This window comes from Condylura cristata, unplaced genomic scaffold (genome assembly GCF_000260355.1).
Source record: "Condylura cristata isolate star-nosed mole 26May11 unplaced genomic scaffold, ConCri1.0 scaffold00022, whole genome shotgun sequence".
Classification (NCBI taxonomy): domain Eukaryota; kingdom Metazoa; phylum Chordata; class Mammalia; order Eulipotyphla; family Talpidae; genus Condylura; species Condylura cristata.
The window spans coordinates 24,561,674-24,705,852 of NW_004567123.1; positions in this window are offsets into that span (position 1 = coordinate 24,561,674).

Below are 144,179 nucleotides of genomic sequence, written 5' to 3' on the forward strand. Positions count from 1 at the left end.
TGGAGGTGATTGGACACCTTGGGACAGACCTGACTAAATTGCCTACCTCTGTTCTCTCTGTATTTTCCAGTCCATTAAGAAGCCTCTGTCAGAAGACACTCTCTTCCACCTTGTGGCATCCTGAGCTATTCTGCAGGTTCTCCTGACACCACCTTGGACAAGAAGCAGTGACCAAGAAGCCTGGCTGCGTAATGTTTGGGGAGGAAAGCACTTGGCTCAATGAGATCCACGGCCTGCTGCCAAGTACTAAATAGCAGCACTGTGTGCCAAGGCAGAGGATACCTGTTACAGTAAGACCTCTTAACAAGAAAGGGCATGCCAAAGACACAGCTCGTTGTCAGAAACCATTACCAGTGGGGCTAGAGAGGAGAGTTCCTGGGCACCAAAGAAAGTGTCACAGCTTTATCTTGAAATTCTCAGGAGAGTAATACGGAATGTTCAAGAAAACATAAATATGATGGCCCTAGGTAATCAGAGGAAGAGATTGGGAAAGGGTGGCCTAGTGTATTTTCTGGTGAAACAGAAAAGCACATCTTGAGTGGGTAAGAACAGTGCTCAAGCAAGGAGGGGTGGCGGAGACAGCGGGCAGTGAAGTCAACCATGATACTGACCATGGAGGTGACAGCAACCACTGGTTTATAAAGTTCTCACTTGGAAAGTAGAATCATCAAGTTCCAGATGTGCCAGGTGAGTATTGGCTCATTTATTCTTTGGAGTCACCCTTCTGTCGTTCTCTTCATTTGATGGGCAAGGAAGTGCAGCTCTGGTGGTTGAGTAAGTCACCCAGTGTCGCACAGCCAGTGCAGGTAGACCCAGGATGTAAACACAAGCCTCTCTGATTCCAAAGTCTCTGGAATGTCCACTGTGCCAGAGAACAAATAAAAAACACATTCTGTTCTCTTATTCCTCCCAAAGTTGAGAATTGTGTGTGTATTATCCATGCAATGATTAAAAGTCACATTTGGATGATTTATGACTCACAGACAGATGATTTTCACTTTGTAACTCTAGACCAGTGGTTCTCAAGACAATCTTGCCCCTCAGTGGATGTCTGCAGACCTTTTTCATTGTCACCACTGGATTTTGGATGCTACTGGCATCAACTGAGTATAGGCCATGGAGCTGGTAAACATTATACAATGCCTAGGCTAGCTTCCACTGCAAAGAGAATTAGCCAGTCCCAAATGTGGATCATGTGGAGGATGATAAATTAGGTTGTAGAGGAAAGTCATGGACATCTATGAAACCACTTGCCTTCTGTAAAAGCCACTTGATAGCTCAGTTATTTTTTGTTCAACATATAATTCACCAGGTGCACCTAGTGGTCAGCACCATGCTGGGCTCTACAGACATACATTCTAAAACACCAGATGATTTGGCTCAATATTTGATTCAAAGTATAGTTGAAAATCATGAGGAACATGTTCAAATTTTGTGTAATAGAGGACCTTTTTAAGAGGTGTTTTGACTCTAAAATAAAATTTTGAGAATGCAGCTTGCTTTTAAGTTAGCTTGTAAGTGTTTTTAGAAAGATAAGGAGAAAGATAAAAATTTACATATTAATTACTAAATTCTTAAAGTTAAAATCATACTTATTCCTTATCTTGTTACTATAATGCTATGTTTTTTTTTAATCTAAGTGAATTTACTAAAAAGTAAAGAGCTTTCCTATAACATTGAAGAATTTGTTTTAAATGTATCTGTTACAAGTATTGACTTGCAACCTTAAGAATTATTGTTGGTTATTGAAAAATATATTTGTTGATGTCTTTGTTACAGAGAATTACAATTTTTCACTTACAATTAAAACGCTGTTTGTTGTAAAGATTGAAAATTGTTAAAACTATTTTGAATTTATTAACTCATTCACTAAGAATTCATTTAGTTTGTGATGGACAGTGGTGTTAAATTAGCAACATTTTTCAAACGGTTCTTCTTTGCATTGATTTGCACAGGCAAAAATTCAATTGTAAAGAGAGAAATTTGGTAAGACACAGCACCATCTTCTAAAGCAGTATAAATTCAGGGGTTAGAAGAAATCAGACATGTTTTCTAACTTAGGGAGCCAACGGACAAGGGAGACATAAACCAACGAAAAAATCAGGAAGAACTAAAATGACAACCTCACAGCTGCAGTGACTGAGAGGTCCAGAGTCCAGTGAGTAAGCAGAATAGGGTACACGGGAGTCCAGGAAAGCTTCTCTGAGGAAGTGGTAAATGAGCTAAATATTCGCCAAAGTGGGCAATAGTTATTCTTACTCTAAGCAGAGGGAAGAGCTTATGTAAAGGCCTGAAGTTGAGAAAGAATTGGGTGGGTTGTGTGCCTAGGGCTAAAGCGTGTAGAGGGGGTGTTGAACTTCAGGGTGAGAGGGGCAGTTGGGGGCTGCACATTGTATGTGTAAGCACACCACATAACTGAATTTATGCTTTTAGTCTTATGACCAATGCAGAGTAACTAAAATGTCAAAATCAAGAAGGTCAAAGTGAGACATGTACATTTTGGGTAGCTCTTACTGGCCACTGGGTGGTGAACAGATTAGCACAGGAATAGGAGTAAGTAAAGAGACCATCTGGGAGATAACCATAAAATGGCTTAGATATTCTGATTACTGGGACTAGGGTGATGGAGATCAAAATGGAGAAGAGCAGCTGAATCTGAGCAAGGTTTGGGAGGTAAAATCCACAGACCTTATATGTGAAGAATGGGGCTTGATGAAGGCAGATGAGGTAGAAAGAGGGGTGGAGGATGGACTCCTGGGCTTGGGGGTTATATGTCATGCTGGGGACAGCAGATGCTATGTCAAATGACTCAGTAGACATTTCATGATGCACCTGGACTCTTCCCAATGAGGAGGAAATGGGAGTGGACCGATCGATCTCTCTATAATGATATACATCACTGCCAGGTGTTTGATATGGCCTTTAATCTAGGGGGAAAGAGCCATCAGTTCTGAAACAGGAGTAGAAGGCTGGATGGTCTGAATGTGGGGTACCTAGAAGGGCAAAGTGATTCCATCCTAAGTTCTTGGGAACGCTTTGCTTGCTCGGTTTGGGAAACACCTAAATTTAAGGAGCAAAAGGGGAGCTTACCTCCAGGCCCTTTTCATCCCTTCCACTCTCCTGGACTAAAATTACATGGGCCCCTAAACATTCATGGTCTTGGGTTCAATGTGTTAGCTGATTTATTAAGTTTCTCCATTGAGTGAAGAAAGCAAAGTAGCTGAGGTGGGCGTTTAAATGGACCCTCCTGTGGCACACACACTCATCTTTCTGAATCAGCCAAGTGAGGTAATGGGGTGTTAGTCACATGCACACTGAGTAGTTAGGGGATTTTAAACTACATCACTCCAATTGTTATTATTTCATGTGTTAAAATTAGTTTTTTTTTTTTCCTGAAATTTCTTAGTGACAATACTCCTGGACTTTCTTCCAAAAGCCATAAAGATGGTCTTTCAAATTTAGAAAATGCTGAAATTGTTGGAAAGTTTTATTAAGCTGTTTAGAATTTAAGACAGCAGCTTACAGCAACGCAGTTAAGAAATAAACATCTCAGGGTGTTTTCCAGTTCCTTCATGAAGCAATAACTTAACATCTTGTCACATTGGAAAAGGAGACAGATCAAGTGTCTAAACATCCTAAGTGTCTTTAAGGAAAACACTTCTTCCGCCAGAACAGTGACTCGAGCATTAAACCACATGGTTGATGGTGAGTTATAGCACCTTAGACTTGGGAGATACTTTACAAGTCATCTCAGTCTATTTCCCAAGTTAATGAAAATTTCCTTTCTTTTTATAAAGAAGAAATAAGTTTCCCCTGCATTTTTTTAAAGGCCAATTGCACCCATTGCCAAAAAACTCTTGTCTTTTAGACTGTGTTTCATTTTCAGCCATTATTTCTATCTGCATCTGTTCCATACAGCCATCTGAAGAGATACCCACTCTCTCAGCTAAGGACCTATGCCTTTCTCTCTGACATGATCAGGCATTATCTCTTCTTCCAAATCTGATCCTTTTGGTAACCTCCTTTGTACAAATATTTTCCCACTGTTTGGGAAACCATACGTCTAGCTGCACTGAGTAAATTTACAACAACATACCTTCCTTTCCCAATTCTCCAATGTGTTCTTCAATCTGAGCACAAGGCTTTCAGAGTTTCAGTTGTACAATCAGTGTTGGTCACTGATGGCACAGACCTGGAAGATGCTGGAGAGATAGCTAACATAGCCTCACTTTACAGATGAAATAATCACAGTTCAGAGAGGAGATAACATATATCTAAGAACACGTAGGTTCATGGTGGCATAAGTGAGTCCCAGAGCAGACCTCTCTCTTCTCAGTCTAACCCTCAGTTACGACAACATGTCAAGTCTACAATTCACTCCTTTTTGTTCAAGAACATGGCCCTTGGTTTGTAACAGACACCCGGTGAATTTGTGTTGAGTAAATGAATGGATAAAGAATGAGTAAGTGAGACTGTTCTTAGGAATTTTGTTTTAAGCAAAACATTCATGCATGTCAAATGGCAGCAATCATGATCACCAGTCCTTGGCCATATATGAATGTTTGTAGAAGTGCTCAGTGATGGAAAGAGGATCTTATCCTGGAACTGACTAGTGCCAGGTCAGTGAGAATCAGAAAGCATCTGATTCTGTTTTGTTCTAAATCTTGCTTGCCAAGGTCATGTAGATTGTAAATTCAGCCAGTTTACTAACTCAGGCAAACCCAATGATTCTGGAGAAAATAAATCAGTATTTTTAGATTGCCAATAAGAAGAAAGGCCCTAAATTCTCCTGCACACTGACTCCAGCTTGCCAGACTTCCTATTCCTGCCAAGGTACCATCACTTTGGAAGTCCTCTGTCAGCTCCCAAAACACCACTCCTCCTTTGGCTTCTGAATAGTCATTATTCACCTGGTGTCAGGACAACTGATCTCCCTGAACTCAGGCAAGCTCTTGGAAACCCTTTGCTTTATTGACACAGACAGCTGTTCCAATGCCTAACAGGTATCTACCTCTCTTCCTAGGGAGTAGCAGGCATACTTCTAGATTTGTGAGAACAAAGTTAAATGTGGACTTGTTCATGGAAATACGCCTCTATGATGTACCTCCAGATGATTAACAAACTCTTTAGCTCTTAAAAAACAAAACAAAACAGGCCCTCCCTGGTGGCGCAGCGGGTTAAAGCACTGCACTGAGAAGCTAAAGCCACTTCCGCATGAGTTCGATTCCTGCCTGCCCCGGAGGAGACCACATGGTGCGGCAGACCTCTCCTGACCCGCCCGCTGCTCCCCTCTGCAGTGTACTTCGTTGATCTGCCTGTTCTGCTCCCCACTCTGTCTCTGGTGAGGCCTCTCACCGCCTCTGGCCTATACCCCAGTTCTGTATGTACAAATAAATAAATCTTTAAAAAAAAAAAAAAACAAAACAAACAAAAGCCAAAATAAACTTAAATAAACTTTTGACTATCTGTTTCCATAAGGCTGCTTGGTACTTGATGGTAGAGATTACCTATTTTTTAAACTGTCTATGTTTATTGTTTTATAGTTTGTTTTGGAACAATTTTAGATTCACAGAAAAATTTCAAAAGACTCTATAAAGATTTTATATATAACCTTCATTTAGATTTTCTACAAATATTAAACATATTGCTTTATTATTCTATCTACATACATGCAATGCCCTGAAATGTTTCAATGAAGGCTACACACAAGATATCCCTTTACCTCTAAAGAATTCCGTGTGTATTCCTTAAAATCAAAGCTATCTCCTTATAGGGCTCAATTATCAAAATCAGAAATCATCATTGATTCAATATCATCATTTAGCCTGTAACTACTCTCTAGAGTTCAATAGGTACCCTATCACCACCAGGGACTGATTCAAGATCTAATCTGGAGTCACATGGTTGTATTTACTTGCTACATCCCTTAATCAGTTATGCCCCTTTGTTCTCCTTTCATCTGGAACAGTGCCGTAGCTTTTCTTCATCATTCAAATCTTGGTACACTGGAGTAGCAGAGATTAGAATGTCCCTAAATTTGGTTTTTCTGAGTTTTCCACACAATTAGCTTCAGGCTATGGAATTTTGTCAGGGAAACCACAGATGTGATGCTGTGTCCTTCTCTGTGCATGATATCATGAGACACATGATGTCCATTTGTCCCATTTTTTTTTTTTTGGTTTGTTTAATTGCTTCATTAAAGTGGTGTCTGCCAGCCTTCTGCACTGTAAAGTTACTAGTATTTTTTGGTAATTAATTAGGATCATATGGAGAGATACTTTGAGACTATATAAATATCTTGTTTCTCATCATACTTTCACCCACTAATTTTAGCATCCATTAATAACTCTTGCCTGAAGCAATTAATGCTGTGGTGGTTGCCAAGAGGTGATTTTCTAATTCCATCCTACTTTTTACATTTATTTGTTGGAATTCTGGCATCTTTTCCATAAGTATCGTCGTTGCCTCTTTCAATCTGCTCCAAAGAAGGCTTCATTTTGTGTGAGTTGTTTTAGTTAGTTACTTGGTGTTATCACTAAAACATTTGAAACAAGAACATAGTTCTAAAGAAGAAAATCTGCCAACATAACAGGATGTGTTCTTCAATAAACAGTAAATGGATTGCAATTTAAGTGGGTCTTAAAATATCAGTATAGATAAAGGCATTTTGTAAAAGTTGTCAGAATAAATAGACTATTCCAAGACCCCTTTTGGAAGCTGAGTAGACACTTCAGGGTGAAGTCTTCTATCCTCTCCTCTGTCAAATGGGAGAGTATTGATGCTCATAGTAGCAGAGGACTGAGTCACACAAGGCACCATCTTCTGCTTTTGGGTCAGCAAGTTACCTAGAGGAACTGTGACACTGAAGACTACCACTGAGGCAATCTGCACAGACAGGTCTTTCTTATTTCTTAGCTCTCTGTATCTTAACGTCCTGGTTTTGTCTTTTGTGGTTGATTTTTGGTTTGTTTCTCTATGATCCATATAAATTCGAGTTCATTTTATGTTGCCTCTAATTATCTCTTAAGTGGCAGATCGACATTCTGTGACCTTTAGATAAGCATGCAGGGTTACAAGAAGGGATAAGTAGAACTGTCTTATAGATAATACAGCTGACTCCTTGGGGTCCACAAGGTCCTTCTTCTCTGGCCTCCCTCTCTTTTCTCAAGTTTCTTGGGCAGTGTTTCATTGTCCTAAACTTGACCCTGGATGTTGACCAGCTTCTCCCATGACTCAGCCAAAGCACTACCCAAACCTTTACCTTCACCCCTCTGGGGTTTTGCATCTGGGCAAGTAACTTTTATTCCTGGCCAGCCTATGATCTTTCTTCCTGGAATCTTCCACTGCCACATCTGTCAGTTTGAGGTCTCTGACCCCAGCTGGCTTCTCTTCTGGGCTACTGGCTTTCTCCCAAGGACAGCCAGAACTCCTGAGTTAATGATCTAGTGTCACACTGCTTCCCTGTCTATCCTACTTTATAGAGGAAAAAATCATTTCCCTTGTAGTTTTATAAAAGAAGTTAGCACTTCTCAAAAAGAATTTCCACTGAGACACAAGAACAAAACAGACCAAAAGGTTAAACAAGTAAATAGTTTAAAGAGATTCCAGGTTTTATAACAAATAAAAATTTCAGCACAGGTAATATTAAGTAGCCACAGTGAGAAAACAGGGACCCACAATACTTACGAGTATACCATCCATCAATTTTATGTTTTAGGAAAAACTCTTGATGTGGGACTTCTTTTAGAATTATTGTGATTTTCCTGGTTCTTAACTTATGGGGAAGGGACCAAGTTATATTTTCACAGTCTCATATGGCACCCAACTCAATGAGGTCCAAGGAGATGCCTATGGTGGTCACACAAACTTTGGCAAGTTTCTGAATTTCCAATATTTAAGCACCAGGGCTGTAGTTTCCAAACTGGAGGACTGGAAAATAAAGCAATATGCAGATGGATGGCTTGTACTCGACATTAGATATTTACACTTGTCACTCAACTCAGGTCCTTATGAGGCTTGGTAAACAGCCTAGTGTCAGGCTACACCTCTCAATGTGTAAGTACTCACTGCAACCTGCAACTTATTGTGCATCAAATCCTAAGATTTCCCCCATCATCAAAGAGTTGAGAGAAGACAAAGATACAGAGTCAGTTTAACATGATAGACAGTTGTCTCTGATAAGCTTGCCAATGCATATCACTTTCCATGGAAACCATCAATTACTGGTTTCCATATTCACTGTGGACTATTCATTTTAAAAAATATTGAACTCACCAATTTGAATAAAAGTGAGACCATGTGGGAAGTTGTTCATCTGTAAAGTGGGAACTTGATTTGTCATATGATGCTATGAAGATTGTTTTGAAAAGAAAGAGCCTTGCATGGAACCGTTGTGGTCCTTTAAACAACTTGTTGTGATTTAGTCCTTTTCCCTTCTGTCTTTCCATCTTGTGGTAGGCAGAATTCTAACATTGGGTGCCATATCTCACACTGTAATATCTGGATCTTATGAGCTATCACTTCCATGACTATGTCAGTGGATGTCACAACTGTCTTTACCATGATGAGTGGGTCCTGTCTGACAGCCATCCAGGAGACAGAAACCTGAGTTCTACAACCGCAAATAAATGAATTATTCCTTTCAGGAGATAAACATACTGTCACCTTCAGACAGACATGTGGGGTTACAAGAGGTGATAAATAAAACCACCCTGTAGATGATGTAGCTGACTCTTCAGGGTCCCACAAGGACCTTCTTCTCTGCCCTCCCTCTCTTTTCTTAAGTTTCTGGGGCAGTGTGTTTCACTGTCCTAAACTTGACCCTGGACGCTGACTACTTTCTCCCATGACTCAGCCAAAGCACTATCCAGAGAGGATAGGAGCCCAGTACAGTCAACACCTTGACTCAGATGCTCAACAGAGTAACAAGTTGAGCTCACCTGAACTTCCAAACTTACAGAACTGTGAGATAAAATGTGTCTTAAGTCATTAATGCTAGTGGCCATTTGTTATTCAGCAATAGAAAACATACACATCCTTCTTTTATTTCTTCTAGCATTAATAAACATTCATTTTTGAACATAGTATATGGTAGGATCTCCTTCAGAAACTATAAAACTCAGGGCACTTAATTCACTAAACCATTACTAAGAAGTATGTTTTAATATCCTGTTTTCATATGATAGAGCACAGGATTATAGAATTTTAGAAACTTGATGGTCTCTAACCCAAATTTTCTACTATACTACATTATCTTCATTTTCTCTTCTTCCACATAGTGTGGAGTGGAGCATAAAAACCTGGTGGCAGGGAAGCAGTAAGAAACACTGCTTCTCTGGTTACCATGGAGATAGCACAAAGTAGAAGCCAACATCATGAGTTGGGAGCAGTCCTTGGAGACTTCTAAAGAACTTTTGATTATTGTCCAGCTTTTTCTGATCTTCCTCTCAGTGCCTCAGAACTGTGTTTGGCACAGTCGTTCGGAAGTCCTGGTTCTGCTTTAGAGTACTGAGAAGGGATTGTGATAACAATGATAACAACAGATATTTAATAAATATTTATTCTGTTCCAGGCATTCATCCACCTTTAAATCTATCTTTTGTCTCACTGAGGGGAACTGTGGGGCCAGGTCATGTTGAAACTTGAGCACCTGAAAACCATGTACTCTGACTTTAAAATGGAAGCAACCACAATGAAAATATTCTGAATCTGAATCTGTTCCATTGCTTATTTCATTTACAACTGGGAGAACGTCATGTGACAATTTCTCTTCACCAAGGGGCCATATTAGACAATTTTTAATTAATTTATGTTGATTTTAACTAGTCATAATTCCTATTTGGGCATAAATAAAATACCTACAAAGAAGGTAGTTTTAATACACTTATATTTCAATTGTTCAATATACTCTCAACTAATGCTTTGCAAAAATAAATTAACCACTAATAAAATACAGTAAGATGGGTGGATATGGACACATATTTTATGAATCAATAGGGCACTGGTCTTTTAAAGATAATTTCAATAATTTGTTCAGCATAAGCCTTTTGCATTAATTTTAATTTTTAAAAATATATTACATAAAATTATTATTTACCTTAATTTTTAAGCTTCTTGGATAGTCTTAAATTTTACATTGGAGGTAAGTGCTTCACTTGTGTCATCTAGACCCTTGCTCAGGGCACACATGCGAAGTTTCTGGACTTCTCAATACAGTGACAAGAGCCCCAGTATTGGCTGCATTATACTTGAAACATGTACTGGTAGATTTTGACATTTCATATTTCAATGTGCCTATTTTTTTTTAGTAATTTAACCCAACATAGACTATATTAGAAAAACCCAGGACTTTGCAAAGTATTATTTTAAGGAAAAAAAACCTTACAAAACACAGTTGTATTAGTGTAACAGGAGCTATAACTTTAGTCTGAGATGTAGCCATGCTGATATTTAAGGATGTCCACAAGACTGTGGGGCCCATTAACATGCAGAATCAGAGCGCTTCCTGGGCAGTAAAGGAGTTAGGTGTGCAATTGTCCACAAAGAGCAAGTGCTAGTTACTTGATCTACAATGTTTTTATTGGTTTGATAATCATAGAAAAAAGCCAAAATACAAAAATATTCTAGGTCAAAGATATGTCTAATGTAACTTGATGCTACTAGATATCTTTATTTTGCTATTCTCCCATTTGTCATTTTATTAAAAAAAAAAAAAGCCTGGTGAGAAGTCTTGCTGCAGAAGTGAGGTATCCATTCCAAGTGAAGATCAATGAATACCCCTAATCCATTTGTACAAACAAAAGCTTTTGGAAGAGCTCGAACAAACAGGCAAATGATGTGAGAGAGTGGGGAAGAGTACTGAAACATCACACAATGCATTGTAGTGTCAATTCCCCAGGCAGAGAAGATACTGTGAAAACATAGCAATCAGTGTCATGTTCAGATTCCAAATGGCAATTCAGTTTCAGACATACAATAAGAGATGCCACGTTGAATTAATATCTTAATTCAAATGCAGTGGGTTGGTTTTGTTTCTGCTCAAGTTGTGAATGTGTTTTGTATTATAGCTGCATATGAGCCATGAGGATAAACAGTTAACATAAAGCTTTAAATATTGTATAGACTGAAGTTACATGATGTTAGAAATTATATCAAACTGAACATACATGCATTTGTTTTTCCTCCAAAAAGTTTCATTCTGTGTCCAAGTTTGGAAAGCTAGGTCACTAAGAAGTGTCTTGGCAGCATAAAGATTTTGAAGGAGAGAGAAGGCAATGCTTAACCCAAAGGGGCTAATAGCTCGTGGCACACCATCTTGTATCTGTGATGGAAGAGAGATTCGGGAGCCCTGGGCCCCTAGACGCCCTTGAGCTCCAGCTGCAGTCTGCTTAATGATGAAGGGGGTCTGAGCTGCTCCGTGGTTTGTTCGCACAGTGTTAGAGCAAAGTTAGAAGAGCTCTGCTTTCTTCTCACACCAAACAGCCTAATGAGATTGTTAGTAGCGTCGTGAGAACCTGTTATCATGGTTACATCTTCGCAAGAAGGTGCCTATGTGCGGGTGGGCCTGCCCATGTGTGGACGAGGTGTGGAAGTTTCACTGTTACGGCACTTCCTACTTCCAGAAGCTGTGAATTTGGCTGGGCAGGGTCTGGGCTTTCAGCCAGCGCTAAGCTGTCCAGGTAGATGACAAACTAATTAGGGGAAATTGCAAACCAATTAGCACTTGGGCTGGACTGGCTGATGTATCGTAGAGACTTCTTCATTGAGTGTTTTTGCTGCAAGAATCAGCCCCGTGTCCCCCTTCCCCCAGCATCTAGATGGGCTAGCCAATCTGTCCTGATGGGATGTTTCCATTCTAGTATGTTAGCCTTCCTTTAGAAGATGGTAGCTGTGGCTGAGAGATGACCATTATGGTCAGGGGCAGGCGAACTAGGTCATCCCCCCTTCCCAGAGAGAACAAGAGAACAAAAACAAGCTGGCTTCCCAGGAGGGCTGGAGGGCAATGAGCTCACAGGGCAAAGCAAGAGCTATGGGGTTCATCATCACCACTGACACAGATTCCCACACTGCGTTTATTTTCCTTTCCTTCTGAAATATTCTTGCCTCCCCCGTGGAGCTCAGGCATGTATTAGCCTTGTCTCCTCCCTGGCAACCTCTTCCTCTTTCCCCTGTTGGTGCTGGTCCCCTAAACTGGCTTTGCCACGTTGAACTCTGTTGGTATCATGGCTGAAGAGAGCAGGATGAATGAGAGCCAGAGAAGAGGAGGAGGGCTCCCCGGGGAGGCACCTTTGCTTGGTTCATATTTTTAGGTGTTATTTATGCATTTGAGGAAGTTGTTTGCTCCTGAATGATAATAGCAAGGGGACTGTGTCCTAGACACCTTCCAATTCTCTGTTCTATACAAATGTGTGATACCTGTAGTCACATCAAACTGCTTGAATCTAGATATTCCTCTCTGTATGTGTTGTGTGTTGTGTGTGTGTGTGTGTGTGTGCGTGTGGGAGACAGACAGAGAGAGAGAGACCAAGGAGCAGTTTTGTCTCTGGCAAGTCAGACACTTCATCGCAACCAGTGTCTGACCTCTCCAGATATAATCCAAGGTGAATTTAAAAGGCCTTCTCTTGAGCACAAACATCACAGATCACAAAACATTTCCTTAGCTCACAATTTGTGTGCAAGATCATTATTAAGCCCATTTAACTTCTCCATTTAGAAGCAGCATACATACAAAACTGGCAATTCTCACACGTTTGTGTCAATGGCCTCAGCTGTTCTCATCCTGGCAATGGGATATGTAGGCAGGCCTGGAACATGGTGTCTGGGCTCAGGACTTTGGACAGGAAACACAGGAGCATCTTGGGATAGAATTTACTCTACCTGTGGTATATTTCATTTTCTAGTGAATCAACTTACCATGGGGCCCCTATATTGGGAAAGTTCTGAAGGGAGTTACATGACATCCAGAAAGCACGCTTGGTTTTAGCAATATTAAGTGCCATGAAGGTAGGAAGTAGAGATGGTAATGCAATCTCTGCTTAAGAATAAGACAAAGTCAACAGATAAAATATTGAATAATGTGTTAGATGGCATATTTTTTTTTAATTTACTGACTAGCATTGGCTTGTATCATTATAGAGATTATAATTCAATATATCTGAATGTCCTTTGCACAGAGAATTATAACTCCATCTCTGCATATGACATCATATTCACCTGAAAAAGTCCAGCATCCTTCCTCGGCCACACAGCTGAATCTTTTTATCCTACATACCCAGTGCCCCTTCCAGTAGTCACCATTTTGTTTTTATAATCTAAGAACTAAAAGTTTTGCTTGTCTTTGTTTTGCTTTGTTTGCTCAATTACTTTGTTTCTTGATCTTCCACATAGGAGTGAAATCATATGGTGTTTGTCTTTCTTCGTCTGACTTATTCCACTTAGCATAATCCCTTCCAGTTTCATCCATGTTGTCACTCGTGGAAAGATTTCATTTTTTTTTTAATAACTGGGCAATATTCAGTTGTGTGTATATACAGCATTATCTTCTCTGTTCAATGATTACTGCTGGGCACTTAGGATGTCTCCATAGCTCTGGCTAATATAAAAAAAAATCTGCAGTGAACATAGGGGTGTGCCTAGCTCTTCAAATTAGTGTTTGCATATTCTGTGGACAACTAGCCACTGGTGAGTAGCTGCATCACACAGCATGCCTACCCTTAATTTTTTGAAAATCTTTATACTGTACCATTTTCTCTTCCCATCCACAGTCACAAAGGTTCCCTTTTCTCTGTGTCCTCAGCAAAACTTGTTTTTTTTTTTGTCTTTCTGACTATAATTCTAACAGTGGTGAGGTGGTATCTCATGATTTTGATGTGTACTGATTGAATGAGAGTGGGAATGAGCATCCTTTCATGTACTGGTGGCCATCTAGATGCCTTCTTTGGAGAAGTGTCTATTCCTGTTCTGAAGCATTTTTTATTTGGGATTTGCTCTTTTTGTCTTGATGTTGCTATTCAGTTGTTTGGGCTCTTTATATATTTTGGAGATCAATCCCCTGTTGGAAGTATGGTTTGTAGATGTCTTCTCCCATTCAAGAAATCATCATTTTGATGCTATTTTTCACTGTGCAGCTTTTGAGTTGGATGTAGTCCCCTCTGCTTAACTATGTGCTTGTTTCCCTTGCTGTTGCCACCGAATCCCCAAAGACCTGTGCAAAGCAAATGCCAGGGAGTTTATCATCACCTGTGATCCCTCCCGCATGTCTCGCCATCTTTCCCTGCACTCACACACATGCCTTGTCTCAACATAGATGTAGTGCATCTTGCTGACCCTTGCCTTTGGACTTGATGGCATGAGCTTCTTTGCCCAATGGGATGTGGGTGGAAGTGACAGTGGGCTGATTCAAGCAGGACTTGGGCAGCCTCATCTGTTTCTGCTTAAGACGTTTTTGCCACCACTGTGAGTTAACATGTCAGCTCCTGGTTCTGGCAGGAGGTAGAGAGACTGAGACATGTCACTCCAGACAAGCTTTTCTAACCAGCTCCAACCCGGATCAGCTGAACTGCCATCACCCTGATATGTGTGGGTCTTAGCACAGTTTGTTACACAACAGTAGTTAACAATGCAGTCCACAAACAAAAGGTTGGGTTACAAAATGAAAGTGGATTCTAACTGCAGAAGTGTTGTTTTATTTTCCAATCTAACCCCAAAGGACTTATGCCTGAGTCCCAGGGCAAGGGGATGGCAAACAAACACAGCCAATAAAGTGGCAAAAGGTGTTTCATTAATAAAGCATCATAAAGACTCAAGACCTACTAATGCTAGGCAAAGTAGGTTTTAGCCCATGTTGCAGAATATAATCCTTATGGGGCTGGGTGTAAGGGTGTGGTGGTTTCCAAATCTGTCTGCAAATTCTTGACACTCTAGCCACCAAAATGTAGAGCCTAATTCTCTTTCCCTTGATTATATGCCAGCCTTAGGAATTGGAAATGACTTGCTTCTTTTTTCTAATAAAAGTTCCATGCTGCAATGACACTGTGTGGCTTACAGGGTTAGGTCATAAAGGGGTAACAGCTCTTTTGCTCTTTCCTTCTATTTCTCTCCCCCTTTCTTGTGCAGGCACGCCTACCCTCAGAACCCAGATGCCATGATGCCAACCAACAGCAAGGAAAGCCACATCAAGGTGGGCCAACCCCAATGCCTGCTCTGTGTCCATGTAATGGTCAGCATTAATAGCCTAAATGGGCATGAAGGACTTTCTGGGTATTCCAGTGCCCTTTCTTTGATGTTGAGTGCTACAAAGGTTATGTATTCATGGAGCCTTGCCTAAACTGCAATATGGTGATTCCTTAGTAACAAGGTTCATGGGGCAACGTTTTATGCATTCAAAGATAACCAGAACAAGGACATTTACTTTTTGAGTGATTGTACTGGCATAGGAAGAGACACAAATACCTGGACTAGTGAGTTTCTTGACCAGACAGAGAAGAAGTCATTCTAAGGGCTTTCCAAGTGGGTGTAGGTGGCCCAAGAAGCTTCAGCAAGGGCAGCTGATGGGCCCATACTTTCCCTGTGACTTAAAGGCACCAGGGACTTAGGCAATAAGAACATAAGTGGATGCTAAGAACATCAAGTGCGTTATGGGTAACAGAGAAGTCCCTATGGATGAGGGTCTAGAGCCACCCCAAGGGGGCACCCCAATAACTGAGGAATTCCATCAGGGATTGGCCCTTGCATGCTGCTGGCAGAACTGGAGAGCTGTATTACCTGCTTTTCCACCCTGGGCTGCTGCGGCCTGAAACGCCGAGCTTGCACTTTTGGTGCCTAAGTCTGGTCTCCCAAAGCCCTCACATCCATCATCCGTTTCAGTGCTCACATTAACACCTGTGAGGTAGGTATTATTATTCCCAAGTCTCAAGACTATAAATGGCAACCCTGTCAGGAAATCAAGCCCTGGTTTGTTTCCTGTACCCAGCTGCCCTAGTAAATTAAATGTTATTTTTAATGTAAGTCCACAGAGAACTTCTGAAATTAACCCAAGTGAATTCTGTCCCTTACTCTAAACCTCTACTGATATATCCAGTCTATGAGTTCAGAGACCGACAAAGTAACATACACTAATCCCAGCCCCGCAAATGTAGAGTTCCATTAGGAGGCACATAGGACGTGTCTTCCTGATCATGTACACATACTTAGTTTGGCCCACTAACCCACAAGTTTTGTGTTAAGCCCGCTCTGTGAAATAATTTCCAAGATAGGCCCTTTTAAGTAAAAACCTCAGCCATTCAGGCCTGAGGCTTGACCATTGGCCAAGCTCAGTCTGGCAGGTATGGCTGCCATACCTGTCTGGGGAGCAGGCCTGCCCCCGGTGCCAACAGTCCTTCCAGCTTGGCCCCTTGTCTCTTGTGTGCTAAGTGTGGGGTTGAGGACTCAGCTTCCTCCTCACTGTCTGTTCTGACTTAGAATCCTGCTTCAGAGGCAGACAGGCCTCGTGGTGGATTAAGATTCTCCCTCTGCTCTTCAAAAGTTCTCACGTGGCCCTTCAGTAACACTGACCATAGCCCTAGGGCCCAATATCTGCCAGGCAGCATGGGCCAAACATAATAGGGCCACAGTATACCTCAGTTTTCGGCCTCCCCATTCTTAAGAGACCAGTAGAACCCCCAGTCTGTCTACAGCTGAGATGGTCATGGCATCAGCAAAGTGGCTGTCTATGGAGGAAGAAACTGACCTGGTGGCTTGCAAAAAGCACCCTCCCTCTGTACCCCTAAGATAAAGTATAATCATTTGAAACTGATAATGCCCAGTGCTGTGGTCTAACTAAACTTGAAGGGCACTTTGCCAATCTCAAATAACTTTTGAAATGCACCTAAACTTTGCTCCAGCCATTAGAGTTTCAGGAATTTATCTAAATCTGGATGTCACAAAATATATGAGGTGGCTCATTGCCACATTCTTAAAAAGTATCAGCAGCAAGTAAATACCCATCAGTGACAACTAGTTGAATAATGCTTTATGAATACATAGGAGAGTACTTAAGCTTGGCAGAGAATGAGATAAACTTTTACAAACTTCGTGAGTCACATTTTCAAGTTAAAACAAAAGAACAAACAAATGAAAACACCTATGAGTTGATTTAGAAGAGTATAGAAAATAAAACATAATTTGGCCACAGTTGTGGAACCCGGGGAGCAGTGAAGCCTCAGACAGGGTGCCCCGCCACCCAGGTCAGACTTACAGAGAAAATCTGGGGAAAGGAAAAACAAACAACCACAGCAGTCACATCTGGCATTTTGGTAGGGAGAGAAACTTTGCTTTCATGACCTTTTTGTCACTTGACGTTTTGCTTTATTTAACTTGTTTCATAATTTTTAATATATACATGTGGTAATGTTTTAAATTAAAGTAAACCATAAGCTAAAAATGATATTTATACAGAAAAAAAAAATTGATTCGAGATTATTGTCAATATGCAGTGTCTGTAAGCACAGTTTTCTCAAAACTGCACCCCAGGCAGGAAAAGGCAAGTCCTCGGCTTGGAAAGCAAACATCACTGCCCAGAGAACACTGCCTTAGGGAACTAGGTAAGGCTGATTTGAAGATCTGAGACCTAGGGGATTTGGGCACAAAATTGTTCTTTGCCCCTTAAAGTGTATGTGGCCTTTAGGCTGACAGTGTTCAAAACTTCATCAGTTTACCTTGTTGCATTCTAGGGTGAAACTCTACAATGCTAATTTGAGAACATTTTGAACACTTTGCAACAGTTGGTGAAAGTCAGTTTAAACTGGCATCAATAGTTCTGTTTCAGAGGTTTCCTCCTTTCTCAAAAAAAAAAATGCTGTTTTGTTGATTTTTTTTTTTTTTTGCAACTTTACTGGAATTCCAAAATTTTCCTAGGAGAAAATTTAGGTGGAGTGGAGGGAAAGGTGCTGTTGCCAGGCTCCCCTTTCCCAACTCCACTGTCCACGTTCTTCCAATCAGGCTTATTCTTGCCTCACTAAGGAGAGCTCAACTTTTTATTTACTTTGGGATTCAGTATAAAACTTTATTTGGAAGTTAATTTTACTGGAATTTTGCTACTAAAACACATTTAGAAAACAACCTTTTACTGTCACTTGTGCATAGTGTTATTTCAAAATAAATAGAAGATAAATTTAGTGACTGATGCCAGGGCTAAAAATTGAGAGTTCTCTAGATGTAATATACTTGAGATAAAGGTGGCAATTGCTGAGTTTGCAAAGAGGTGACCAAACAGAAGTAGGTTGAGTCCATAACCTTAATGCTGGCTTTGGACCCTGGTTGTGAGTCACTAACTGAGAGTCATCTGGCACCCACTGCTGTGGTCCTGTCTCCAAATGGACGGCACAGAAATTGTCACAGTGGCAGTGAGAGCTCATAGCTTTGTTGTGTAACTAAATCAAATACCTAAGAGGCTTAGCTCTGGTTATTAGCTATTAGCTGTTGTCATTACTGATGTTCCTCATTGGGCTTAACACCACATTCAAATGGGATTGTGCATGAAATATTGGAAACATTTCAATATGAAAATTATTTGGAGTTTCATTTTATGCCTTGGCTTTTGGGGAATTGAATCACGATATGGAAATCAATCATTCAACTTCTAAATATTCAAACTCTATACAGATTTTCAGGAACAACTAAACAAGACAGCTGTCTTTCTGTCCAAGTATCTTAGTAATTTTTAGGCATAAGTTACATATAATAGAGTCGACAAATCAACTACACAGACTGATGAACTTTTCACATGCAGACACCTGAGTGACCATATTTGATCTCAGCAGGGGATGCTGAAAAGGCTCCCACTTACTCCTCACGCAGTGCCCTTCATATAGGGGACCCCCTAACTCAAGCCCCAGGAGAAGTTTTCTTTTTAAGTATGAACTCATTGAAACTGTTGACCTATGGAAACGTTTTTCAGAAAATGTTGCCCACAGTGAACAAGCACAGAAATAACATTTAAATGTTACTACACTTAAATCTTGAAACATCCTCCTTGCACCTGAAGAGTGGTCTTCGATTGTTTAGTTACATGAACCATTTACTTTCTCTAATTTAACCAGTTAGAATTGAAATTTCTCTTAATTGTAACCACAAGGATACTAAAGTATTTGAAGCTATTTGATGGCTAAAATTACAATGGAAAATGAAGGAACCCTAGGCATATCAAGAACAAAGACTAAAATAGAGAAACAAGATATGATCAATGTTGCAAGGACTCAAGGCAATAAAAACTAATATATCTAGAAAGTTTGCAGATACCAAATTACATTTGCAAAGTAATTTCCCATGCATTTTGTTAGTTTCTTGGGTGGATTATATTTGTTGCCCTCCCCCACACAAAATTCCTATGTGGAAACCTACCCCCAAACTTGATGGCTTTAGTAGGAAGAACCTTTGGAAGGCAGGTCATGAGGGTGAACCCACTGTGAATGGGATTATTGCCATCATAAGAGGCTAAGGAATTCCCCATCCTCTTTCTGCCATGGGAGGGCACAGCAAGGAAGCACCATCTACAAACCAGAAAGCTTCTATCAGACATAAAGTCTCTGACACCTTGATCTTGGACTTTTCAGCCTTCAGAACTGAGAAATCATTGAGTGTTGTTTAAAAGCCACCCAGTTTATGGTTTCTGGGATTTTGCTATAGCAACCCAAATACTCTCAACAGCTGCCTTGAAATATATAAAGTTCACTATCCAGGTCATGGCAGAGTGAGCCGCAATAAACAATAATTTCCATGATTCCACTTTTATCCAATCTCCTTCAGTCATAACAACCAACAGTTCCTTGTGGGATAATAAAATAACCACTATAAGCATAAGCTAGTGTCTTCAACTTTAGAGGACAGGACTCATAGTTTAAAACGGTGTCAAATGGAAATATAGAAAGTTGAGTTATTCCCAGCTGAATACAAGTGATTCTCTTTCGAGAAATGAGACTAGTCATGGTGCTGGGAGAAGGAGCACAGTGAAGAGGAAACATAGCCACATTGACCATGTTCCATGGGAGATAATGTACAGAGTCAGACATTGTACTGGCCTTTGGCATTAGATTTCAGGGGTAAAACCAAACAATAAAGCTAACTAGAGAGAGTTAGTTTGTAATGAAAATGTGTGCTGGCCCTCCCTGGTGGCGCAGCGGATAAAAGCACAGCACAAAGAAGCTTAAGCCACTTCCACATGAGTTCGATTCCCGCCTGCCGCCTGCCCCGGAGGTGACCACATGGAGTGGCAGACCTCTCCTGACCCTCTGCTCCCCTCAGCACTGTACTTCGTCGATCTGCCTGTTCTGCTCCCCACTCTGTCTCTGGTGAAGCCTCTCACCCTCCGCATCTCTGGCCTGTACCCCAGTTCTGTACGAATAAATAAATAAATCTTTAAAAAAAAATAAAAAAAAAATGTGTGCTTAGGGAGCATGGGTGGAGGGTAGCCACAGGAGGCCCTGCAGAATGGAAGACGTTCAGTATGTCAGCCAGGCAGACAGAGGGAGACACGGGGTCCCAGCAGGTATAAAGGAAGAAAGGGAAGCACACAAGCCCTTTGACATTCTAGGAGGGCAGACTGCAGCTTGTAGCTTGCTGGAGCAGGGTTACAGTTAGAGGCCTGTCAGGGATTAAAAGTGTGGGCCCCCACGGACAAGGGTGTGGCCAGGATTGACTGATGCCTTTAAACCAGGGCCAGCAGTGACCACAGAGAGGACTGAGGGCATTGACACTCACTTGACCCAGTCCTGGCAGATGCTGACATTCCGTCACTGTGTGGTTCCCACAGTGCTAGGCTGGCCGCAGGAGTGAGCATCACCAGTGACCAGACTCTGGGAGGGAGGTGGGCATGTAAGCAAGGAAGAAGGGAAAGTGGGAAGATAGGAGGGGAGGTCGTTCCATGGGCCAAGGATCTGGCTGGCCCCAGTTAAACATGGACACTTGAATCAATGACTCCACTCTAGTTCCTGAAAAGTGCTGTAATATTGGGGGGAGAGACATTGAGCCTGGGGGCATTTCTGTTTTGGGGGAAGTCTCACTTGCCTCCTGTAAGAGGCACAGACTCTTAAGGAGGTACTGCCTCAACCTGGGCATGAACTTGATCCCCAGAGAAGTAAATATTTTTCCAAGAAGTTATTTTGTTTCAGGTGACAGAAAACAACCTCTATATTGAGAGAGATAAACCAGGAATTTCAGGAGTCACAGTGGGCGGGATACTCTCTGAACTCCATGAGGACTGAGACAGCTGGCATGGTTGGGTCAACTGTGTTGACTCGGTTAGAAATGTCTCCAACCCAGACCACATCTTGAGGTCCCCTCCAGGGATGGTAGGTGCTTCTCCTTTACACACAGTCTCCCTCCTGTCCCCCCTCCTCTCTTCCCTCTCCCCTCTCCTCTTTCTCTCCTCCCAAAGTATGTCTTCCCTTCTTACCAACTGAACCCTCTGATCCTTTTTCCCACAGTGGAGACCTGTTGTCCCTGACTTAACAACGTATCAGCTCCAGTTTAGCCTTTCTAGGGAATCACCACACAATGACAGATGAGAAAAGCTTAGTAATTTGAAGATCTGGGAGAAGAACACATGGTCTAAGATGTTTCCAAGGCTGGTCTGAAATTACTGAGCATTGTTCATGTCAGTAGGCAACAGACTACGCTGCCCTGTGCGGGGCTGTGGATTCAGTCAGATCATCTTATGTTACACATCTGTGACTAGAACAGCCTCACTGAGGAAGCTTTGCCACGCGGTGTTGCTACAACTCCTGGAAGACCCCTCAGGTGGGTGTTAAAGGGAAACGGTTGGCAGCCTGGATGCTTAGGGCTGGTGGCTATGCTCTCACTGCACACAGCTGGCATTCTCCTCATTCTCCTCCTCCGGGCAGCCCTCCCTTCTTCAGGCTGTACCACTGTGCATCCCTAGAGCTCGGGCTGGTGCATGGTTCATGGTGACAACACTGAAGCTAGCCTGAGAGGACCTCATTGATCCAGAGTCAATCCCAAAGCCTCGGCACTGCAGGAGGTTAGCCCACAGCCTTGTGAGTGAAGCTGACTGGCTCCACTTGAGTCAGGTGTCAGGTCCCAGCCTGTGCTTTGCAGGTAGGACCCGGAAGCAGAGTCACCTCATTCAATAGTGCAGACTGAGAAAAGAATTTCCCAAGGAAGGGCAAAGGGCCTGGCAGCATTTCAGACGTGTCCAGCACAGGTGGTCACAGAGAGGAGCTTCCCCAAAAGCCTTCTGTCAGATGAAGATCACACATTGTCTTCATGCTCTTGAACTCACCGGGGTGTGAAACTTGCCTTCCTGAATGAGAAGGCTGTGAAACGAGATCCACAGCACGACACAGGCCTGTTGGCAGCAAGGCACTTAGGATTCATGGCTTCAGCCCCATATTTCTACAAAAGCAATTCCAAACCCTCAAAAGCAATTATACATCATATTATATCATCAGAATAAAATAAATATAAATCCCGGGATTAATAGGAAGGCATAAACAACCACCGACAGCCTATAAATTGTATTAGGAATACTTTGACAAACTCCCACATTGCCCTACTTCCTTAACCTCATGGCATAGCTGTTTAGATTCAGCACACAACAGGGACATACAGGGTGAGTGTTTTGGTAGCAGGCTGGAGGAAAGAGAGTGGGAATAAAGAAAAAGATTAGGACCAATGGGTGGAAGAAGACTGTTTTAAGGAGTCAAAGACTGGACGAGGTGACCTAGGAGCCCTGGAAACACCTTTCTCTCCTGTGACTTCTCAGTAGAAGGCATCGTGCTGTGTCTCTGTGCTCTGCCCTTCATGCTTCTGTCGCCCCAGCCCTTACCACAAAAGCAGCAATCCTGAATAGGCTGTTATTTACTCAACACCCACTCCCTGAGCTCCACAGGCTAAGGGGAACAGGGGGCTCTGGACCCCAGGCAGCTCATGGAGCAGTGCAGGGTGGAGTGGAGCAGACAGCTGGCACTCAATGGGATCGTGCAAAATGACATGTGTGCCAAATGACACGTGTGTAAGAATGCAGCTCGTGGTGGGGACAAAGCCAGGGTTCCAGCTGCTGGGCACTTTGTCCATCTCCAGTTACTGTACTGACTCCCTCAAAGGGCACATTAAGGACTTTGGATTGTGCCCTTCCAATTGGCATGTTCAAGTCCTACCTCCCAGAACCTCATAACGCCCCTTATTGGGGAACAAGGTCGCTGCAGATGTAACTGGGTAAGTTAAGAAGAGCTGGTTACTGTGAGATGTTTTTCTTATTGGAAAAAGACCCTTGGGCACAGGGGCACACACAAGAAAAACTCTAAGTGATCATGGAGGCAGACAGGAGGGTGATACAGGCCGAAAAAGGCCAAAGATGGCTGGCAAACCACTGGAACGGAGGGTAGGAACTTGGAACAGACATTACCTGGTGAGGGCCACTCTGCTGACAAACACCTTGATTTTAGACTTTTAGCTTCTTACTGTTGAAGCCTGATGGACAAGAAGCTTTTGTGGCCATTTGTTAGGGCAGTCCTAAGGAACAAATAAAAGAAAAAAAGAAACAACAAAAAAAGAAAAGCTCCTCCGGCTGATGGGCAGCCTGGCAACTTAGTTGCATGAAACAAAAAAGAACTTTGGGGACTTTGGGGAAGATGGGGAGATGTCTCAGGTCCTGGAGTGTATGTTAGAGCAGTAAGAAGCATGACTAGAAAGACCAGGGCAATTGCAGGGAGGCTCTCGGAGGTAACGGACTAGTCAGGGGGAGGGGTGAGGGTGGGGAGGCTGCCCTGTTATGCACCCCACCGTGCGGAGTATTAACAGGCGTTCAGAGATTATTTACTGAATAAATAGATGAGAATGGGCCATTTCAGTGCAAATGAGCAAGACTTGGGTGCACCCAGCCTTGGTCTCTGCCAGGTGGTGCCGAGCATGAATGTTCCAGTTGAAGGAAGAGCCCCAAAGGCAGAATGCTGTAATTATTCCTGGAATGAAAAGGTCAGTCCCAGCAAAGGAGGGTGTGCGTCTCCCCCATGCTCCTCTGCTTTTCAAGCTAACCCATTCATCACAAGCACTTTGCAAGTGCAGGTTGCCAAATTTCACTCTAAACTCACTTCTCTTTTGGAGCCTAAAGAAAAATGTTCAGTGAGTGGAGGAATCGTGACTGCAGGTGGAGAGTGTCCAGCATCTGGGACCCTGACCTTATCTTGCCCCCTCCAGAAGCTGCTTTCTTAAACTTACTTGATTTCTCCACAAATCACATTGTGGTGGGATCCAGAGGGGGGCAGTCTTGTAGCAAAATGCCTGGAGGCTGTGTTCACTTCTTTCCTGGGCAACTTAGAAGCAGCTCGTTTACAGCTACCTCCTATTAGTTTTTTGGGGAAAATACAGCTAACAATAAGGAAGCGAATGCCATCTATTTCTTTAGCTTAAACATGCCTGCCCCCGTGGTGAAAGGCTGATCTCTAGGCTTGCTGTTTTCAGGCTATAAAAGCTGTTTATTTCACTCTATAAAAGAACATTTGAACTTATATAGCTATCTATGTCTAAATGTTTCAGGGAGAGAAAAAAAATACAAGGGAATTAGCAAAACAGCCTGGAAACCTGATCTGTAGGCTGCAGGGTTTGCATAACAACTTTCTTCACTGGGAAGCCCTAGTCCCTGCCCCCAATGCACCCACAGCATCCCCCCTCCCTAGCCCCCCAACAGGAAATGTACTGAGCTGAGTATGACTCCGACATGAGCAGGCTTTTCAGCAAAGCTCTCCCAGTCAATCATTCCTCTTGCACTGGTGTGATCTATATTCACTAGGGACCCCTTGGCTCTTAAAAAGCTGCAGCTGCCCAAAAGAGGTGACAGACGTTAACAAATCTGTGTTGTTTTTCTCCTAAAAACTGAGTTTGTGTGCGTGCTTCCCCTGCGCAGTGTGCTGCTGGGAATGAGAGGCCCGCGGCTCTGACAGATGAGCGAAGTACCTGTGCTACTTTCCCTTGTGAAGTGTTCAAGACCTACCTAGGCACCAAGCCACCAGGGCACTGGCCAGGGCTCCTTTTCGGACAGGTTCAAGATCTCTGCGCAGGCTGAGTACACGTCACAGTGGCCAGTGCAGGTCCAGTGTGTGCTTGGTGTCCCCTCAGTCCACATTTTTTTTTTAAAGTATTTTATTACACTGTTGTTTATTTTTTGTACAATATTTGGTCTCTCCCCTCAGATATTGTCCCCCTTGGTCTACTCTTAGTGGTGGGCCTTTCATGCTCCCAAATGCCCTGGTTTAGATCTTATATAACCTGACCAGCCCACTCTTAGAAGTCTGCTTATGATTTTTTAGGCCACCTTTTATGTCCAAGTTGGGGAGAGGTAAGAGCTTTGGTACACACAAAGGTTTGGGAGAAGAGTTCTCTTGGCTTAGGTTTCCATAAAAGCAGGACTGAGTTAAGGAACTGAGTACAAGTAGTTTATTTGGGAGGTGCAGAAAACACCTGCAGGCAAAATGTGGAGGTGAGAGAAAGGGACAGCAGCCAAAAAAGGTGTGCTAGCAAACCACACCATGGGCACCTGCAGCTTAATTCTACGGGGGTGACTCTGACAGACAATAAACACAGCAGGATTATTCTGCATGTGGGAGACAGCTCCCAGGGGTGTGATTTCTAGTATTTCCTGTCTGCTCCAGGAGGGCACAGGAGCCTTCAGCCACTTTCGAGTACAGCTATACCTATACAAAAACACATTGACGCATGTTCTGTGCAAACTGAAGGGAGGTAGCATTAGCAGCACTGGTCAGGAGGGTGTGATGGGACAGAGAAACAAACACAAATGTTATTGAGTATCTGTGTTTTTCCTGATTCTTCAGCTTTTTTTAATTAATATGGACTCTTCTTCAGGGGGTTCATAGTTACTATAGTGAAATTATTTTAAATACAGTGTTTCATGTATTTCTCTTCAGCAAAACCATGATCTCCATGGGGCAGGGTTGTATTCATTTCCTTCCGGATGTTAAAGTACAGAATGTGGCAATATTTTCAAACAAGTCACTAATGAATGAATGAGTGAATGAATAATGGCAATTTTCTTCCCTTTACTTTATCAATCTATATTTTTTTACTCTCTTTAGGAGGCATATTTTATTATCCCCAACTTGTGGGTAGGGAGATAAGAAGGAACTTTCCCTGATACCACATTGCTCAGAAATTCAAATCCAGATCTGTTAAACTTTAAGCTCACCCTTTCCAACATACACTTCTGATACAGGAGAAATAATGACACCAAGTGACCTTTCCACTTTTGTAAGGTTATCTAGAATTCAACCACTGTGTCACCAAGCCCCAGATTACTGCGTGATCTAAGGTCCCATCTCTTGCTTCTCTTGGCCTCTCTCATTTTACCTACCTGGTTCACTCAGGGTATGTTAGACCCAAACCTGATCTAACTACATCACCTTAGCCTGGGGAAGGATATGCTTTGTTTAAATCATCAGACAAGTGGAAAAAAGAAGTCAAAATTGCAAAAGCAAATGCCTGCCTTCCCTTGAATGCTTCTGCTCATCTCTGTGGCCATTTGTTTTTCCTTCATGTTCAAGGTCTGAATGGTAGAAGCTGATTCCAGCATACTATTTTCAGGCTTCACTCTTGCATAAGTGCTTTTCTTACAGACTCTAGCCAGGGTTTGTCCTAGGTCTCTAAGAGGAAAGTCTTCAGGGAAATAGGTCAATGACCTACGGTTCAAGGTACTGAACCAACTGTCTTGATATTATCAACATCAGACCCTTTGTGTTGAGTTATCCTATTTGCCATCACTCTCAGTTCTGATCAACCACATGCCCTTTGCTACCCTGGATAACCAGAGGCTAAGGAACACATTGCTCAGATTCCTTGCTTCTGGGTGAGCTGAATTAAAAGAAGGAAAGAGACATGATGTCAGAGAAAGAGAGAATATTGGGAGTATATGTAACACAGCCTCTTTCATGCCAGTGGCATTTTTTTTTTCAGTTGAGTTTAGAATTGTGACCCCGATTTCTGGAGGCTCCAATTTCCTCTTGAAGCACCCCCTTGCACTGTACTACTCCTCCCCCCAGCACCTCTGGGTGCAGGTTCCCACCAAAACTGCAGGTGTGCATACACTGTATATACCATACAGTTGACCCTTCCATGCACGGCCTGTACCCTACTTCCCAATAGCGCCCCCATTCCACAGGCAGGCCAAACCTCATTCTAGCTCTGGTCTCTGTCTCCGTGAAAAATGAATTCCAAGATTGGCCACAGTGTAGAACATTTGCTAGAATGGAGAGATTAAGACTAAAACAGGTGCTTCCTCCCAATGCCTAATTATCAGCATTTCCTGAAGATATTTTAAAACAACCAGATTCACTTCCAGAACTTCTTGTTAGGTGAGATGGGGGAAATCTACATTTTTAAGCCTTCCTAAAGTCTGACAATCAGCTAGAGTTAAGAACAACTCATGTTCACAGTAGAAGAATTGAGGGGAAAATCACTGGATGCAAGGGGCAATTCAAATGAAGCACAAAAAAAGTCAGAATTTTAGGTGAATGCCAGGAATGGGGCTTTCTGATTCTCAAATATTGGGACTCTCTGGAGCAGAAGGGAGGGACTGTCTGTGCCCAGCACTGTTGACCGACCACTTCCTGGAACTGCTTCCTGACCCTGGTGGCGGCCTCGCTTCCTCAGCACTCTGTGAGGCACAGCCCTGACCGTAACCAGGCAACTCTAGAGTCTGGCCTCAGCTCCAGCAGGGTTGCAGGATGAATGCAGAATATCCAAGGAAGCTTGAACTTTATACATATACACATATATAACCATACCATCACACAGCATGTCCTATAACATGCAATATCTCGTGAACACACATGCACACAGGTGTATGTATGCTCTTTACACAGGCTGCACACACATGCATGTATGTGCCACACACACGGTATCTATACACATATCATATATAGTGTAAATGTCTACAATAGTATATATGTATATACATGTAGTAGATACATGTCAGTAGATATAATTGTATGCATGCTATGTACAATACACACACATATAATTTTCATCTGATTTTTTTTTAAGATTTATTTATTTATGCATACAGAACTGGGATACAGGCCAGAGTGCAGGGGGGTAAAGAAGCTTCACCAGAGACAGAGTAGGGAGCAGAACAGGCAGACAGATGAAGAACACTGCTGAGGGGAGCAGTGGGCGGGCCAGGAGAGGTCTGCCAGGCCATGTGGGTCACCTCCGGGGTAGGGTGTCAAACTCATGCTGAAGTGGCTTTAGCTTCTTAGTGCTGTGCTTTAACCCACTGCGCCACCAGGAAGGGCCCTCATCTGATATTTCAATGTAACTGAACAACCTGAATTTTTTGGTTGATTGCCCAACACTGGGCAGGCTGAAGCACTAACAAGGTTCTTCTCCTTTCTGGAAGGACATTTTGGAGTCATTGAAAGAGAGAGTGGATTATGAGGAGTCCCTCTTATTTTTTGTTTGCTTGTTTTTTGTTTTGTTTTGTTTTTTACTCAAAGAAGATACCCAGTCTCTGGGAGCCACAGGCCTGGTCCAGTAGATGGCAGGACGAAACATATCTCTGGACATCATCAAATTCCTCCAGGGGACAAAGTGTCCCTGATAGAGAAGCATTGCTTGAAAGAAATGCAAACATAAGCTAGAAAAATGTACTTCTAGAAGATTTTTGTTTTTACTTTTAAAATGCTTTATTTGTATTTATTTTTCTTTTCTAATGAAATTTCTTTTCTTATCTCATTGTTCATTTTGTACAATATTCTAGAAGAAAGTACATTTAAAAGAAGATAAAGTTAACAAGGCCCTTGGGTGACTGCAAACACCATGAAAAGAGAATTGGTTGTGAGGTAACTGATGGTGAGACAAACTGAGCACAGGGTTAACATAGGTGAAAAGAGGAATCAGTGTCAAAGGTGGGAAGCTGTACATCTTGATATGGCTGGTCATGTGAGGCCCACCCTGAGCAGCCTGTTGGTATCAAAAAGGCCCATGTTCTTACTTAAATGCTACAACTTATTAGCTGTGAGATTCTGGACAAGTCCCTTAACCATCCTGATCCTTAGAGTCCTCATTGAGGGAAAGATGATGAACACTGGCTTAAACAGACTGTGAAAATAATAGTCAAATCTTATAAATATTAGGAAAGAAAGGAGGCCTTGTTAAGCCTGGGCTTAGGGGGATTGGTGAGTCTTAGGCAGGGGCTGCTGGAGGGAGGAAGGTCAAGGGGCAGGTGGGCTGAAGCAAGCAAGTTGACCAAGGGCCTGCCTGTCACACATGGCTGCAGGTCACTGTTTGGAAATGTGAGAACAAAATGGGACCCCAAGCTAATGACTTTCAGGTGTGCTGGGCTGGCTGCCTGACCTCTGGGGAATTGCACCGAGGCCCAGGCTAGTGCCCTCAGGTTGCCAAGGCAAACATCCCAGCAAGCCCAGAGCCAGGGTCTGTCCTCCACCAGACTGCACAGCATCATGGGGCTGCTGTGCCTGCACCTGCCCAGTGTGGACAGCAGGTGCTGCCCTGCCCCTGCCCCCAGAAACCCCTGCTCCCTGGTCAGCCGCCCAGGCCAAGAGTGGTGCCACTGTTGCTTCTTTCTCTTTCTCCACATGGCCCCATTGAAAGTTCTGCTGATGGGTAATATGAAGACAGAGACTGTCCTTCCATCTCCCTTTGACAGCTTTATTTTTGCACCCATACTGGCGGCGTTTGTCTCCAGTATTCCTTGGTGTTCCCCTCTTCCCTTCATCACTCAGCTATGGACGCAAGTTGTGTTCCACCAGAACTCTACTCTGCTGATACCGCACTCTTCGGTGGGATGAAAGGATGGCACAGGCCACACATGCAGCTTCTGTTATCCCCAAGGCCACAGTGAAAGGGAGACAGAAAGGCCAAGGTCCGTATGCAGGAGGGCAGAGCTCAGGTCAGGGACATCCGTGGCCACCTCCCAAATCCCAGCTTGAAGGCCCTGGGCTTTCAGGAGGATCTCTCCTGACCCCCTAAGCTCATTGCACACCTATTTTTCCTCTGGGTCTAACAGACCTGAGTCAGAGTGTGGACAACACCAATTACTTATTAGCTGTGCCAATACCAACTTCATTCAACACGGTTTCCTCATCTCCCCAGCCAGAACAACTGATTGTTTTCTATGATTAGTAGGAGGATTTATGTGATTACTTACTCTTTAAGTAGAGTAGAAGTTAAGCTTCTACTCTATTCCAAGAGCAGTGTTAGGTCCATGGGCCACAGTAGTCATAAGTACTCTGTAGGTTATGGTCTCCTGCACCCACATTCCTGGGGGAAGGCAGGTGACACGCTATTGCAAGTTCTATACAGTCAGCTTAGAGACTTCGACTTAAAAAGATCAGCATATGAAGAAAGCAGTCACGTAGGCATATTGATGTAAGTCAAGCCTCTAGACCTGATTTCTGGTCACATAAACATCATCAAACATCTAAGTAGAGACCCAAAACATTTCTAATATTCAACAATTAATTACCCTCATTCGTTATCCAACTTCCTTGTTTGACTCAGGGTCACCTCAGTGGCCACAGCCTCCCTAGCAGCTCAGAAATGAACCTTGGACAGGATGCTCTTTACCACAGAGTGCACTTACACACACACACACACACTCACTTACAATGGGAGAGTTGACATGCCAATGAACCTAACTTATAGGTCTTGGGATGTGGGAGGAAACTGGAGAACCTGGAAAAAACCCACACAGATGTGGGGAGAACATGCAAAATCTACACATTGGGCCAGATACTGACTTTTTCCTTATTAATGTTCTAACAAAACCACGCTGTATAAATGACATTATTCAAGGACCTGGTGTGTGTGTGTTTATACACATATGCACACACACTACACATGCATATGCATGTACACCCATGCAGGCATACACATATACATGCGCAGGAAGAGAGAAGATAGAAGTTTCCCTGGAACATGCCACTCTGGCTCCTGCTTAGATCCTTTGTGCTTGTAGGTACAAAGCTTATTCCTCAACTTGCCTTATGTCTCTGCTCCAGTGCCATTTGACTATAGACAACGTAGTGCCGCTGGCTCCAGCTGCATTCCCTTACCTTGGTTTTCTCCCTGGAAGCAATAGTACACTTCATCTTTTTTCCCTTTGCCACTCAAGAATGTCATCTCCATAAGAGCACAGATGTTCTTCTGTTCATGCTTATAACGCCAGGACCCAGGACTGTATCTGTAAAGTAATCAAACCCATCAATACATTTTGATGATTGAATGGATAAACGAATAAATGAATGAAAACTGGAGTGAGTGAAGTGTGAACAACATAACTTTCCAGAGAGAATCTCTGGGATTAAAAACCTTGAGAATAAAGGGTTATCTGCAAGATGCAGGGAAGGGAAGAGGGAGGAGCATGGGCAAAGGACAGCTAGGACGTCTTGGTGTGTCTGGATCTTTGCTAGTGTTCTTGAGAAACCACGAGCTGTAGCTAGGATCAGAGGCACTTGCAGGAAATGTGTGTAGAGAGAGGGCTGGAAACAGATCTTGCTGACGCCCCCTCAGGAAGATGGGACTTGGCAGGGAACCCAGAACCTAATTTTATTTTTAAAAAGTAGCACAGCATCAGGCACACAGATGTTCCAAGCTTTCCAAACATTGACTCTCCCCTATACTGGCCGAGACTCTTCACATAACTCCCTATGGGGTACATAGCATGGCTCCACGGTCCCTGAATGTAGGTGAGGGCACTATGGCAGCTGAGACCTGGGGGAACTGGTCTTGTGCTGGATCACGCTGGAGTGCGGCAGGCGGTGTACGTCAGCATCAGGGTGGAACTCACAAGTACATTTCCTCTTCTCAGAATTCAGCCAAGGCCAGTCTGCCCCACTCCTGCCCGCCACCCTGTATCAAAATTCTCCACTCCAAGCATGCTGCTCCCCGAAGTGTTCAGGAATCAGAGCTTAATTATACTAGTTCCAGTTTTCTTTTGCTTTGGCTACAGTCCATAAATTAGTCAGTATAAACGGTTTTTGGCCACCACATAAGCTCTTGCAAAGACATAGACTTCCTACTGAAATAGTGTCACTGCTCTGAAGAGGGTCCAGTTTCACAAAGAGACTTGTAGCTACTTCTCATCCAGAGAAAAGAAAAAGCTGAAGCTCACATTGGACTAAAATGCAGGAGGCCAAGAAGCTCTGTGGAGTCACCACAAAGATTCTCCCTCCACTTCCTCATGCATGTCCAGTTTTCCAAAGACATTCCAGTTTAAGAATAGTTGAAGAGAGTTATGGTGACACTCTGGTTTTGAAATGCATTTTCTTAAAGAAAATTATTTTTCAGAAATGAATGAGCATTGTTGCTATGGTATGAGGTAGGAGTGTGTGTGTGTGTGTGTGTGTGTGAGTGTGTGTGTGGTAAATGGAGTGATTATAAACTTGTGACTTTCTAGATCATATTCCTTGTGAGTGGCATTATAACTTATAATTTTAGGATCCCCTCACCTCTCATCTCTCTCACTGAATCTCCATCCGTCCTGACATCAAAGGTTACCAATGTTCAATCTACCCAAAGTTGGCCGGGTTGCTCTATGTAGACATTGTTATACTTAACTCTTATACTCAGAACACCTTTAATAAAAGCCACTGTCCCTCACAGTAGCGTCCAAACTAATAAGCTTCTGTTCATGTCACCTCCTGTACAGTAGTCTTCTAAGTTTCAGCCAGAGAGAATTCCCAGGATTTGCGATATTATTTAATTTTTACTTTGACTAATACCTACCTGCAAAGACTTAGTAATTTTGTGAAGAGGATGCTCAGCAAATATTTCTGTACTAAAAAAGTGAAGGGCAGAATGGCTATTGGATAATATTGATTCTTCCAATTCATAGCAAGGGATACCTTTCTGTTTCTTGGCTTCTTCTATTTCTTTTAGCAATGTCTTAAATTTTCTTTGTTAAAGTCCTTTATCTCACTTGTTAATTCTGCTCCTAAGTATTTCATTCTTATGTCTGGTACTACTTTAAATTGGATCATGTATTTAATTTCTTGCTCTTGTAGCTCATTGTATGCAAATGAGAAGGAACTAATTTTTGTGTACTGACTATGAAAGATACATTACTACACACATCTGTTTATATTTGTTCCATTTTTATCCTTTGTTTTCCCAGGGTTCCAACATCTTCAAGAACAGGTGACTTCTTTGAGAAGACCAGGGTGCTGATAAATAAAGATTAGAATGAGGGCCTTTGACAGGGCAGGTCAGCCAACTTGACTTCTCATTTCAGGGCCATGAGTTCTGAACTCACTTATAAAGAGAGAACTCTGCAGTCTCTGGGAAGTTCTAAAATGGTTAAACAAGGAACCGAGGCTCAGTGACCTGACATGGGTCGGAGGAGAGAAGCAGGGATGCTGGCACTCCTACACCTACAGATCTAGACCCAGAGCTCCGATGACCTGCTTCTCTTTCAGAGAAAACCTTAGATGGCAACCTGGCTCTTTACAATGACTGAAGCTGAAGTTATGAGTTCCAATAAAGAGTCAGATCAAATGACCACCAAGTCTATACTGCAAGGGATAATGCTGCTGTTCCAGATGAGTAGGAGAAGAGCAACAGGCTGAGTGTTGCAATTTCAGATTTTTTTAAACCTGTCTCTAGAAGGCAAAATATGCCTTTTATCAGAAGTGAAACTTTTGGGAAATATCTCATCTGTATTCTAATTAGCTTGGATCTGGTAGCCTGACATGTCTGAAATCATTAGGTTCACAACAAGGCTGTCATAACTGAGACCCCTCTTCCCCCAATGATTCTGAGGTTTCTCTAAGGCAAGAGATTCCTCCCAACATCAACCCTTTATGGTTGAGAACAGTTATCCCCTTCATCCAACTCAAGGGCTGAACATATTTCAGAATCCATTGTAGGTTACCTACAATGGGGATATTTCTGGAAGAAGACAAGAACTCTACTCAGTGAGCAGGGTAACTTAGAAATTGGGAACAAGAAGATCCAGCCATGGTTGTGTGCCTGAAAGTCAGGCTTTGAATCCAGTACTTCGTCACCTCAAATCCGCACATACATGTGCTGCACTGTATTCTCTCCCTTCATTCCACAATCCATTCCATGCTGCCGCTGCTTATCTTTGTGATGCCATACCAAAGGAATCCTTCATACCTCGTGTCTGAGACTCAATGCTCCATCCTGGTCTGGGAGTTGTGTCTCTCGGCCTTTGGTTGATTTTAATATGACATGAGGGCCTGGACGTTCCTCCTATTCATTTTATTTATTTATTTTAATGGCCTAAATTCAACTCCACTAAGCAAATCAATTCAGGCCAAGGCTGAAATTTACAATATGCCCACCAATACTATGGCTCAACAGGATGCATTAAGAGGCTAGTTAAACACCAAATGCAATATAAATCTCAGCCTTATAGGTGTGCTGAAAACATAAATAGCTTCCAAAGAGCTACGATCAATACCGAGATATATGTGGCGGCTCGAAGTGTGCAAATAATTTAAATTTTAAATTAGCCCCTCCTTAGTGTCCTTCCCCTCTCCCACATCCTGGGCTTTGCAGTTTCTTTTAATGACACCCAATTTCCAGTATCTAAATATTGGTTTTTGGATATCTATTATGATATCAAGGCTGAGACTGAGGTGGCATCAGGATCTGTGTTTTGACTGAAATCCAGAGATAGGAACGATAAAAATCTGAACAAGGGGGTTTTGGGGGATGAAATAAAGGGTGGGCCCACAGGACATCCGGGAAGGCACAAATAGGTAGAAATAGGAAGAAAAAAAAAAGTCATGAGTTGGTATTGAGAACCGAAGTAGAAAGTGCCAGTTCTTACTAAAAGATATCTTCATGATGCCTTAATGGGGACTGGGCAGGGCTTGTTCTGGGGAGTCTCAAATTCTGAACACAGCCACCTGGCCATGCTCCCCTGACCCTACGGGTAACCTGGAGCTCCCGGGAAAAGTGTGCAGGAAGAGGTCATTTCCCAGGGACATCAGCTCTTATAGCTGCTGGATTGTGAGGTCTCACTGCCCCTATCTCAAAGGAGGCATCACAGCCCAATCAGCGACAAAAAAGAAAAGGTGGGCAGGGTTGTTTTCCAAGGCCCTCTTCTCTGGGAAGATGGTCGCAGGTTTGGAGTGTGTCTTTAGTCTGATCTGCCAACCTCAGTGAAGATGAATTCTTCTTATCTCTGGAATAATTATCAAACCAGCAGTAGGAGACCCCCCACAGACAAAGCAGATGTGCAAACCTCTGAGATGTTCTCCCCAAACCACACTCTCATTTTGCCCCCATAGCATATACAGGATTCCGGTTCTAGTCTTTCCAAAGTTTGTGTCACGTATCTTGATTGTTCCACCTGTTATTATTCTTACTTGCTTGCCAACCTAAATAGCTTGCTCCCCACCCCCATTCTGGCTTCACTGATTCTCTATGGGACTCAGAAGAAAGTGCACCCCAACTTGTGCAGTTCACTTGCACCTCCTGCCATCTGGCCCTAAGAGTTCTGCAATCTGAGGGTTCTTCAGCTCTCTGGGGGTGCTTTTCGAGCTTTACACTCTCCCTTCCTGCCAGTCTAACCCAGCATCAGTTCAAAAGCAAGTTGACTATCCCAGGAAATTAAATGGCTCATTCCTCTGTGTACCCAGGTAGATCCTGCCTTGATTGCAGATTTCCCAAATTGCTTCTCAATTATCTGTGTGCATGGCATTCTCTGGAATCGGTGTAGCTGCTCCTGGGGGCACCGGCTGCTGTCCCGAGCTGTTTCTCAGATACTACTGGTGGCAGAGTGTCCACTAAATAGATTTAGGCCAAATGGGCAAGCAGAAGGTATCACAGAGAGAGTTACAACTGCAGAAGAGACATCCCAGTCACTTGATAACACTACAGCAAGTATATTCTTAATCACCGACTCATTTACTCTTCACATAAATCCCACCAGGGAGGTGTTTTTATTCCTTTTCTGCAGATGCCAAACTAGGGCTTACTTAGGGAGTAAGATGAACTGAATTGCCCAAGGCCTGACAAGCAACGAGTCAGAATTTAAAGCCCACTGCATCCAGGAACTGTGGGCCACTGTAGGAGATTCTGACCTGCTGGCCTGTGTCTGACCAGCTCTGAGGTTGGACTTGAATGAACCGAAGAATTATGTAAGAGAAACAATCGCAGCAGTCTGCAAAGGTCTGCCTCCAGTAGGATTTACAAACCCACTTTCCTGGCTATTGATAGTTCAAAGTCCTTTAAGTGTAAAATCAAAATGAAGAGGACTTACACACATAGCCCCAAATACACTTAACCACCTCACTATCCAGAATGGATCTATCTTTACCTGCATAGTTTACAGACACAAACAGAATCTTCATTCATTATAAAACCTTCATTTAGTTCTGTCCTTGATTCGGGGGAGGGGGTTTGCGTTTGGGTGATGACAAAGGGAGCAAAAGAAGGTGTCACTGGAGCGATGACGGGCTGCTTTTCCTCAGGAAGTTCTCCAAGGAAAAGCCCTATTCCACAGTCTATTCAGAGCTCCTTTGGACCTCCACGTATTCATACAAAAAACCTCTGCTAACACGTAACACAGCAGCGCCTGCTTTAGGTGTTGAGTTATGGCGGCAAAGAAAAGACTCTTAAAACCATTAAACCATTAAAGGTGATACCAAAAATAATACAATAAATAATATAAAAATATTTTTCATTGCAGTAAGTATTATTAAAGAAGCATTATTATAAATCATTATAAAAGACATTCTTTTTGGGTGGTTATTTGATTGCAGATAGTGTTATCATGGAGACTTCCTGGAGGAGGTATCACTTAAATAGAAACCTGAAGAAGGAAAAGCACTTGAGGGAGGAAGGAAACTGTAGGCACAGGAAGCCGGCAGTCTGGATGGGCAGCCACTGGGCTGAAGGCCACCAACTTGTCTGAGGACGCACATGGTCAAGGTGGCAGCTGTATTGTCTCTGAAATGTAATCTGGAATTCCACAGTATGCTGTAAGGAGGGCGAAACTGCAGCTTTTCTTTTCTCAATCTCTAGTTTTATGAACTTTTAAATTTACTTCTATCACAGTGTTTTAGTTTATCCCCGGTAAGCATGGATGTGAGAACACTCCCTTGGACAATGTCCTAGGTTAAAGTCAACAAGGAAACCAACATGGATGCTGACTCTAGCTGTCCTCCAGCAATCAGGGCGTCTGGTTCAGGTCTGCAATGGCTGTGGACTGGAGTAGTTTTCCTGCACCAGTGCCTCCTCTATTCAACACTTTAGGGAGAGAAGCAAGTGACTTTATGTGATGATGTCGGCTTCTCTCTGAATGGCACCATAGGGTTCAAGGGCACTCAGGGAAGTCTCTGGATGAAGTGACTTCAGGAGGTGTGTAATGTCAGTGATGGAAGAATAGTGCACATGCAGGGTGGAAGAAACAGGCTCACATGCTTTGGAATAGGTTCATGCAGCATGAAAGTGAGCCAGGCTAGAGCAGACTCATGTGAGAGATGAGTCAAAGCAGGGTCATGAAGTTAGCAGGAGACCAAGACAGGCTTTGGACAGTCAAGTGCAAGCACCTTCATCCTGCATCTCAGCCCTTTCTTCCTCTTCTTCTCTGGTATAAAGGGGACTCTTCCCTTTCTCCCTAGGACACTTGCTCAGCTGTTGTGTCAATCCTACCAATCACCTTGAAAAGCACAATCATTTCTACTTACCGAATGAGGAAACAGAATCGGGAGCTAACTTAGAAGGGGTGGGAGCAGAATCTGGATTCATATCCCCACGTGTCCTTAGCACAGCTGCATTTCTTCCTGCCTGATTTACTGCATGCGAGTGTTTGGGTCACAGCCAGGTTTGTCCCTTTGAATCTCAACACAGGTAGTTACATGATTATCTCAGTTTACAGACTTAAACCACTTCCCCGCTGTCACTGCTTGGAAGTGGCACATGAGCTGCTCAAAGATCCTGCCCAGGGATCTTCCTGCTGTTAACAATGTACTGCCTTGTCCCCCAGTACTTGGTCATCGTGACTGTTAGAAAACACTATAATTATTAACAATACTGTAAAAATTGCTTTGGGGCAACATCAGAAGCACAGCAGTGAACAGAGAGCAGGAGGCAGCTGGCCAGGACACGTGTGCGTTGGGGCTGCTGTTTGCTGTGTACTGGGGTCTTCCGAAGTCTTAGTGCTGTCAGCATGGATTCCACCAGGGAAAGGGAAACACCCTCAGTTCCTCCTGCCTCTCTGAAAGCTGGCCAGGGAGCAGGGCCTGGGCTCAGAGCAGACAGCCCCTAGGGCCTCAGCCCCAGGCACCATGCCCTTGCTGTGCTGATAGAAGTAGCAAGGCAGTTTCAAGTGAAGATGCCTCCTTGCTTCTGATGCCTTGGGCTTAAAATGTCACTGCTGCTGTTCAGCATCTGCTCTGGGGTGTGAAGTAGGGAGAGAGAGAGGGAGAAAAAGGAAGGGACCAGCAGGCCCTGGCCCAGGAGGGAGGGAGACTGGTGCAAGGCCTTAAGGAACCCGTTTCTTGTTTGGCCTGTGGGGCCAAAGCCCAGTTGTGAGGGATCAAAGGGGAGCTCCCGACACAGCCCAGGGCCAGAGCACCAGAGCACGGGGCTCGCAGGTCTCCTTAAGCCTGGAGCTCCTGCTCCTTAGCTGTTGGGGAGCTGTTGCCCGGATCACACTGCTTGTATTAGTCACACAACAATCCCGTGGAAGTCCTGGTGGGAAGACCTTGTATTGGGATTGTCCTGCAAAGTGTGAACTAAAGTCACATTCAGGAAAAAAAAAAAAAAAGAAAAAAAAGACATTCTCTCGATTCCCTCTTGAATTCTCTTTCAATCCCTGGAAGACTCCAAAGGCCACGCACATCTACATTAGATCCAGAGCATCTGCGGCTCCACACCCCTCTCTAAGCGCCCTTTGAACCCAAGAAGAACCAACTCTCTGGAAGTCGAGGGTGCCCAGGTAAAAACGCCACAGAACCTCTGGTTTCCCGTGTGCTCACTCTTACCTGCTGCAGAAAGTTGGGGACGCACCACTTGCCTCTCTTGCGGCAGGTCACCCCGGCCGTGGGTGGGAAAGTTAGCACCACTTCCGCTTCACGACAGCGCGGCCTCAGCGCGCTTTCCACTGCGGCGTTCACGGCAGCGTAGGCAGTGACACGACATCACTGACGTGAGGCGTGAGGCGTGTGGCGTGAGGCGTGAGGCGTGAGGCGTGAGGCGTGAGGCGTGAGGCGTGTGGCGTCAGGCGTCAGGCGTCAGGCGTCAGGCGTCAGGCGTCAGGCGTCAGACACCGCCCAGCAGCGCGAGCCCTTCCGGGAACCGCGGCAGGCGCTCGTGCCCACCCTTGCCCTCAGGAGACGCGATTTGTCCCTGGCGCGCTGCTCCCTGGGCCATGGCAGGTTAGTTCTGGGGCCTGGGACCGCTCGCAGCTGTTTTCCATACAGATGGATCGTGGCTGCGGCTCGCTTACCTGTCGCTGGCTCCGCTCAGGCTCAGGGTACATGGGATCAGCCTGCTTTTGGAAAATGGGGAGACTTGGTACGAGAGAAAGTTTCTTTTTAAAACCGTGTAACCTGAAGTTTTTAAAGAGCGAAAGGAAATAGACAGAGCCGCTGAGCCCCTGGAAGGCATGCTGGGTTTCTGCAGAGACCCAGCACCCGCGGAAGTGAGACGCAGGGGTGCGGGGCCCCAGGAGCCTCTCCAGGGGCGGCTGGTGGCGACTTGGCTCCTGTAGCCGCCGGGGCCCTGAGCAGCAGCCTTTCTCCAGAGCAAACATCTGTCTCTCTCCTCTTTGTCCTTAATGACCACAGCCAGGGGGAGCGACTTTAACTCCCAAGGCGGCTGTTTGTATCCAGCCTGCAAGGAGAGGTCTAAATTGGCATTCCACATCATAATAAAAAAAAATTCCCAGCAATTATTAAAAGATTCTTATCTCTTGCTCCCTACGTGGATAATGAGGCCCTTCTCTGCTGGACTGAGACAGGCTGTCTCTGCTCTCACTTAATGAAACAGGACCAAGTTTGCAAATGAGCCTGCCCCGGCTCTCCCCTTAACCTCTGCTTGTCGAGTTGTACATCAAACCTCCTGGCTTCTGTCTTTCCTTATTAACAGCCCGTAATCTTAGCGGGGCCTGGCCTCGGCTGGATCCTTCCTCTTTGGGTGCACAAATCTGCTTTCCCTGGACATAGAATCAGGGGCTTTGTGTTTGTCTTTCTGGCATGGAGGTTTGGGGGCCTTGAAGTGTTCCTGGATTCCTCTAACAAGAAGGGCGAAGGGAACTGCAGTTAGAAGTGGTGTTGACTGAAGCCCACCTGCAGTAATAGGTCCCAGGATGTCTCTCTTGCCCCAGACCCAACCTACTCCTCCTGGTGTGACCAGGTCAGCTGAGTCATCGTCACAGAAGCCACTGAACACAACTTTCCAAGTGCTCCCCCTCCCTGTCCTGGTCCCACTTTTGGACTCTCAGGGACTTTCCTAGACTTTGACCTTGTTCAACAAGAACCTTTGAAATAGGGATAACTTTATCAAGTGGAGTGTTTGAAGCTTTCCCTTAAAAAGGCTCATCGCCTGCCAGGGATGGAGGGGGTGGTGAGTGTCAGAGGGGGTGTTGCTCCAGCTGGTCACATGGACAGACTGTCATTCCACAATATGAACTGAAGGCCTCTTTCTCTGGAAAGTGTGGACCCTCTCTGGTGCAGTGTGACCGCACCAAGATCATTTTGTGACGTCACTTAAAATGGAAACTCCCATCATCTCAGGAGCGCTGCTCGTTCTCGTTGAGATTCTGCTCCAGTTGTCTGCTGCTATATAGCAAAGCACCCTGCCCTCAATGGAGTGGCTGTGAACAAAATCCATTTCTAGTACTTCATGATTGTGTGGGCCAGGAATTCAAGCAGGTCTTGGTGGTGCTGTTTGAGGATTTCCAGATGACAGACAGTGGCCTTCTTGGTCTGAAGTTCTGAGTGACTTAGTTCACATGTCTGGTGCCATGTGGAGGGCAGGTTCTCCAAGCAGGACACCCAGCTCACCTGACTCTCCAGTGGTCTCTCCAGCCCATAATTTGGCTCCTTACATGATTGTGGAAGGACTTCCGAGAGAGCATTTCTGGAGACAGGCAGTAGAAGCTGCTGATCTCATAGCCTGGGCTGACCCTTGCTCTGCCTCACTTCTATACTATCCTGCTGATTCCAGCCACCATAGCGTCTGCCCAGATCCTGGGGAACCCTTCGGCATAACAGTTGGATCCCCAGTCACTGCTTGTAGAAGAAGGTACTGGCAGAAATTCCTGGAAGACATGGGCTTAGCTTCTGGATAGATGCACCAGAATATTCATTTGGCTGATTCCTATATGAACCCAGCACCTGTTCCTGTATGAATTCAAGTTTAGAAAAGAATAATTGCACAAGTATAATTTCCAGTTTCCACAGATGCAAAGAGAAACCAGGGTCTCCAGAGAGATGGAGGCCTGGGCGTCATCCTTGCTGCCTGCCACAGAGATGTGGGCAAAGACCTTAAAGTGTCATTAGTGACCCCCATGGACAGTTGTCTGCAGCTTGGGAAATGGGATAATCCAGAGTGGAGGACGAGACTTCCACTGCACACCCTGGGATCAAGCTCTGAACTGCTGCCTGCCTTTGCTCCCAGGCATGTGTTGAAAACAAGTTACCCACCTTGGCCTAACAGGGTGCTGCAGGGGTTGGAGGTATGGCAGACAGAAGTCTCTTTGCTCTTAAACTCTCAGCACTTGGCATTTGGGGCAAGGGTGCTTCTTCCTTTCTACCAGGGCAGGGATAGTACTTCGCCTCTTCATGTCTCTCATCCATGTGCTTTGCCAGCCAGCACTCCTGAGTGACAGCCTTGAGATGTCAGTTACACTGTTCTACTTCCATGTGTCCCCAATTTAACACCTGGCACCACTGTTTGATCTGGTTATTCTCAGAGGTACAATGAGACAAGAGGCTACTTTCAGTGATCCCCAAACCTACCTACCATCAAAATAACCCAGAAGGAAGATGCAGAGATTTCTGGGTTCCCCTTAAAGAGGGCTGGGATTGGGACTCAGAAATCTTTATGTCCCCAACTCCTCCCTGGTGATTTTAATGTGTGTCTGTGACTTCTAGATACATTTTATTAACTCTCAGCTATGCTGGGTCCTCGTTTCAAAGGGACAGGGCCAATTAGCCCTCTCCGTTGGTGAGACCAGCTTGGTTATTGAAGAGACAAAAGCTCAGGGTGTGTTTCTATAGCTAGAACCTGACCTGTGACCTTAGCCAGCTGCCTTGCAAATGCCATTGGTCACCAGGGCAACCTAGCCAGGCAGGGTTAATGGTTTAGAGCAAATGCCTCTTCATCATTGGTGTGAGAGGGGAGGGAAAGGCAACTTATCTCCTAAGAACCGGTGCACTGAGTCTGTCCTTGTGAACAGCATCATGGTCTTTCATTCTGAATGCGCATAATACAAGTAGGTTCCTCCTTGGCTCTTTGAGGCTTAAGTCTGCTGCCCTCACTAAGGTCTCATTGCTGCCCTTTCCCTTCAAGGAGATTCTTGTTCAAACTAAGTAAGATTGAATACTACCTGCTTAAGGCACTGGCTCTGGATTTAAAGGCCCGCGATTGAGTCTTGGCTTTGGTGTTTGTGAGCAGAGTGGATAGAAGCAAGGGATGAAACTTTGTGCCTCAATTACCATATTCTGGTAAAATTAGTATCTATATTGTTTGAAGAGAAAACATGAGGTAGCCCTGATAAAGTTGGCGTTATGACTGCTGCTTAGTCAGCACTCAAGAGATAATCACTGTTCTTACCTTTGCTGTTAGATCTATGTGTGATAGAGACTTCTTTCATACGTGGCCCTTGTTCTGGTCCCCAACTTCAGACAAAGGGATCATCAAACCTCAATGGCCAAGTAATAATAGGGACACCTTCTTCCTCTTCCTCAGTCTCCTTCAGCCCTCTGGCACTTCAGATACCTCCGATCTCTTTCCTAGTGTACAGGAAATGACTGTCCAGCTTGATTTTCATCACTTCTATCTCCCTGCTTGCAATTTCTCTTCCTCTTACTATTCCCCAAAATGGACCAAAGGGAGACTTCTAAGAGATGAGTCTTAATTATTAATTCTGTTTACAGAACTTATTAGTTTCTTCTTCCCGTGACACTAAGTTCAGATCTTTTGCTTGGTAACAAAGCTAACAAAGCCCTTCATGCATTGTCCCAAACCTCACCTCTAGGTCACCCCTGACACTTTCCTCTGTAAAGTACATACCAATTGGAATTCCACCTCTACAGGAGGTCTGTCTCTAGTTTTCTCTGCATATTTTCCCTTCTGGCCAAGATGCCCATCACCTTCTTTTCTCCCTGGAAAGCCTCGAATCACCTTTAAAGACTCAGTCTCAGTGTCAGAGGTCTCTGTTTGATGTCCTTAGGTGGAATCCATCTCTTCTTTGTCTTACCTTTAACCCCTTACTTCTAGTTAAAGACTTATCTCAAAGATATATTTACAAATAGATGAGATTCAGAATAATGTGTTTACAAACAGCTTCTGAGGACAAATTGCCCTGGGTCTAACTCAAGTTCTAACTTGGCTGTGACTAAATTTTCTCCTCTATAAAAAAAGTACACATGGAAGTACTTCTTTCCAGAGTTATTGTAAGAATTCAATGGAATAAGACAAGAAGGATACATAGCAGTACTAAATAAAAAACTATTTTTTGTGAAATTGGATATATATTTCTACCTAAATATACTAAGTGACATGTATAACCATTTAATGACATGCAAATGTATAAAATACATTTAAATATAATTTACTTTTATTTTATATAAAGTTAAGTATACTAAATCTATTCTCCTAAATCATATAGCTGATGCATTCTTTCAATTGCTGCCCAGTACTTTGTCAAAAGCATATACCACATTTTATTAAATACCCCCCATTGATATCTACTTCCAATTTTTTTGGTAGCATAAGAAGAATTAAAATTAAAAGCCTTGTTCTATGTTTATGGAAGATGTATGTATGTATGTAGGTAGGTAAGTAGATAGATCGATAGATAGACAGTAACCTTTATAAAATTTTCTTGGAGAAATTCCCAGTATAGTTGGGTCAGAGAGTAAGTGCACTTTGAATTTGGATAGATTGTTAAGTTTTCTTCAAAAATACTGCTTTGGTGTTTATTAGTAGGTCAAATCCTTGAAATCTGTTTCCATGTTTGGAATTATTATTAATGTTCAAATGACACTTTGATAGGTTAAAATGATTACCCCCTTTACACAGCATTTCTTTATTTATGAGTAATATTAAGCACTTTTCATAGTTTTATCGACTTGTTCCCCCTGTGAATTGCCTTTTTCCAGATAATTCCGTTCTAAAATGAAGATTTCAGCAGAGCTCATTTTGACTCGTTTGGGGGTCGTTGCAAGGTTTGAAGGAAAACTGCATTGTGAGCATCCTGCCGATTGCTCTGTATGTTTTATGATGATTTGTGAGGAGTGATTGATCACAATCAAAAAATTAATCACCAATCAGCCCTAGTAATTAAGTCATAATTATATTTGCATGTATGTGATAATTTATGCAATCTTTAGGCAAAGCACTTTAGGTGGAGATGGAGGAAGATGTGCTAAGGTGTCAGCTTTTGGGATGCCTGGATCCCTAGCGGTCAGTTCACTGACTGAGGGGGTAGACTGGGAGAGTGATGTTCATGGTCTGGGTGGCGGTTTTCTAACCCACTCATTGCACATTTCACCCTGACACGTGTATTTACCATTAGTACTTTATAGTTTAAAAAAACTGTGGTGATAAAAATAGGTTGGCTCAGGGCAACTCCAGCACATATAGCTGGGGTCTGGAAGATCTATACTATTATCCTTTACTTCTTCCATCCTCTTTATTCACCTTTTTTGTAACCAAGTGATGTAAAGATTGAGGTCAAGGTCAATGAACATTTTAGGGGAAGGGAGTGATAGTAAATAGGCTTTTGCTCTGCAGATCATATAGTCTCTGTCATAACCAATCAACATTGATGCTGTATCTCAGAAGCAGACTAAACACATGAAAAGGAATGTGCATGACTGTGTCGGAATAAAACTTTAATGACATAAAAAAATGGATCTGACTTCACCCCAGGACCATGGCTTATTGACCCCTGAATTTTAAATTCTTAGTGAATCAAGAACTTTTTTGAGTCATCCCTATGGCAAAAATTTTATTTTCCATAATTTTCTTTCTTCTCTCATCTCTCCTTGCCCTTATTTTCTATCCCTTTTTGTCTTTTTATTCTTCCTCATTTTTTTAAATAGCTCTGAAAACCTCTGTATGTTTCCAAGTTTAAAATGGTAATAATAGAACAACATTAAAAAGTTAGGAGAAAGAGTGAGCTCTAGAATATTCTTTGAGAGCTATACACATCTGTATGGTGTGTGCAAAATTTCAAAATGGGAAAGAAGCAAAGATGTTACTCTGAAGTGAAATATTTACTTGTCAGGATCATCTTTTTTTTTTTTTTTAAGATTTATTTATTTATTCATACAGAACTGGAGTACAGGCCAGAGATGCGGAGGGTGAGAGGATTCACCAGAGACAGAGCGGGAAGCAGAACAGGCAGATCGATGAAGTACACTGCTGAGGGGAGCAGCGGGCGGGTCAGGAGAGGTCTACCACGCCATGTGGTCACCTCCAGGGCAGGCGGGGATCGAACTCATGCGGAAGTGGCTTTAGTTTCTCAGTGCAGTGCCTTAACCCGCTGCGCCACCAGGGCGGGCCAGGATCATCTTTTAATGTAGCTTTTAGTTTGTTGTAAACTTGTATATTTTATATATGATTAAAACTTGAATTCTGGTTTTGCTTGGTGAGTGAAGAGTTCTTTAGAGCTCTGTTCTCTTCATCTGGAGCCGGATCATCTTCTTGCAAGTTTGATTTTGCAACATCATTTTCAATGTTTTCTGCACCAGTGACATCTAGATTCACCCAGAGTCCTCGCTGTGTGCTGCTCCGTACTCTGATTCTGGTTTTCATTCTAAGATCATCACCCCTTGGTGCATAAACCCCAGCATGTCAGCTTGGGCCTGCCTGCTGTATGACCAGCATCTGAAAGACTTTGAATGTGAGGCTCCTTCAAAACAACATGTTAATAACTACATTTGTCTAGTGTTATTTTATGTAGAGTCCGTGTACTGCTTATTATGAGTTGAATTGTGTTCACTCAATTTATATGTTGAGGCCCTAACCCCCAGAATGTGACTTTGTCATTGTAGATATAACTGGTTAAGGTGCAGTCACACTGGAGTAGTAGGACGAGCTCTGACCCAGTAGCACTGTGGTTATAAAAAGGGGAGATTTGGAGATGAGCACACACAGGGGGATGTTATGTGAAGATACAGACGGAGATCAATTTCCCAAATAAGGAAACACCAAATATTTCCAGAAATCTAACTACCAGAAGGGGTGCAAACTTTTCCTCACAGCCTTCAAAAGGAACCAGCCCTGCAGATACCTTGACTTCAGTCTTCAGACTTTGACTCAGTCTCCAGGACTGAGACAAAGTTTTCTTTTGTTTGAGGTACTTAGTGTTACTTCGTTATGGCAAAACCAACAAACTACCCTATTCGTAACCATCCTCCCCATAATAATAATAATGAAATTGAGCAGTGATTATGTACAAGACATGGGCTCAGTTTTTTTGTTTTTTAAGATTTATTTATTAAGCATACAGAACTGGGGTGCAGGCCAGAGGTGCGGGGGTGTGTGTGTGAAAGGATTCACCAGAGACAGAGTGGGGAGCAAAACAGGCAGATCGTTGCAGTACATTGCTGAAGGGAGCAATGGGTGGGTCAGGAGAGGTCTGCTGCGCCATGTGGATCACCTCTGGGGCAGGCAGGGATTGAACACATGCTGAACTGGCTTTAGCTTCTTAGTGCTGTGCTTTAACCCGCTGCACCACCAGGAAGGACCTGGGCTCAGTCTTTTTATGTGCATTTCATTTTGTCCTCCCAAATACCCTATTACAATAGGTGTATTGAATTACCCATTACAATGAGAAGCAATTATTATACTTGTTCCATAGACAATGAAAGAGAAGATTTAACTTGCAGAGCTTAAGTATCATTTTCAAGGTTATACAAGTGGAATGAACCAGGCCATCCGAATGCCTGTCCTATGGCCTGGTCCATTTTGCAAAATGGAGAAGCTTAGGGAGAGAAAGGCCACAAAGTCAGTCCAATAAGCACTGTGTTTCCATCAGTCTGAGTAAACGAGAAGCTACATAAGATACGAAAAGTGGGATGTTGACAGTGTAGCAGTTAAATGGGAGAGAGCAGTGTAAATGGACAGGTGGTTATTTGTGGGTGTTGCTGATTCAGGTTTCTGGCTTGCAAGTCTGAGTCATCTGTTTGTCCTCAATATTCTGTGCTCTCCAGTGACCGAGGTGCTGCCCTGTATCAGCCTGCCTGAGTCTGAGCTCTTCCCTGTAATAACTGCCCTGTTTTTCTACACTACAGCCCTGGTTAGGAAGCCCATCGGTGCTTTCCTCAGAGGATTCTGTGGAAGCTACTAGAAACACACCCCAAGCCAATTTTGGGACTTGGATCCATCATGCTGAGAGTCAGCAGGTCAGGCCAGAACTAAGTTCAGAGGTTAATTGAAATCAGAAGTTTGGAACCTGTTAAAGTGCTCATTTCATTATGTGCAACTCCTCCTCTCTCCTCCCTCGCTTTGCCTTCACTCTGGAGCAATGAACAGTGAGAAAAAGGCCTTTCTGAGCACAGATGTTCACAGTTAGCCTGTGACATCAGCAGCACCTGTCTGTCATTGTGCTCACCCGAGAAAATATAAACCCACCTTCTCAGTGCCCCAGGAGATGGTACACTGATGATAAAAGCGCTGTGACATAACCAAAGTCCTTCCTAACTTTGGTGCAACAAGGAGCTGGACGTGTCTGGAGGCAGAAAGCTGACACTTGCTCCCTGAGTGGCTGTAAGAAAACAGGCTGCAGTGTCTACCTGACGTTCACCAGTAGTATGTGCTTGAGAAAGCTTTGTATCTTCTCTCCTCTCAATCCTCAAAATGTGAATCATATACAGACTGATGCAATGTTGCATCTAAAACAAAATTAGTACGCTATTTGGAGGCATAACAATTCAAGACAGGCTAGGTCCTTGTGAATGCTCTGTTATTGACAACCCAGGGCTTTTCCTCCCTACTTCTTGTTCCTCTCTGTTATGACAAACTGGGAGAAAGTGGCTCCATGTCCCGATTGATCCTTCTGTTAATGGCTTTCACTCCTAAGACAGCTTCCCAGATACTGTCAGTCTTCAGCATGAATCATTGGCTTGGACTTCATCTCTACAGAAAGACAGGTCCCATGTGAAATAGGTCTCAGCTTCCAGAATTCACTGTGGGGCCCTTTCCTGCCCATTTACTAGGTGGGCTTCAATTGGCCTGAGGCAACTAATGTGTTTCACAGTGTGTTTTGTAGATTACATCTGGCCGGATGTTCCTCTGTGTGGGTTCCCTAAGCAATATGGGTGGGAAGGAACACCCTCATATACATGGAATTTCAGCTAAGAGACCTGGTGTTTCAAGTCCTTTCTCTAGACCAAACACCGCTGTTGTTGCTCTCAGGGAGCAAGATTTATTCAGACTGAAAGTTGGAGACAATGGGTTCAAAACCAGTTTTGAAATATAATCCCTTCTGTTCAGTATATGTCAGAGATTGTTCCTCTTGATGGCACACTCTTCAGTGTCTGAGGCAAGAAAGTCTGAATATAGATCTGTAGCAAAACACTTTATGGATAATTTCCAAGGCAATCATGCTAGGAGCTATAGGTAATGGCCAGGGGAGTAAATGTTCTTGTTTGGCAGAGATAGTGCCATCTACCATCTCATCCATCATCACCCCTTACTACCCAGTTAGAACCTGAAAGTATATGATCATCCTAGTTATGACAAAGAGTCAAAGCATTTTCCCCAGGGCCCCAGTAGATCATGTGATCTTTAAGAGGAGTCTATGGAAGGCAACCTCTTCCTCAAATCAGATGGTGAAGGGCAGTTGTGGAAAGTTATCATGCAGAGGTCATCCACTTCATCAGATGGGGACGACAGACACCCAAAAAAATTAAAAGAAGAAATTGGGATTATAAAAGAAGCACTGGGTTGAGTATGCCCTCTCTCTTGATTGAAGACCATAGCTTCTAAAATCCAGCTCACATTATGGATGTTGACCTTGTGTGGAGTGTGGTGGGAAATGATAGTAAGGTTGACCCACCTTGGCCTTGCCTTGCAGGATATAGCACTTTAATGAAGGCAGGAGGTTTAATGTGAAGGAATGAGGGATAGTAGGTTAGTAAAACAATTGTAATAATGATAGAAGATAGAATGGGGGTGACAGAATATTTTCTTTAAATGGAGTATTTATTTAGATGTTACCTGTTGTGCTAAGTACATCATAGACATTGGCAAATTATAGTGTCACACAGTCAACTAAACAAAAGCTAATTGTCACAGATGAGAAATGGATGTTACAGAAAAAGAGTGACTTGCTCAAAGTCACATAGTCAGAAGTAGAAAGAAAAAAATATTAAAATCTGTCATGTCAAAGTCAGAGTATTTAATTAGCACATCACCCTGTCTTTTTTTTTTTTTAATAAGGAAATATTTTAAGTTGGATGATATGGAACCCCAAAATTGCCTTTCAATAACCCAATGATAGCCCAAAATAAAAATGGTAAGTTATGGGTAGGATAGTAAAATAGGATTGGTTACCTCTTACTAATTCTTGAAGCTTAATGATGGAAATGTAGGTGTTCATCATACTAGTCTTTATTTCTGCCTATGTTGTGTTTGATGATTTCCATTAAGAAGTTAAGATTGTTACTTTTATATATTTAGCACTAGTTCTCAAGATATTATTTTGAAAAAAATAAAAGCAATTAACTTTGCTTTTTATTCCTTATCAATTTATCTTTTAATAAATTATGAAAATGAGAATATTGTTTTCCAGTTGTTTTAGGTCTCAAAGAATTTAAGTAAGTATGACCTTAAGCTCCCTTGAAGTTATTGTGTCTAATTTGTACAGGGTAAATCAACTTAAAACTTAAAGATTTACCTAGTGTTTTTAATGAATGAGACAGAGAGAAGAGAGAGAAATTATCATACATAACTTTGCTTTCATTATATAATTAGTATATGTTTAACAATAGAAATTATCCAATGGGGAATTTGCATAGGGAAGTGCATTTAAGAACATAATAGATTTATAAAAGAAATTAGATTAGATTATTAATAATTTGCCCGTTCTTTATGAGTAAAAGGTATGCAACCCTGTCTTTTGGGAATTATTAGTCTCCCAGTTTTCTTCCTTTTGAGGGAACATCTTGTACAGTCAGTTGATCTAAGACTGTACTCTGTGCTGCTGTGGCCCCATTGTAATGATTGAACATTCCGCGGGAAGCCACATCATTCCAGTTGTGCCCTGGTTACCATTTTGCTCAAAAAGTATGACGTATAGGGTAGATTCTCAGTGCACAAAGTTAAAATAATTTTCTCATCATGTAAAAGGCACACTAATGGACTCCTGATGGTGGTGGTGGTAGAACTTGTAATGATGGTGGTTGTGACAATGATAATCATGAAAAGGAACGGCAATGATAGTAAAAGTAGCAAAGTTCAGTCATACCTTGTACCATGGACCAGTTCTAATTATGAGCCCTTTGTACATAACAATCCTTTCAATCCTCACCATAATTCTCAAGACCTGAACTAAAGTGAGGCAGGGAGCTCCTGAGGATACAGTGCAAGAATTGCTCACTGTCGGGGTTAGCAAGAAGGCCTACTGTTACAGTGGTTTCTTAAAATCTCAGTCTTGTACTTGGGAGAGTCTTAAGAAGTGGAGGGAGGGAGGAGGAAAGGACAGGGAAGGTCACAGCTTGCTCAGAAGTCAACATGAGGCGCCACATCATCCCTGTTGACTCTTTCTGCGCATTAGGCAGGATATTGTTTGTTCACAAAATCCAGTTGACACTAGCAAATTCACATAGATAAAAGTGGGAATGTATTCTTTCAATGTATGTTTGTAGTAGAAGGAAAAATGAAAATCAAACTTCAGGTAAAGCATGGGTATAACTAGTTTCAAGAATAATTGAAAATGGAAAATTGATCTCTGGCGGCAGCATCAATATCTTTTCCACAAAGTTCATGGGCTTCATGCTCAAATCAACATGCAGACAACTGATATTGCACACTGGAATCGTCATGATAGATATGCAGATAAGGGCTCATTACTTGCATGGTGACAGTCACATTACCCGAAAGAATATGGGAAGTTTATACATTTCTGTGCTGTAGGGCTTCCAGGAATGGAGAATAAACATCTAGTAATAGATGTAAAAACAGTCAAGAAAAATATGGCATGATAGGATGGGTGGGATTATGACAAGTAGAAGTATAAAACCAGGACTTTGAGGGAGGGAATGGTATTGCAAATGCCTGAGGCAAGGGAACTTCAGAGCATGATCAGCCATTGTGTTTGGTTTGAATTCAGATTATAATTCATGCTTTCATGAGAATTGGGCAGAAAAAGGAAATAAAAGTATTGTGGAGCACTTTAAATACATAGAGGAGAAATTGTATGTATGTTTATATAACTCATTTGTTTATTCATTTTTTTTACTTTATTCACCAGTAAATATTTATAAAACACTTGTTGGACATCTAGGTGCAAAGATAACCATGGCACATGAATATTTCCCAGTTTAGAGAAATTGCTCATGTGGATGGGAGCTGGGAGTAGCTGAGGATGTCTCTTCTCATTCAGTCTTTATCTCCTGCCTGGAAAATCTTCTGTCCACTTCTTTTCTTGTTGACTCTTATTCATATTTCAAATGGCTGAGCTGGACTTAAATGCTCTAGGAGGCCTCACCTAACTAGGTGTACCTGTATCACTCATGTATATCACAGTTTCCCTCCAAGAACACCCAGTTACCTTCTGTATATCTTTGTTGTCAAAATTTAATATATGATATTGAAATGTACAGTTAGGTACTCAAATAGCTTGCTAGACATTGAAACAATGGCCATATTACGCTTATTCTCAAAATACTCTGGCAGACATAATGCTGAGTTACCCAGATCATCCTTAATGGAAAGATTTGTCTCAGCTGTCAGTTCCTACAGGGCTGCTTCTGTGGTGGATATCCATCCCTTTATGGGAAGTGTTTTTCCCATAGCAGCCCAATGCCAAGAATCAATCAAGTTCAATGTGGGACAATTCTGGGGAGCCATACACACTTCAGAGTTTCCCATTCAAGTCTTCGTTTGGCCTCTACCACAAGTCAACTTCTCTGTCTGCCTTATCTCACTTTGTGTCTCTCCCTTCTAAAAATAAAAGTATCAGCCCTTACAAGCACTGAATGTCAAACTGTATCTCGGTATCTGCTTATAGAGAACACAGTCAGTGACTTGTTAGCATCCGGAACTAAGTCTAACATAGCTCATAACAGGACATGAGTGGCTTTTTGTGCAGTCATAGAAGTTGAAGGTTACACTAAAGTTACAAAGTTTTCTAATCCATATAATAAAAGTTAGGTACCTATATATTGTGTGTCAGGCTCTGTTCTAGGCACTGGATTTTGGCATAGATGTTGTTGACCTTTGGTATCTTTGAAAGTAGTGAATCAGGGCAGGGGGCTAATATAATATCATCACACATTAAGGAGAATGAGCAAGTGGTTCAATGCTATGTTCAATATGACTTAATAGAGAAGTTAGAACTTTATTTTTCCTTCAAGAAATATAACATGGGGAAATAGAGATGAGATGTTACTTGCCTTGACATGACTGAGACTGCTGATGCCGCTAATAATCTGGGTTCTCCTTCACCTTCAGGAACTCTTCTTGACTACAAGTCCCAACTTTTTTTTTTTTTTTAACAAAACTGGAACAGAGTGATTATTTCTAGACTGTGCAGTGTGAGCAGAAGTGATGTGCATCATTTAAAATCCTAATTCATAGCACTGTTCCCTGAGAATCACTTACTTTATCTTTCTCCATCCCGCAACAGATAGAGAACAATGCAAGAACCTGAAACCAAGAAGGACCATACAATGGGATAAGCTTATGTACCTGAATGACTACACAACACAATGACCCTCCACCTTGACCTCTGCTACACTCTGATGGAAGCAAAAGGCAAGTCACTGTTGCATGAAACCACTGAGACTTTGTAGTTGTTTAGTAAAGTTCTTGACCATTCTGACTAATATGTGTGCTATAGAGTGTAAGGAAAATTTCCTTCTCAGAATGGAAAAAACTTTGATTATATTTAGAGGCTGAGGGGATGGTGCCAGGGAAGATAAAATGAGGAAGTGGATAATCGTTCCTGCAAGTTCCCTGCAGCCTAGAAGGAGGTCACCTCTTTCTCCTCTGTTTTGTTGTCAAGAATGAGAATATTGGTCATTTTTGTATTAGAGGTTTTACTACTAATTATTAACTAGAGAGAACATATGAGAATGGAGTAAGGATAATAAACACATGGAAGTAACAAAGGTTCAAGAAGCAATGTGGTTACACATATGGAGTTTTGTAGGGAAGACTCATAGGAAGTCAAACATGAATTGAAGTTCCAGCTTGGCTCTATCATAGTTGTAAAATATAGAACAATTTATCGTGAGATTTTTCAGTTGTAGCAAGCTATGTTGGTAAATACCTCATACAGATTATTTCCTGTGTGTGAAGATACAAAGAGGTGCATGTCAATTGTATAGGAAAAGGTTTGGGAATTTTTTGGAACTCTTAACAATCAACTTGGACTTTTGCTTAGGCAATGCTCTAAGCAAAGCATTGATGTTAGTTCACTCCTCACAGCAACTCAGTGAGGTGTGTTCTTTTGTCACTGCATTTTACACATTTGGACATCCGTGAAAAAAATAACTAGATGCCAGCACTTTCCTTTAGGTGCAGAACGATGGGTGCATTCTTCTTTATAGCTTTGTGTTTTATAAGGATGCAGATTTTTTTTAAGAAAAGTATTGATATGACATTGCATTATAAATGATATGTTTCAGGTGTGCATTATTATAATTTAAATTAAACTCTAATTCAGATATATACTGCTTAAGTTCACCACTGAAAGTCCAGTGCTGTCCTCCATTGTACAGTTGAACCTTTTAGCCATTTTACTCGCTCCCTTCCCCCTTTCCTTCTGATAATCAGTCTTGCAGTGTAAAAAGTTTAGAAAATAGAGTTAGCATTGTTTTTAAATCAGTAAAATATTAGGCTTTATTCCTTTTGAGGAAATCATAAATGTGGTTCTTGAAGGTGACATTTTATGAACTGCAGCACTACTAAACTTTATGCAAAGTTCCTAGGGCTAATAATCAAGATACTTAATGGCACGTAGACTTATAGGGAAAATCAAGAAAGTTAGAACAGTTTTGCTTTTATTAGGTCCTTGAACCTCTAGTGTGTGGGGCAGGGGCAGATTAGTTTCCTTAAAGCCTTCTGGACTTCTCATAGAAATATCTCATGGGTGTTGGAAAGCTGAGTGTTTTTGTAACTTGCCATTTAACCTTCTCCTGCCACTCCACTGAGATCTCTGAGAAATGGTATAGAACCCATCTCAGACAGAGCTCCCTTTAACATCTGTGCGGACCAGTAGCTTGTGTCGTGAAGTAAACCAAGGTACCAGAGCCAGGCACCAACAGAATCACTTACAGATAGTAAAATATAAATATAATAATGCATTGAACATATGGTGAGTGCTCAGTAAATGCTAGTGAAATAAATAAAAAAATTATAGCACATTCATGATTATTCTACAATTCATAGGAAAATGAAATCTTATAGATCTAACTCGGAGTATCTGAGTATTTTATTTCATTTGTTTTTCATAGGAGAACTGGGATCTAGGAGAGAGGTGTGAGGGGTTGGGGAGGTGGACTGAGAAGATTCACCAGAGACAGAGTGGGAACAGAAAACGTGGATCCACTGAAATACACTGCTGAGGGGAGCAGCAGGAGAGACAGGAGAGATCTGTTGCATAATATGTGGGTCACCTCCTTGGCTGGGGATCAAATGCAGGCCACAGCAGTAATAGCATTGAGACTTAACCCCTAGGCCACCATGGAGGCCTAGGAACAAGGAAATCTTGAGGTTTCTTTTTAGTTATTCTCCTTCTCCTTTCCTTCCACTCTTTATGACTGTTTTAAGGCTCAATTCCTCATTCTCTGAGAATAGTTCTCAGAAAGAATAATTAAATGGGAACTATTGTTAGAGACTCAGGTTTTCATCTCTGAGATGCTGGGCTTTGCTTCAGGAAACCCCCCAAACGAACATTAGGCACCATTGTTGTTTTATGACTTTAAGCTATGCCACTACAGCCCTGGGGTCAAGAGCTGGACATCTTGCTTGTGTGAAGGTCCTGAAGGGGTGAACTCAGTCAAAGCATGTTACCCTGGAAGACTTGGAGCCATTTTAGCTGCTCAATGGAGAACACATCCCAGGATGCAGGCAGGTTTCCAAGACAACTGGGGTTTGATGGTTCATTGAAGGGTGGCCAAAGCAGCTGCATCTTGGTGCTCTGGAAGTCTCCAACTATTCTGCACGAGCCTTGGATTCAGGAAATCCAAAACATATTTGCTACAAACATTTTTCTCCACGATTTTTAATCATGTATATATTGCAAGGAAATGTATCCCATCTGTTTTTTTTTTCTTATTCATTTATACTTATATCATCCAAATAAAATTTTGAAATTTATTTGATGTTCCACACTTAAAAATAAAAGTCACTGGTGTGGAAGAGCCTGTTGGTAAAAGGCAGTGCTTCGTTCATCAGGCTGCCATGATTGGTTCCTCCAAGCAGTCTCAAAGTCCACGCAGCGAGTGACCCATGGACTCCTTTGAGGGATAGTCCCAGCCTCACAGGGGCAGATACCATGGATGATGAAGGGCTCTTCGCCCTCTGTTAATCATAGAAATCTGGCAAACAGGAGAGGCTAAAAGACCTCAGATATCATTGAGTCCAACCTCACTGTCATGACACAGTTGAGGAAACTGAGCCTCAGAGGGGGGAAGTTCTCTGCTTAATGACACATGGTTAGTTAAAGGCAGATTTGGGGATATAAACTCATATATCATGAGCCTATTAGCTGTATAGCAGTGTTCCTTCTACTTTGGTTGTAAAGTATCGAAGCACAAATGCAAGATCAGATTGCAAGACCGAAGACCTAAATATGTTCAAGAGTTAGGGATGGTTCAGAATGGGCAGGTGCGGGTGGGAGGGTCGCATAGACTTTAAAGCAGGTTCCTTCCCTCAATGAGAACAGGCTCTTGGGAAGAGATAGGTGTCTTTCATAATGTAGGATAATGCCATTGCGAATGATATTGACCCTGGCTGTGTTATTTAGTATCTCAGAGCTTCTGCTTTCTAAATCTGCTAAATGGGTTAAAATTAGCATTCAATTATTGTGACAATGAAAAAAAAGCCTAGTGGTGCAGTGGCTACCACAGAGCAAATGAATGCTCAAAATGTATTAATTCTTTGTATTACCATTGTCATGACGACTCATTGAACTGACTTTGTGGCGTGGTATATCCTAAACTCTGTTTGGTGAACACTATTTCCAGATGTTATTAATAATAACATGACCTTAACAATAAGATGGTCTTATTAAAAAAAAATAAGTGAATGTGTGGCAATGTCCCATATTTTCATATGTTTTGAAAATACCGTATCCTCCACTGTTCTCTTAGAAATTCTTAATGCATGATACACAATTGGTAAAGTCTCTGAGAAGGCATGCAAGAGAGAAAAATGTCAAATTTTGTTGGATGCAAACATTGCCAGAAGTCACTGATTTTCCTTCTAAGAACACTCTTAAATGAGTAGACTGTGTTCCTGTTGCACATCAGTTTTGAGGATGAAGGGATCGGAGAGATAAAGGGGGTATGAAGCTGTGGGGCACCGTGGCTCCTGCTCCATCTTGGGAAGGTGGCAAAAGTGAGTGCTTAGGCGCATCACCTCCTCAAGGGGCACTGTGCCGTGCAGGGAGGGCTGTTCAAGCAGGAAGGGCTGGTCAGAGGTTAGTGAGGACATTCCTGGACACGGAGGCATGAACACGCTGAGGAAATGCCCGAGCACGCTGAGCTCCCCTTTGGCATGGTCCACTGTGGGCATGAGCCAGCAGTGCTGGCCAGAGACTGTGAGACCAGCTTACATTTTCCCCCCCAAGGGCAGGAAGTGTGCTAGGTTCATTTTCACATTTACAAGGCCTAGTGCAGGGCCTGGGACTAAGCGGGACTCAATAAATGTGCACTGAGTTGAGACCAGATCTAAGTGGATGTGAAAAGCTGTGATAAGGAATCTGGATGTTATTTGGCAGACAGTGGGGAGCCATGGAAGCTTGTGGCTCAGGGGAGTGACATGTGCAGAAGGGCACTTAGAAAGATCGGTTTGGCAGCATGTGGGGGATGGAACCCAGGAGGGAGAGATTCTGGAGGCAAGAATCAACCATGCATTGTTTCAAACAAAAAGGCTCAGGGGTAGACAGAGGAAGGCCATGCTGAGGAAAAGGCAGCTGCAGAGATGGAAACTTAATGAAACTTTCTGAATCTGTAATTAGTTTTCTTTTTAAGTTAAAAAGGAATGTTATGTTGTGCAGAGGGAAAGAGAAAGATCTAGATGCTCTGAGCCCCAGAAGCTGAGAGGGCTTGGATACTACAAAGTTCGGTTTTCAGCTTGAGTGAGGTTGGAGCTGCTGGCAGGCACGCCAGGGCACAAGACAAGAAGCATTTGGAAATGTGCAATAGAGACCTGGAGGTAGATGAGGAGAGGGAGGTTTGGGATCCACCTATGAGGGCTGAGATCTGTAGCTCCGCGCATGTGTGTGTACGGGTTTGGAGATGAGAAAGGAAGGAAAAATCCAGGGTAAGTGCTTGAGGGCACTTCTGTTACTCTGTTCAACACTGCCCACGCCACAGCCTGACAACTTGTTCCTTGCCCACCACAGGAAGATGCTACCCGCAGTCATAGCTCCATCCAGATCCCAAGTCAACCCTGCAGAGCTGACTTAGCTTCCCCGCAGGTGGAGTCTGCATTGTCCTGTCCTCTTGTCCCAAATCCCTACCTGCCTACTTAGTTGGATTTTTTTTTTTTTTTTACCATGTCTCAGTAGTTGTCTTAATGCAGCCCCAAGAACCAGACTGCTTGGATTTGAATCTCAACACCAACAGAGCAGAAAACAATATAGGCTCTCTTCTTTTTTTCTGCAAATTTAGAATAGAAATAACATGTAGGTGATAGGGTTTTGCTATTAAACGTTAAATGTAAAGCAGCTAGAAAGTTATTGACATAGAATGGAAACTCGATATGATTTGGTTGTTTTTCTAAAGATTATTTATGCATACAAAATTGGGGTACAGGTCAGAGGTGTGGGAAGTGGGGTGAGAGGATTCACCAGAGTAGGAGCAGAACAGGTAGATCCACTGAAATACACTGCTGAGGGAAGCAGTAGGTAGGTCAGGAGATGTCTGCCGTGCTGTGTGGGTCACCTCCCTGGCTGGGGATCAAACTCGTGCTACAGTGGCTTCTGAGAGCTTCATAGTGCTGTGCTTTAACCCATTGCACTACCAGAGAGGGCCCCATTTTGATTTTTACCATTTTAATCACTGGTATCCAGGACTGATGACTGGGTTTGTGTCTGTTTTTCACAATGATTAAAAACCTGCCCGGAAGTCCTGTTCCCCTTGCAGGATCTAAGTTATTAGTTTTATTGTGCTGGGGATCGCCTGAATGTAGCTCTGGCTCACCCACTGCCTTCAGATAGCACTCGTTATATCACTGCCTGGGGACATCGGCTATCTCACCCCCACCCTCATTCATGTATTTACAAACTTGCCTATTCACCCATTTATTGAACATCTACTTTGTGTTACATATACAGCTACCAGACTGGAGACTGAGATATCCCTGTCTGGATACTGGGGCTCTGTGACTTTCTGTTGTGAGAACCCTTTCCTCACATGAATTCCTAGTATGCTTTGAGGCTGAGTCATCAGACTCCTCCAGCAAATGTCTCTCCAGACATTTCTTGTGTCTCTCCAGACTCCTGAACAAATGGCAGACATAGAGTAAACCCAGTCCATCCATGCTGCTGACTTGCTGACTTGGGAAGATACACTGAAAGGTCAGCCTCACTCCCACCCCATGAAGACCCAGACTAGAAGACATCCGCACTCCCATATCTGTTCACATCGCCCTGATACCTCATAAAACCTTCCCCCAGATAGTCATTAACGAGGTGGCAACATGGATATGAGAGGCCCAGGGGTGGGGGTGGGGGTTCTGTTTGATGTCCTGCCCGACAGAATTGCTCTTTGTGAAAGTTTGGGGCTGCTTTGAACTCCTGCTTGGCAGCCTCTCTTTGTGAGCTTAGACACGAAAGTCTGAGGAATATAATTGTGTTGGGGAAGCAGAGCAGTGGAGTATTGGGGCTGGGGTCAATGGGTAGGAGAGGAAGAGCCCAAATGAGAGTGCCGTGTGGCTACCGTGAAATGCCCAGCCCCATCCGCCTCTGCACTTTGTTGCTTGGTGTGGAGTTTCTGTGTGTGTACAGCCAAACTACTGGTCACCATGAAGGATGAGGAGGGCTTGGGTGCTTCTCCTGCAGTCAACATATATCGCTGTGTAGTTGCAGATGTCTTTATTCTCTCTGTTCCTGTATAACATTCAGCACCATTCCTGACACCTGTGAATGCTGAGAAAATTTGTTGACTGAATAACTGACCAAATGGACCATATGGCAGGAAGAAGGGACTTTCTCTTTTCTGCCCTTGACACCTGAGTGTGACAAAGGATAGGGAAGATGCCCAGGGGATCTACTCTAGAATGTCTTGTAGACTGCCAGGTGTTGGCGAATCTGACTCCATGAGTTCCAAAGAGGTGACCTTCTGCTGGCCAAGATGGACAAATCCCCAAGGCAGGATGGCATAGGGAAGGTGGCCTGACTGCTAAGCCAGGTGCAGCAACGCTTCCCTCCCCGGATCCCGGATGCCCTCAGCACTGGGAAGCAGACCCTGCTGTGGACTGGGGAAGGTTGATCTGAGCCACCCACGGGTACCATTAAGTCAGATCACCAAGAGCCCAGCTGAGACACCCACACATACCTCAGTGTCACCTGTATAAAAAACTACTTCTCTGTCCTCTGGAAATTGACTGCTGCTTTGTTTCAGTGGAAAGACACGGATGTTGTGATGTCAAGAACAGAGTAATTTTGAACTCTGGCTGTCACAGGTGCTTTTCACCATCCCCTACATTGACTCTTAGTCTTCACGTCAGCCAGGATGCAGAGGCTACTCGCCTGCTCCTTCGCAGAAAGGGCAGTAAGGCCCAGGCCTGCTAGTTTAGCAGTCTTGTTGCCAGAGAGGTAAATGAGCTGGCCAGATTAAGCAGTCTGAGGCAGAGCTGGGGCTGCACCCGAGGCATAGCCCCCTAAGCAGTACCCGTAAGCCTTGCAGTCAATGCTCAGACCCATGTTTACATCCAGCTCGCAGTAGTGGCTTTGTATGGAAGGTCTGGCATGTGCACTGCGCTCCAGGCTTCTCATCTATTAGCAAAAGGCCTTGTGGACCATGATTGTGTGAGCCCCATCCAGCAGTGTCTGGCAAGCGGGAGGTGACTTTCCCCCCATCATCTTGGCCATTAGGGCAAACTCATGAGGGATGGTCTTGTCACAGATTATACAGTGTCTAATTCTCAGGGGATCTAAGAATCCACCGGGAGGCTGTCGCCACTCACGCTGAGGGCAGAGGCATCCTCCAGGTGAGCCCAGGGCAAGCTCATTCATAAAACAAACGTTTATGGAGCTTCAGCAAGAGGCCGGGCAGCCACCTCCACGGCTTCAGGGACTCCGCAGTTGGTTCATTAGAAGCTGAAGCCCCCTTGGAGGCCAGCAGGGAGCGGGGCTGGAGGGGAGAGCAGTGCAGAGGCCAGCTGGCTCTCCGGCAACAAAGTCAACATCTCCCCAGATGTCTGCCCCGGGGTGGAGGCCATTAGCTCCAGTTTACCTGCTCACTTCATTTTTCAAAATTAGCCACAAAAGTCTCCCTTGGAAACACAATGGGCAGCGCAGCTCAGCAGGGGCGAAAGGAAAACAAAGCCTTGTTTTTCCATGAACTTGTTTGGAGTTTCTGAAGGTTCCCAGAGCCCAAGGCTTGGCAGGCCCTTTCTAATGGTTCCTAGGTAGATGTTTGGGAGACCCCACATTTCCTTAGGCTCCCACAATCATTCTGGCTAAGACCAGGCTCATGCCCCTTCCTGTCTCCAGCCTCACAGTGCCCTGACTCTTTGCCCAGCCAAGCACTGACTTTCTCATTTTCTTGCTCCTTTTCCTGGGGGATAAAATTACAGTTTAAATTCTTGGATTCACTTTGAGGGTTGCTTAGAGACGGTATTAGCTTTCAACCACCTGATTTAATCTCTTCTCTCACTCCCACCTCCCCCATGGCTGCTGAGACAAGGCAGAGGGCAGAGGGGAGAGGTGAGGAGGTTACACACTTGTCTGCAGTGACATCTTTTCATCAGGTGGTGAGGAGAGCATGGCCAGTCGGGAGTGGCCAGCTGTCTGTCAGTGGGGCTGTGACAGGTTGTCTGTGTGGCTCTTCACCAAACAGCCCAGTGTGAGCTTCCATGGGAGAAATGTGTGTGTGTGTGGGGGGGGCAGGCGGGGGGAGTGAGCAGGGTGATGAGAAAGAGAGAATGGATGAACAAAAGTGGAAGCCTTACAGTACAATATATGCAGTTGGAGCTTTCTGGGCAAAGTGCATCTTTGTCCCAGGAAAGTGATTCTACTCTACATTCTGTGTCCACCGGAAACTATGTGGCAGCCAGCCACGTGCTAGGGCCTGCCCAAATATAAAAGTCGGGAATCCTTGTAAGAGGAACCTGAATACAACCCAGTGGATGAGAGTGCTCCCAGCTACGCATCATTGCTTTCTACTTTCAATCTATGGGGCAACAAGGAAGCCGGAGAGATGCCAGAGGATTGCAAAATGGGCCTGTGGGTTTTTTTGTTTGTTTTAAAGAGTTATTTATTTGTTCATGCAGAACTGGGGTACAGACCAGAGGTTCAAGGGCTGTGAGAGGATTCGCCAGAGACAGTGGGGAGCAGAACAGAAAGATCAATGAAATACACTGCTGAGGGGAGCAGCGGGCAGGTCAGGTGAGGTCTGCCGCGCCATGTGGTCACCTCCAGGGCAGGGATCTAACTCATGTGCAAGTGGCTTTAGCTTCTTCATGCTGTGCTCCAAACCGCAGCACCACCAGGGAGGGCCCCTATGGAGGGTTTTGATTCCACGTAGTTGAGGTGTTAATTAAATCTCCCAGCTAGAATGCAAGTGCCACCGACCTGGGTACTTTGCTTTCATCTTCACCGCCGAAGGATCCAGTATCCAGACAGTGTTTGATTCTTAGTAGGTTCTGAGTAATGTTGGTTGACTCTACCTAGAGGAGCAGACTTCAACCTGCAGCTGCTCACATACTCCATCTTCAAAAGTCTTAGTCTCCCCCAACATGCCATCCTCCAAAATGGTCTTTGGCTGGGAAGTGCCACTCAAGCTACTTTCAGCTAGTTGGTTAAATAACAGCCCTTGATGGTATCAGATCCTAATCCCTGGAACCTCTAAATGTTCCCATTTAAAATATATAATATATATATATATATATATACATTTGCATGTGATTTAATTTAAGATCTTGATTTTGGGAGAATATCTTATTCTAGTGGGATAAGGTGCAGTGATGAAGGAGGCAGGATGGGAGTGATGCAGCCCTAAGCCAAGAGTGGCTAGAAACCACCAGGAGCTGGAAGGGGCATGAGTCAGATCCTCCCTTCAAGCCTCCAGAGGGAGTGTGGGTGAGGGAGTGTGGGCCTGGTGCTGCCTTGAATCTTGCCCATTGAATTGGTGTTGGACTCAGACCCCAGCACTGTGACAGAACATGTTTCTGTTGTCTTAAGCCACCCAGCTGGTGGCAATTCATTCTGGCAGCCATGGGAAATGAATGCAGGGAGAAATGCTAATGTAAACTTTAGCCCTCAGCAGAGGTTAGGGCTTGGACAGGGGTAAGGCTGCTCAGATCAGGAGACAGGCAAGGACAAGGGACAGAGTATTGTCCAATTAGCTATTATAAAGGGTAGACTGTGACACTGTAAGGGTGTGGCCTACAGACACTAGGTCTTGTACTCATAGAACCGACTGATAGCAGTGGTAAGGGTGGGTCCCTGTTCCATGAGAAGGACTCCACAGAGGGAGGCTTAACCATCACCGATGCAGGATTTCTAAGGTCACCTTGGCTACATCCAAGTGTCAGGTGGAGATGAGGGAAGAGGGGAAAATAGAGGGGCTTAACAACTTAAGATTTTAAATGGCATAAATCACTTCTGCCCACAGCTCACTGGGTTTATTCAGTCTTATCACCAAAGCAAGGTCAGAAATCTAGTTTTTGCCTCACTGGGTAGTCACATTCTAACAATAATTTTGTCATGAAGAAGGAGCATTGATTCTTAGCGGCCAGTTAGCTGAAGTCTCAACTACAGAGGAAAATGGCTATAAAAGCAAGGGGATTAAAATTAAGAGAAAAAGGTAATTTCATTTAAAATATGAAATAATCTCATTTTTATTTTAGAACATTTGAATTAATATACAAAATTCACATTAGTATTTAAGACAGACCCAAAGCAAGCTTGCCTTTACTATGCACTTTTGAGGATGCCTGTTATCAGAAGTCTTAGAGCCCACCCCTCTGCACTGCACTGCTGGGAGTCGGCACTAGTGTCCCTGTTCTGAATCTCAGTGCCCTTGTATTTGAACTGGGGAAGTTTCTGTGGGTTCTCCAATTTTCAGGATATAAAGACAAAATGAAGAGAAGAAAAATGCCTACTGTGCTAATTCCTGCATACACAAGCGTGGAAGGAGCAAAGATCACACTTCAAACTCACTCTAATGTATCAGCGTGTCCAACAACTCCTGCACTTGTTCAATTCCTGCTAAATGGTCCTCCCTGCTCATAAGACTGAAGCGGAGCAGAGGCCCTGGTAGTCTGGTGAGCACCACCCCAGGGACATCCTGGGGCGAAGTTGTAGTGCAGACAGGGACGGTCACGACTGCTGTTTGCAAGAACTGACTTCAGGATAGAGGCTTAAAAGAGCTCCTAGGTTCTGTTAGTTGGTTGACTATCCGACTATTTCAAGAGGATGTGGGTAATTAAACATGAAGTTGACCTCCCATTTGATTCTCTGTCCATGTGACTGACCTGAAGGTATTGTAATATAAAAAGAAAAACAACAATACTGTGTTTTTTGTGGAAGGTTACGCTAAGCTGGAAGTATCTAGGAGGTCTTCTGCCTGTACGTGTATTGTTTTCCTTCTTCTTACCACTACTCAGATAAGGTGTGTTCTTTCTAAGGGGCTGCCCAGGAAGGGAAAAACAACATGTCAATATTCTCTGACACATACTTGCTTGCACCCAAATTAAAAACTCCAATACTTGAATATAGACAATCTGGAAATATTTATGAAATAAAATTATGTTAAATATGATTAAAAAGTTAATAACATAATATAGAACCCAATGAAAATAAAAAAATATATAAATAGGTATATTTGTGAAAGGATTGCATAATAATCAAGAAAAGAATAGAGAAAAATCAATAGAAAAACAAAGCCTTAATGGGTACATTACATGCCAGATTAGATACAGACAAGAGGAGAATCCATGAACTGGAAATTAGATTTGAATGTACACAGAAAGATAGGATGATTAGTACCTAACGTCAAGTCCAAACTGCAGAATGTGACCAACACTAGTGACAATGGATTCCATTCAGAAAACTGAAAGAAACGTTAAGGAAACGATGAGGTGTGGTTTGACACGAGATGTTCAACACTAATCCCGGCAACAGGGCTGAGAGCTGGAACTTGTTTAATATGTTGCTACATAGTGGTGGCAGACCCTCAGCCCGATCCTGTGTCATGACTGATTTTCCTCTACTGTCTGATCTGTCAGAATAATTTTGACTAGGATTATTATTGAGAGGAACTAAAATTAAAAGTGTTAATTCACTTAACTTTTCTTTAAACATAGATCTGTAAATTATATTAAAACAAAATGACATTCAAAACAACATCACTTTTACATGCTTCCCCGGCAGGTGTTTGGCAAATGTCAAGCTTAGGATAAAGTATTTAGGATTGAGTAGCAAGCTAGTGAAAACCACCATATAACTATGGCTGTAATTATAATGGAAACTCTGTAAAGCTCACCTTTTCTTAGCTCATGCAGTTGGCAATACCGTTGAGAGGCTTCCAGGTGGATGTGGAAAGGGGACAAAAGGCAGGTCTGTCTTTGGGAAAAATCCCAGAAAAGGAAGCACGATGCATTCCTACTTACCTCCTAGTGGCACTCCCTTACATGTGAAAGGTCTAACGGCAGTTCTGACCACCAAGACTTCGCCCGTCCACTCCCTGCTGAAAAATTGCAGAAGCCGCTCATCTCCACCACACGGTATCAGAGCTGCTATTTCCAGCCTTCAACTCTATTTGCCTTCATGCCTCAGAAGGCAGAGAAATAATCATGGCCTAAGCCCAAGCTGACAAATGGTAATAAAACTAAGGAACTCCCAGGCAGGATTTTGAGCTTGACCTCAGAGCTGTTGGTCAAGCTGCAGATATGTTTTTAATGTAAATATTCCTGGTAACTTGAGCTTGGGAATCATGCCAGCAAAGCTTCTGAGGGGCCTTTTCTCACCCTGGGTTCTCTGCACAAGTTTCTCCTGCCTAGAGCCTTTCCCTCCATCTAGGAGCAAGTTTTGTTTTATGACCCCTGAAACAGTGAGCAACCTGATGACTTTTGCAAAGTCAAGGTTGAAAGACCATACAACAGGTTTCAGAGATTGAGTTTAGGCCCTCAGGGAATAGCTTACGGTCTTGATTTGACAAATGTCTGTGTGCATTTGGTTTTCAGCTCTTGTTAAGCATTAGACAAGTCCTATTTGCTTATGTCCAATGCATTCTACAATGGATTCATGGTGGCTGAAACATATGGTGTTTAAGAAAGGGCATTAGCGATATATAAATATGCATTCAGAATCTTTTGAGAATAAATTTGCTAAACTTAGGAGTAACAGAGTTATTATGACTGAGTAATAAGTTTATGCTTCTTGGTGGTCAGGGTTAAAAGAAGAGTCTGTCAAAAGGAGGAGGAAATAATTTGTATCTTAGGTAGAAATAATAGCTTCCATTTCATTCTATATATTTTGCTCCATTTTAAAAGAAATATGGTAAGTGAAAACTTCTAAAGGGGGCATAATGGAAAAAGTACTTCAAGCAATATTGAAACCAAGACAGAAGAAGTCATTTTTAAATTGTTATTTGATTTTAAAAAAACTGGAAAAATACCAAAGATAATATCTTGAAGGAAGATTTAGTGACAAATGTCTTCTAAGTGACTAAACTCAAACAATTGACCCAGTGACAGCAACTTATAAAGACTGGAGTTTAGATTATTTGCAGTGATGAATGAAGAATTTATATTCTTCCAATATTCCTCCAATATTATATACCTCCAATATTTTCTCTTTCTCCTTAGAAACTCTTCCACCCCCCCCAAAAAAAAAGTTAAATAAGACCCAAACTCTCGGCTTAATCAAACATCTCATTTTTTTCTCTTCTTGTCACCTATCCTTTTCATTATAGCTGAGACATTCATGTCTTATATATTAATCATTATATTTTATGCATTATCTTTGATTACTCTTTATAGCAATTTTTTGAAATAAGCAATGCTGTATCCCATTTACTGGAGGCAAAAATTGAGGCAAAGAGATAAAGTAACTTGTCAGAAATCTCAGAGCTAGTAAATGTCAGCACCGGGATGTTTACATTGCTATCTGCCACCTCCCTCTTGTTCTGCAGTAAGCCACCTCCAAACTCAGTGCCTGAAAACAACAGCTATTTCTTGTCTGAGTTTCTTGACTTTTACCCTGCTCATGCCTCGCTCAGTCATGCCGCTGCAGCCCACTGTGAGCTAGACGGGTCACTGTCACATTGTGGGGGTATCTAGCTATAAAGTAGACTGGGATGTTGAGTTGTCCCCCTTTGTGTCTTGTGCTCTTCCCATGAAAAGGAAGAGATCTGGGGATGAACAACTCACTTAGACAGGAGGACAAGGAGGAACATCATGAGCTTTTCAAGACTCTGCTTGCATCATGTTTGCAAACAACTCAGCTGCCAAGGGTACCACATATTGAACCCATATTGGCATGGGGATGGACACAAACGTTAAGGACAAAGGATGTGGTTGCGGTTCGTCCATAATGTAATTGGCCCACTTCAAAAGATTCCAGAGTCTCAGCTTTTACAAAATATGCATTTACTCATCAACATGATCACTTTTCTAAATCTTGAGGTAGCTGCAAAAGCCATAACACAGTGGTCTTTTGATTGAGCTATTTTAGTTCCTCTTCATTCATATAAGGAAATGGAAGGTTACCAAGTGGTTTCTACCTGAATAGAAAGTGAAATGATTCAGGGATGTGAGCACGTAGTGCTTATATAGGTGCTGTTTTCTAGATTTGGTGTTTGCAATATTTAATACCAGATGAGAAGGGAACAGGGAGTTCAGTGGAATATAGTAGAGGATTGTGGGTGCGTTGGTGGTGTGTGTGATATGGTAACATGCATCTGAAGAGATATGAAGCTATGAACCTATCCCCTTAAATCATAAACAATACTGTAAACCTTAATGAAAAGTAATGTAACATATAAGGTAATACTAGGTGTACTGCAAATAGCTCTTACATCTCTGAGGCTTAATCTCGTGGAGTTTGTTGTTGATCTCAAAATTCCAGTGTTTTGAAAGGTAGTCAACAGACCTTTAATAGATTCCCAGCATTGTGCTGGAAGACGGGAGAGGGACTGGACTTAGTGGTTCCCTGGGACTGGGCCTGAGCCATCTCTATCCTACTGAGGAGAACTCTACTGTGAGGCTGCGTGTCCTCGAAGCATCAGCAGCAGGGGATAGTAAGCACATCGCAGCCTGCACCAGCTTATTTTAGTCTTCCCATCTGGAATTCATCTATCTACTGTGGAAGTGCCAACCTGATCCTGCCTGAGGTACAGCTCCCCTCCCCTTTACATATGCCCCATGTATTTTCAGTGAAGCAATTTCTATCCCTGGCTCTAGAGTAGAGGGAGCCTCCAGAGAGATGTTTAAGTCAAGACCTTAAGAGTTACCCAGTGGTGGCCCTCCCTTGTGGTACAGTGGGTTAGGATGCAGCACTGCAAGCTGCTGCAGGTTCTTCACTGCGAGTTCGCCCCTTGGCCCCGGAGGTGGCCCACATGGCAGAGCAGACCTCTCCTGACCCGCCTGCTGCTCCCCTCAGCAGTGTACTTTGTCAGTCTGCCTGTTCTGCTCCCCACTCTGTCTCTGGTGAAGCTGCTCACGCTCCTGCTTCTCTGACCTGTACCTCAGTTCTGTATGCATAAGTGGATAAATTAAAAAAAAAAAGTTATCCAGATGAAAAAATTGGATAAGAGAATCGTAGCAAGTGAAAAAAGAATCATATAACACAGTCCTGCTGAAGAAGTAAATGCTAACTTTAGGAGAAAATGAGGGGGGAAAAAACTTTTGCTTCATCCAGTGGGAGATGGAAATGAGAATGGGGTATAAGCAAGAGCTAGTTCCTAAAGTTTGTGGATGCAGTACTAAAAATATTGGATTTAATATAAACCTTAGATTAAAAAAGCAATGTAAAGCTGTTGATGGGTTCTGAGATGGAAGTGAAATTAATGATTTAGGTTTACAAAAAAGAAAAAAAATCATCTTGGCAGTGTACTGAAGAATGCTTTCCACTGAGGAAGTGTAGTGGGGACAATTGAGAGCTTCACTTTAATTGGAAAGATGTTGTAATAATCAAGGAAGAAAGGAGGTAATTTGGGGATCTCAGTTAGATACGAATGATGACTCAGGATAAGGTGAAGAAGACTTGGGCAGTGACCTGGCACAAGAGAACTCGCTTCTACAGATTCTGCTTGTATGGGATGTAAAGGTCAGGCAATGTGGGGAACTCACTTTCAGAAAAAAAAAAAAATAGGCAGAATTTAAACATAAAAAGTACACAAAAAGTACCATTTCTTCCAATTGGGAAAAGAAGTCACAGCAAATCTTAAAGATTCACTTTCTTTATTTCCTAGATTTCTTTAGAAGTGTACCAGGATGCTTACAAGAAAATGCTCTCTGGGTCTTACCTGCTTTTCCTATAATTTGTGGAAACTCCCAGCACTCACAGAGGCCCATGGGAATAAGGGTGGGGATAGTTACAACAGGCTCTCCTGGCTTTCCACTAAGCCTATCTCTGGGTGTCAGTTCATCAGTTTTAGCATTACTAGAATATAGTAGTGAGTAGTGGCTGAAACCATGAGGACTTGTAAAATATCACCTACAAATGATATAGAATACAGAATATATGTGTGTATTTATACATAAATCAGGGTCAAAGAAATAAAGAAAAATAACAGCAAGAGAAGCAAATTAAGGGAAAATTCTGTGGGACTCCTGTACAGAGTTACCAAAAAAAAAAAAAAAAGGAGGAGGAGGAAGAGCAGCAGGGTGCAGAAGAAGGAAGAAAAGGTGAAAAAAGAAGAAAAGAGATTGAGGGAGGGCGAGAGGGAGGAGAGGAGGCAAGGAAAAAAGGAGATGAGAAAGGATGCTGAATAAACAAACTCCAAATTTATGAAATTATGTAAACAATTGGCAACTTTATAAAATTTGAGAGTGGGCCTTCCCATTGGCTCAGGGATTAAAGCTCAGCACTGTGAAGCCATCTGCAGCCACTACAGCAGGAGTTCGATCCCAACCAGGGGGCTGACCCACACAGCGCAGCAGACCTCTCCTGTCCTGCCCGCTGCTCCCCTCAGCAGTGTACCTCAGTCATTCTGCCTGTTCTGCTCCCCACTCTGGCTCTGGTGAATCCTCCATCCCCTGCACCTCTGGCCTACATCCTAGTTCTTCTACACAAAAGTAAATTAAAAAAGAAAAAAATAACTAAGAATCACCATCATTGTGTGCACACCGTCATTGTGTACATACCAGCATGTGCCCAACTAGTGATTTTTTTTTTTTTTTCATGAGTTGTGCTGAACTGGGCTCTGAGAAACCACAGGTGCAAATGAAGGAAAAAGCCCCCGCCCAGCAGGTTCACTTTCTGTTTCCCCTCATAGTCAGTCGATTTATAATCGATGAATTTTACTCTTTGAGGAAAAGAGTGCTATGGCCCACTTTGGGCTTGAGTTTGTTAATCTTAGCAGTTTGCTAAAGGCCACTAGCCTCACAGAGTCTTTGAGGACCACACCGATTATCTGCTCAGTGATGGCATCATGATGACTGGTTTAGCGGGGGGAGATTTAGCTGTCATCACAGTCAGATGTTGCTGTACAGTGGTAGGGAAATTAGTTTATGAAAACACGACTGAATACAAGGTAGAAAAGTTTTGTCTCCCTAAGTAAAACATAGCAACGGAGTTAGTTTCTTGAGACTTCTCACTTCATGATAAAATTGGCTGCCATTATCACTCATTCTGATCTTAAACACTTTTTTTAAAGATTTATTTATTTATGCATATAGAACTGGGGTACAGGCCAGAGGCACGGGGAGGGTGAGAGGATTCATCAGAGCCAGAATGGGGAGCAGAGCAGGCAGATCAACAAGTACACTGCTGAGGGGAGCAGCAGGCGGTTAGGAGAGGTCTGCTGTGCCATGTGGGTCACTGCCAGGGCAGGGATCAAACTCATGCTGCAGTGGCTTTAGCTTCTTAGTGTTGTGCTTTAACCTGCTGTGCCACCTGGGAGGGCCCTTAAATACTTTTTTTTCACTTGGGAAAGTAAAAAAGTTACTATATATTCCATAGAAAACACATCTGACTATGGACAATATTGAATTTTAGTTAAATCCAAAATGGATCATTGAAAATGTATTTATTGTTTTGTACACACACACTCTCTCTCTCAGAGGAGTTCTTTGTTAAGCTTCAGCTCATACTATTTTTTTTTTAAAGATTTATTTATTTATTCATACAGAACTGGGGTACAGGCCAGAGGCTCAGGGGCGGTGAGAGGCTTCACCAGAGACAGAGTGGGGAGCAGAACAGGCAGATCGATGAAGTACACTGCTGAGGGAAGCAGCGGGCGGGTCAGGAGAGGTCTGGCTCGCCATGTGGTCTCCTCCGGGGCAGGCGGCAGGCGGGAATTGAACTCATGCGGAAGTGGCTTCAGATTCTCAGTGCTGTGCTTCAGCCCGCTGCGCCACCAGGGAGGGCCCTCAGCTCATACTATTTTTACCAACAATAAAAAATAAAGGTTTAAGGATGTTTTATGTTTTCAGAACTAATCCATATGTTTTTTTTTTTTTCTATGTAAACTGTGGAAAACGTCCCAGTTTCAAACCATAAGCTCTTTGGGACATGGGAGCAGTGAAATTCTTCCTGTTTATGTTCAATATCTGAACAAAAGCAGGACACACTCGAAGAAAAAGATAGGCAGATCTGAAGTTTGGATGAGAAATCTAAAATATCCATGCATTGGATATTTTCTTTGTGACAGGGCTGACCATCTAGAGAGAGAGTGTGTGTACAAAACAATAAATACATTTTCAATGATCCATCGTCTTGTATAAATGTTCTCCTTTCTTCAGCTGCTGTGGAATTCTTCCCTCCCTTCATAGCTAGTTTTAGCTTGAAGTCCTCAGAATTCCAACAGGTAAATAGCAGAAGCTGCTTGCAGCATATAAGACTCTTAGTTTATTTTTACGGAAAAAAAAAGGAGCAGTTTTGCACTGTCTCCTATTCCTGTGGGCTGAGTCCCTCACATTGAGACTGATGAAGTGTCGTGGAGTTGCCCTGGGGCAACTTAAAACCAGCTGTCAGAAGACAAAAACATGTGCCCTGTTGAAAAAGTGAAGAGCAGCCTCAGTAGCAGTGTGCCCAGGTGTACTGTAAACTTGTATGCGACACCTGTGGGGTGTGGCTTGCAGATGAGTGACTGTCATTGACAAAAGGCAGATATGCCTATCTCTTGGCTCCTTCTTCAGTTTGCTTTGGAAAACACAATAGCACAATAAACACAATAGCCCATGAAACGGAATTTTAGTAGAATACAGCTTCATGGCAAGTCTTAAACACCATGGATTTCTAAGATCTTAGCACTTAGTAGGTGTTCAGCAGGGGGCAGTGTGACACAGTGGTTCAAAGCTTAGACTAAACACTCCATCTGTCCTCACGTTCCTCACCTGAGCCATGGAGATGGACCTTCTTGTGAGACACCTGTGCAGCTTTAATTAGAAGATAGATGGTCAGCCCTGTCACAGAGAAAGTATCCAATGCATGGATATTTTAGATCTGTCATCCAAACTCCAGATCTGCCTATCTTTTTCTGAAAGTTCAGAGAAGTCTGCCAAATCAGAACGTCCAAACTCTAACTCATGGCCAACATTCCAGTCTGAACTTACCCAGAACTCCATGCTTTAGCCAGCTTCTGTCATCCCTAACACTCCTGTTCTCCTCCTCATACCCACAAGCCAACCCAAGTATTCTGATGTTAGCATTTCCTTCTTGGAGTAACCCCTGCCTGAACTGTCCCGAGCTCTCGGGGCACAGTGATTCCCTCACATCCTCCCTTGCCTCTCCAGCCCCAATCTGCCACATGGACACCACTCTTTTAGGAAAACATACAAGGTCATGCCAGCCCCTGCTTGACACGCTCCTCTGCTTCCCAGAGCAAAGGCCAAATATTCCACCAGCACTCCAGCCTCAGCTTGTCAGTTCTCTCCCCTTCTCTGGGCCCCCCTCTCTTCAGTTTGTTTCAGTTCCTCAGAGGGCCCACATTCCCAGTCATAAGACTTCTGGGTGAAGTGACCAGCTGGGCCACCTGTCTGTGGCACTCCAGCCTTGGCCTGATTAACCCTACTCATCTGCTCACCGCGCTTCTTCAGAGAAAGCTTCCTGAGCGGACCCATCTTCTTTTGTGTACTTGTAGCTCCCGGACATCACTTTTGAGTCTTTATCTCTGTTGTGCTATACCATGGCTGTAGTTATTTGACTCTTGTCTGTTTCCCTCCAACATGTGAGTAAGCTCTGCCATGGCTGGGTGAGAACTGGAGACAGAACCCATTTTTGCTCAGCTCTAGACCTGCTGGCCCAGCGTCATAGCTGTTCAGTGTGTGCATGTGCATATGCATGTGGGCACATGTGCTCCTGTGTGTGGCATGTGCATGTGCGCACCTAGGATAGTGGATAGTAGTAGCCTCTGGAGCCCCAGGATTTTATACAGTGACCGCCCTCCATCTTTCTTGTCCAGCTGTTTGAAGCCCAGTGGAATCAAGAATCCCATGATGTATTAATGATCCTGCTAAACTGAATGATAATTAGAGCAAACTATTTTTTCTTTGGGGACTTTGTTCAGCGAAAACAATTAGCATATAATTACTCATGGCCAGACCTTATTATGTTTGCGTCTGAATTTGTACTCCGGCACTCTGACTCCCTGCACATCACAGGCCCCTGGGATGGGGGATCCGAAAATTAAGATATTAGTGGGACAGTGGGGGAAGGTACATTGATGATAGCAGACTCTTTCTGCGACTAGAATAGGGAGCTGGGTTTGGGGCTCCCATTGTGCCAAATGTGAGATACTACCTCCCAGTATGGGTCAAAAGCCAGGTAGAAAATCCAAACCAGAAAATGACTTTACATAACTGTTCAGTCAGTGGCATATAGGAAACTGGAGAAAAGATGATGACTTAGACAGTTTTCCCTCAAGGAGATATTTAAGAACCTTATCTGAGTTCCAGTTCAGGGTGGCAGACTGATGGTTGTTTCTGGGAAGTTCACATTGGATTGGAATTCCTCTAAATATTAATGGAGAGCAATGTTTCCCAAATTTAATGCCCACACAGATCCCCTGGGGAGTCTGTTGCTATTTACTTTTGGTGGGTCTGAGATAAGACCAGTGATTTTTATAGTTCTAACAAGTCCCCAGTGTTGTCAGGGCTGAGGTCTGCAGTTTAAGAAGCAAGTGTATAGAGACAACTGCCAATCTTGAAACAGTCTTTAGTGACCGATACTGCTAGATAGGTCCAATGTTGATATAAGCCACAACCCAGACTGAGAAGTTTGCTGTCCTCTCTCCTAATTGCTCCTTCACGGAGGAGTCATTGTCTTCGAAACTCTTGTCAATGCATTTATTCTTAATTATTATAAAAGCAAACCAGGTCATTGTCAACCAAATTTGTACCTGCAGTGGGACAGGATCCCATAATAGGTTCTTGTGGCCAGGCCTAGGGTTATAGTAATTATCAAAACGGTACTCAGATCCCTGATGACACGTGAGGCAAATGTGTTAGCTGGACATGAGGTAACTTAGAGAGAGGCATCAAGAACAGATATCTAATGAGTATTCCATGACACACAAATGCATTATGTTATTCAATATATTTGTGCTTTATGGGAAAGAAACTTACCCTTGTAGATGTAGAAACTAAAGTGTGAAAGATTAAGAAAATAGCCCCAAACTTTGTAGGCAGTAACTGAAAGAGCCTGAATTCTGGCCCACAATGACCCAATTTAAATATCCTGTTTTTTATCTGACTAAGCAAAAAAACTTCCTGAGGACCTTACAGAAAATATCCAACTCTTAACCATAATTCTTATGTCATTGCTTTAAAAGAATCTGTCCAGTTAATTTAATCTGCATCCAAATGTTGAGTATGATTTCCTAGGGCCTGACTCTTAATTATTAAGGCTTTTTGGAGGAAATACTATCTGAAAGATAAGTCAGCCTTCAATCCAAAGCACTAGGAATGTTTGATGGGGTAACAGGAAGGCTGCATTTGGGTTCACATAGCACCAACACCAATTCCTGAACACTGAGCTTAGAGCAGTCTCCATGCTGGTGTTCGCGGAACAGCCTCCAAAAGCCACCAGTCTAGGCTCTTTTACATACTGTGCTACCAGTATGCTTTTGCAAAAACCCTAACACTAACATTCTCCACTAGAAAGATGGGAAAACTAAGATCTTGAGAGGTAATTTTGTTGATTACTTATATGCCACAAATGAGTGAAACCATCTGAAATCTGTCTCTCCTTTTTGACTTATTTCACTTAACATCATCCCCTCTAGGTCCATCCAGGTTGTCCCAGGATGTTGGGGGGTAGGGTGTGGAGTGGGGGAAGGTAGAGGACATCTCAGCATAGGTGGTTTGGGGGGTGGTGGCGGTGGATGGAACATGTGGACACGTGGAAGAGCACAAATGTAACTCAAAAACTAAAATGGAAAATTAAAAATCAAATCCAAATAGCACAAACAAGTGCAAACACACACACACACACCAGATCCTGAAATGTTCAATGCCTAAATGCCTTGCTAAGGTGCATCACATTTCAGACTCAAACACTCTGGCCCCATCTACTCATGATGTCTACACTCTATCACGTCATGGTCTGTGCTGTTTCTCATCAGCTCATTGATGCAGGTCTTCACTACCTTGCACAGGGTTAGAGCAAATGGGCTGAAAAGAGATTCATTTTGATAGTGACCAGGGGTCAATGCAAGGAAGTTTGGGAAACACAGATTTTCACTTAGAATAAGAAATGAGTTTTTATATGATGGAAATATATAATAAAAATAAAAGGGGGGCTACTCTTGGCAGGAATTCCTCCATCAGTAGTACATGGAATAGTTCCTGGGTACCTACAAGGTGGTACTGTTGAAGGGGCTCAGGGATGGAATGAGCTCAGAATAGGCATGGACACTGTCTCCAGTCTCCTACAGACATGAGTCTCTGAGATCCTATGATCTGACTTAAGTCCTGCAACATTCAATCAGCAAGTGAAGGCTTGATCATTTACAGTTACACAGTGAGATGTTTCCAGGAATGATTTCCCTGTAGCATTTTAATAAGTACTCTATAAATAATAATTTATCGAAGTTGCCTACCATGTTAGAAATGGAATATATTAAAGGAGCCTGGCTAATTGAAGCTGGCAGTTAAGTTCCCTGAATCAAAACCAATTGGTTTATCTACATCTAGAGATTAGGATGCAAACTGCTCATTCTGTCCCTACATCCTAATACCCAAAGATCCAGATGTTCCATAATATATTGACGTGGACTTCCAGTAAACCTCTGTGCACACTAAGTTACTACTGTTCTGATATAATTAAAAGTCAATTGGATCAGAGGGAGCCTTTACTTGTCTTTGGCGGGGAGCTAAAGTGACTTGGAAGATGCTGAAAGTTTTGTGACCCAAATCAGCAAGATTGCTGGTTCTAACTTGGATAGCTGGGATAGCTGCACAGTTAGAGTCGCCAGTGACTGTCCATTTGTAGCCGTGGTGCCTGGGTAACATCTAAGGGAGCACCTTTCCCTCCCAGCAGTGTCCTGGTTTGGCCAGGAAACATGAGGAAAAGAGCCCTGTAGCCCTATCCAAAGTCCTTCTACTTCTGTTATGATCACCCGAGTTACTCCACGATTACAGAGACTGAACGGGGACAAGACAGACACTGGGGAAGATCAAGTTCAGGTGATGACAGAGAGCACCTGTCAGAAGACCAGAGAGAGAACAGAGAGTGGGAATTTAAAAGACAGCCGCCCTCATTTTTCACCCTGTGTGATTCAACAATTTCACACAGGTTGTTCAGCTCTTGCACGTGTGCCTGTTGTGAGCAATAAAATCCTATGTTAATTCTTTCTTTTATTTTTAATTTTCTCCCAAGATGCAGTACTGCAAAGTGATTAAGGAAAGGCATTCAAATGAGATACATGATGCCCAAGGTCTTCTGAAGATGCTGCATTGGGTGGGAAAAAAAAATGATCGTGCATCAGTCTTGGCAATCTAGTCTCTCTATTGCTGCCTTGGTATTTTATAACAACTAGCATTTCTGGGCTCAGTTAATCCAAGGTATTGTTTTTAATGCTCATGGAGAGGTATTGCCATTATCTCTATTTTACGGTCGAAGAAAATGACACCAGAAGCAATGAAGCAACTTGCACAAGGTTCTATATCAGCTGGGGGTTACTGCCAGGTTCAAAGACAGGTGTCCGACCCACTCTCCTCCTGACTGATAGCCTTCTGAGTGGACCTTGTGCACAACTGAACAACAAAGATTGGTTGAATGGGCAGGGAGAGGGGTGGGGAACAACAACTGCTGTCACAAAGCTCACAGGACCGGGGGAGTGGCACAGTCCAGCCAGCTCAGACAGAGGCATAACATGGCAGGATACAAACACCTCTGGAGAAAAGTGTGCCCTCCTGGGTGAAATCAACACATTTCCAGAAAAGGGACTTTAGGTTGGTTTAGAGGGGTGAAATGTTAAAGAGAAGGACCGTGTCTGGTGGGAGGGCCAGCCTGGTGAATTACCTTAAGGAATAAGGAATAATTACCTTAATTACCTTAAGGAATAAATGGCGAGACTGGTTCTCAAGTAATCCATCTGGCTGGACCGGTGTAAGTACAAATGCCTTCAAATGACCTCTGTGGACTCCCCACTGTGGCCTCTGCCCCCACTAACTGTTCTCTCACAACCAAAGCTTTTTTATGGTAGCTTTAACTGCTGTGCTATTCCAGTACATTATGGATTTTCCTTTCTCCTGGAATACCCTTTTCATGGGTTCATGGCACTTTCTTCATCTTCTTCTCTATTGCTTTCTCAAACATTGCATTTTTAAAGCCTTCTCTGATATCCTGGGCCAGGGAATTTCTTTCTGCTGTGCTCAATAGCTTCCTGGTATGTGTGTGGTGTGTGTGTGTGTGTGTGTGTGTGTGTGTGTGTGTATATATCCACTACTGTGCACATTTCTTGGTACAGAGTAGGGTTCAAGTCAACAAAATATAATAAAATCAGTTGGAAAGAGACGCTTGTTGAAGACATGATGCCAGTTGGAGGCAGAGGTCATTTTTATAGTGCTCCTAGTGAGAGCCAGGGTAGTGTCTGTGAAGATAGCACAAGAGACATAGTGAGACGGATTGCTGAGACAGAATCCTGGCATGTGGACAAAATCTCTTTCCAAAAAAACTGAAAAGGGGAACTTTGAATTTCAGACTCCAAAATGTAGGAGGACCTTCGAGGTCCCCTGATCCAAGAAATCTCCCTGTGCTTCTCTGTTTCCTTGCAAGTATCTAGCCACTTCTAAACAGTTTTTCTGGTTTTGAAAAATCTTTGCTAGGGATTGACCCGGTCAGTCTGCCAGTCTTTCACCAGATCTGTGTAATGTGCTGTGTCCACTGGATAGCTGGAGCTGGGGATGAGCACGGCTCCCTTCTCATCCTGGAAAAGAAAAGAGGCTAACAGAAGAGACTGATGCTAGAGGATTGGCTAACCCTATCCTTAAGTACTGGGATCCGCTTCTCATCAGACCTACTTCAGTCTCTAACAGCACAGAATTGACGTGTCAGCCTCCTTTTATGTGAAAACATCTATCTTGTCTCCCCAAAGATCTGCCCACACGTTCCTCTGATATGAGACAATTATTTCATATTTTCTGCATTAGTGGTGGCCACTGATAATCTCACGAAATCTATAAAATGTCAACTTGTTCTTTTCCAACACTCTTATCTAGTGGATGCCTCCCTTAGATGTGCGTGGTGAAGTGATAGTTATGGGAGGGGTGTGTAATAAACAGATGCCATGGGAAATTCCAGCAAGAACATACAGAACCATTCATGTTTCTCAATTATAAGTTAAAAGGCACAGACTTGGGAACTGGATTTCCTTAACTTTGGGGAAAGTGTGATGTAATAATCCTTCATTCCTTCTTTCTTAAAAAATGAAGAGAAATGAGTGGTTTGTTCAGTTCTTGATATAAAAAAAATCAGCTTTAAAGCTATATTTTATTAGAACCATAAGTTTTGTTTGAGAAATTTTAAAATCCGGAGTTTATTTTCCTTTGGTATTGCTGCAGAGAGTCAACAGGAATTGAGATAATTTTTTCTTGTATTTGTGCCACTTATTAAACACACATGTGAGCCAGATTCCTTGCATAGGTGCAAAAGGGATTAAGGGTGGGGAAAAGGTGCAACTTGGTCCATTGACCTGTTTCCCTGCCCTCAGGACTCTTTCAAACAGCTGTGAGAAAAAGGAGGAGGAAGGAGGTAATTTAGCAGTTCATATCCAGATGTTCATTTCAAACACACCCTGAACAACTTTTGCATGGTTTATTTCATTTTCTGAGACCATTTTTCACAAGCCTGTTTTCTCAGCTGGGAAACTTCTGGGGTAGTCTTTTCAAACAAATATTGCGCTTGGCATTGCAAGAAAAAAAAAAAAAACTTTTGAGCCATTCAAAGGACAATCTGTTTGCTTTGGTTTGCAGACGCAGGACTACAGGAATGTAGGCATTTCATACCACACTAAGTATAGGTAGAGGAAAGTTCCACTCATACATTCCATCTACATGGAAACTTGAACTTGAGAGCTCCTTGAGCTGGGTCATTGCCATGCTCTGTCATCCTCTAGGTTGGTTAGAGGTATCACAGACAAGAAACCTGGCAGGAGAGCCACATCACCAGTAGAAGAATCCACCAACATGAACACTAAACCAGAAATCTCCATGTGGCACTCCAAATATAGTTGTTCATTTTCATATACTCATACTATTCTAGTCCCACTCACTTTCTTAAGTAAAATGGAAAGAACTCAAAGAAAAACTATTCCAAATGGACACAGTGGCATGGTTATCACAGTGCAGGTCTTAGTGGCAGATCAAGTCACTAGAGTTAGAGGAAATGGGGTTTAGGGTATTCCTGACCCACCAGAGAAAGAGCAGAGAATGAAACCATTCCTCCCCTATAGTCATGGTTGCCTCAAGAAGGAAGAGTTGGACCAGTACACATAGGAAGACTAAGATTTATCTCTTTAGGAAAAACTAATCAGACCATGGAGATAGAGAATTAGAAGAAATAGTAGATCAAAGTTTGTGAGTGAAGTTAACACCCAAGGGGTTAGACCCAACTCTAGGGTTTAAAACCCAACAGTCTTGAGCAAGTTTCTTAACATTACTGTGACATAGTTTTCCTCACCTTTAGAATTTGGAACAGACATTCTGTGACTGGATTTGGTATTAAATACCCCATGCAGTGCCAGATGTAAAATACTTCTCATTCTTGCTTATCTCTCCACACCACATCCCCCTGACCTAAAGAGAATAGTATGATAATGTTGGACAACTATTTCTGTAATGGTTTCTCTGGAGGTGCTGTGCATGACTGAGATATTAAAGAAGATATCTGGTAAATAGTTGGTTATACTCATCCTGATGTCAGGAAAGAAATCTGGTCTGAGGAGAGAGATTGAATTGTCATGCGTACAGAGCTGGTTGATGAGAACTTCCAAGAGATTCTAGGATTGAAAGTAAAGGGAACACCTGTGTCAGAGCAGCTGCTGAAGAAAACTCTTCAAAGACAATGAAAAATTGAACAAGAGTCATTAAACATTAATGACAACCAGGCTAACTATTTTTCTGAAAGAAACAGGAGGGAGCATTTTCTAAATTTTAAAGTAAATAGACTCAGAATACAAAATACTTAGGAAATAATAACAATTGTCTAAAAACTACACATTACACTATAAAATGCTAGGAAATGGGAAATGTAATGAAAAACTAAAATGTGCTAATTTTCTTGACTGAAATAGAATAGAGCCAAGAGCTATTGTTTCTTCTTGACCTTGATAATTAGGGGAATATCAGATCAAGAATGTTATTTTGCAAAATTTAGTAGAAACAAAAACAGGATGATTTCTCCTAAATTGCTGTGGGAGATTAAAGAAATCAAAGCAGAGTTCAACTAGTGAAAGACAGGAAATAAGGGAAATGGTAGGAAAGCATGAAATACAGAAAACAAAATTTAAGACACAGAGGGAAGTGCAAATTTATCTCTTGTGATAATAAACACAAAATGATTGCAATACCATGATATTTAGAAACCATCAGTTTAGTTAAGACAAAAATATATCTCTTGGAAGATTTTTTTTTTCAATGTCTCAAAAGTTTAAACTGAAGTATTTGGAAAATATATACTAAGAAAGTGCAAGTAAAAGTAGCATATAGGTATCAGTATTAATATCCGATCAAGTGAAATCCTAGGTTGGAAAAAAAATACAAACAGGATAAGACTTAATTTACCTGTAGTTATATTCAATTGTGACTAAATGACTGCAACATACCTTACTGCTTTCATTGCACAATATTAAATATACATTAAATTAGTCTTTTAAAAATTCAGAGGTATTTTTGGGGATATACATATGCCAAACATATATTGGAATGATAGGAGATATATATCTGTATATGAGCCAGAGTTATTAAATAGACAAAGATAATATAAATAAATAAGGACAGATAAGATGTTACTAATATAAGAACATATTGAACAGGTAACTACACCTTGAGAATGAAGGCCAGTCATAGCCAATTATGTTTTATATTTTCCACCTTTAAATTGTAGTCAACTCTTCCTGGGGCCAAACTCATTTACCTTCAGGATGTAGTTTCCATCTGAATAGGAATGAACTTTTGTCTCCATTTTTTTCTCCTACGGGGGTAACATTTTTCTGGACTCAGCACTGTAGACCTGCTGCCACATGCAATGCCCAGCCTTTTCTACAAAAATCTAACCCCTTCCTGTGGAATCAGGACATCTTGGGAGACTAGGTTTGGGGGGATATTAGCTTAATTAAGCTTTACAAAGACATTAGGAAAACTGCCTTTCAATCTTTCTTTCGAACATCTTTCTAAGACTTTACCTCTCCTTGCACAGATACTAATAAGAAATCATTCATACACCACACTAGAAGTAACAGGTCATCTCTGACACAAGTGTCCTATCAGCACCTTCACATTGCTCACAAATCAAGAATTGACTCTTACATTAGGAATCGGTAACTGACCAGTGGTCGAAGTTAGTACTTGCTAAATACATTTGAATATGCAGTCAAAATTGCAATTCTTATTTTTTCTCCTGACCACAAGAGTCTTAACCTAGAATGTTATAAAACAGCCCTTTCCTGGTCATTACCCATATGTTATAATTGGATGAACCATACTCAAGACTTTTCTATCTGCATCAGAATGAAATATCTCTGATATGTTTTCCTCCTCCTGTTATCATAATCAGTTATCATGTTTACTATAAATTATCACATTTTGGCAGTCGTGAAGACCATTGGCATATATTACATAATTTAACCTTAGAATCATGTACAAGCTGGTTCCCAATAACATGTCTACTTTACTAATGAATAAACTCAAGTACACATGAGTTTTGTGTCTGAGTCTGTAGAGCAAGTTCAGACTGTAGAGCAAGTTCAGAGCAGAGCTGGTATTTTTAATATTCTTTTCATCACTGGAAACATCTCCCTTTTCCCTTTAGATTTAGATTGCATAGGGTTCCAGGCCATTTCAGGGATGCCACCCTCTTTGATGGATTCCAGAATGTAGCTTTGTAGCTTCTCCTTATTTCTATTCTTAAATATCCTGAGTAATCAAGCCACTGCTGAGTTAAGTCACTCCATTCCCACCCATCACAGTTTTGAGGAAGTAGATGTAAAGTTATGATGTTCAGGGTTGTCTTTAATTATAGAGACTAGTGAGGATATTTTTTCAATTGAAATTACTTTTTTAGTTTCTTGGATGAATGGCCAGAATACTATGTGAATAACTCACCGTGCTGTATTTTATTCAGAATGAACTCTCTTTGTAAAGAAACCCTTTTGTGATCTGGTAGTTCTTTGTCACTCATGTTTTCATTCCTTGTTTGACTCATTCTATATATGTTTATTGTGTGTGTCTAAGGGTAAGGTTCTCTGTTGGGTGCTAGAGACACACTAATAAAGTACATATTCTTGAGTACCCAGTGAATTTAGCATTTAGGGAAGACTTCTAGGGAAGCTAAGGCTAGCAATAGCATAGTTAGTGTGATGGCTGTGGGCCGGATGCTGTTGGAATCCCACCCTGGAGGTTTCTGGGCTAACATCCTGCTTGGCTAGCTCACCCCGCTGGCATGCCTGGGCATGTCTGAGAGCTCAGGACGTATGGTGGGACTGCCTCCCTAGGGCCCTGCTAGAATAGGAACAGTACCAGGAACCTGTTGTTTGGTGCTGTGTTCTGAAACAGTATAGAAAAAAGGAAAGTTCTACATATGGTAGAATAGAGATTTCATCTCCCCTTCCTAGGGCAGTGCTTGCCTATCCACCCTTACCTTTTGCAGCTGGTGTTCATGCTAAGCTAGAATAAGAAAAACTTATTCTAGTAAAGAAAATAAGAAAAGGATGACAGTGATCTTGTTAGTATACATGTACAGAAAATTGTAGTCTAAGAAGAGGAAGTGTCAGCGGATAAAGGGTTTGCCAGTCTTGTAAGATGTCTGTATGGGGTTGGGAAGGGAAGTTCATTTCCTCCAGAAGAACTCCAACCTTTTGAGGCCTGTACTCCTCCCAATGTGATATGATCTCTGAAGTGGAAAATAATGACACCAATAGCTAATTTTTAGATTTGATGCTTGATTGAACATTTATATGCCAGACCATTATTTCATAGCATCCTAAAAATAACACTGTGGGAAGGCATTTACAGCAAGCCCATTTTTTAGGACAAAGGAGAAAGGAAAGAAAAGAAACTTGTCCCCAAGGGTACAGCAATGAAGAAGTGAGAAAAGGATTTGACCCCAAATAGTGAGCGTCCAGGGGTCCATGCCATAAAATATTACAAACTACTGAATTAGCAGTATCCTGTACTGTTGATTATCTATATTTATTATTAATGTCTAGAAATAGGTTGTCCTGTGTCTTTGCATACTTCAGAGGTATTAAATGTCATAATTGTGGCCTCCACCATAAGACATGTTATTGAAGGCACGTCTTCAATAGGTTTTGTTTCAGTAGAAACTTTAATAATTATACAACCAGATGAGTAAATTAAAGCACAACAAAGTGGGTGTCAATATAAAAGTGTTGAAGTTTCTGTTTTATAGTTAGGATAGAGCTTTGTCTCAGTGAGAGAATGTTCACCTCTGATCATTAGCTATTCTGTAAACCTAAATAAAGGTGCGAGGCAGCCAAAGGCAATGATGAGGAGCACAGAGTCTGCAGCTCACTGGCTGAATCTGAATCTGGGAGCCATCTCTGCTAACTGTGAAGACCACTGTTGCGTGGGAGGAATAACATTTGCAGGGTAAATGTTCTGAAGGAGTAAGCACGAGAAGCTTTTCTGCCAGTATTGGACACACCTTAGTTTTGGGATAGGACAGGACACAGATAGAACAGGATGCCCAGGCAGTGTTGTGAAGAGAGAGGCAGGACTTTGGCACAGCCACTGGCAAGCTCTCAAGAAAGGCCTCAGAGGGGAAGGAGTGGGGAGCTGCTGCGTCCTCGCAGGTGCATAGGCAGGTCCCTGATAGGCACTGTGGCCAAGGGGCACTGCCCCGCAAACATGAGAGCGTGGGCCGGTGTGGACACGGCAGGGGCTTGTGAAAGGAAAAGGAGGAGCGCGACTGTTTTCAGAACCCTAAGAGGGTGTTTGTGGAAGATGAGCCCAGAGAAAAAGACGATGCCATGGAGAAGGGCCTTTAGACGCACTCAGGGCTTCGTTCTGTGGACCATAGTGACCTATGAAGTAGTTTCAAGCACAGTAAGTCATATTTTGGTCACTGTTTTTTTGTTTACTTGACACTTTTTTGCTTTCATTTTTAAAGTCTTTCCTGTGAGAGAAATATTGTGTAATCCTTGCAACATTACTAATTTACAAAAATTTACAAATAATATGTTTTAGACCTAAAATCTTACAACCTTGAGAAAACAACTATTAACATTTTGCTGAACATCTCTTAGAAGGCACACATATGCATTCAATGAAGTTATTAATAATATTTTATAAAAGTCTTAATAGGTTATGACAGCCTTTCCATAGTAATAAATAGACACACATTAGCATTTTAATGAAGGCAGAGTTATCCATTTTGTAGAGGTAATGCAGTTTATTTCCTCAGTTTTTATTGGTAAAAAGCTCCTCATATTTCTGAACAATACCAACAGTACTTCAACAAATAGCTCAGGATACAATGCAGTAGAACCATAAAGAAATGAACAGGTGAGAAACATAAAGTGCAGCGTTTATAAATTGAATCCAACCAATAGAACTCCCTCTTTTAACTTTCTGTAAATGAGAAAATGCCCAAGACCTTGGGTAGAGACTTATTGATCCAATAATTCTGTTTTTTAATATCTCATTCATTGAGAATCAACAGTGTATCTGGTCCTATTCTAATAATTGAATTTAATAATCAGAGACTATCACTTTCATTACAACTTATATTCTAGCAGGGAGACAATGATAAACTAAAAAAAAGAAATTATCTTAGATGGCATGAGTACTTCATTAGAGATTAACTAGAGTTAATGAACAGAGCAGAGAACTACTTCAGTTGGATCACTTAGGAAGACTTCTCTAAAGAGTATCCACCATTAAGAGTGAGAGATACAAGTACAAGGAATTCAGGCAGATGAAGGTCAGGATAGGGGAATTCAGAGAAGTAGCAGCAGCTATTGCAAACACTCAAAGTAGGGGATGAGCTTTGCAATTTCAAGGTAGAAAACAACAAGAATGTTGACATGAGTTGGGAAGTACAGACCATGTCAGGAAACACCTTATAGGACATGTCGGAGTTAGAATGTTACTCTCACAATGGAGTATTATTGAAAGGTTTCAACCAGAGCCAAAACTTGATCTAAGATTTTAAGAGATCACTTTGATTTTTCTAAACTGTAAGCTGCGTAGTGGTAAGCTGTTTTGTTCATCTTGGCATTCCAAAACCTAGAAAATACCTGGCACAAGCAGATGTTACATCAACGTAATAAAGAACCAAGGAACATTATCAAGGGAATTCAATGTGGGGAAAACAGAGGTGGACACCTGGCTTCACTTGCTGACTTCACATTATTGATGAAGCATTTAAAGTTATCGTTCTAGGTGCTATGGTTAGGATGGTAAAAGAGGCATAGTCCTTGCCCTCACAAAACTTTTATTCCAGTTGTCATAAAAAAACCTGAAATAAATAATGAATAGAGGATTATTTCATTTCAGTTGTAAGTTGGAAACGTATTATTAGAAGAAGCATATCTTCTTTCAAACAGTCCACCCTGTGGTCTATTCATGTATCAATTACAATGCAGGCCACAGTTGATAGTTTCTGTTTTCCTTTTTAAGGAAAAGTCAGGTCTCCTACTTGAGAAAATCTAGAAGGAAAAGAGGACATAGGGGCAAGGTAATGAGTCTAGGTTGGGATATGTTGATTTCTTGGTACTGCAGGTGCTGTGGAAGCTGAGCGTGGCAACATGGAGGTCAGACAAAAGAGCTACAGATGGGGTCATGACCATTTGGACAATCAAATAATAAAAAGAGCAAAATGGTTTGTGAACTAATTGGCCCTCTGTCCAGTCAGATGTATTACCCCCTCACCAGATCCCCCTGAGAACTATAATAACATTTAAAGAACATGGGCTCTGGAGTCGGACTGCCCGGTTGGGCATCTAAACAGTGTCACTAGTAGGATTCTCATGCGCAAATTACCCGACCTCTTGGAGCTTCACTTTCCTAGTCAGCAAAATGTAGATCATCGAGACACCTATATTGTAGCATTGATAAAATGCCTTAACATATTACAGCCCTTGAGTCAAATTAAGAGTCTAATGGACATTACCTAATATCTTTATGATATTCAATTGAAAATGTTTATTACAAGGCTGTAACTCCTGGACTAGTCATTGATTGCAATTGTCCATTTTTTTGCTAATGGCTGCCCTCTTTTTTTTTTTAATTTTTGTAAAAAGTGTACTTGAGAAAAGGTTCTCTATACTACTCTTACTGGAGCTCTTGTTTCCCTAAAGTTTAGAAAAACTGTTCATTGTTGAGGGCAAAGGGCACAGAAGTGTGGATGGTGTGCTCTTTTGTCACCTTCATACCATTGGTATGGTTGGAATCTGTCCTTTCAAAAGAGGGTTCCAGCCATGATTAGAGGATTTGGCTAAAGGATGTGGCATCTGTGAATCGAAGGCAGATGAATCCCCAATGCAGTGTTTCAAAGAGGGGCCCATGGACCTTCTACATCCCAGTCATGGGGGGTCAGCTGCTTATTGAATTTGGGATGCCTTAACCTCAGCCCTGACTTGCCAATTCAAGGAGGTTAGGGAGGGATAACTCCCTAACCTGGATCTACTGCCATTGTGGCTCCCTGAATGTGCCATAAACTTCTAAAAACAGAGGAAATTGAGGAGGGGGAAACACATTTATATTCTTGCTGATGGAAATGATTTCTAAAGGTCATAGCCTGTGCCTGTGAGGTCCTGGAATCAATGTTTGTCTTCGTGTAGCTGAGCGTTTCTTTGTTGAGAGGACTTGGGATGTAGAAAGTGGACAGTGCCTCTTGGTGGCAGTCCGAGTTGGCAGGGAGCCCCTTCTTCTGGCATAAACTTCTCCTGGACCCACGGAACCCTTACTCAGCCTTGACCGATGCACCCAAAAGATGAGCCCTGCCTCCCACTCTCCCTGGAGAATGAAATTATGATGGTTCTGACCCTTGGCCTTTGCCCCTTGCAAGGGGTATAATTTAGTTGGATTCAAAAGAAAAAAATATATTTTTTTCCTTCTTTTCTATTTTTTTTCTCTTTTCTTAACTGACTTGCTGCCAATGCAAACTGGTACAAACCGATGCCATCAGGAAAGCGCAAGATGGAACCCAGTTCTCTCAAACACTTCATGCCCAAGTGTATTCTTGCTCTAAATATGTATCCAACACTTAGTGAAGCATGGATTCCTGTAAAAGCCTTGAAAAAAGGAAACATAGATCAAAGACACCTTCAACATGTTGTCATGTTGCATTCAAAATCTACATGCTAGCAGGGAGTCTTAGCCACCAGCTCACTCATCCCAGTCACAGCCACCAGCTTCCAGCTTCTCAGTGACTCCCTCCCCGGAGGACCATTTCACCAAGATGACTGAAGGTTCCGGCCCCTTCCTCAGCCTTGTGTTCCCCTGTGAGAAAGGGCCAGAGCAGCCCCAGCAGACGCCTTAGTCCTTGGCAGCACTCTGCATCAGCAGAGCGTCGCCAGCAAGCATTTCCGTGGGAAGGTCTTCCATCTGGAGCTTGGCAGAGAGGGGAAATTTCCTTTGAGGTCCTGCCACCCTTCCCCTGCAGCTCTCCATAAGGTGCAGCTTGGAGAGGCCAGCCTGATTTTCAGGATAGAATTGCTGTGTCTCCTGTAGCCTGAGTCAGAACGCTCCTTCCAATTTTCCACAACAAATCAGAAAGGTGCAGAGAGAAAAAATGCTGTTGGTTCTGCCACCACCTCTCATCTCAGTGTACAACAGGTCACACACTGTGACATGTTCGTGCACTCATCCCTGTCTCTGTGGTTAATAGAATCACACAGATGGGAACATTTAACTGGGGCTAATATACCTCAGCGCAGCAGTAGAAGGAAGATAGAGCCAGCCGGTTCTCAGGACTTCACTAAGCAGAGACCATTCGCAACAGCCTCATTGCCCTCAGCTGAGTAACCCTGACTAGTGGTGCAGGCCGTGGCATGGGTCCCAGCTCACAGAATACTCACAGCGTGCTGCAGAAATGATAGTCCTAGAGAGCCACATCATGCTTCCCAGGAGTCTTAGATCTGGCAGCCATTCTAAAACCACCCCAACGATTGGTTGTGGGGTGATGAACAGAATACTAAGGAGGAGGACTATAGACCCAGTATGGAACTGCTCACATCTCTCAGGAGTCCTTCACTCTGTGCCTCAAATGCTCAGGTGCAGAACCAACTTGTGATCCAATTACTGGTTTAGAGATTACAGATCTGCAGTAATCAGATGGCCAATACTTGAGCAGCTAAGATTGTTCTTCAAGTTCCAGGTAACCAACTGCAGGGTGCTGAGCAAATTACAAACTCATCCTAAATCTCTCTTTTCTCATCCGTTAAAAAAAAAAAATTGGAACAATACTTTCCCCTTTACTCAGTTTTTGAAAATCAAAAAATATATACAATGCAGAAGAGGAAATCTCTTCAACCAGTGGTGCTGGGAAAACTGGGCAGTCATACATAGAAGAATGAAAGTAGGACATCCTCTCACACCATACACAAGCATTAACTCAAATTGGGTAAAAGGTCAGGACGTGAAACTGGAAAGCATGAGGTACATAGGGGGAAAGAAGCAAAACACTGCATGGCATTGGCTTCAGTAAGATCTCTGCGGACTTAACTCCATAGGCAAGGAAAACAAAGGCCAAATAAGCAAATGGGATTATCACAAACTAAAAAGCTTCTGTGTGGCTTTGGAAGAAACTATGACTAAAACAAAAGCCAAAGGAACTATTGTTAAAATGAAAAGACATCCTACCAGGTGGGAGAAAATATTTGCATATTATGCGTCTAAGAAAGAGTTAATCCCAGAGCTATAAAGAACTCATACAAACAATCCAATGGAAGGGCACAAGAGTTAAAGTCTCCAAAGAAGACTTGATGGACAACAGGCATATGAAAAATGCTCGGCATCACTTCTCACCAGGAAATGCAAATCAAACCTACAATGAGCTGCCATCTTGTGCCTGTACTCATCAAAAATCAAACGGACAAAAACAGAAATAAATGTTGATGAGAGTTGTGGAGAAAAAAGAACCCTTCTACACCATGGTTGGGAATGCACACTGGCCAAGCCCCTCCAGAAAGAAGTACAGAGGTTCCTCCAAATATTAAAAAAGGATATGCCCTTTAACCCTGTAAACACCTACTCTTAGGTATTTACCTAAACAATGCAAATGCGCTAATTTGAAGGGATGTCTGAACTCCTAAGTCCTTGTCTCTAGAATATTTGTCTTGTCTCTTCTGGGCTATGTAGAAGAACATTCCAATTAAGTTCCAGCGGACTCTATTTCTTTTGCATGGTGTAATGGAAAAACAATGAGCTTTGAATAAGGAGATAATTATTTTCAATTATCAGCTTTGTCAAAATGTAACCATGATTTTGGACAAGTTACTAAGTTCTCTGAAGCCTCTATTTTCTCATCTAAATTGGAGGTGGGTACTTGGATGTGAGATAGGGTTCCTGGGCAAATCAAATGACTTAAGGTGGGGAAAAGAAATGTCCTGAATAGTCTGATTCTTAAAATATATGCAGCAATGTTCTTTGTATCCTAGGCAGTACAAATCACTCTGTTCTCATGAAGATGGCAATTGGGGGAAGGTACCTGAAGTCTTCCAGGAATCTGAGGACTTGGGTAATGCAGGGGAAAAAAAGTTTCTCTCTATGGTGAAAGTTGTGTATGATATGGGATATGTGAATGTCAACAAAACCTCCCAGTCCTGATTCTCAGAGTCAGTTGCAAAAATTAGCAAAATATATGAAGTGTCTAATTTGTTCCTTCAGTGAACAGCAACACTTCTGGCATCATTACCACTTCTCCCCGCTGCTTTGTGCTGCATAGAAACATACTCATGGCTCTCACTGCCCTGTTCCTGCATTGGTGGAGGTGATGACCTGGTGGCCTTCTTTGACCTCACGGTATAGTTGGTGACAAAGAGAGCAGGGATGGCCCCATGTATTTATTTCTTGACTATGGATAGTCCCTCTCTAGCTGATTTGCTTAAAGAAGGGGAGCAGCACAATGCATATGTATGTGGAATTTTATAAGTTGTTTTTATGCTCCTATTTCTTTCATATCATCAATAGCACCAGATTGTGAAGGGCTTGTCTCGCTCTCGGTGTCTTTCATTCCTTCCTTTTTAAACCCCTCCCTCTTTTCTTCCTTTCCCTTCTACTTCCTTTTTTCCTTTTTCCTCTCCTCCTTCCTTGCTTCCTTGCTTCCTTCCTTCCTTTTTTCCTTCCTCCCTTCTTTCCTTCTCCCCTCCCTTCCTCCCTCCCTCATTCTCTCTTACTCCTCTTCCTCCCCCAACCTCCTCACCCACCCTCCTTCCCGAATTCATCCTTCTTTTTCTTCTTTATTCTCTGCTTTGTCCTTCCCCTCATCTTTGTGCCCTAGTTGTAGGTAATGGCAACACAGGCAATGAATAAGACTGAAAAAGACACAACGGTCTTTCTCAAAGAGTTTGCAGTCTCTTTGAGGATACAAATTGAGAGAAATTTATGATCACAGTTTATTTAGCTTGCAGCCAAGGAGGTGGAGTTGAGACCCATGCCAGAGAGCAAAGCTGGCTTCTCAGTCTGGAAGAGGTGACATTAAAGGGTGTCTTTGTCTCACATGGTGCCCAGATGCCGTCTTTGTACCCTGAGAGCCAGTTAAGAGAGAGCTATCTTCCTATAAAAGCAGAGACTCTTAATGCCTGGCAGACCCTGGATGTAAATTTCAAACGATGTGATTTAAGTAAAACTTATTTAAAGTGAAAGTTGTGGTCACACTGAAGATACAACCCGACTTTGTTTTTTGCCTTACAAAAGTTTATATGGAATTCCTTTCTTTCCCATTCTTGATGCCCATTGGGTATAGGTATCTTTTTGGCTGACTCAGAACATTCATGAAGAAAATCAGAACCAGGACCTCATCTCTTCTCCTGAAAACAGTCTCTCCTTTTCAAATAAACCTGCTGCTTAAATGTTTACAAGTGTGATATTTCACACATGGAGGAAAGGATCATATTAGCTGCGAGAAAAGGGGCATCTGCCACTTCATTCAAGTAACATCCCTCATATTTCTGGGATTGAGAGCAGAAATGTATGGGTTCAGAAAAGGGTGGTATTCAATATGCTGTCCTCTGGGGGAAAAACACACACACACACACACACAAGAGTTTGGAGCACTTCTACCTGAGTCATTCTGTTGTGAGAGATGTTTTACCTGTTTTTGAATCCAAATGTAGTTTTTCCTCTCTCCCAAGCATCTAAGACAAATAAATTGATGTTCATTTAGTATCTACTGCACTTTTGTAAGACAAATGAAAGGGGGAGGGGGAGAGAAAGAGGGAGAACTGGAGAGAGGGAGAGAGTAAGAGAGAGAGGGAGAGAGAGAGAATTCATTATTTACAGCACCCCATAAGAGAGTCCACAGTTCAAATTCCCTTAGCAAATTAGTTGTTGAGCTTTCATCTCTATGAAGGGATTTTCCTTACTAAGCATTTCCCAGGTCTTTTTCAGTCTGTTTTCTTAATTTTCTAATTTTACAAATTGTTCACAAGGGACCAGGACTGAGAGGACAAAACCAACAGAGTGAGGCCATGTGGGATTTGGTTGCCAAGACTCAAGAGGGTCTTGCTCTTCCTGGAGACTCAAGTTCAACTACAGTCTTAGTAACAAAACACAAACAGTTCCCTTGACACTCATTTGAAAGGGGAGGGTGGGGTGCGGGAGCAAATGACTTGTCTTCTAATAGGACTGAAAGCAAAATTCAAGTGAAGTCAATTAAATCTACAAGTAAAGTAATTTTCACAGGACTTACCCAGCAGAGAGGAGCAGTCATATTGGGGATCCATCAGGGGAAGTGGAAACATTTCCGACTGGACTCATCAGGGCTTATCATGGTATTTTGGAATCCTAGGTCTGGAGAAGATAGAGAAGATAAGCTAAATCAAAATGTTCTGTCCTGGTGAACCTTGGGGCTATGCAAACTCCTGTCATTGGGGAACTGTCCAGATAGCTAACAGAGGCAATGTTGCCAGAATTAGGCGCGGCACTCGGAGAAATGGAGATGGAGTGTCAGGAATGTGGAGAAAAAGTAGACTCTATATAGCCTATGAAAGAAAATGAAATAGTCAACTCAAAGGTGTGATGGAGTTTATTCAATTCTTATCAGCAACCAAAAGCCGTGGTAAGCTGGGAGGAACTGCAATTTGGGTTGAATGTGTTAGTGCCCTGATCATGGCAGTACAGAGGGAGGATAATACAGTTGGGGAGGGTCCCCAACTGTTATGGGATCAGGCAAAGAACATCATCTGAATTACTTTGGTAGGTAAAGGTCAGGAGGGGTTCTCAAAGGGAGGCACCTGTATTGGCTGCTGTCATTCATTGTGATACTGAGAACACAGGGGGATGATTCATGAGCATTTACTGATTACTTACTACATGCCAGACACTGTGCCAGGGATACAATGCTATATAACAGTTAAGAGGGGGAGAGAGAGAAACTAAGCAGCAATTTCAAACTAATGTAGTGAATAACATGAAAGAGAAGCACAAAGAATGTTAAAAGCCATAGATTAGGCTGCATTGGGGGAAGTCTCCACTGGATGCCTATAAAACATCCGGGCAAAGAGGTAGAGCAAACATAAACTATATGCAGGAGAAAATTCAGTGGGAAGGAAGGCATTTACATCTTCTTTCTGAATTGACATTCTTGAGTACTTGGAGACAATGTGGTGGGCAATGCTCATTGATGTACCCTAAGATTTCTGGATGCTCTTTTATACACACCTACTCTTAGTTATTAAATCACTAACTTATGTGCAGCTATGTAGGAATTTTGCAGGTATAATCAAGGCCCCAAATCAACTGATCTGGAAATGATCTGGTGAGCCTGACCTAACACTCATGCAACTGCATGAGTGTTTTACTTTGCCGTGGAAGGAAAGTGGGAGATTTGGAGCACAGATGATTCAGTGTATCACTGTTGTCTTAAAATTAGAGGTGCCTGTGGATCTTGGATTATGGGCAGCTTCCAGGAGCTGAAAGTAACCCTTGACTGAGAAAATAGGGACATCAGTCCAACGACCACAATGAAATGAATTCGACTAACCACTATGAGCTCAGTGAAGGGCCCTGAGTGACAAATGAGAACAGTAGACGTTCGGTTTCAACTTGTGAGACCCTAAGTGATTCCAGTCATGCTGGAGCTGAATTTCTGGGCAATAGAAATGGTGAGATCCTACATTTCCCTCATTTTAAGTTACTTCATGGGACTGGAAAGTTAATGCTTGAAACAAAAATAAAGCTCATCATTCAAAAAGCATAGGTATATAGAACTTAAATGAGCATCCTCTCTTTTATTTACCAAGACAGCATTGTGACATTTTCAATCCAAACAACTGTCCGATGTATTGAGGAGATGCGCGTCATCTATGTCCTTGGAAAAAGAACAGAAATTATTTCTACCCTCAGCTTCAAATTGAAGTTAAAAATCTTACTTCTTGAAATATTGATGCCTGAGTTCTTCTTGACTCCAGATAGGAATAGAAGGATAGAAAATTTCAATTATTTTTCTTAATAGTTAGGACTGGTTAAGGGGTGAGAACCAACTGAAAGTTAATGTCACAGGCATGGATATTTCTTACCTATAGAACAAGTGAATGATTAATAAGTACATAAAGGACTTATTAGGTTACTTCCAGATCAACAGCTCTACATGACTATTCTTTGAATTAGAAAGTATTGGCAAGTGCTAAGGCTCAAAGTACTTGTAGAGAATAGAGAGAGAATCAGAAGGACATCTATGTCTATCTGTTGGCAGATAGAAGACATGAGAGGCCTATATTCTCTATTAGAAGGGAACTAGCTGATGTTGACATCTGACCTGTGGCATTGTTCTCCAAATATATGCAGCCTGAGTCAAGAAAAATTCCTTGCCAAATGAGAACTGCTGGCCTTTTGCCCAAACACCAGGCCTGCTTGTTTTAGAGATACGTATTACCATATAAAAAGAGAGAAATTGTAAAACTCAGACTTCAGTGTTGAAAAATTAATTAGATCTTTGGCTTTCTTGACTCAGCATTTGTAATGAATTTCCTTGTATACTTCACCAGTTCAGTGATAGGGGTTAAATATGTGTACTCTGGAGATTAGCACTCTGGTTGGAGCTTTTTCAAGAGGGAATCTGTTTTATAACTAGGAACCCTTTCAGTATTTTCAGAGAACATATCAGGACAAGTGAATAAATTAGCCTGGTGGTCACCAGGAATGGCTTCCAATTGGAGGCTACACTGGAGCTGAGGAAGAATGGTCCATATACCAGACTGGAGAGGGGTCAGACATCCTGTCAGAGGTACATGAATAGGGGACATGGGTGGAGGGGTCCAAGAAGCTGAAAGTCAAATCCTTCATGCTTGGAGTAGGAAATCTGTCAATGGCAAGAACAGAGGATATGAATCTGGACATGAAGATAAAAAACTCAGAATATGCATAGACTTTGTGCCTTCAGATGGTCTGAACTTTATCTATAAGTGCTAAAGGGTTTATACCAAAGACCTGGCACAATCATTCTCATTTTATTGTGATATCCCTGAGTGTGGTGGGGAAACCAAATCACAGATTTTAGGGTGATAACCCATTTTCTGTTATTGGTCAGTGTCATGCACTGAGATAAAGAATGAAGCTGGGGTGGAGGGATACACCTAATTAGCTTTTGACCATGTTGAATCGTGTTTGCCTGTATTGACACCTGCCTATGTCCTGTTTCCATTATTTAGCAATTGGCAGATAATTGAAGATTTAGCCTGGAGAGCTGTTACTCATGCTGGTCATGAACTTGTATAGGCAACCATGTAGCTGTCTTTATAGCTCTAAATCAGGATATCCCTCATTGGCATTAGGTGACCACACTTTAATTTCTGGTAATAAAGTCATTCATACATTCTTTTTTTTTAAAGATTTATTTATTTGTGCATACAGAACTGGGGGACAGGCCAGAGGCTCAGGGGTGGCGAGAGGATTCACCAGAGACAGAGCAGGGAGCAGAACAGGCAGATAGACGAAGCACACTGCTGAGGGGAGCAGCAGGTAGGTCAGGAGAGGTCTGCCTCGCCATGTGGTCACCTCCGGGGCAGTCGGGGATCGAACTCATGCGGAAGTGGCTTTTTAGCCTCTCAGTGCTGTGCTTTAACCCGCTGCGCCACCAGGGAGGGCCCATTCATACATTCTTAAACTGTTCTTCAAAAGCATAATGACATCCTGTTGTGATGGGTATTTTTCTGGTCATCAAAGATACTGGGAAAGACAAGATGGACAAAATCCCTATCCTCAGAGATTCAGTCTTCTAGAGATGAAGGCAGTTAAAAAATCACTGAATGTATAAATATCAGAAAGTTCTATATTTAGGCCTCCCTTGTGGCCTACGGGTTAAATCTTAGTGCTGTCACTGCTACAGCCTGAGTTTGATCCCTGGCCAGGGAACAGACCCACAAATGATCCACAAACAGACCCACAAACAGACCTCTCCTATCTCGCCTGCTGCTCCTCTTAGCATGGTTTTTCAGTAAATACACTTGTTTTGTGCCTCAGGCTGTCTGGTGAACCCTCTTACCACCCTCACCTCTGGCCATGTTATACCCCAGCCCTCCTATGCAAAAAATCAAGTAAATATGTAAATAAATTCTTTTTGTTCAAAAGTTCCATACTTAATAAGTGATAAGTGTTTTCAGACATGTTAAGGTGATCAAACGTTGGCAAAGTGATTGGTAGTTGTGGTTCTATTTTAGGTACACGAGTCAAGTGATGACATTTAAGCAATGACCCACCTAATGCCAGGGGTGAGTGAATCAAGGTCTAAAGGGAGGAAGAGCAAGCCCTTAAAGGTTTCAGCCAGGAATGAGAAGGATGATGGCTAAAAGCAGCTAGAGCCTTGTGAATGATGGACAGAGGAGTAGATAAGACTCAGGCAGGCCACTGGCCATAAAGGGAATTGAGGCTGGGGCTGTAGTTTAGGTGAATGGGCAGTTGTTGAGGTTTGAAATAAATAAGTAATAGTGTCTAATGTGTATTTGAAACAAAGTTATTGCTCTTTGCAGTGAATCTAATTGTACTGAAATACTATAATTTTATTATTGGTATTAGTATTTTTATTCACTTATTCAGCCACTCATTCATATTTTCTAGAAATGTTCTGAATGATTTCTCTGTACTGGGCATTGTGATAAGTATTGGGAGCATAGGAGCTAGTAAGATGTGATTCCTGCCACTAGTGGGTTGTACCTTTGTATAGGTACAAATATTGCACTCAGCATTGCACTCTCACCTACTCCTTATATACTAAAGGGTTGGGGGCAGCCTTATGGAAATGCCAGGCATTGTGGCATGGCTTTATCATCTGTGCAAGACCCCTAGCTTTATTTGTTCTATTAGGTTTTATTCTAATTCCTCACTCTTACCTTTCTCTCCCTAAGGTCCTCCTTGTATCTACTTTTGTTTTTATAAATTATTTCAAAATGCATGTTCCGCTTTTGTGACAACTTTTTTTTTTATTTTCTTCTGAAGTATATATGCTAGGTCAGCAGTAGAGCATATAGCCATTCATCTGATTTTGTATGGAAACCAAGAATTTGTATTTTAGAGAAGAAAATATCTCAGGTATTACTGATTCCAGTTTAGAACTTTTCAAAATGGGAGCTACTGAAGTCCAGTGGTAGGCTGATAAACCAAGTCTTCTGGGAGTGGGAGGTAAAGGCACTGACATGGTACTTATTAATTTTAATGGTATAAATATTCCTGTTACGACCAACTTCTAAGATTTGACTCAGCAACTGGGTTGAAAATGTTCAGAATATTGAATTGGTGGGGGTCGTTCTAACATACTGCTTTCTGGTTCCTCACCAACTGTCCCTCCTCAAAGGGAGTGATGAGGACATTGCTCTGCTTGTGAAAATGTTAGCTCATTGTGTCTTTCCCAGTGACAGGAAATGTCAGTGTCCTTACATAAAGATAAGTTAGTTGGGTGTTACAGAAACCCGGTAAGCCCACATGGAGGTGAAGGACATGACTGTTTTTCTGTTTCAAGGATAGATTAAGAGTTTGTTAGTGGGTCAGTCGTGATCCCTATTGTTGTCTCTGTGGGCGCACAGTATAAACCAACTGTTTAATCATGATGCTGTGAATAATTCCTAGCCAAATTAGATGAATGGCTTGTGGCCATTCTAAATATTACCTCAGAAATGTTTCCAATCCTTGGGTTACAGTGTTTACTGGAGCCAATATCTGCTGTCAGTTTCTGAAGCATGTGGTGGGAAAGACAACAGATCTTGAGAATACAAAAAATGCTTGCATTTTGTGAGTCCATAATGAAAATAGTGAAATAATTTCTGAAAGATCTGAAGGTATCATCTTTTGAGTGATGAAATTTCCGTATGGGTTGGACTATCCTTATAAAAAAGACTATTCTTCATCCTTTATACAATTTATAAAGTGTAATTGTTGAAAAGTAGTAGTAGTAACAGTAATAATAATAATAATAGTGTTATAGGCTGATTTATATCCTCCCAAAATTGTTTGCTGAAGTTCTAGCACCCTAATATGATGGTATGTAGAGATGGGGCCTTTGGGAAATACTATGGGTTAGATGAGGTCATGAGGGTGGGCCCTAGTCCAGTCGCATTAGTGTCCATGTAGGAGGAGACACACTCTCTCTTGTCCATGTGAGGACATGGGAAGTCAGCCAGCTATAAGTCAGGGAGAGGACTCTCATCAGAATCCTTAACTCTGCTGAACCTAATCTTGGACTTTCTAGTCTGAAGCACTGAAAGAAAAGAAGTCTCTATTGTTTTAGTCATTTGGATTTGGTCTATGATATTGTGTGACAGTAGCCCAAGGTGACTGGTGCTAGTTCTACTCCTACTCCTACTGCTATTGCTACCACTGCTGATAAACTGAGAACTTACATATTTACTCTCCTATAATCATCACCGTAAACTGATACATTGATTTTAGTATTTTCCTCTTATAAATGAGGAAACGAGACTCAGAGGTTAGGAGATACGTGCAAAGCCATACAGAATGGCCAGTGCAGCTGGGGGTTGAACCCAGGCTCTGTGCTCCCAGTGTCCCCCCATACCTTGTTGTCTCCCAAAGCCACCATGGTGTTGGCCTACAGTGGGTGCTCAGCATATCTGTGTGAACTGATTGAAAATGAATGGAAAATGATTAGACTTCCAAGACAAGAAACTGAAGTCGGATCACACACATTTGGGGAGCTTTTCATGTAGTGAAAGATTGTACATATGAAACCAGAGCAAAATTCTCTGTTATGAACTTGGACCATTTAGTGTTTTCTTGGAAATCTGAAAAAAAGAAAGAAAGTCTAAGCCTAAGGTAATTGTCCTTTTACACTGCTATGCTTAGTCTCGATGCCAGTATCCACTTATTTCCCCTAGGGATCAAATTAGAGTGCTGAATGTTCATGATTAAGGAGACGATTACAGAGTAAGTGTGAGGCAAGAATCATAAAGTAGAAAGAAGTCCGCATGTCTTCCCAACTGATTGAAGGCAGACCTGATGCCTGCAATTGGTTGTGGAGGATTTACTGCATGTGGGTTTTCTTCTATGTTCCTCCTGTTTGAACCCTTTAACTCCTGATTATCACACAGCTCTGATGGTGAAGAAGGAATGTTTGCGAATGCATTAGCACCAACCTAAGGCAGTTTTTTTGCAGTCATGCTGAAAATACAAAGGTTTCACACTGAAGCTCAGTTAACTTTGCTATAATGTGTAAGTGCTGGGTAAAAATACACATTTTGTAACTATAAGAACTCTTCCCAGTGATTAGAAAGGTTTCTGCACAAGAAAATTTTAGACAGAGTGTGAAAAATGAGACTTATATTACACATATAAACACAATTTTCACATGAAGTTTAACTGTCTATTTATTTGTTCATGACATGTAAAAGAGAAAGTAATAATTGGGGAGAAAACCAGGTTCTGATTGTTTAATCAGGAGAACTTATTTTCAATTAGAAAAAAAAAAAAAAAAAACCCTACAGAGGGGTATTACAGACACAGAATCTGCCCCTGGCTCTTTCATTTCCCATTCAGTGTGATGCAGCCTGATCTGTGAGGAGTGTTGCAAAGAGCCAGCAAGACATCCAGGGCGCCTTCATGGGGCCGACTTTGATTTTACCCTTGCTAACCTCAGTTGAAGCAGATGAAAAGGATGAGCCTATTCTGATGGAGTTCTCCGTTAGCTTTCCCTCTGGGCTGGTGGGAGGGGACACATCCATTTGTCCTTTTTTACAAGTGCAATGCCTTTCCCTCTTAAAAGGAAGAGCTTGCCACATGCCATCTACCCCACCATTAGTCAAGCAGTGGAAATAATTCAATACAGACTAAGAAGTACAATGCCCAAAGGGACACCATCAATCCCTTATTACCACAACTTCCTCATTCTTGAGTTGTTTATATTGATTTATCCTTTGCTCAGGTAGAGTGACTTAGAGTAATGGTCTCGGCAAGGGAACATGGATTGCCTGCGTTCTTGAGCCTGTGACTGTCTGATAATGTTTTTGTCTGCACTCACATGATCAAGTGGGATATGGGGGGTTATCATCTTTTTCCCTCAAAACGGTAGTTTCTGTTTATTCAGACACATGTATGGCAGATCTAAAATATGAAGCTATCATGATTTGGTATTTAAATCAACTTCCCTTTCATTCCCACTTCGACTTAGGACACGGCTTTATAGTTGGGTTGTCAGTGTATTATCTGAGTAAATTTTGGGTTTTACTCTGTTTTCCTTAATGTCTCCCAGTATTGATGAGTTATTGAATCAGTAGACTAATTTTTCCTTTACTCAAGAATGATTTCTCCTATTATTCCTTTCATCATTACTTTTCTTACCACTTTTCTCTGATATATTTATATATAAAGTATGCATGTAGCTCATATACATTCTCATACACACACACACATATATGTAGGTACCTTATGTTCTTTTAGTTTTCTTATCATTTTCTTGTATCTCAGTTTCTAAGTTTTATCCTTGTTTATCTCATGATATTCATTATTGTAGCATAAAATTTATTTATGCAAAATCAAGAAAATGATGCATCTTTTAATTTTCACCTTTTCCTGTCCTTCGATTGTTTCACTTAAAATATGTGCTTATTTTGGCCCTCCCTGGTGGCGCAGTGGGTTAAAGCACAGCACTGAGAAGCTAAAGCCACTTCCTCAAGAGTTCAATTCCCACCTGCCCCGGAGGTGACCACATGGCGCGGCAGACCTCTCCTGACCCGCCCGCTGCTCCCCTCAGCAGTGTACTTCATCGATCTGCCTGTTCTGGTCCCCACTCTGTCTCTGGTGAAGCCTCTCACCGCCCCTGAGCCTCTGGCCTGTACCCCAGTTCTGTATGCACAAATAAATAAATCTTTAAAAAAAATATGTGCTTATTTTAATTTCATAAATTCATGTATTTTATAGAACATGAATCAGAGTACTTCTGACATTTCAATTTGGAGAGTTTTTCTCTAAGTCCCAGGGACTAGTAAAATGTGAGGTTTGTTCCCAAGCCCATCGGGACAGGCTTTTTTTTCAGGCATGAATTTGCTTCATAGGAGACCAGGAGAGAAACTTTACCCCTTTCTTGTGTCCTTATCTCTGGTATGTTTTCCCCTGGGTACTTTCTTAATACTTGTACAATTCGTAGTTTTTATAGAGCCAATAAAATGTTGTTAGCATAGAGAAGGCAAAGACTCCAACCATTCCTCTAAGGGTTTTGTTTTTTTCCCTACTTAAAAATATAATGTTGGACTCACTTTAAAGCAATTTACTAACTGAAGAAGCCCTATGGCGTAGGGTCTGAGCCACAGAAACACTTCTTACAGAGCAAGATATTTCCTGTGATAAAAGACTTAACTGGTGGTCATTCAGGGTGTTGTGTGTGCCAGCTGTCACTCGGCATAAACTGCCTCATCAGGAAACCCTTCTCTTGAGATGCTCCCTGTAATCTATGCCACTTTGGCGGTGGGTGCATGATGCAAGGATGAGATTCTTAAGCATTTTCTAATGTGGCTCAGACTTCTCTGATGTTGGTCTGCATGTTGTATACATGTAGGTCTACTGGCAATAGTTCCAAGATCCTTTTTCCTTTTGTTTAAAGAAGAATTAGAAGCTTAGCCATCCTTGTCTTTACCTCTACACTTCATTGCTCACCATGGCATGCCTCTAGACATACTTCGCCTAATATATGGTGAACATTAGTCTCACCATATATAAATTTTTGAATACCTACTTTGTACAAAACTAGAGAATTTAAGTTGTCCAACTTGAGACAATGTCACTTTCAATAAGCAATGTTTAGGAAGAAGGTAGGCATCACCGTCTTCTTTCTTGGATGCAAGATATTATTTGGTCAGAGACTTTTAAGGTTATCTCTCATTGTATAATTTTTAGAGACCCTGATGTAGAGTATATCGCAATAGGAAGTTGGTTGTCCTGAGAACATTCTGTTTGCTTTCTGATTGCAACCCAGGCAGGACACATTGATGGTCAGAGGGGATCTGGCTGCAGCCCAATCCCAGTCCTCTGACTCTGAAAGTCTAGAAGACACACTCGGCTTCCAGTGGTCATCCAACAATGATGAGGCTGTGACTGACGGGAATTATCTCAAATTTGTCAGGAATGAACACACACTTACTAATGGCCCATTTCCTTCCCCCACTTGCATCCCTACAGAGGAAGAGGGCAAGAGAGAACAAGCCCCTTGGCTCAATGTGGCCTTTTCTCCTCTTTCCTTTCCCAAACACCCTCTCCTCTCATCCCAGGATCATACTTGATTTTTGAATTCCCATAAGATTTCAGGGGAAGGGGAAATACTACTTCTTGCACTTTTTGTTGGCGAAGAAATTGATGCTATCTGTCTCCTATTGTTCTACCCACCATCCGGTTTGGACCTAACCAAGGGCAGGAATGAAGGTGCACATCCAGATGTGTCCCCATGGCCTTTGACAACTCAGTCTTTGCACAGATACCATATCAGAGACTGCTCCATTTACTTGAAATAGTGGTAGCAAACTCAGCATGTTAATAAATTGAGTGCTACAAACATATCCAAAGGGCTACTAAAAAGGAGATCTTGAGAAAAAAGAAAAATAATGAAGTCTTTGATATCTCAATTAAATGTTCAGATGGATTGGGGATTGGCAAAAAAGAGAAACAGACCCTTGGAATCTGTTCCCCACCAGTGACAATTTTTATTTATTCTATTGAGGTAATATCAGTTTACAATACTCTGTGTGATTTAGGGGTGTAGGTTCATATGCCTCAGATATATGTCATCACAGCAAAGTACCCATAGTCCCTTGCTCTAGACCATTGGGCGCCCTCACCCCTTTGTTCCTCCCCACCTTCCCTCACTCTCTAGTAGCCTCAATTCTGTTGGTTATATTTCTGTAGTTTGTTTTGATTTAGTTTTGTCAGTTCCTTTGCTTTTTGTCTCTGTGCCACACCTAGGAATGAAATATCCAGTATTTGCCTTTCTCCTTCTGACTTACTTCACTTAACATACCCCCCTCCAGTTCCAGTTACATTGTTGCAAATAGCAAGAGTCCATCTTTTATTATAGCTAGTTTTTATAGCTAAATTTTTCATAGTAGTATTCTATCCCTACATACACTATACCTTCTTAATCCACTTCTCTGCAATTGGGCACTTAGGTTGGTTCATAGCTTGGCTATTGTAAATGGTGCTGCAGTGAACGTAGGAATGCATATATGCCTTCAAATATTAAAAGTACATACACTATAGGACAATGGTTTGCCACAGTTGACCTACCATACCATTAGTGCATAGCTCAATAAATACGTGTGAATATCAGTGCCATATTCCTGTTAGACCTGTCATTCCTTGTAGTTGAACCTAAAGTGCTTAAGTGTATCTTGCCTAGAGCTAAAGAGACTGCGTAGATTATAGGAAGATTTTTTTAATAACTTTTCCTTTTATGCTTTGGATTTTGGGATTATTTTATATTTACAAGAAAACATTACCAAGGAAGGCTCATCCAAAGAGTTCCTTTCAGATTCCCCTGAAGTTGCCAACACATGTTACCAGGGTTTCTTTGTCAAAAGAAACCAACTCCAGTACTTTATTGTAACACCAAATTTTATTATTGTAATTCCACTATTTTTCCCATTAGTATCTCTTCTCATTGTTGTTATTTCAAGATCAAACTCAGCATACCACGTTCCATTTCATCAGGTCTTTTTAGTTTCTTCTGGTTTGTGGTAGGTTCTTCTTGTTCCCTTGTTCTTCATGATTTTGATCATTTTGAGGAATACTGGTAATATCAGTATTTTGTAGAATGTACCTCAAGTTGTGTTTGACTAATTTTCCTCACAATTAGGGATTTTTGGAAATAACCCACAAGGAATGCATGATAATCATTTGGCATTATTGATAATGTTAACCTTCCTCACTTGGTTAACCATCATTTGTTAAGGTGGTGCCAGCTTTCTCCCATCTTACTAAGTTAGCAATTTATGGAAGAGTTTTTCATTGTTATTTATTATGATTTCATTTTGCAAAGCTTTGTGTATATAGTTCTTCATTGTGAAATGAAAGAAAAGTATTAGAAATATTGCATCATTGATGGAAATATCTTGCTGGAATTCCGAAGAGTGTTAAATGAGTAATTGACTTCTTGTATTATTAATCCAACTCTTGTGAACTCAAAGCAGATTGGACATGCTGTAGGTCAGATCTATGTAGCATTTCTCTACGCTTTTTTTCAGGTGCAGAGTCTAAGTACTACCCACTGCAAGCACACAAGTCAGCAGAGAAATCTGCCATCACCTGTACCTCCACATTTTGTTCTCTTCACCTTCCAGCAGTCTGTCTGAATCTCTTCTACTCTCCCCTTTTATACCAAGACCCCACCTCTTTGTGTTCTGGCCTTTGATTCCATTACCAGTTACAACTGTGTATTCACTAGGCTTAAAAAGGACACGCCTGTGGAGGCGTCTTTTTGGTCTGATCTCTATTTGAGGTGCTGACAACACAATTTGGCCTTTCATGTTGTAGAAATGAAAACATCCTCCAGTGTAGGTCCTATATTTCATGATGCTGGAAAATAATCTGTTTCATGTTACATTCATGTTCTGTTACATTTTCATGTAAAATGTTTATTACGGCAGTGTTGTTAAAGATACTTTCCAGTTGAATACAAAGGTTTCAAGAGGTCAAATGAATACTATCCATTTTAAATAATGATAGATTCAGTTTATATTTAAAAAGAACCTAAAGTATACTGGGGGTCAGGTTACTGTTGAAGTTTGGTCAGCTTCTGTGGTTGTGATACTTCTACATCTCTCTGTCCCAGGGTAGGACTGATACCTTCAGGGTATCATTCTATGAAGGTCAATTCCCGCCCTGGGATTGGGGAAGGGGAGACTGAATCTAGGAAAGGATTTTCAAGGAAACAAAATTAGGAGAAAATAATTTCAGCAGCTAATGATTTTGTCACTTTAAAAATCAATAAAGAGGTTATCAAAGAGTACAACCTTGGCAAAATTTGAATTATGATTTGAAAGAGGAAGTGAATTTTGAAAAGTTTCTCTTCTTTAATTTTTAGCTTTGCATAGGAGAATTGGGCGCAGTCCAGAGGTGCAGGGGTAAGTGGATTCGCTAGAAGCAGTAGGAAACAAAACAGGTGGATTAACTGAAATACGCTGCTAAGGGGACCATGAATGACAGGAGAGGTCTGCTGCGCCATGTGGCCAGGATTATACTCAGGCCATAGTGGTGCTAGTACTGAGATTTAACCCCTAGGCCACCAGGGAGGCCCTAACAAGTGTCTTAAAGCAGAAATACAGAGGAAAAGATTTGAGAGGAAAAGTGAGATTTTTTGAAGACAGAGTTAGGAACCTAATATGAGTCATTGAATTAATTAGAGGGGGAAAGGAACAATAGAGAGAGCAATCATTTTTAAAGAAACCTAAGAGTTTCTTTAAACTAAGGATGATACATTTTCAGTTAAAGTTTCTCACTGAGGGCCCTCCCTGCTGGCACAACTAGTTAACGGGCAGCACTGCAAGTAAGCCACAGCTGCTTTGCTGAAAGTTCGATCCCTGGCCCCAGAGATGACCCACATGTCGAGGCAGACCTCTTCTTACCTGCCTGCTGCGCCCCTCAGAAGTATACTTCGTCCATCTGCCTGTTCGCTGTTGACTCTGGTGAATCCTTTCACCTCCCCTGTACCTCTTGCCTATACCCTAGGTCTGTATGTATAAATAAATAAATCTTTTTTAGAAAAGTTACTCACTGAGCCTGAAGAAAAAAATATTATAAAGCTTTGAAATTATTAAATTATTATAAGTAACACACACATTTTTCAATTTTCCACTTATGAAAAACTGATTATCTCTGCATTACAAAGTGGGGCTCTCTGACATCTGGTTTCCTTGCAATATGGGACACTATTTTGCAATATCTACAGGCTCTTGAGATAGAGAGTTGACCTGTCATGGGAAAATGTCACACCCTACTGAGGAGGAAAGAGAAGGAGGCAAGAAAGGTCTTGGAGGATATAATCCAAGTCAATTTTCTAAGGAAATATCCATGTACTTTATCTAAATTTCAGTGCAATAAGATCAGAGATTTCAACATAATTCATGATTTTAAAAAAAGAGAAGAAGCAGTAATGTATGGACTGTGACTAAAGACAATAGGCAAAGGCAGATGAAAAGATAGGTGGATATGATCCATGCTTAGGTATACAAACAGATATATGTAGTTGTTGTTACAGTTATATACATCTGTAGTTGTATATAATTACATACAGCCATGTGTAAATGGGCAGTAATGCTACTAAGAATTTGTAGCATAGTACTAAGTTGTCTTGGTAAAGATGACACAAAGGAAGACCTTTTAACACACTACATAAGAGCCAAACAAAATAATCCAACTCTCTCATTAGTGTAGGCTGAGGAAGGAGAGAGTAGCAAAGAGCATAATATAAAAATGTGATAAATGTCTCTGATAATAAGTGTTGTCCAAGTAATTCAATTGTTGTAATTGAGACCTGAAATATTATTAATTAGTTAAAAAAAAAAAGTCATGCAGTGTTCTTTGTAGACTGTATTAGGAAGAGAAAGCCACAAGAGTAAAGATAGTGAAAAATAATCTGTCCTTAGCTGAAAGCTGCCTGCTCAGAGAAAGCCCAAATGGCCCCAGGCTACTCACCTTATAAAGGATAAGGATCCTTATAAAGGATAAGACCTTCAACACACCCCCACTTAAGGACTGTTTCAGCTGGGCAAAACAAAAGTCAGGGCCATTCCATCAAGAACCTCATCTCCAAATTGGAATGCGGAAGGGTTTACTGTTGTTCCAAAAGTTTGTGTTGTGGCAAAAAGTGACTCACTTGTGCAGAAAAGGATGCAAGTTTCTACAGATGTTACCTCCACATCCCTGGGGGAGCATAGGAGATGCAGGTGTCACTCCAATTAGAAGTGGAAATTACCATGGAATTTAAAATATAGCTAAGCTTCTCAATTACCAGGAGAGAAAAAACTGAAGAAAATTTAATGATTGTGCATTATGAAGCAAACTCAGATTTGATGACATGTTAGGAAAAATACTGTTATTGAGCCATATTCACTAAGCAGGACAAAGAAGGATATTATAAAACAATGAAATTGTATAACAGTCCATTAAAGAGACTGACAGAAGGCAGACATCCTTATACCACAAACGGCAAAGTAGCAAAAGGTAGACACTGGAATAGAACTCTAGAAATACAATGATTTGTTAAAATAAATTAGTTTGGAAGTTTTCAGTGTAACTATATTAAAATATAAAAATCCATGTGAGTGAAAATAGAGTATTAGCAATAAGCATAACAATAGATTTATATAGACTGTTCTCTTAAAATATAAATATATGCCCTTTTCTATTAATAGAGCACAAAGAAAAAATGATTAATATTATTAATCATAAAAAAAACTTAAGTTTCTAAAAGACAAGATTTTATAGACCGTTTTCAAGGCACATCTTTGCCCCTGCCCCCATAAATGGAATCAATAACAAGTCGTGTCTGTTCCTGTGAAACATGGCGAGGTCACCACTGCTTAAAAACTCTTTTCAAATGACACTTAAGTAAAAAGGAGTAAATATAAATCACAAATTATTATTTTTTTAAATATTTTTACAATTAAGGTAATGGTTTATACTCTATGATTCAAAACATTTGCATTGCCTTTTCCTTTCATTAACCATTTATATTTTTTGTCCATTTCTTCTGCTGTAACCAATTCATTTTTATATTTATATTTTGTAGATATTTTATATGCAGTTTTTATTCTAGACTTTAATATAGTACATTTGTAGAATTATTCTCACTTTGCTTTAGTACTGATTTAAAAAATATTTAAAAGAAAAAGTTTAATTTTCTTATAGCCAAAGGTCTATATTTTCTTTAATGCTTTTGGGATTTGTTTTAGTTATGATAGTTTCCCAGTTTGGTTCTAAGGTTTTAAACACATAAAATTCATTTATAATTAAAAAATTATGTTTTATCACAGATAGAATTTTTTAAATTTAAATTTATCATGAATTAGATGAGTACCTTATTATTTTTTTTTCTTTTTGATGGAAAACTAGCTTGCTGGCATCATTTATTAAATTCCCACTGAATTGAAATACTGCTCTTTCATTTATTAAATGGTCATATATCTTGGAATCTGTCTCTGGGCACTTTGTTCTGTTTCTCTGATCCCTATGACATTTTTTATGTCAATATCAAACTGCTTTTATGACAGTGACATTAGAGTGTATTTCAAGATCTGGCAAGGCAAGTCCTGTCTTCACTGTTCTTCTGAACCTGACGCTGAAAGTTAATGTTGCCCCTTTATCCTGATTTTATATCCTAAGCTTTTCTAGTGGTTTTGTAAGGCATCCAATCCCTTCTATAAAGTAATTTTACTTGAAATTCTAGAGTGTTTTATGTCTGAACCCAATGGATGCAATAAGGGTATAATGAAGTAGTTGAATATCTGGTTAATATATAAAAAAGCTGGCAGCCATATAGCCAGCAAGAGATGTTTACAATAATTAATTTTCAAGAATATTATTTTCAATAGCAATATGGAATGTAGGTGTCTGAGGCTATAGCTTTAAAAAAATGTGAAGACATTTATGACAGATTTTCTTTAGACGTCATTGATATATTCAACATATTAAAATGGAAATAGACTGCAGAGTGCAAAGCAGGAAAGTGAAGAAATGACAAGCCATAGACTACACGATGAACATGGCCAATCAAATCACCTACAAAGTTGTAGTCGGTTACTAATGCTTAGTTTACTTGTTTGTTGTAAAGGTTATTAGAAAGGGTACGGATGAACAGTCAGATGAAAAAGTACACAGGGTGAGATCCAGAAAGGTCCGGAGCCCAGGAGCGTGCTGTGAAGTGGGTTGTGCTAACTTCTTAACACACACACATACACACACACACACACACACACACACAAATCCAGGGCTTTCCAAACCCCCTACTTTAGGGAGTTTTTATGAAGGATTTATCATGAAGGCATTATTGATGATTAACTCAGTCTCCTCATCTACTTCTCTTGCCCATAGGATGGAGAGTGGGGCTGAAAGTTCCAAGCTTTGAGTCATACTTGTTCTTTCTGGTGTCCATCCAGGAACAGCCTAGAAGCCCTTCAAGTGTCACCTCATTAAAACAAAAGATGCTCTTGTCATTCAGGAAATTCCAAGGGATTTAGGGACTGTGTCAGGAACTGGGGTCAAAGAGCATATATTAGAGCAAAAGGAGCCAGCCCTCAGGAGATTACAAGGGTTTTGAGAGCTGTGTCAAGAACCAGGGGCTGAGACCAAACCTGTATGTATTTTTATTGTGCCTCAGTTAGTAGGGCATGATGCAATAGCAAGTGTTACCCAAAATAGCCTCATCTGACATGATGGACCACTTAATTTTGAAATGTCGCTATAATTTTATATCCAAGTGAGAAAAGAGTTTCCATCGTTCCTTAGAGCTTAGTCGCCTACATCACAACAAAATTTCCTTATGTTAGGAGTGGGAATGCAGATCTTTTGGATGTAAATCCCAATTTTGTCACCTCTAGTGATGACAACAAACATGCTATTTGACCTCTGTAAAGCTCAGTTCTCACATCTTTAAAATGGAGAAATAAATTTTACCCATACGGGTTTATGAGAACAAATGAGCTAACAAAAATAGAATGCTTACCAGTGTGTCTGAGGTCTAACAGGGCTTGGTAGAGATGGCCAGCAGCAGCAGTGTCTCTTGCATGGTGTCCATGCATGAGAAGGGACAGAAGTTTCTGAAATGGCTACAAAGCCATATCCCACCTTTTTTGCTAAGAGAGAGCTTCTGTCATGTTTCTTGTGTCAAGTCTGGTTCCTGGAAACAATGGGGAGGCATGTGTAATGCTTCAGGAGGGACCGTGGTTGTGTTGATGCAGCCAGACTCAGAGTTCAAGCCTCTGATGGCTGCAGCCTTATTTTCTGCCTGATTTTCCTACTTGGGTGAAAGAAGTTATTCTAAGTGCAGACATCATGCCAGCCCTCTCTGCAATTCTCCTGATAAATCTGCAAAATTGCACCAGAGATTCTGTGAAGTACAGGGTTACTTTATAACAACAGATTATCCCCTGTGGCAGGTTCTGATCTCCCTGGTCCTACCCTGCCCCATATATAATGGTGGTTGTATAACTTTCCATATTTAGAGGGCCTCTGAGCTGGCAGCCTGCTGAAGACTTATAGGGTGGTGCCTTAATGTGTGGGAGGAAGATGCAAATTGTCCAAATGGCTGCCACCCAGAACGGAGGCTGTGGGTGGGGGTAGAGACAGGAGGAAGGAAGGACCTTAGCTGTGCATGAAACTGTTCCATCCCTCCTTTAAGGGGTGTGGTCCACCCATCAGGATGTCCTGGGCAAAGAAGCCAGGGTAGAGGAACCAGAGTAGCCAGCAGAGGCTCTGAGTCTCCACATACTTCTCTTTTGCTTCATTAAGGTCAGACCCCACCTCATCCTCACACTCTGCTGATATTGTTGCATCCACTATTGATTCAATCAGGCCTCTCAAAGTTTTTCCTTCTGACCCTTGAAACCATCTCTGCTTTTACTATCTTCTGTTTCCTCCCTAATATCTGCGAAGTGGCCTCACTGAGTAACTCAGATCTCTGGGTGCATGTTCTGGGTGATTTTGTTACTCCATCTCTGTCCTTCATATGCCCCATTTCTTCCAGTATTGTCAATGTCTTCACTGGTTCTACATTTAAATCAAATTCCTACCTCTCCCTATGGACACCCCACCCCCATTTCCTGTGGTCCTAATTCCACTCTGCCTTTCAAAATTAAATTCAGAAACGCTCTCAAAGTTTGTATGCTTCTTGAAGATATTTCGATTTGTCCTAAATGGCTATAATCTACATTATGTAGAATACCCATTACATTTACAGGTATAAGTATATTGTCTGCATTGCATGGGAAAAGTTCCTGGAGGTGGACGTTGCGCATTAATTATTTTCCTATCACTAGTACTGCAAACAGTAGACCAAACACATTGGTTTATTTGTATAACAAGAGGCATCATTTTTGGAGGAACACATAGAAAGATGTTCAGTATCATCCATTTATTAGGGAAGTACATATTAATGACACAATGAGGTTCCTGCTAGAATAGCTAAAATGAATCAAAAATACTGACACTATCTAATCGTTGACGATTTTACAGAGCAACTGGAACTCTTGTGGTAGTGCAAATGCCAACGAATGCAGTTATAATACAGCCATTTTGGAGAACACTTTGACAGTTTCTTACGAAGCCAACAATAAACTTGTCATAAGAACCAGCCATTTCTTTCCTAGGTATTTACCCAAAAGAAATAACATTTTCATTTATCAAAACAAAAAGAGGTGATGGCTACAGTGGTTTTATTCATAATGTTCAGAAACTAGAAACAACCCGAAAGTCTTTCAACTGCATAACTGAAAAAAAAAAAAATCTGGTACATCCACCCACAGGCAAGTCACCCAGTAATAATAATAATAATTATTTTATAAAGCTAATTACCAATATATGCAGTCACTAATGAACCCCAAATGCAAGGTCTACATGAAAGAAGTCATTCAACATCTTGTTTAGATGACTGGATATCTCTCCCCAACTCATAAGCCTAAATTGAATCCTTAGTGTGATGGTCTCCCTTTGGGAAGAGACTAGGTTATGAAAGTGGACCCTTTGAATGAGATTGGGTTACAGCTGCTCTCTCACTTCTTGTGGGTTACAGCTGTTCTCTCATCCCTTGTGCTATGTGAGGGAAGGATGAGAAGACACAGTCACCTCCTACCTGGTTGCAGGTCCCTCACCAGACTCCAAATCTGCCAGCATCTTCAACTTAGACTCTCCATTTTCCTGACTTCAGAGAAATTAACTTCTGTTTTTTAAACCTCCCTACTCTATTGTATTTTCATTATAATACTAGTCTTATTAAGAGTCATGTAATAATCTGGAAAAGGCAAAAACTATAGGAATAGGAAATAGGTTTGGAGGTGGGTAGAAGGTGTGAGAGGTCATTGGTGACCTTTATCCTTAAGGTGATTAAATATTTGTTTATTTCCCAAAACTTACAGAACTTTATCAAGAAAGCTGATACTACTGTATCTAATGTTATATTTCAGTTCAAAAAACAATGTGAATAGAGAGGATATTTGCAAATAGTACAACTTCTGATCAAGAGTAGTCAAGGAGGGGGGTGGTATCCCCTGTACCCAGCTGACATGCACAGCTCCCAGGGTTAACCCAGAAATCTTGAGCTGGTGTGGCCAGGGTATGATAGCACAGCCTCAGCTGGGGTGTACGGTCGGACATGGTAGTGACACATTTTTTCTACAGATTTGAAGGGAATGGAAGTGTCTAGAGTTGCCAAGCAGTGTTAGGTGCAGGACAGGACTCCAGTTGACTGACATAAATTTTATTAAGCTTATTTTTATATCAACTCAGCCCAGTGGACCAATGAATAGAATTCAATAAAAATAATGCCTGTCAAAACAGTGACATGTTTAATTTAAAAGCAGTTAATCAGTCTTTGGACTTTCATAGCCCCCATGTATACCCCTCGATTACCGTATTCATTAAAATGTATTTTAATTATTTGTTTATATCTCAGTCTTCCCCACTAGGACTTTGGGTTCTTTGGGGTCAGGGATTTTAACTAACTTACTGATTTGCATGCCAGGTACCTAGGAAAGTAAAGGCTATGTAGATTTTTGTTGAAAGAATAAAAGGATGAAAGGGAATTTGTGATTTCTACGACCATCCTCTGTCTTCTACTTCCTCACAATTCACCTACATTCACCTATATCTCTAAATTCTACAGACTTACCCCACGTTATCTTGCCTCTCATATAGCAGTAGGCCTCTTACTGCTCATCCACACTCCTGCTTCTCTTACAATCCTACATTCATATGCCAGACAGAAAGATCTCTCTGAAACATTCCTTAGACTGTGCTCAGAGGCTGAAAGCGAACAGTGATTTCCAGTCAGGCATAAAACTAAATTCAGATTCCTTAGTTGGGTACCCAGTAGTCATTCCTCTCCTAATTTTTTGTTGTTTGTTTATTTTCCAGAACCTGAAGAAGGCAGGATATAGATAGGATGGGAATACTCTGCCTTACCCACTGGCAGCTGGAAGGAAATTCCAGCTGTCACTCCATATCCATTGCTGGAAGCACCTAGTACCAAAGCCCTGCAGGAAGTAAATGACCTCCATCCTTCCTGCCTCCCTCTGCTCTATATCTGGGGACTTCACAGCCACCCCCAGGCCATAGAACCCTCTCATCCTACATAGAGAGTCTAATGAAAGCAAAAAACACAGTAATGAAAGATGGTGTATTTCCTACAGACAAAAACCAAAAAAAAAAAAAAAAAAAAAAAAAAAAAAAAAAAACATGAGACCAAAATAGCATCTTTTCATGGTGCTTCAAGAAATCTAATTCTACAGCACCCTTGGGAGAAGTTAGTGTCTTCCTCCAGGGAAAGGATGGCAAATTGTATCATTTCTATTCACACCCATGAATGATGTCTCTGCAGCTGTTTGAGTTAATTCTGAAATACAAGCAATCTCAGTAGGAGTCTGCGTTTTCATAAAACAATTCCCTGCTGAGTTGATTCAGCTTAGCTCCACCTAGTCCTTCCACACACTTTGGTGATGAGGACTTTTACAGGATAGTCATTTTGCTTATTAAAGCATGCTCAGAGTCTTAGAAAATCCATATTTCCTCAAAGTTAATGTATATTTGGATTTTTCTTACTTGCATGCCACAAAGTAGAGCTCTGGAACAGTCCTGGAAAACACATCTAGGCATTACTGACTCCTGCTACCAAAGTAGCAGGAAGGTCTTCAACTGAGGGTCTTCAACTCAAAGTTTGGTAGCCTATGATCCTGAGTCAGTCCAAGGTGAATCCTTAGGCCACATGAACTGTCATCTTCCCCATGTCCCCTGGAACTGAAGACAGTGCACCAGGCTTCTCCAAACGCAGCTGCTATGCACACAGGAGTCCTGAGGTGTAGATCCCTAACCCCATCCCAAGCATCATCATTGTGTTCTCTCCCCAGGACTGGGTTTCTGTATTCTGACTGTATATTTTTTTTTCACTTTCAGAAATTGATATTTACTGTCTTAACCAAGGTAAATATATTGGTTCAATGGTATTAAGTACATTCATGTTATGCAACCATCATCCATCTCCAGAATTATTCTTGCCTTACAAAATGGAAATTCTATATGCAAACTTTCCATTCTCCCCTTCCTCTAGCCTCTGGAAACAACCATTTTACCTTTTAGAGCTATAAATTTAACTTCCCTAGGTACCTGATATTAGCAGAATAATAGTGTTTGTCTTTATGTGACTGGGTTCTTTCATTTAGCATAATGTCCTCCAGGTTCCAGACATGTCGCATGTGCCAAAACTCCTTCTTTTTAGAGGCTGTCTACTATGCCATTATATGTCCACACCAGATTTTGTGTATCCATCATCTATCAATGAGTACTTGAATTGTTGGCAAATTTTGGCAATATCTTATTTCTTCATATGATTTTGAGTTATTGTCTCCTGATATTTCATTTCAATCAGTAGGACTTCCTTTAACATTTCTTGTGTAGGTTAGTGGAAAACATTTCTTCAGCTTTTATTTGTCTGAGAATGCCTTAATATCTCCTATACTTTTGCCAGATAAAGCATTCCTGGCTGACAGGGTTTTATTTATTTATTTATTTATTTGGTATTTCAAACAGAGCATCCCATTGCTTCTGGTTACCAAACTTTCTGCTAAGAAATCTGCTTATAAACTTAGTGAGAGTTGTTTGTATGTGATGAGTCATGTATCTCTTGTGCTTTCAAGACTCCTTGTCTCTCAAATGTTTGAATTTAGTGTGAATCTCTAAGAGATTATAAGAATTACTGTCTTAAATCTATTATGATTCATCATCTGGTATTGGATGCATGTATTCCAGAAAGGAGAGTGGTATTTAAAGGAAGCAGGAAGAATATGGAAACATCCTAGACAGGAGAGTAACTATGTTGTGCCTCACAACAAAGCTTACATATCATGTCATGTCTTTGTAGTACACACATACATAGATATTCATAGATAAGGATGACTAGATTTTGGAGTAGGTGCCATGGATAAATGATTACTGGTATGGGAAAAATTCTTCCCCTCAACCTGGTATTCTCTTTATTTACGTGTGAATTTTAAGTTGCATTGGTTAACTGTTTTTCAACTAAATTCAGCACATATTCACCATCAGAAACCTAAAGTTAGCCTGGATTCAACCTGGAGGTATATTGGAACGAGAGGGAAAACTTGTAATCCAGGAAAGATCTTCAAATCAGGAGACCCTTGAGAAGGGTTGAAGATATACACAGGGCCAAAGAAAAGCCCAGCAAACCAAGCTATGCAAGAACGAGAGGAAGCTAAATATTGAGTGCTAATTATGTGTTAAGATTATCAATCATGAAAGTTGGAAAGAAGTTGTTAACAGAAAAAAATGCAGACAATTCTAGGCAAAATGACATTAATTATTGTGACTCAGAGCCATGTATAGACTGAAGATCTTGATGAGTAATTGAGGAAGACTTGGTATCCTTCCTCAACTGGAGTCTAGGGCTGAATACTAAACAGCCTCCTGAATGTGGGAGCTATGGTGACATAGGAGAAGTGAGATTATTCCTGGTGGCCAACTGTACATTTCATTAAAGAGATAGAGAAGAAAGAACTTTCTTAGATTAGATCTTTACAGAACAAGTAAGAATATAAATTTCTATCGATCAAAAAACAACCTTTACTCCTAATTCTGGGATATGAGCCATTTCAGACATAAAAACTGAGGATTCTTTGTAATGAGACTATGAAATCTGATAGCAAAATGTTACCATCCCAGTGGGTGAAATATATTACCAAGAAGGTCAAAGGATAATTTATAACCAGACAATAAAAATGTGAAGATAGATTAGAAGAAAAATGTTTATATTCACCATCCCTATCAAAGGTTTCTACACTCCCTAGAGGTAAACTTTTGTAGCAAACACTGGAATAGCTCTCTCTGTATATTATGTTCAAGTTTGTTGTAAGCAGTGCCTTTGTGCGTATGTGTGTTATTCATCTTTCTTGGAAAAGAAAATGGAAACAAAAACCAACGAGAGGAGTATGCATGCTAAGCCAGAGCCCCTTTGACTGGCAGATCCATCCCTTACATCTCTTGTCACTCAAAGTTGTCCATGTTTCAGGACTGAGGCTATAATGTGTTTTTGAGAATGATCTAATAAAAGCATCAACAGGACTTTGAAAAAGTGAGGTCTCTCCAGATAGCAGTGGTGTAGACAAGTAGACAACCAGAAACATGAAGCCATACCCTTAGCAAAACTGGAATTATTGGGATGCATGGTTTTCTCTTTCTACCTAGAACTAAAGACAAGAAGGCTTAGATGCTTCTAGAACACCATTTTCTGTCTCCATTGGATTAGTAAGAAGGACAGAATTCCATTGGAACCCTGGTGTCCTTCCCATGCTGTTGTTGGCACATTCTGTACTTTACAACAAGAACAAGAAACACCCTCTGAGAAACTCCAGGTTAAATATATTTGATCTTATTTTTAAAATGAGAGTAAAGCCAGAGTTGTGTGCAAGCATAGCTCTCTTATAGGGTAAAGGGAGGTAGTATGGTGAGACCAGGCTGTAAATCAGAAAACACAAGTGGTGATTTCTCTCCCAGTATCTATAGGAAAATGGGCTAATCATGAAATGGGCTCATCTGGTCTGGCCATCGGGTTGGGGCCTCTTCCTCTGTCTTCAGAGGAAATACAGGCAGCTTCTGATAAATCATGCACTGGTGATTTTCCTATCCTGCACTGTGTTAACAGTATTTTGGGCTTTTGCAAGAGCTAGGGAATGACTGAAGTGCAATTAGGCTTAAGTGCAAGAGAACACGTGTGATTGTGACAATTGCCAAGTCCCATGAAATGAAGACAGAATGAAGAGATATCCCAGATCTGAGAAATCTCATTATTAATACCAGTCTGTCCCAGGAAAAGTTAGCTCATCAAAGCTTGAACTCAGATTCCCTAGGGAACCAGACACAGAGCATTTCTAAATTACTCATAAAAGAGAAAGTCAAAGAGTGTGGGCGTCTACCAGAGCTGGAATATTCACCCCCTTCCATATGTTTGATATAATAAGAGGGATTCTCTCATGGAGGCAAGGAAAAAGAAAAGTGTTGGAAAAGGGGGTTGATGGTGATGATTAAGGAAATTTCAAGACAAAGGCAACTTTGGCATCTTATGAGTAAACAGAATCTCTTACACCTGGTGAGAGCAGATCCAGCGTATAGAAATGGAAAACTGGGTGGGTTATAATCAAATGATCAGAGAGAGGCAAAATGTACCAGTTCAATAACTAGCAACAAGAATTTAAATCTTAAGTCAAAGCCACATGTGGATTACAGGAAGACAAAGACACAGGACATAAACAAGGAAGGGGCAACTTTTTGGATTTGCTAAATACAGACTCTTCAAAAACCTCTGAGTTAGATCTCAAAAACAGGACATTCTGAATTGTGATGTAAATCTTACCCTGTCATCATCCACATCATCCATAAACACAGTGGAAAATGGAAAGGCAGGAGAAGATGATCATATTTTATCTTTTATGCTGCATAACAGACCCCAGACCCACCCACCCCCCCACCCCCACCCACCCACACACACACACACACACACACAACTGTATGCATTTACTTCCCTTGATTCTCAGAGGTTCATGATGTTCACAACTCTCTTGCTGGAGTTTGTTTGCCTGGGTCACCTATGATGTCTCATGCAGACACTTAGGAGGGCTATGGAGATGACATGCTTCTTGTCACCAATAGGTTGGCCAAGGTTTGCTTTCATGGCCTTGATCACAAGGTCCTCAGCAGTTTGGCCAAAGCAAGTCATAAAGCATCCAGAGACAGTGTGGGAAGCCACTACCAAGGCAGGCCATGGAGATGAGAGAGAGTCACGTGTAGACATCTTTCCATTCAATCACAAGTGTTTCCTCCCTTTCACACAACCTGTAGGTTCCCTACATGTATACCTCATTCCAGCTACAGTGACTGACCAGAAACACCTTTGCAGTCCTCAAACGTGCATAGGGAGTATTCAGGGTTTTTGGCATCCGTTGTGAATAAGGCCCTCTGTCATGTCAGAGGTTCAACTACATGGGATTGACTGGTGTGTTGCCAAACTCCCCATTTAAACAGAAAAGGCATACCAGCTTTAGAATTAAGTCTCAGGCTTAATACTAAATTTATTTTCCATGGGGTAATCACTGAAGCCACTGCTTTTCCAAGAAGAATCTTTCTGAAGCCTTTTGTTCTTTTGATTGAAACTTAATCAGCTTCTTGTTTGACAAAAATGACAGGCTGCGTGAAAGGGGAAACAGAGTTTGGGGTTTACCCATCCTAATTCCTATCAAACATCAGAAGAAAATAAGCACTTTTCTACATAATGTGCTCACTTCATGTTTTAGACTCAAATTTATCACTTAAAGAAAGGGGGGAAAACCCTGTTTACACTGTGAGAGGGAACAAAAAGGAGACAGTTAACTCTCTCTGGGTTTTTCACATTAAACATTTTTTAAAAGAGTTAGACTATTTTGACTTGGATAGTTAGTTTGTTGGGATTGAGATATGAGGAAGTAAAAGTTTAGTAAATCACTTCCAGAAGATGTGTCCTAAAATGTCTTTGCCTTCTGGCACAGAGATCTACTGTGTGCTCAGCTTACTGTCTCCCAAGTCTCACTCAGACCTGGAATTCTGACCCCAAATTCTAGCAAATTTTGATTAAGAGAGCAGAATTTCTAATTGGGTTACTTGGAAAGCTCTGGCTTTGGAATTAGAAGACATACTCATCGTGGACAGATTAATCACTAGCTGTGTGATCTAGGGCTGACTAAGTGCATTCTCTGACTCTCTTCCTGTACCTACATTACTTCACTGACAGGTGACTGAGAAGTTTCAACCAGAGAATGGGCATCAGCGAGCAAACTTGGAGCCCGAAACTTAGTGCTTAACAAGTGTTAATTTTACTCCATCATCCCTTTTTCTCCCTTCCCCTTACATGTCGTTCCCATTTTCCCACTCTGGCAAAATTATGCAAACTGGCATATTTCCTTTGATGAAAATAAATGGTCATACTGTGTTTGTCCCTGTGATAGAGAATATAGAAAAAACAGTTTAGAGCCAGTTTCATGAATTTGCTAGTGACTGGGCATGGGTGGGCATGGCTCTGTTTCTGCCTTTGAGACAGAAGGGGACCCCTCCTATCAGTGACCCCATAACTATAAAGTGGGAGTGCCTGTACTTAAGCCCCAGTAGTGCAATTTCAGAGTCTGTGTGCTTTTCTAAGAAATTGTAATTCTTCCCTAATATAGATTAATCAATTCATCATTCAAAAATAGTTGTTGATGATGCCAAGTCCATGTTGATGCCAATAGTCTATGATGCGAAGCACAATGGTGTTGGTTATAAAAAAGCAAAGCTTTTAGAAGATCATAGAGGAAAAGTTGGTACATCTTGTCTGGGAGAGTGAGATAGAACTGAATTCAAGTCTTGGTCTCATTTATACTATGTGATATTACGTGTGTTAGTTCAGCCCTATGAATTACAGTCTCCACTTATGCTTAATGGGTGTGGGGGCATGATTTCTGACCTATTTCTGAACTTCAGTATTTGAACTACACAAGGCCATATGTGCAAGCACCTAAGCCGGAGCCTAGCACGAGTGGCTACTCAACAAATGCTCACAGATGAACTTCACAAAACGGGACGGTCACTGTGTACAGGACAATATCAGAGAATCTGTCAGAGACAGATGTCAAGCTAAGGACAGGAGTCAGTAAAAGGGAGCTGGATAATCAAAACACGAGACAAGAAATAAACAGCTTGGATTCAAAGGACAGTGGAAAGTATCCCTAAGAAGCACTGTCTGGCTGTAGGAGCCCTGGTCCTATATATGTGCCCTGACAGTTATGGCTGTGGGCCAAGGTCAAGCTGCTGATACCTGTCACTATCACTTTCCTCATCAATATCACAAAGGTGGGAATGCCGGTCCCAAGGAGGCATGGGGGAGTAATGAGGTTATGCATGCAAGTGCCATCTTAATAATACTGCCCACCTGACCTATGCTCAATAAATTGTGGCTAATATGTTTATTGACATCAAGAAACATGTAGAATGGGGATGGGCATATAGATGGCAGACACAGTCCATGTGTATGGCAGATGGACCATACTCTGTGAAGCAATATCAGAGGCCCACACCAGCATCTACTGTCCAGTTCACTATGGTAATTCTTAACCAAAGCCCTTTGGGCTTTAAACAAAGGGTCAAACCATTAGGTCTCTGCCTCTGCCCCTGACTTGACTCGGCCTGTCTGATTCCTAGGGTATCCTTAAATATCCCTTTTGTTCTCATACACACAACAAAGTTATGTTTCGCCAGTTTGCTACCTCAGAGAAAGCCGGTTCAAATTGACAACTTAGAGCCAGAAGTGCTAAGTGGACTTGCTAGTGGTCCCCGACTGGTGCTGCCGTCAATGTCTCCCAGAGAGTTCTATATCCAGAGTATGATTTCAGAGCAAATCAATTCTGAATCAAGGTTGTCCTGATCTCCACGCACAGCCGGTCACACCTGCTCCCACTGTCCACCCCACTTCCCTGATGTCATGGTGTTAATTGGTTTTGGATGTGTGTCCCCTCTAAACTGTGAGTTCTTTAAGGATGCTTGTGCTCTTTAACTCACCTTTTTATTCCAAGACTAGGCAGAGTCAACTCTCTGTAGGTAATACCTGAAGAAATGAAGTAATGATTATAAGCCAGGAGCTTTGAGCCTGACTGTTAAAAGACACTTCTAAGGGAAGCTTTGTCCCAGACACAGGCTCCAGGAGAGGGCTCACAGGCAGAAGGGGGCAACACATACATGAGATGATGTGAAACCTAGAACTGACTGTCTCCACTAGATGAGAAATGGCCCAGGCCTGAAGACCAAGCAGGCCTTTCTAAAGAGCTGAGCCCACCCAGTGACCATGTCCATCACCTCCTGCTCTGCTGATAGCCCCGCAAAGTAAGGAAAGCCAGGCCTGAGTCCAGCACCAGCCCAGCAGGCAGTGGGGTGTGCAGCACTGGGCGAGCAGGGGATCACCACCTGTGTCTCTGAGCATCTCTTTGTAGGCCTGTCTCGTAAGAGATGGCAGAGAGTTGGGTGGGAAGGGAGAAACTGAGATGGAAGAGTTTAGGGATGTGATATAAACTGATCTCAGACTCTGGGCTAAACAACACTGCATTTTAAGTGGGAATTTAAATCATGTATCAGAGTCAGAGTCACTTTTGCTTCTAACAGAGATTGGGTTCCTTTAGCTAAAATGTCAAATCCTAAAATGTTTACTTCTCTCAGATGACATGCAAAGAGGAAGGAAGGGAGAAAGAGAGGGATGGAGGGAAACAGGGAGGATGGAAGGAAAGAGAGAAGTAAAAAGGGAGGAAAGAAAGAGGCAAGCCGGGAAGAAGGAAGGAAGGAAGGGGAAGATAAGGTAGGAGGGTGGGACAGAGGGAGGGAGGAAGCAGAGACAGAAGGAAGAAGGGAAGGAAGGAGGGAAGCAAGGAGAAAGAAAGGAGGAAGAAGGAGTGAGGGAAAGTGGGCAGGAGGGAGGGAGGAAGGAAGAAGAGAAAAGAGGGAAGGAAGGAAGGAGGGGGGGAGGAAAAAAGGGAGGAAAGAAGGGGAAGTTTTCCATAAAGTAAGACAGAAAAGTCACAGCAACTATCTCTTTCCTTTTTAATCTTAGTTTAGATGCTCTCCTGGTAAAATCATTACAAAGGCTGTTGATTTTTAAAATTGAAAGATTGGGAAGAGTCATAATGAGATATTATGTGTAAAAGTTGCACATAAATTTCCTCTTGTCATATTTTGGGCTCTGCTAACACATACCCTTGGCAGGACAGAGGGAAGCTGATCGCTTTAGTATAGATTGTGTGAGCCTCAGAAATATTGCCCTAGGAGAGAGCTCCTGGGTGGCTGACTTGGCTCCATGCTGATTTAGAAATTAGCTGGGCCTTTATTGGCCACACTAAATTGTTCTCAGGGAAAAAAAATACATTTTTATTACAGAACAAGGGCAGATGATTGAAACAAGACTGCCTTCTCCTCCATTTGGAGATGTGTTTTAGACCGCTAAGTATACTTTCTTCTCTGGGGTTCCTGCTGCTGTTTAATGGGGGCACACAATATCCACCAGTAAATAAATTACCTTGTTTCCCTCTGTGTCCCCAGGGATTTCCTTGTCCCTGAATAATGTGTTGTTTGAGTTCTCTTGAGTGTGTGAGTGGGCAGGTCGAGGAAAATGGAGGGACTGTACAATATACCTATTGCAAGCTTCTGGAAAAAAAAGAGGGACTTGGGAGTTGTCCTTACAGAAGAGGTTAGAAAGACTGGGAATCTGGCCATACCTTTGACTCTAGATCTAGAGGTATGATGATATCTTGGAGACACATGGCCACGTGTTCTAGCCAGTGCAGCAGGATGACGTGACATGAGAGCAGAGGAGTCAGTCATATGCAAACAACACCCAATCCAATTATTGTCTGAACCCTTCTCTTTGATGACCAGCAGGATTCCTCTGTCTGACTTCATCTCCAATTTTCCAGAGGACCTCAGTTTTCCCCTCAATTCAGGAAAACCCTTGAAGTATTTTTGTGCCCTCTACTTCCTTCACAATCTGCTGCTCTTCTGATTTCACAAAGAGCTTCTTGCTTAGAAACTCTTCAGGGTAAGTGCTGTGTTCATGTGAACAGATGCAACTATCTGATTTCTGGAACCTTCCTGAAGATTAATTTCATTTACTAAAAGCTAAAACTCAAAAATAAAGTCTTCTCCAAAATGAAGAGTAGTATGATACAGAGTAATCAAGATGTTTGAGGAATGCATCACTCAGCCAATGAAACACCTGGTCAGCCCTTCAAATGTGACCCTGATCTTATTCTTTAAGTAATTATAAAATGTTTGTCTGCACTTTCCTGCATTTATACATAATATAGTGGAGCAATTAGGATCTGGGACTCAAGGTTAAATCAGAACTGTCACATTCCAGATCCTTGGGCAAAGCACATTATCAAACAGATAAAAGATATAATATTGCCTCCCTATCAGTAAGAATGAAATTATATTTGAGACATATATACACCCTATCAGTAAGTACATGCCTGGTGTACAATGAGGATTCATTCAGTGTTCTTCGTTATGTCCACCTTCTGCACTGCATTGGGGAAGGCAGATTAAGTGCCCCACAAGCTAATTCTCCAACAAAGCCATGTCTCACAGGAAGCTAGAGGGTGAGCTAAGACAGAAAACATAACTTTTGATTACTTATCCTCCACTAAACTTCAGACCACACTGCCTTCTAGTCAAATGAATTTCTGTTCATTTTGGGTGGAGATTTAGATTTGTCATGCCTCCCTCAGCCACTGGACCCCCAGCCCCATTGCTGAGTGTTCCTCGGGAGGCCAGACTGCTTGAGGTAATTAGCTCACTGCAGGCTCCCCTACTGAGACTGGGAAGGAAACGCCAGCTTCTACTTGGTTTCTTCCTAATTAGTAACAGAGAGCGGGAGAGAGGCAGACTGAGCAAGGGAAAGGGGCCGAGCTAAGTGGGGTGTGGTTCACATGTGTTCCCAATCATGACCACACAATGAAAATGTTTTCTTTTTGGGGCAATCAAGCAAAATCTTGGAAAAATGAACATTCCCCCCCCCACACACACACATACACACCAAATGTACAATAATAACAATATTCCAAATTTGAGACTTTTTTTTTTCTATCTTGGCACACTTTGGCTTCCAAAAGATTTGGAAGCCTTCCAAGCTCTGATGACCTATGCATGACCCTTTCTTCCAAAGTCCAAGGAATGCATTTTATAATAATAATCAGCAAACATGTAAATGACACATATTATGTGCCAGGCTCTATTCTAAGTACTTAGTGTATCTTGACTAAAATTCAGTCTCCTTTTACAGCTATAGCTTGACACTATTATCATTCTCATGGAACAGATGAGGAAATGGCAGCAAGAGACTAGTCAGTGGTCCTAAGTGAATCAAACCATGAAATGCAGAAGCAGGAGTCACACTTGGACTGTCTAGATTTCAAATCTGTGCTTGTCACCATTGATGAGGCTATGGAGGTGTTAAGGCAGAGTCCAAAGCACAGGACCTCATGGAAGAGTTAGAAAGCAGGAGACCCAACAATTGAGATGAGAACCCTCAGGAAAGGAGGCCACACCAACAAGCCACTGACACCGCTCCCTCCTTCATTCTGGGTTCTGCTCCTTTCCAGCTCATGAACCCTGTAACTGTTACCACCACCTTGTCACTGCTTCCCCATGCTCTTTACTTTGATGGACATCCAGAATCTATTCTCTTAAACTCTTAGCCTTTAATATCTAGCCTCTGTTTCCCCTAGGTCCTTTGCCTCCAAATCTGCAGCTCTGGCCAGGTACCCTAATTGCTCCCTTTGCTTAACTGCCCAGCTTAATGTCCAGACTCTGAATTGGCTCTTGGCTCAGATTATTTACAGCCTGGGGCCCAGCAGCAGGAGTTTAAATCTCCTTCCGGTCACTTGAGTAGGCAGGTTTGACCTCCAGTTGGCTAAGTAATGGAGGACACCACACCCACCTATTGAATATGGAGGTTGCCCTCAAACTTGACTCTTGAGTTAGTGCATATGTCACAGACACGACTCTGCCAGCAGGAAGACCCTCAGGGGCTTGCTGCCATCTGCTGAAAGGCAAGCATGGATAGATGGGTGTGTGTTCTCTGACCTCTTTCATTCTTTCCAGGGTTAGAATTCTTGGACAGAGGCATTCAAGAGTCTGGGGAAAACACCATTCTAGGAACAGCTGCAGGGCTGGCAACATTGAAGCAACTGATGGTTTTCAGGGGTAGAGACTCAAAGCTTAGGTCAGGAAGCAATGCACAGGTCTAGGTTACAATGCAGTGATTCAGAGATACCAATTCTAGTTGAAACATTTAATTTGTGAGGGATATTGATCATGGAGATCTTGAACATACAGTTCCCAATAAGCGTGAGTGTTTTATCTCAAAGTCTTGAACTTTTGCATACAAGTGAAAGGTATTGTGAGACCTGTTCATTTCTCAGAGCAGCAGAGAGCAGGCACCATGCTCCCTAGATTCCCCAGGCAAATACATCGTTATGAGCAGGCACATGGAGCAAGCACAGGGGAAGGAAAGGCACATGTCTTATATGCCCTGACTGCCTGCTGTTGTGCTTGCTGCTTGGAATGTATTAATTGGCTTCCTAGAAATCGTGTACATTTATGTCCTTGCCTATATTCTAAATTATTTAATAAAACATCAGCTTGTTTAATTTTGCAACTACCCTATGAGATTATCATTAATGGCATCTAGTTTTACAAAGGAGGGAATTTAAACACAGATGGCTAAGTGGCCAGTCTGAGGTCAATGGCAGAGTAGTTAGTATGTGACTCTCATCTGGGCTCTGGGCACGGTGCTGTCTGCCATCTTGATAGGGCAATCACTGGCTCCCTGTCCATCACACGTTCAAATTTTGTTGCATCTTCCTTGACAGCTCAATGACAGGGAAGCTTATATTTGAGCAAACCTACCTAAATGAGACATCTGTGGGCAACTGACCCACCAGAGTCAGCCATATTCTCTCTCAGAACTCAGAATTGATCCATGGAGTGAGTAGTGGGTGTTGGGATGTAGAGCAAGGCTAGAAGTTGAGAACCAGGTCATAGAGTCATGTGTACCTGGAGAAGGAGCTGTGAACCTAACCCAAAGAACAATGTATAACCAAGTTAGAACAGAAACCAAAGTGTCATGGGACACACAGTAGGTGCGTGGTTTCACTCCCTGGTTCTCAACCTAGAGCTTTGTGATCTGGCTGAAATTTGCATGCTGTCCTTGGATAGTCATGCAACTGATCATGTGGACCATCAATATTGACTAATTAAAATAATTCCTGACTAAGAGAGGTGCTGCTTTATGCATGGGGATTAGACCTGAACTGATGTGAGAAACTGAGATGAAAAATATTATTAATCATGGTGTTGATAATGATAATTTTGTGAATGTTTCCCAGGTAACAAGAACTGTGCTAATACTTTATACATATCTCCTCAGTTAATTTTTATGATAGTCCTATAAAATAATCAAACAAGAAGACACTGAGGTTTACACAGATGCTAAGGAATTCATTTCACAACTATTTATGGAGTGTCTGCTATGTACCAGTAACTTTTGTAGGACTCGAAATATATCAACAGATGAAATAAACAACAGTCCCTTTGTTCTCATGGATATTATGTTATATATTATCAGAATAAAAGCAACAGCCATAACAAACAAGTTTTGGGTCAGTTTCCCATAGATGTCTCATTTAGGTAGGTTTGCTCAAATATGAGCTTCCCTGTCATTGGGCTGTCAAGGAAGATGCAACAGGTTTTGGAAGTGTGAAGAGCAGTTAGAGGATTTTATGTAGCAAAAAGAGCTATAGAAGCAGAGTAAGAGATTTGGATTAAGGATACATGGAGTGTTGTTAAGTTGAACGTGGGTGGAGGGTTGCATTTTTAAATAGAGACATCAGAATATACTTTTTTGACTAGGGGCAGGACATAACTGTGTGTGTATCTGGAAGAAGAGCCTTCCAAATTAGAGGAGCAGCAACTGTGAAGTCCCTGAGGTGGGGTCAAAAACAAGAAGGCCACAGTGAATGGCAAAAAAGGACTGGTGGAAAACAATAGAGAAGGTGACTGAAGAAGTAATGGGGCCAGATCACAGGCCTTGAAGTCCATCATAATAACTTTATTTCTGAGTGAAATGGGTCATAGTTTTGATTGCCTGAGTGATTTCCTCTAACATACCATAAAAGTATGTTAAGAAAACTCTGGCTGATGATATGAGAAGAGCCAAGACACTAATCTATAAGGTCATACAAGTAAGTGAGAAGAGTCAGAGTCAAGTATTTTATTCCCTTGCATTCTACTCTGTTTCTACTTTAAAGTTTCTAAAGTGATAGAGGGCTGTTTTGAATGATCTTTCCCTCATCATGGCCTAAATTTTTCTGTCTTTGTTCTGCAGTGAGAAACTCCTGCAGACCTCTTAACCTATTGAACTGTTATCAGGATATCAGTTAATGCTGATGGTGCAGAGGGTTGTTAACTATTTGCCAGGCACTGAATTAAGTTTACAAATCTACTGTTTTGTTTGATCCTGACAACAAAGCTATGAGGCAATGGTACAATTGGGATCCTGATATTCAGATGACTTGGGGAATTTACTTACTCACCCTGGCTCCCAGGGAGCTCTTCCACATCCTACAAGGAGTGGCTTTTTAAGCATCTTCTCACTGGCAAGTTTGCCAGCTCTTTAAAACAAGAAACCAAGCCGTATGCTTCTTTTTATTAATCTCTATTCCTAGCATTCTGCACATGGAAAAACTTTAATATATTTAACTTGGATGATTGAATTATGTTAACAACATTTAGTTTAGTTAAGATAGATCTTAGAAACATCAAGTATTTCCTTGGAAGGTGATTTAAATTCCATTATAAGCCACAAAAGTAGGGTGTCCAATATGGTGTCTTGGATGCCATGGGTTAATAAAATTTCAGTGAGTCATGAATTTACATTTGCTGACCTATTGATACCTACTAGGGGACCACTGGAGAATGTATCACTCTGCCAATCCCTTCAGTAACTTATTTGCCCCACCTGGGTTTCATTTTCTTCACTCATAAAATGGAACTATTACAAGTTTGCTGTCATCACTAAATGATTCAGTGAACACAAAGCACTTACACACTACCTGCTCCATAGTAGGTACCCAAGAAAGATTACCTTTTATTCCAGTTTCCTTTTATATCCCAGGAATGTTCAGATATATCTGAGTCAAATAGAACTAAAATCATTTGGGAAAAACATAAAAATATAGATTAGTGCCTGGGTCTTCAGAGACATGCTACAAATATATCTCTATATATGTAAAATACAGACACAGAAATACCAATAAAATATAGATATATGCTGGTAAGTATTTAATACATAAATGACTCTTTGTATCTATTGCCCATTTCTATGCTCACTATGACTGATTTCATGTTGCCAAGATGACATCCCAAAACTCAGAATTAAGAAGATATGTGCAGGATTGGCTCTCAAGAGTTGGGTTCCAGCTTTACACCACTGTAGCTATTCTCCACCTTGCCAGTCTTCCCTCTCAACAGCTTAGAAATACAGTCAGATAAGGAGGTATAGCCTCTTTCTTGCTCCACAAAAGGACTTCTCTTTCCTAGTCATAGTAAGGTGATTTTTACTTTGTTTTCCTAAGCCCTTACTGAGTGCTATAGTCTAAGCACATTACACATCTTAACCCATTTAGTCAGTAAGCATCCTTTGAGATAGATGTGTTTATTACCTCCATTATATGGATGAAGAAACTGAGAGCCAGCGAGATTAAGTAACTTGCCTAGGGTGTACATTTCAAACAAAGTGGCTTGGCTGTGAGTCCATGGTCGTATCTGTTCTGCAGGCCCAGACTCAGTTCTGATCCAGATCACGGCCCAGAAAGGAAGTCCAGAGAACACTGTTGGCTATTCTCTAGTGGGTTAGGACCAGTGCAGAACCTTTTGTACTAAATGTTTCCTGCTTCTGTAAACCCACTCTATTTGAGGTTCATTGCAAACCAATCAGCACTAACAAGAGCAAAGAAAGTGTCTCCCTCACTTCTTCTTTTGGTGCCTGCAGCCTAAGTGTGGCACCATGACAAAGGGGCCTGGGAGCCTGGGACTGAGGCACTTTGATAAATATTGCTTTTGCATCTCCCATGGAAGGTGCAGTTCCAAAGATTTCCTTAATTGCCTTTCATAGGCTGAACAGAAACCCCTGCTACTTCTGGGACTGGGTTTCCAAAGGTTGTTCTGGCAGCAAGAGCATAACAGCTGCTCGGCAATGCAATGATCCAGCGGCCCCAGAGGAGGAGGGTGCAGGGAGGCCTGATGTCCTGTGCCAAGCCCAGCACCCACCAGCTGCCTTGCTCCTCTTCCATCAGAGCAGGAGCAGCATTAACTCTTTCAGCACCAGCAGCCTCTGGCTTAGAGAAGGAGCAGGGGTTTTCCTCAAGGCCTCATATCCAATATCACACAAAGAGTAGCTTCTGTTCATCTGTACCATTTTCACTCCTTGGTGTTTTTCTGTTGTTCTGTCTTCCCTGGTCATGAAGCACACTGCTGAGCATTCTTTTTTTCATCTAATTTCTGCACTAGTTCTGCTTCCCTTTCCATCTGCTTCCCTTTTAGCAAGTCATATTCATTTATATTGCTTTTAACCAGTAAGTTACAATAGAGAGAAAAACATGCATTAAAGCAAATTAAGTGGATTCCAACATTTAGAGGAATCTACAATATAAGAAAGCCTTTTATTATGTGTTTCTCTATCCTTGCACAGTCATTACCATGCTTGGATACCACAAGTCATGTAACACAGTTAAGACCCCCACTACTCAGTAGGCAGGGAAGGGAATGCCTCATCCTAGCTATTGACCCTAGACCCACAAGATGGAGTGGACACTTCTCCATACCTACCCCTAAGGCCCAACCAAGCACAGGGCATTTGGGATGGGGCCTCAGTCCCAAAGAATAAGAACCTCTTAAGCCAAGCAGCAAACACACAGAACAAACAATACAGACACAGACGTAAATAAATAAAGCAGACACATCCACATGTGGAAAGTCTCCCTGTCCTGCTCCTGGGGGCAGGCTCCCTGAGGCCTTACAGATGTCTGAGCAGAATCCACTTGCATGCTTCAAGCGTGTAAGCCTAGTGCTTCGTGTTACTCTAGGAAAAATGAAGTAGAGGAGAAGACTATTTTTGATTTGAAAGAGAGGTGATCCCCTCCACACACATACCAGCATAATAGTAGTTCCCCCATCATTTCACTAATATGCACCCCCTGTGGGGATTTTTAAAATTATTTCTGCAGCTGTTGACTGAGTTGGCAATTCACACATACTCCTTAAAGCTGGCAGAGGGTAGCCGGGAGCTGATCCTTAAAGAGAAGGGATGTGAGGCAGTAATCTAGCTTTATTCTTTTGCATGTAACAGTATAGTTTTCCCAGCACCATTTACTAAACAAACTGTCTTTGTTCCATTGCTCCTTTGTCAAAGATTAGTTGTTCATAAGTCTGTGGGTTAATTTCTTGGCTTTCTAGTCAATTCCATTTGTCCTTGTGTCTGTTTCTGTCCCAGTACCATGCAGTTATAATTATTGTGGCTATGTAGAGGTTCCTCAAACTACTAAAAATGGAGCTTCCTTCAGATCTAGCAATTCTTCTCTTAGGAATCTACCCAAAGGACACAAACACATTAATTCAAAAGGACACTGGTATCCCTGTATTTATTATAGCATAATTTACAATAGGTAAGCTATGGAAGCAACTCAAATGCCCAAAACTGGATGGTTGCATAGTTACACCATAGAATACTACTCAGCAATCAAAAAGGTTAAACGCATGCCCTTCGCAGCAACATGGATGGAGCTGGAAGGGATTATGCTCAGTGAAATAAGCCAGAAAGAAAAAGATAAAAATAGAATGGTCTCACTTATAGGAGGAATGTAGAGGAAACAAATAAGGAGTCAGGAAAAATAATTATAATAAAGTAAAAATCAAAATCATCAAGCAACTATAGAATAGAGACATCCTGTAGGGGAGGAAGAGGAAGAAGGAGTAGGACAGGGGTGGGAAGAGCACAAGGGATTACAGTGATGGTGCATGGGTGAACTGGTGTTGGGGAAATCATACATTGTACAAAAATGAAGGATAAAGTAATAAATATATTTTTTAAAAAAGAGAAGGGATGAGGAATTCAGTTACCTAGTGGATGTGAAGAGAAGGAAGGAAAGAGAGATGGAGTGTGGGGAGCAGACAGGGATCTTCAAAGACCCATCTCTGCTTTGTGAAGGCCATGTTTACATGTCTTCGTAAATACACATTGGTGAATGACAGCGATGAAGAGTTCAAGTCATTGTCAGCTCTGTTTTCTAAAATTAAGTGTAAATTTTAATGTCAGAAAATAAGGTTAGTCAGTAAAGAGGGTTTTTTTTTTTTTTTAGGAAAAAAGAATACAATTGGTCTGGCACAATAGTGGCTTGACATTGGAGATGTGAAAACATAATTACAAAAACAATTTGCTTGATAACATAGAGCTCTTTCCTTTCATTTATCTTCAGGGTTTCATATGTTTAATGCATACAAGAATCTTCTGAGTGACTAATTTTTAATCGATAAATGATTTTCCAATGAGTGACAATTCTAGCATTCACTAAACTTATCAAATGTTTAGGTAGTGTCTGTGAAGCGTATTCTCTTTGTGAGTCAAGTTTGGGTTCTAGTGAATTATTTCCTTAGAAAACATTCCACTAAGAAGAATGACTGAATAAAAGAAATGATATCTTGTGGTTTAAATTACATAGTGCCTGGCCCTCCAGAATCATTCACATTGATTTTTCAAGCAACACCACCATAAGAATGTACTACCTCACAAAAATGTCAGCAGCAGTTGGGATTACTGATTTTTTTTTTTTAATTGGGTGAATTTAAAATGATCTCCAGTTCTTGCCCTTTAGGATAGCCAAAATAATATTCATAAAAAACATTTTCTTAAAAAGCAGCATTTTTTGCCTAGCCTCTAGGAACACAAGAATACTTAATTCTAAAAATTCCCCCAATGCAACTCAGGTAAGATTCAGTGTGGCCCAACATGGGAAAGGGTGCTTGTCTTCCCTGCTGGAGTTAAGGTATATGCTTCTGGTGGAAAGGTAACCACAGCGCTGCTGAATAAGTGATAGGCAGTTCTAAAGAACTCCTCTTAAATCCTATGGTCAGAAGAGGCAAGATTTGGTGCTATGAGTATGAAAATTCTTCCCTCAAAAGTAAAATAAAAGCATCTCTCTCTCTTCTCAAGGGGGCCATAAGCTTAGCAGGGTGGTGATGCTTAGAGGCTCAAGGACTTTCCTCCATGGTAACCTTAATCCATCCCACCTTTGACCATCATAATAATAACAACAATAATAGCAAGAACTAATACCCATTAAGTGTCTAAAGTCTGAGCATTCGAGCATACATATTTAGTCCTCCATAGCACTGTCCTCTCACTTAATGCATGATGAAACTAAGGGCCACGCAACAGCTTTGTGAACACAAACTCAGATCATCTGATTCCAGAGACTTTGTTCTGTTGACCTCTCATAGTACACTTCCAGTTCACAGCTATCACTTCCATTTTCATCTCTGCCCCCTAGAAACATACAACAAATCTTTCATGTCAGGCACATTTTGGGGTTTGGGAAGGAGTCGTAGTGTCTTATACATGTCCTCCACCTCCTCCTCAGCATCTGACCCTGCGCATCTAAATTTGACCTCTGTCAAAATGAGGCTCCATTCAAATGGCACCTCCTTTACTCCCCAGGCAGTTTTAACTTCCTTTTTCTATTATAGATTATTTCACATAGGAGCCAAATTGTAGGTCTCTCCCAGAAAATCACCAGATCTTTCTGCAGAAGATAGCTTGTTCTCCTATTTCTGGTTTCTTCCAAAGGACATGCTGGAATGCCATTGGTGAAACTGTCTCCCAAATATTCACAGCCAATACTATCTCTGAACAGGAGCCAAGGTCAGAGGCCCAGCCCAGACTCCACCCTTCAGCCAACATGGCCCACATGAGTATAGTTCCTGTTACAGCACTAGCATTAGAAGACAGTTACTCAATCTTCTTATGTCCCTTGATTACAAGAGTATAAGAAACCTTGCTATATTTTCAGGAAATGTTAAAAACATTTATCAGATTAAGGAAGGTCTTGAATAAAGCTATCACACATTATTTTTTTTTATAAAAAGATAATGAAAACATCAAATGTGCCACATTTTTAGTTTGTTCATTTTCCAAATGAATATAATTCCATACAAATGTTACAAAACCCTATGGAAGGCCCTAACTTTTTTTTTTATTTTTGAAGCTTATGTCAATCAAATTTACATGGAAATATTATTATGCCTTAAACATTTTTTAAAAGAAGAATCACTAAGTAATGTTCTGGTTAATTTTCTTTTGCAATTATTTTTCAACATAGGGTCAGAGCATCAGAAATGCCTGGGTAGCTGGCTAGATGCCAATTACTGGCTTTATTTCAAGCCTACTAAATCAAAATTTCTAGAAGCAGGCCTGGAGAATTGAAGATTTTTAAATTTCCCTTGATTATTCTTATACACTATGAAGTTGGAGGACTACTGCTGCATCATCCCTGCCTCACCTTGCAAGGTGTGTTGGGTCCAGGTGCAGAGTAAGTGCTGGCATCTATTCTCCTAAACCTGGACAGATTTTCACCCTGCTCTGGGTCTTCCTATTTTTCACACATTCCATTGCATTCACTTTTCATGGAATTCAGGAGAGCAGTGGGTAGAGTAAACTATACAAAAGACTTCAAAGGGTCTGAACATTATCACCGAATAAAAATTTTTATAAATGGCTTAGATGTACCCATGATGGTCTTCTTTTAGGATGATGAAAATTTAGCCTCTGAAGTCTTGGGAGACCCACTACTCAGAGAGCAATGCAGAATGGAGAAGAAATTAGAATAAAAAATGCCTGCTTGTTCTCTAGTAGGAATAGCAGTCACTTCCAAGCTTTGGAATTATGTGTTTACATAGGGAACTAGAGTTATACTTTAAGTGGAACATGTATAAATGCACCTTAGATCTCAAATATTCTGTAATGTGACCCTCTTCATTGATTCCCGGTATGTTAGGACAAGGGCATGTAGTAACCATTTAGAAAATGTTTCTTCATAGTGTCTAGAAGGGATATCTGTGCACCTTCATCTGTCTAGCCTTTATTTTACAGACAATGAAAGGAAGACAATTATTATGATTTTGATCTTTAGCAGGAGGAATCCTGCCTACCTTGCTTACCTTCCAATTCTATAAGAAGGAAGTTAGGTAATCAAGCCCAACACAACCTATAATTAATGATTCATTCCTATCCTCATTCATTTGGAATTTCCCAAATCTTAGTGTGTATGTATTCCATGAAACCTAGATATTCTACTAGTTGTTGGGGAAAAGAGTAGTCAGCCATTAAATATAGCCCCTGCTTATATAGAGCTTGTGGTCTGATGGGAGCATTTATAAATAAACAGGCAATGTTTTAACTTGGATGAGTTCTGTGAGACAGTCTCAGTGGGAAGAGCAAACTATGAGAACAAAGAAGACAAGTGCTAGAGACAGGGGACGTGTCAACGGTCTTTGGCAGCCATTCATGTGAAAGAATGGTACCTTGTGCATGGAGAACCATTGATCTCCTTCAGGTGATTTTGCTCATTTTTCTTTGTAAGTTTTAGAGATTAGGAGGAACCTAGTAAGTCATTTCTGTTAATGGATTCTAACCAATTCATCAGTGCCCGTAAGACCCACTATGAACTAAGAGCATGAACCAGTAAAGAAGGGCCTTCTCTCTCTCACTTCAGTTAAATTTATCCACTCAGCGCTGGGTCATTCTCTAAACCCATTGCAGCTGCCATCACATTGTGGAGCCCCTAAACAACAGAACTTTGCATCTTATAGTTCTAGAGCGAGAAATCTGAGACTAGGTACCAGCAAGGTCAAGTTCTGATGAGAACCCTCTTCTGCATTACATGCTATTGGCATCTTGTATCCTCACCTGGCAGAGAGCAGAGAGGGAAGCTGAGTTCCTGTATAATCCCACCTTCATAATCTCATCTAGTTTTTGTCACTTCCTCAAGGTTTCACCTCCTAATCTACCACACTGGGAGAGGGGTGGAGGGTGGAAGGTATACCAACCTTCAGTCCATGAAAGACAGAAAGTAGAAAATAGTAGTACTCTTCTGTAATAGAGTCACATCCAATTTCACAAGGGCAAGCGGACTTTGGCCACACATTTTCTATACCTTTTCTATTCATGTCCTTGGTTGTGTCCTTTCATAAGGTTCTGGGCTTGCCCTTGTAATAATCTTTCAATGGTAGAATATGCTAAATGTGACAATATGCTAGATATTGTCAGGCAAGGAGACTTTTAGACTCTCCTTCAACATTCTTTCAAAAAAGGTATCACCTTGTGAAAAAGCCTGAGTACATTTCTGGAGGGTGAGAAATTATGAAGAAAAGAGCTTTGATACTTTGTTTACCAGTTTTTTTAGGTGACAGAGTGTCTAAATTACCCTCAGATGACCACTGATCAGTGAGCAGAGTTAAAATCAGAAGAATTGCTAGAATTGACTCACATTATCATCATGCTATCATATTAAGCCACTTCATTTCTGTATGATTTATGATGTTGCAATAGCTAACTGATAAACCTAGAGGTCTAAGAGATCCAAGAAGTAGAGACCAGACAGAAAGGACTGGTAGATTACCACTTTCTTTACTATGTCTTTGAAACACATTCCTAAGGTCCAGTTCACATCAGTTTCTGTAGGGTTTAATCAACCATCAAAAAATGTAATGAACATAGAGGAGATGAGAGTTAAATATTTCCTCTGACTTCTTTGGTTTGAGATTGAGGCAGATACTTGAAAATAAAAAAGACTTCTTTCTTCTGGGTACCAAAGGTGTTCACCACACCTACATTCTAACTCTTGAGGTGCCTTACGCCTCAGATAGCCACTCTTTGAGAAGGTCATCTGAGGGTAGTGCATTGGCTAGGACTGACAAAAAAATCACAAACCAAAGCCAACTAATAGACTTTACATCTTCTTTCTTTATTTCTCCCCTAAAACAGTATCCATGCTTAAGTGTAACAGAATATATAGAAAAACAAGCTGTCAGGTTTCTGACACAGTTGATACCTGGAGGCAAATGTTTCTGCTCAACTGTTGATGGAGCCCTGGGGAGAGGAGGGCAGGTCCCAAACTGCCTGGGGATTGGCAGCTGGGCTGGGGGCCGCAACCGGACTCTCTCTCCCCGTTTCACAAAGAAGGTTTTGTTTGAATTCTGGGCCATGGTGAGTGGCTCCTCTAGAGCCTTGGGGGTAGTTTGTGTTCTGGGGGAACATCTGGGCTGCCAGCTCAAGCCAAACTGAAACCCTATCCTGACCAAAGCTGCTCTGATGAATCAGGTGTAGGTGTATTTTCCCAGGATGTTCAAAACCACATCTTACCCTGAGAAACAACTTTGTCCATAGAAACCTCATTCCAAAGGGCAAATGATCCTCCTATGTTCCCATGAAACACGTGTTTATTAAGGCTTCATGCCCAAAGAGTCAACCCAATCACTGCAGGCCTGGCCTCCTGCAAATTGTGTTAGGAATCCTCATCCACATAATCTATATTTTCACCAGCAGATTCACCTCATGCCATTACCATCTCTTTTTTAATGATCTATTTACTTATGCATACAAGAACTGGGGTGGAGGCCAGAGCTGTAGAGGGGTGGTGGTGAGAGCATTCACCAGACAGAGTGGGGAGCAGAACAGGCAGATCCACTGAAATATACTCTGTGGTACACAGAGGGCAAGACAGGAGAGATCTGCTGTGCAGGGTGGAACTCATGTTACAGTGGCTGGTGATAGTTTGATAGCACTGAGACTTAACCCCTGTGCCACCAGGGAGGCCCCACCATTACCATCTTGTGTTTTTAATATACTGAAGAGATTGAGCCATCACTCTGAGCTGAAGGAATGTATTATTTTTAAGTGAGACAAGCATAGCAAAGTTTATGATGCATTCAAAAGCCCTATGATTCCATAACAAGGTTGACAAAACGCGTAAGAAACCTGTCAATCTAACTAAAAGTTTTCAGTTTTAATATTTGTTTTTTTAAGCTAACTATTTTTGTTTAAAAAATAGTGTGCAGGTGTTTATTGCTACTTTGTTTACAATTGGAAAGACATGGAAACAACCCAAATGCCCAAAAGTGGATGACTGGATTAAAAAGATATAGTACATATATACAATGGAATATTATTCAACAACCAAAACAAACAACAACAAAAGACAAACACATGCCTTTTGCAGCAACATGAATGGAGCTGGAAAAGATCATACTTAGTGAAATAATCCAGAAAGAAAAGGAAAAATACTGAATGGTTTCACTCATAGCAGGAGTATAACGGACCAGGCAAGAAAATAACAATAATAATGAACAGCCATTTACCAGCGACATTTTACGGGGGTGGAGTGAGGACTGGGATCAAAAACAGTGGGGAGAGGGAAATGCACTGGACTATGGTGATGGCACATGGGTTATTTGGTGATTGGAAGCCCATGGGGATTACAAATGAGAATGGAAAAATGCACAAAATTATGTAAAAATAAGCTATTATATTAAAAAAATGTATGGAGGCAACATTGGTTTATAACTATAGGTTTCAGGCATATAGAGTTATAATTTGACATATCTATGGATAGAAAATAGTAAGATCTGTACCAGAACTCTGAACTCTGGTTTCTATCTATCACAATACAGTTGACCCTTTTACTTGACCTGACCCTGATCCCTCTCTGGTGACTACCACTCTGTGCTCATAATTGAAGAGTTTTAAATTAGTTATGTTTACTTGTTTTGTTTGTATTTATAAGTTTCAGGAAAACAGTTTTATATTTCAGTATCTGTATATATATTACATCTTAGTTATAACCAAAAGTCTAGTTTCCCTCCAACACTGCTTAGTTGACCCCCTTTACCCATGTTGACTTGCACCCATCTCCCTTCCTCTTTGACAACTACCTTTCTTTTGTCAGATGTGGGGATTTAATATAGTTTTTCTTATTTTGTTTCTTTATGTCCCACATAAAACCATATGGTGGTTATCTCTCTCTGTTTAATTTATTTCAATGAGAAAAACCCCTCCCATATTTCCCCAAAATGGCCAGATTTCATTTTTTAGTAATTGATTAGTACTCCATTGTACTATCTTTATCCAGTCATGCATTGGTGGTCTCTTAGGTTGTATCCATATCATGGCTATTGTGAATAAGGCTTCATGAACATAGCAATTGCTTATATCTCTTTAAATTGCTACTTTTGTATTCAGTGAGTCTGTCTTTGGACTCTTGAAAAGTGGGTTTTCCATTCTTTATAGTTCTTTGATTCTTCTGAATTTCAATTGACAGCAAATTCAGATGCTCTTTGGTGTGAGCCTATTGAACAGTCTCTGTTAATATGATATTCTCTTGTATCTACTGTACTGCATACAGTTTGTACACTATACAGTGCTATATACAAAATAGTAAAATATCTACTACTTGCCTGCACAGAATTTAGTTCTCTTCAGTTATTCACATTACCTGTTGACCATCAATGTCAAGACTCCAAGAACTCAAGTACCCTGAACCCCAGATCAAGGGTTTAGATTGCCTTATGCATGCCTCTCACTGGGAAAGTTCCTGAAACTCCACACCTTCAGGACCAACTATGAATTGCTGTTCCTTACTCGGTGAGAATGTATTGCTGTCTGCCTTGCCAGTCTAGATGCTGTCTTTCTCTCCTTTGTTGAAGCTCTATCCCTCTTTCAGGTCTTCCATGTAAATTATTTCAAGGGTAGTTGTGGATTTGTTATGTCTATGAGAGGAAGTTAAGTTCAGATTTTTCTTAGACTTACCTGAATTATTACATCTTACAATCTCCTTTTTCTTTCAAGGGAATTTTCTAAAATGTTGCAAGGATCCTCCCTTCTTATCCAACCTACATACTATGTTCTTGCTAATAGTAACACATCTATTTTCAATACTCTTATTTTTCAAAACTACCATAGACTCCAGGTATGATATTATAAACATCAGTATTTTCATCTAAAGAAACCTTATATATTTATAGTAATAAATAAACATATATGTGCAGAAATTTACATAGACCAGTTTGACTTGTTTGTATTGACACATTATAAAGAATCTTTGATAGCAGTACGTTATCTTATGGCATTCTAATATGATGTGTGGAGACAAATATTATTATTTCTCAAGGTATATGAGTAATAGATACTTATAGAGAGGTTGTTGATAGTTAGAGGTAGCTTCATTCCTGGGTCTTGATATGACTCCTGAGCAGTGCATCATTGGCAGTTAGGAGATGAATCAGGTTAAGGGCGCATGGGCCAAGACTAGTGGCATGGAGTTGAGCAACAAACAGGTTGGAGGTGAATATCATACAGAACAGAGACCCCCGTTCTTCTACAAAAAAACTGGAGTCAGATCTTGGAGCCCCAGAATTTGTTGTAGACCAGAGATAAGGTAAATAATACACTTCTTATAAAATCTAATCATGATGTAAATCTTGTTTGGGAGCTATAAACTGTAGGAAATACTTACAGACACAAAACCAAGTCCTCTATCACATGAAAAAAGGTGGTCAGATTATAGCAGTTTTGGGGCAAGCTGATTTCGGTTGATAGCAACTTCAGATGCTCTTCGGTGTGAGCCTAACCAAATAGGCCTGTCAGTGTGATGCTGCTCTGGCATCTACTGTCTGCTATCTGCAGTGTGTGCCCACAGAACTTAGTTCTCTTCAATTATTCATAGTGTCTTGACTCTACTGTGGGGGATTAACCACTTTCCATTCTCACCTCTGTAATTATAGATATGGGCCCAGGCTGGTTTAAATCAATCAGATTAACTTTTTTTCTCTATCATAGATATCATGGATATTGGTACAGAGATGGACAGATAAGTAAATCAAGACTGATGAAATGTAAGGGTTATTTTATGTGACTTCTACCAAACAGTTTTGAAACTGGGTACCTGTTCATGTGCTAGGATAAAGAGAAATATTGGTGGGGAGAAAGCATGCTCTCTCCCTCAACATGCACACATTCTGAATAAGGGACCAGCATAGCTAACTCTGCATCAAAGTATTCATGAATTACAAGTAAACCAGCCAAGGAGAGATCTTTAGTGCCCCTATTTGAAGAAAAGAGAAGAGAAGATATGGTGAGTTACTTAAGTTATAAACATCAGCATTATCTCTGAAAGGTAGAGTGAGTCTCAAGATTTTCTGACTTTCATTGACTCCCCCTGTATGATCTAATGTATCAAGGAGTGTGGATTCTGCTGAAGAAATACCCATTTCTGATGAGGGACAATAACTTACTTTCCAGAACTTGATTTGCTACTATGCAGATATTTAGAAGTTTACAGGAGAAATCTCACTATCTGACTAAAAATGCCTGATTAAGGGTAAATACCGGGAAAGATATTTCAACATCAAATGCAGTATTACTACTCAGAGAAAATTGTAATGAATAAAAATAGAAATTTGATTAAAAATAATGAGATAAAATTAATATGGAAATGCCTAAGAACTTCTGGGAAATTTATTGAGTGGACTTTGAACTTCAAGGACTACTACAATAGAGATATTGAAACTTGAACCACAAATGTATGTAGATATTGGAGTCTAACAAAACATAAGTTAATCAAACATTTCATTGATTTTCTTATTTTCAACAAATATATGCCTAATGTCTACCAAGTTTCTTAAAATTGAAGCCCTATACTGAGCTGGACAGTAGAACACTGAAGGATATTTTTTAATAGAAAACTAAAATTTACACCAAGGTATTTTCACTTTTTAGATACCATAATACACTTACGAAGAACCTTTGTATACATCTGAAATGTCACCTGGTTTGCATTTTCAATAATTTTTGTCATTCATTAACAACAAGATATATACTATATGATCATACCTGAGTAATTGATCATATAATAATTGCCACAGAAGTTACTCGGCAATCTTTTGATTTTATATTGACTGAATTTGCCATGACATGATACATATGCTTGCAATGGCAGCTTGAGCTCATTTTCCATACACAATAAAATATGGGTTTTGAAGTCAGCAAGATCTAAATTAGTATACTGGTTAGTTTGCTAAAACTTTAGGAAAGCTAGATAAGCCTTTCTTTAATTTGAAAGGGAGGAATAATTACTAACTTTCAGATATTAGAATGACTAAGTATGGCAAGTTCCTAAGCTGTGTGGACAATATTTGGCACACAGTAGGGCTCTTAAGATTGGAGTAAGTGAACGGATGAATAAATGAATGATACGGAGAGAACAGGACAGAGAAACAATGCAAAACTAAATTTATTTCTTTATTTGGGAGGAGCCATTACTCACCATGGAAAAATGGTAGTTACAATTGCAAGCATGAATAGATGCCTCAAAATTCATAGCATGTCCTTAATTTTGGGTAATCTATGCTGTCTTATAAAAGTTATACATTAAAATTATCACAAAAATATGATTTAAATTAGGTGTCATGGTATACTTTTTCATACAAATGAATTTATTTTTCAGGTTATTGTATCTGCATGCACATAGCTTATTTACATATTTAGATATATTTCACATATATATAATCAGTATTTGAATTATTGTGTCAGTTTTTCACTGAATAGTTATAGCCAAATTGCTTCTCGATAAGTTTGCTGTTTTTTATTTCTGAGAGGGCCAACTTGCTCACCTCCACTTTAAATTATTTCTTAGACCAAAGGGTATATTTTTGTTGTAACAAAAGTTTTTTAATTGTCTACATAAAATGCACTACAATTATTTATTATGGCTTATGAAACTGGTTTTACTAGTTTGTACCCATACTTCAAATAACTTTCTTTTATAAAATACTTAAATTTAATTATTAAACAGGAAGTGTATAATAGCAACATTTTAAAACAATAGACCCTGATGCCCCAGATGGCATTTAATGGCTACGAGTCTTTATGTTAAGCTTCAAGCAAAGAGGCAAAAAAGAAAAGCAAAAAGACAGGCTATTTCAGTGTTTCATTTTTACAAAGTGCTGTTATCTCATCCTTCAAATCCCTAATTATTGTCCACATTTCATGAATCCATTGGTCATCCTTGGAGACTACAAACACTATATCCCTAGTTCCACAGAATCACTTATTCTAAACATCTTCATGTATTTTTCTCAGCCCATCTCTCCAGCAGGGAAATAAACTTCATAACGTCTAGGAAGGAGTGAGTCTTAAGTCTCAACTTTCTCTTGTCCAGGAACCTGACACCAGCTAACAAGAAAAATGACGTGTACAATTGTGTTTCTTAAAATTGAGAGCTTTCTTCTAATGTGATGAAAACATATTTTATTATTTTAAAGGTTAATACCATAACTTTTGCTAAATAAGGAAGTTGTCCTGTGAAAAAGTCTTTAGGAATCAGCTGGAGAAGGATACGGCAGAGTATGGTATATTAATCACAAAGTAACCCCAGTGCTTCCCCTCTCTCTACTGTACCCCCTTGCAATGTAATTTTTCAGCTTCCCATCAAGAGGTGGACTCTCTGTCCACTACTGAATTCAAACTGGCTGTGTGACTTGCTTTGGTCAGTAGTGAGCAAAGTGACTCTCCACAGTCACGAAGTGAGGCCTCAAGAGGCTTTGCACATTTTTCTCACTCTCTTGAAAACCTGCTCAGCCATGTGAATCTACCCAGGTTGTCATTCTGGATGATACCAGAACCATGACCCAAGCATCTTCATTTCCATATTCGCCACTCAGTCAGGCAACTCAGACCATCCTGGGCCAAGTGACCCCTAGTTGGCAAGTCAGCTAACAGCAAATGCAGGCGCAAAGTCAGCCGGGAGCAAGGAAGCTCAGCCTTGGCAAATGGAAGCATCTAATAATAAACTAGGAACAATAGTGTTTATTCTTAAGTCACTAATTGTTGGAGTGGCTTATTGCTCAATGATTTTTAATGAATGTGATCACAAGCAGCGATATCCAAAAATATCAGGATATCAAAGGTTGTGGGACTCTATTCTGTAATAAGTAATATTTCTGTTGCCAAAAGTGAGCCCCAAGGACAAGTGGCATGGGAGGAGGTCCAACCATGTGTGGCTACGTGGGAGGGCTGGGGACACTGCATGGTGACAGGGTGGCCAAAGAGGATTTAAGAATGGCGAGTTAGCATACTGCCAAGAAGTGAGATCTTAATCCTTCTTGATGCCAACATTTTCAAAATGATCTACATAACTCATTAATGTGGCAGATGAGTTGATCGCAGCTGCTTGTAGAAACTAAAGAAGGAGTTGGTATTTGCATCATGTAAGTGACATGACATAAAGATAGCAGGCTTGGAAGCAAAGTCTGGGCTGTTGAGACAGTCTTAGTAAAACAACTTCCCATTTCTGCCCCCTACTGTGGAATTCACCAAAAAATACCGGTTAGGGTTTTCAGGAACTGTTAAATTGAAAAGGTCAGAAGGGAGGTCCTTTGTGATTTGTGTAGGTCCAAATCACTGCCCCAAAGGGATAGTGACAGGCTGCTGACACCTGAACAGAGACCCTCTTATGTACTCAAGTGTGTTGAGTACAGACACTGCACAGCAAGTACACAAAAACGTGATCAGTTAACCCTGTGAAATCTAAAAGGAATTGGACTTCAGTGACGAATTTCACACAGCTGTTGAGAAATAAGTGGTATTTTATGTCGAGGATAGTTTGACCCCAGCCCAGTGCTCCTTCACTTCTACCGCAACTGCCAGAAACATTCACGCATGCAAGGTGTGGGGTCTCCACCAGCTGTTTTGTTTGCTGTTGTGGAAATTTAAGTGTAACACCTCCCTTAGCAACTGAATTGGCCCTTAGTTACCTGTCATGTTTAACAACTGCTTTCCAGCAGCTTCCAAAGGCTTCATCTTGCTCTACAGTGGGCTCATGGAAGCTTTTCTCAGAATGATGTAAGGGAGAAAGCCCTAGCTGTGATCTGGGTGACTGCCTGGAGAGGGGTCAGGCATTAACCCCCAGAAGGTAGCAGAGACACTAGTTATTCAAGTGGCTGAGGCATTTTTTTTCCAC